At 40.5% G+C, this 144,179-nt stretch overlaps 3 protein-coding genes across 3 annotated transcripts; 2 read left to right on the top strand and 1 right to left on the bottom strand.

Annotated features, from left to right (window-relative positions):
- The first annotated feature begins 41,291 nt into the window (after positions 1–41,291).
- On the top strand, positions 41,292–97,014 carry XPO4 (exportin 4). The gene is made up of 22 exons (XM_050897414.1): positions 41,292–41,391; positions 45,070–45,211; positions 45,473–45,611; positions 58,087–58,203; positions 58,993–59,146; positions 67,932–68,044; positions 70,478–70,635; positions 70,909–71,083; positions 75,901–76,077; positions 77,956–78,098; positions 78,212–78,357; positions 79,676–79,853; positions 81,620–81,779; positions 83,462–83,631; positions 84,590–84,764; positions 85,894–86,187; positions 87,111–87,291; positions 88,798–88,916; positions 89,875–90,005; positions 90,782–90,899; positions 92,180–92,272; positions 96,300–97,014. Exons 1-22 carry the CDS (start codon positions 41,298–41,300, stop codon positions 96,495–96,497), a joined length of 3,375 nt encoding a protein of 1,124 aa, XP_050753371.1. The 5' UTR covers positions 41,292–41,297; the 3' UTR covers positions 96,498–97,014.
- An 11,445-nt stretch (positions 97,015–108,459) lies between these two features.
- On the top strand, positions 108,460–122,275 carry EEF1AKMT1 (EEF1A lysine methyltransferase 1). Its single transcript, XM_050899391.1, has 5 exons — positions 108,460–108,490; positions 115,702–115,855; positions 116,743–116,825; positions 117,481–117,761; positions 119,326–122,275. The coding sequence occupies exons 2-5, from the start codon at positions 115,706–115,708 to the stop codon at positions 119,451–119,453; spliced, it is 642 nt and encodes a 213-aa protein (XP_050755348.1). The 5' UTR covers positions 108,460–108,490; positions 115,702–115,705; the 3' UTR covers positions 119,454–122,275.
- A 4,861-nt stretch (positions 122,276–127,136) lies between these two features.
- On the bottom strand, positions 127,137–137,133 carry IL17D (interleukin 17D). The gene is made up of 3 exons (XM_050914332.1): positions 137,119–137,133; positions 136,689–136,987; positions 127,137–127,452 (listed from the first exon to the last, which is right to left on the bottom strand). Exons 1-3 carry the CDS (start codon positions 137,131–137,133, stop codon positions 127,137–127,139), a joined length of 630 nt encoding a protein of 209 aa, XP_050770289.1.
- Between the last annotated feature and the right edge of the window lie 7,046 nt (positions 137,134–144,179).

Raw genomic sequence — 144,179 nt, 5'->3', positions numbered from 1 at the left:
GTCACAAGAGGGGTAAGAGAAACTTCTGGCTCCAGGAGAGGCAGAGGTCCAACACGAGCCCTTCTCCCACCTCCAGCCATGAGGCCACTGACTACGCTCAAGCGAAAGCAGCTTCCCATTTGTTCACAGGTGAGAAAGCTGGGCTTTGGGTGTCTACTGCCCACGAACAGATGCAGATCTCTGGCCAGAGGTACCAAATGGGTGATGTAAACGTTGGGTTTTTTCTCTATATCAGACTTGGCTGTCTCAGGTGGTTCCCTCAACAAAGGACTGTATTTATTATAAGCTTCTAATAAGATACCCAGCTCACCGTAAGAATTATTTATGGGACCTGGCTATGTAATTTAAGGCTATAGAAAATAAGTGACACCACAAGTTCAGGCACCGATGTCCCTTTTGTTGATCTACTCTCAGCAATCTTTAAGGCTGAGGTCTGGATGTCATCAGCAACTGCTGATGCTAATGAGAGCTGAGAGCACCCCATGATCTCACTAGATTAAGCGCTAACCTTAATAACTGCTGATGTAAATGACCCCACTCCAGCAGCCAAGGAGAGGAAAAATGCTCTGGAAATTTAATTTAATCTCTCAGGACAAGCGTCCCGTGTGGGCCTTGTCCCCACCACTGGACCATCTCCTCACAGAACACCTCAGCCACCGCCTTTGAGGGACCTGCTGATACAGTGCTAAAATCTCATCCTAAATCTGATCGCTTTAGACATTGTCCAGTCTTCACATAACTACAACCAAGTTAACTGTGTAAAGAATTTATGTTCGTGATGTTTATCACCTCATAAACTGGGCAGAGAGGACTCGGCATTTAGTCACTGTGGAGCCCAAGGGTAATCATGTCCCACAGGCTTGATATGTTGGAAAAGCATTTTGTAGAGTAAACATAATGATAATAAATCTTGGACCCTGTAAGAAACAGAAGCCAACGGTCAGTGCTTCCACGCACAGCCACGCAGTGGTCAGATGCACGCAAGCTGCGGTTGGTAGGGGCCATCTTGTGGTAAGATGCTCGTACAATCATTTTAAAACGGTCGATAAGGAGATGCTGTTAGGTTAAAAAGAATAATTTGAGCCTCCCCTGACCCTTCTGTGTTAATGATAGTATTTTAGGAACCCATAAATGAAGATGACTCTGTGATAACTGTTTCCAGTAAATGCAGACTGGGCAAGGGCCTGCAAACACGGCCGAGTAACAGTCAGGCCCCAGCAACAGGCCGAGCTGGACTGCAAAGAAAAATGGATTTTCTCTTTTTCAGGTAGATTTTAGAAACTTCTCAGGTTTTAAATTTAATTGCCTGGCAGTTTTAAAAATGGTGTCCAAGAATACTTTTTAAAATAAATACCATAGTTATGGCAACTCCACGGAAATGCTAAAACAAGACTATAACAAATCTGCTAAATACAGGCGACCGCAGTCAGGGTCATCATCTTCACGCCAGAGCAGAATATCACAGGCTGTCATATGGCCAATCGAGGAAGTGAAAATAGTGGTGTCAGACCTGAATAACCTTTGAAACTGTGATGGAGATGCTCCGCTGCTGCGTATTTTGGCCAAATTGCAAGGACATGTGCAGCTCAGCTTCCTTTGAAGCAGAACCAAGATAACTGTCACCTCAATAGGTGCTTAAAACAAAGTTACACTGTTTTGTAAACAGCAGTAAACTGGTTGTCTTCTGGAATTTTCCAAATATTAAAAAAAAAGTAAGAAGAGTTCTTTTTTGCTTTAATTTATTGATTTTTGCTAATAAAGCCTTGAAATTGAACTACATTATATATTACTCATATGTTGTTCTCACTGTAGGATGGATTATTACTTACAGCTTAATTAATATCTATGTCTAACAAGTGGCACTTACCTATCTGTTTTTTAATACTCAGTTTTCAGAAAAGCATCCATTCACAGAGTTCACTATAAGGTAATCCTCTGCTTCAATAACTGGCAACACCGAAATATTTGAAGAATAGTTCCAGTACAAAAAAAGAAGGAAAAAGGCACTTGTTAAGGGCATCTTATCTTCATGCCAGAGAAACTGGATCAATCACTGCATTACTCTGGAGACTACTACTGCTTGATGCATCAGCCCTACCCTGCTCTTTCCCAGTTTGGACACCAGTTTAGGGGTGATATTGTCCCCAGCTAACTTCCTTTCCATCCGTCGTCACGTAACAGGACAGACTGATGTTGGGGAGCAGCTCACCTGCATCAGGCGAGGAGGAGTGTGCACAGGAGCATTGCTGAGCTCAGACAGGAGGAGACAATTTTCCTTTTGCCTTTAGTTGTGCTAGAGTGGCTGTTCTGCCTCCCTCCACTGTTGCAAATACAGCACCCCTGGTGTACATACAACAACGCCTTACATGGAAAGACAACATGAGGAAAGGGAGGATGGGATTCAAACATAGGCAGCTGGTGTTCTCTTAGGCAGCTTTGGGTAGTCCACGGACAAGTTTACCAGCAGTGTCTGGATACAGTCCTGAGTTAAACAGGTCATGGAGGCTGAACCGTGCTGTGGTTTCTAGAAGAGATTCCTCCAGTCGAGGATGCTGTTGATCAGCTGGGAAGCTTGCATGGCTGCTACCAGCATGGGAGGGAGCGTTTTGCCAAAACTGCTCCATGAATAGAGAGAAGGTGGATCCCAGGGTGGGATCCCATCCTGCCGCTGGGATCCCACCTCTCCCTGAACAATGTCATAGCATTTCATGAGAAGCTGCCTCCAGCAATGACAACTGTTGAAGGGATCCCTCTGGTGCTCCTCGTGCTCCATCCTGCCTCTCCCTGCTTGCTCTTGCCATTTCACAGCATCATACAGTGCAGCTGCCATCTCTTCGAACACCTTCTGTGACAGCAGTGGCCAGTCCTGTTCATGAGCACTATCTTCACCAAAATATTTGGAGTAGAGAAACTAGATGCACTCCCTCTAAATAAAGGTGGATTCAGTTGCAGGAGTGGCTGAAAAAAATGAAATTGCTTGTTCTCAGACAAAAGTTAATGCAGTTGCCATTGTTATCCCAAGATTTCAACAACACTGAGAAAAGATGACTGATACATACAGCTATGTTGGAGTTGGTACATCAGCCTCCAGTGCATTTCCTGCCAATTTGGTAATAACCACTTCCTGGCTAATAAACACAGCCTCAGAGTTTACTTGCCTTAATCACCTTGGCCTTCCGCTTCAGAGTTCATCGAGCCCAAAACAATGCTATTGCATTTCTTTTTTTTTTGACACATCCTGATGTCAGAACTACAGCTAGCAAAGGAACAGGATGGAGGACATTGCACTACTGGATCTCAGCAAAGGGAGCGACTGCTAGTGGCGTTGCTTGAACTGTTGAAATGTTCCTGTGTTGGATCCTACAGACCTGCTATTGCCTGTTATGTTGTGTTTCTTCACATTTTTCAGCATATTAGCACCAATACACATTTTACTGAGATTACTCTGGATGGGTTATTCCTAAATGCAGCTACTGACAGTAAGTTATACCTATGGTAGCAAATAAAACAAGTTGTGTACTAACAGCTTTGAAGAATGGAGGGAGTCAAAACAGCAGCAATAGAACAAAGAAAACACAGTCATAACTCAACTCCTGTCACACTTACTGTCCCAACATCCTGACAGAAAACCTCCTTCAGCATTTTGTTCGATGTGTAAGTCCTTTGAATGCTCAATAGAAACAAACCAAATCTAACTCAGCATAATACCTTCTTGTAACACGTGGCATTTCTCCCTCCTTTATCCGTACCAAAAGTCATGTTTCAAGACCATTTTCTCTAAGACAAGGTAAAGGACAATTGTTAGTCAGTATTTCTGCACAGAAAATGGCATTTCCAATGCTTAGGAACGTCTGGCTCCACTGCATTTTACTGTGCCACCCTGAAAACTTGACCCCTCTGGCCTCTTGAGCAATTGCAGTCTGAGGGAAACCATCCTCTGAGTAAATCATCAATACTACTATCTTTGAGGCTAATGAAACTGTTTATCTCAATAGTGCTAGTCATTTAGGCAGACTGTTTACTCTGATGCTCACTTTCAAATGACACATTATGTAGAATTACTGAAAAATGTGCTGGCAGATGCTACAGCTAAGAATAACATGAAGTAGTCAGGTGATTTGCACAGGGAAAACTGCTTATGAAGATGAGTAATCCAACAAATAATCTTGTTTCCTTAAGTTAAAATCCTAATTGGGAATATTTTCCTGATGGCAAATTATCAATAAATTATCAATGTACTTTTTAAACTAAAAGTTTTAAAATAAACTGTCAGAGCATTTACAAATGATGTGTAGAGACTGATTATAAATTAGGATTGCTGCCTTCATTTCTCCAAAGCAGGACCCTTACCTACTATTTTTGATCGTATAGGACAATTACTCTCAATATTTAAATTTGACATTGATTGTTTGCTCACCAAGTTTTTTTTATTAAGGGTTAAGCTGGCTTTAAACTTGTAATTTTTTCATATATTAAATTCATATAGTAAATTCATAATCAAGCATGCTTCTAAGGGTAATGCCCCTCAAATCCCCAAACCAAATGCTGAGGAGTGATTCTGTCAATCCCATGGTATTTGGGAAGCAAATTTTTAAAATGTGTAACATACAAAACATATCTCCATTATAAGATTGTTACTGTTCTTTCCTCAATGGGTATCATTTTGGGGGACAGACTAGGCTGCTAATTCGGCTGCTGGGCTAGCAAAGCTGTGATTTGACATTCAGCAACTGTATTATCTGTATACATGCTAGGTGCTCGCTCTCTTTCCTCACTGCATTGACTTTTCAGCCCCATGTCACCCTCTTCCCAGGACACATGTTTGTGTGACCATGGGACTTTGCAGATCGGGGAATTAATCTTGCTGAAAAATAAACCAGGAGAAATGCTAGATTATTTTTTTCGGTTAGGAAAGGTGCCCAGCATGGGTCGCTGCGCAGCCTCACAAATGCTCGTGCCAGAACAGTGCAGGAGGCAGCAGAGAAGCAATGACAGGATCAAAATGTTGCTTGTTGGATTTGTGTAGGTGAGGATTACACAGCTAATGGCAAACCTGCTGAAGCTGAGCTTGACAGTGCTGCTGCCCCCCACTGCTCCTGCGATGCCCCCTTGGTTGTGCTGGCATAATTGTGCAACTGGTCAGCAAACTTAGAGCATAGGCCAAAAAATAACCCAGTGAAACAGCAGCTGCTAATTTTAGCTAGATTGATTTTCTGAACCACGTCAGTGCATGGTGACATGGGCAGTCGTGCCAGCATGGTGAAGAAGCACAGGGAACTCGGGGGGCTGGAAGGATGGGGTCAGGACAGGCAGGGTTGGGACTGCCTGAAGTGTCCCTCTTGCTGAAAAACATCAGTGTAACCGTAATGAGACTAGCTCTGTCACTGCAGGAAAATTCATGAGTACAGTCTGGCCTGTCATGAGTCATCATTCTCCACGTTACTGTTTTTCTTTTGGAACAGATCACACGTTGATTTCAGGTCGTCAGCTTTCACCTCTGATCCTACCCTGTGCACAGGCTTCCGTGGGAATTACGCCTGGAATAGGTCCTGAGGTTTCGTGCATATGAGACCAGCAGCTGACCAAGAAAAAAGATTGTTTCACAAATTAAACATTATGGTTTTCTTTATTCACAAAATGTTTGCAAGCAAACCGCAATTTTAACAGACCTAGTTTGGGAAGCTGTGTTCGCAGCAAATTGCAGCTGTTTGTTTACTACAAATATTTCTTTGAGAAGTTAATACTCAAGGCTGCTTATCTAAGAGATATGATGCCTTATATCATAGTGTAATATTTCAATTTCTGACTGATGAATCAAATTATTACATATTTGCTTTTCTGGTCAATACAAATGTAATCACAAAATAAAACTACTTTGTGATTAAATAAATCAAAGCCTTTATCTGAAGAAACGAATGCAACTTCATCTGAATTTATCTGAATAATCATGTGAATGCAGCTTCACTGACAACGTTATACATGGACAACTAATAACAAAATCATTGTTGAAATACTTTTTAATATACATTCGCTTAATACTCTGCTAACTGGGAAAGAAGACAGGCAAGTCATGACACGAGAAAGCTGTGACGGCCTCGAGGAGGTAAAGCACATTCTGATGGTGCATTGGCTCATAAAATCTTCATAGCCATACTGCTCAAAGTACTCATCTTGAACCTCAGCCATTATGTGAATGTATCATCTCCTAAATCAGCTATAGCGCTGAAGGGTTAAGGGGTTGGCCATGATTATACCTGCTTTGTAAAATAACTCCAGGTTGGATCTTGAAAAGCATAGATCAATAAAACCTTTATATGTATCTGACAAATTTGTTGAAATGATACTTAGAGAATGCAAAAATGCCTAGAAAATCATGAGATGCTATGCCGTTTAACTAGCATGCTTTCTGTACAAGACAATCATGTTCCAGCAATCTCACAGCGTTACTTAAAAATTGTGATAAAATGATGGAAAAGGGAGAGGTAATTTATATTTATTTAGTCTTTCAGGAGACTGTTTAAGAAATTAAGTGGCCCTGAAATGAGAATTCAAATAATATAATAAAAAGGAACTGGTTAAAAACACAAAAAAAACCTAAAAGAGATTTATGCTGTAACTGATAAAAAGAACAGGTGCTTCAAGGTGGTGTATTAATTCCATTATTGTTTAAAATATTACTATCTGGAAAGGGAAACATTAGATAAAAAATCTGCAGATTGTACAAGTAAATTAATTATTTAAAAAAGAAAACAGGTGCAGGCCATGGTACTTAAGAGAGATTTAATAAGAAGATATGAATGGACAACATGATATCAAATGAAAATTCAATAGTGACAAATACAATATAACAAACACTGGAGACAAAAATGTAAACTATCCATACACCTTCAAAGGGTCTAAATTAATTTGATCAGCTCAAGAAAAGCACCTGTGCATGAACATAGGAGACTTATTGAATACCTCTGGTAAACATGCCACATAGCCATGAAAGCATGTAAAAAATTACAATGGTCAGGGAATATATAATAATATTAAAAAATCTGTGGAATATCTCCATGTGGCACCTTTCATCCAGTTCTATATCCTCTCTCAAATTTTTCATTTTTGATGGAGGTGAAAAGAGCAAAATGAGAGGGGGCACTTTTGAGGGAGTCTACACGCTGCACTAATAACAGGAAACGTATTTGCACACAGAGTATGATGTAGCACAACTCTAAGCAAGTTTCTGAGGACAAAAATTTAAGAAACACAAAAGTATTAACTATGTGCAAGGATAGTAAAAGTTCACAAGTGCTGGTGTATATTTCTATACCCACAAGTTAATACTAAAATGTCTTCTGTCTTTCGAAAGGATAGCTTATACCAGGTCTGTCTTCAACCATTAAAGATGTGGATGGCAGACACTGAGGACATACAAGTCCGTATCTGCCAGCTGTTCATCTACTTCCACCTTCCTCTTCAGCATTTCATTCTCATCACCTCTAGATATAAGGTACAGTATTAGGTCTATATAAGGTCTAATCCATAATGGGAATGCTTATGTACCTATGCATTTATTTTGAAGAACCAAAAAAACTACAGAGTCAAACCATTATTTTATTCCAGATTAAATTTTCTGGAGTTCAAAAAAAGTTGTTCCATTGTCCCACAGAAAATTATTAGTTAAACTAGAGATCCTTAAGACTGTTAGAATGGAAACTATCAGAGAGAAAACTAGAATGGATTGTATTGGAAGGAAAACGGGAGGAGAGGATCTTGACTAGAAAGCTTCTAGAGCCATAAAGAGCAATCCATTAATAACTTTCCTCCCATTTTCTTGTCAGTGGCAGCTTACAGTAGCCATGAAGTAGGTCTAGTGTCTCAGCAGTGGAGTAAGCGTACCCTAGCTGGACTGATCAAAAGGGTGGACAGCACCTGAAACATAAATGGCAAGAAAGCAGTAGCAGTCACCCAGGATTGTTCAGCAGCTTCCAGGGGAAAACCCCTGACTGGAATAAGGTGAGATATCCATGGGAAGAACTGTGATCTTGCAATACCCCCTGGAAATCCAGAAAGAAGCTGAGAGACTTGTCCATTGACCTCCCAGAACTAGAACACCAAGTCTGGGGGACCAAAGAAAAACCTAACCTAGGAAAAACAGCTTGAAAGATCTGTCCCCCACTTTCCCCATGCTGACATACCAGAGGTAGAGTCGCAGTAAAAGGATTTGCTGACCAGTTTCTTCAGCTAAAGTCACAGAGTCGGCCACCAAGGTACCCACTTGCTACCCTGCCAGACCTCAAACCAGAGAAAGCAAAGCAAGATCAGGGCTCTCAACTGCTGATGGAGGGGCTGGCTAGGGGGTCACAGAGAACTCCCACTAGGAAGGGCTGGATAAATAAAAGGGAGTTGGGTACATAAATGGCATGGGGGTATAACTTTGGAAAGAGTGGTTAATCTAAAATTTTTTATACAGCTGCTTGAGACTTCCAAGGCCCTCCTGCAAGATGGAGAAAAATGGAATTCCTGTTCCGAATTTATTAGAAGGATTAGGAACTTCTCTATAGTTGCTTATATGAATTGCCCTACGCAGAGCTGATTCTAGCACTAAGACAATCTGCAGTGAAGTCCCTGAGGGGCTGATGATGAAAAATAGAGATGGTATTTCTGCCACATAGACCGCATTGCAAAGGGGCATGTCGAGGGGTGGAAAGCCTATAAATAGACTCAATTTTAATACTTTTACAAATGGCTTGAGAACAAAAAGTAGAGCATGTTAATGAAATCTGCAAATAGTATTCAGGCACATTCCGTAAAAGATTATTAAAAGTACTGTAAAAGGAAAACTAAATTACTTTGATGCATGGAATAATAGAAATGGCATGAAGTTTTTTACTGTAAGACTTCTGGGATTAACACCTTAAAATTCCTGCTGTAATGTATGTTTGTGTATCAGGTGATTTTGGGATGACTAAACCACTAGAATGATGCAGATGTGAAACTAGTGGAGGCAATTTTACAACCTTGGACTATGCATTTCCAACAGAGCTACAGAAAAAGCAATGCCTTTGTAAAATGTAGTCTGGAGTATCACCATTCTAGTGGTCATTTTTTGAGATGGATCAACTCATGTTAGAACAGGAGAAGGAACTTACTTGTGGGAAGGAACTTAATTATGGGAAGAAAACTCTTCTAATTCTATATGAACTCACAAAATGAAGAATAACTTCTTCAACATGACTTTCTAAATACACCTAGAATAAACATGAGGAAGGAAGAAAATCTGATTGGGATAAAGAACAATATCTATTCCTGTGCCAGCAAGCTAGCAGCAAATAGAGTGAAAGTAAATAAGCTGGAAGTCAGAAGGATTTACAACTCTGAAAAGTCAAATTCTGGAATAGCTGTTTAATAAGAGATGTGAGGACAAGAAACTTAACTCACCTTAGACACTATTAGCTGATGCATGGCTGCACATGAGTGCAATGTGAGAGGCTTAAACTTAGAACTGTAAGGCACTTCTGATTTATCGTGTTCCTCTCATCGATGATATACAACTTTTTTTTCCTGGTTGACTTCATTAGGCTGTCATAGATCTGGTCATACCAACTATCCAGATGGACAAGACTAATCTCTGATAAGGCTAGCAAATGTTTGGACTATCTGGTATAACTGGAGCTGCTAAAGGATCTTTCTAATGTCTCAACACACCAGGAAAATTAATACTGGGTTTTTTTCAATAAAACAGTCAAATCCACCTCAGACTAGCGTAAGAGTTCATTTCTAACAGTGCAGTGTTGCAGTGCGTTACAGAAGCCAGTAGGGAGGTGCAAAACAGAAGCAAGACTTTCATCAGACATCCAGATTAGGCCCATGAATTCCCCCAGCACTAAGACGGTAAGACTTACCTAAGAGTCTTGCTGAGGACTTCCACTTAGGTCCTCACTTTTTATGCAGGACCACTGAGAACTTGGCTGTGACTTGTAACCTACTGAGAGGAAGGAAAAGCCAGCTTCTAAGCAAATGGCCTTGGGAATAAACTATTAGGAGTAGGAAGCCCTTTGCAGGCATCTGTAGAGCAGGGTCAGAACAGAACAATTTCAGAGGAGAGACTAAAGCATCAGTACTGTAGCCTATGCTAATCAAAAGAATGACTTAATCTTGAGTGAATGACACTTATATGAAACAAGTAAGTGACTAGAGACAGTAGCCTAAAATACACTGGTGCTGCATTGATCCCTTTTGGGTTGGCAAGTTTGCCTTCACAACCAGTCTTGAGATGAAAGAGGCAATAAGCTGGCAATCGGAGTTGGCATTTTGTGTGCTTGAACATAGATATCTGCTGCATGAAGATTTTTAAGTGTTTGTTACAGACAAGATGAAACAGGCTAGCTTAAGCTATCATCCTATCATTTAGTGTACTGGTAAATTGTTCCTGAATGCCCCAGAAGACCATGGTAGAGGCAGCACAGAGGTTGTGTGAAAGAAAGCATACATGTTTTGCAAATACTTAGTGTAAGTTATTGCTGATAAACTTCCAAGTGTGAATCATAAGCAACATGTTCTGGTCAACCAGTCATAAATCCTAAAGATAACTTTGAAGGTCAAAATAGCTAAACTTAGTGACTGTTATGTTCAGCTCCCCCTTTCTTGGTACACTGAAGTGCTAACCGACACGGTGGCTGCTAGACAAGCAGAGCCAGGAAGAAACGGAACATAAGCAGATACAAAAACAAATACAGCGGGTTTCCTGTAAAACAACTAATTCACTCACTTGTTTTAAAGAATGCTTAAGCTCTTACTATTACAGCTTCAAATACAGGAATAAGTGTCACAAGATGCCAAAAGTCTAGATCTAGTAACACTGTCCACCTAGCCCACATTTTTTTCTTCTACGGACATTTGGCCTCCCGGTGTCAATCGTATCTACCCCAATGTAATGCCTTGCTTGTGAAAAGCCAGGTTGAGAGGCGTGCCTCAATTCTTGGGTGGAATATTAGTTTAATAAACACTGAGTGTGACTCAGTCATCTGCGTGTCTGACATCCTCCTGAATTCCCCTTCTGCAGGCTGCTGTTGTGGCAACTCGACCGCCGCTCTGGGTGTGCCGTGGCTGCTCCCAGCCGCTGTCACTGTTCACTGCTCTGACAGTGTCACAGGTCCTGCACACACACAACTACACAATGCACCAATTCTCTATAACCTCATTCTTGTCCCGTGCATCTCTGTCTGTGTACCACTGGTCAATATGGTTTGTACCTTCCTTCCAGTAAGATCCACTCTTACAATGTGGAGGTTGTTCACTTAAATACCTAATATTTTACCTCCTCCCAGTTAACCTCACTTACGACACATTCCATTCCTAGTCAAACTCCATTCTTAACAAAACCGAGAACTTGAAATGAGTTACTTGAATGACTAATCTAGCTTTGCAGCGTTGCGTACTGTTGCTTTGTAAGAAATAAACTGAAGAGCCAATGTCTACTTCAGTGTGAACAACCTGAAGGAACTCTTCTTCAGATACCAAATAAGTTTATTTTTAATTACTCCAATGAAGCTCTCATTGTCTTTACTTGCAGTTGTAGACCTTCAGTGCTGCTATAAATAGACCCCAGAAATCAAGTCAAGACCCATAAAATAAGACACACAGCAAAAATATGAAGCTTGGTTTAAGCCCCTCACCAGAGCAATGCAAGAATGGGCAGGCAAAGACAGGTACTCTCCCAGAATTCCTAGAATCTGCTTAATCGTTTTCATTCATCCTGCACTTCCTTAACAAGAAAGGTAAGGTTCCTACTACAGACAAGCTGCTTCTCTCACAGACCTCTGATTTAGAGTTGGATCTTAATTTATTCATGAAAAAGACTTTGGGGCATAACAGGAAAAGTACCATTCTCTGCATCCTGAAGGAAAGCAGGAGTAAGGGAGAAATGGATGGTGATTGCAGAGACTTCAGCCAGAAACAAAAGCTGTGAGGGTCCAGGGCATGCTCTGGAGGATGGGACGTGCAGTCCAGTCACACGTGAGAGCTGTGAGGGAAAGGATTGTTCTAAGATCCTCCGTGAACATTAAGACGAATTGTCATTGAGAAGGGAAATCTGCAGGCTAAGTTTGCTTTATCAAATCAAGTACATATAAGCCTTCTCAGTTTATTAGTTCAAATGTGGCCAAACACAAACTGATTATCAGGTATGAAAAGACACACTTTCCAATCAAAATTTTGCTCTTTCTCAAACTTTAAACCCATTTCCAAAAAGAAAAAAAAAAAAAAAGTGGCTTTCTGCAAAAGCCTCAATTCAATCTTTCAACTTTATTTTTCCCTAGCTTTGTTCTCAGAAGCAACTACCATTTCAGCACAAGTGTACATATTCTCTAAGCTTGTAACAGATGCCTTGCACAGAAACCTATATTCCCAAAATTTTAAATTTTGCCCAGCTTCAAAGGCAATGAAGAACTGGGTTCATAATAGGAAGTACTGACCAACAGCACTGGGCCATGCTACCAGACTTGCTTACAATAATTTTGGCAGAAGCTTTTCCTCAAGAGGGGAACAGTGACTTATGTGCCTATGTAACTTGACTGAGGCCATTTGTATGGAAATCTGGCCAGGGTGTCTGAAGAAGTTAAGCAGAATTGTTTGAACTGACCCTGTCAAGTAGTTCACACTGGTGGGAAATCTCCTGTGTCACTGGAGATGAGCATCACAGACTACCACAACTGGAACTGCTAGTACTGAAGCCACTACTCTGAACAGACTTCTGCTAGGTGCTGGTGAAAAGCCAGCAATAAATCAGAAAGTATTGCAGGAATTTATTGCAGAATTTATTTGCAATTTATTTGCAGAATTTATTGCAGGATTTGTTGCAGAAATCCAGCCAGTGAAGACAGATGTTAGGAAAAAGGTGCCTGGGAAAGGAAGCAAACTGGATGTCTTGGCCAGAGAAAGGAGGTCTACCAAAAAAATAAGTGCAGGCTATGTGGGAAGAGATCTCTTCAACACATTTGGGAAACAGGAGGGAAACAGTCTTAAGAACACCATGAAATCAAGAATAGGAAATAAATCAAGATGCACACCCTGATAGGAAAGGACGGTTTTGAAAGCTTCTACCTAACCAATGATGAAAGATTAATTCCTCCCAAGCTTGCCGCTTGCAAGCTTACAATTGTCATTGCGCTTTCATGCTAGTGATCCACCTCCCTACTGACTTTGATTTCCTTCTCTCATCTAACTTAGTGCTCAGTCACTTCTATTTCCTTACCTTAGACTTTGTCAGACGCTCCAGACTACAACAGATCTTTCCTACTGTTACTGTGTGCGTGCATAGGACTGATTAACACATATTTAAAACAAAATAAAACAAAAAAACTAATTCATAACTGTTTTACTACCAACTGTTGGCTCATTTTCCTTAACATTTTAATCTTTAGCCAAAACTAGCACTAGTTGGTTCTTTTCAGCTGTGGAAGAAAGCAAGCTAGAGAAGGACTGCTAGAGCAGGAAGCACAGGCTCCACTACCAACAACACTCTTTCTGGCAGCGAGTCCAAAAGCTTCAAACTATTTTAAGAGTATTAACACCACAAAAAGAGGGAAGCGTTAAGGAAGAATGTGATGCATCTTTTTTAGCCAACAGCAGAAATAGCTTCAGCATTCACTCTGACAAGATAAATGAACAATCAGCTTTTCTAAGACTAGCCAAGAGAACATTAAGATTGTAATATAGCTGAGAGAAAACGTGACTCCTTGAACATGTTCATTTTTACTGCACATTACTCCACTTAGTCCTTCCACTGGAAATGAGAGCAAGATGCACCTGATGATATGGTAAAATGCAAGATTTTGTCTGCATATATTGTATACATTTGTGAAAAAAGAGTGGATTTAATGAACATGCCACTTTTGAAGTATGCTCAAGTAGACAGACAACTTCAGGGGAGAAGGGAAAGATACAGATGGATCAAACCACTATGCCTATTCAGGGAACTGACGGATGGATCCTAAGGTGTCACACCTTACCTGAGATGGAATAACCACCACACCAGTATAGAGTGAGGACTGACTGAAAAAGAATCTGGAGGTCCTGGTGGACCATGTCACGGACAACAAGAGCTGGGCCACTCCATGAGGGCGGATAAGCTGGGAATGAAGCTGACCACAGGACAGGCAGGGCAGTGCCCTCACCAACCAGGGTGCAGTTCCATAGGATGTGGGCAGGGCTGGGTTGGTGACAGGTCTTCTTGAAAGTCCAAGACAAGGTGAGATAATGAGTCAGGTCCAGGCAGAAAGTCCAGCCAGGAAGAGCAGAAGACAGAGTCAGAGACAAGGTCCACGCAGGAGAAAGGGTTGGAGACAAGGCTATATATTACATAGGTCCATCCACGAAGGCCAACTGATAAGCCAAGACAACAGAAGACAGGACTTGGCACAGGTAAACCTACAGTACTGCACATGCTAAAGTCCCAGGTGAGGGTGTCAGGGCAATTAAGGTCCAGTCGTGCACTTTACTTGGCCCTGACAGATACCAAGCTAAACATAAGTGAGCAGAACACCACAGCAGTGAGCCAGGCTACCTTTATAAACACATACTAGGTTGTTTTCACAGGCATGAAGCCCGTAGATCAAGAGAATTATTAGTCCTCTTTACTCAGCACTTGTTAGATCACATCTGGAAAACCACATCACACTTTGGGCCCCCAGCACGAGAAAGAGGTTGACAAATTGCAGTGAGTGCAGCTGAGGGCAATCAAGACGGTGAGGGGGTGGGAGCACATGCCCTGTGAGGAGCGGCTGAGGGAACTGCATTCAGCCAGAAGGCCTGAAGGGGAACCCAGGAGCTTCCTTCCAGTACCTGAGATTATCAAGAAAATGGAGCAAAACTCCCTAGTGAGGTGCATGGCAGCAGGATGAGAGGCAACAGTCACATGGGGAGGTTCTGATTTAAGGGAAAAAAACTTCACCATGACAACAATATCAAGTATGAGCACAGGTTGCCCAGATAAGCTGTGCACTCTCCATTCTTGGAGGTTTTCAAGACCCTGCTGGACAAAGCCCTAAGTAACTTGGTCAGAAGGCTGAAGAAGCAGAAGGTTGGTCTAGAGACCTCTTGAGCCTCCCCAACCTGAACAATACTATTCTCTTTCTATTGCGCCCATGGCTATTCAAGTGTGCTGCTGAACACACAAGTCCACAGGAGAATAAAGGACCTTTGAGCATGCTGAAGAAGTTGTTGAAGAATCTCATTTTGAATACAAGCTACAAGTACAGAAATACTCAACTGAAGTAGTCCTTTACTGAACACAGAATTCTTTAAAATAGCTTTTTTCATACTCCAGGTTTTTTTGACACATTACCTCTTTGTACACAAACTGCTAAGTCTTCAGCTCTTGTTTTGCTGTTCTTTAGAGTAAGACTGATTGTACATTGCACTGTGTGCCCAATAAACACACTTCAGGACTTAAGCGTGTTGTCACGCTTCCATTACCTTCGAACTCCGCCATCTCTGACTGTTGGTTCCATTTTCCTTATACTCATCTCTCCTTTCAGTGCAGCCCTGCTGATCTCCCCACATTCTTCAACTGTGAAGCTGAATGTTACCCTGAAATACATTTAATGTTTTAGCACAAATTACCTCCTGGGTAAATTGCAAAATCAATCTTCTACATGGTTCTATTGCTACTTCTAATGTTGTCTAGTAGTGAGCACTGCCATGCCCCCTTCAGCATTGAAAGCTGTCATTTCTTGGGAGAAAAATACTTGCATTCTTCTTTCGAATAGGAAAGATGTATTTCTTGCTGTCTTCCCATTTCCTTGATCCTTTCTTCTGCCTTTGGCTATTACATTGTATCACCTGCATGGAAACATTGCACATTTACACTCAGTTTAGTCTGTGAGCATTCAAGACTCTTATGAGCCTGCTCAGTTAGCTGGTATGTTCCAAACTTTGCATAAGTTCAGCACTAGAAGCCAGCTAATGTCTTCTTCGAGGTTGGGAAGATGGGAGAACCATGGTTGGAAACACCTGACTGCTGTTAAGAGCAGAGTGGTCTAGCGGGATCTGGGGAACAAACCAGCCGATTGCTGCTCAGTGATCCGCACTGTGAGGGACTTACTCTGAAGGAGATCTAGCCCGGTCCTATACACTGAATACTCCTTGGCAGTTGCAGATCTTCCAATTTAGTTTCATCTGAAGGTATCAAAGCTCCAAGTCTGCTCCAGGGTGCAAACTGAAGTGGAAACCATCAGATTTGTCGAAAAGGCAAACTCCTAAACCAAAATGAAATGCCAGTGAAGGCACAACCCCCGAGTCCTTTCGCTCCTACAGGTGTACAACGTTCTCTCCAGCGTATTTTTCAGAGGTGATGCTGTCTTGTAACTCGCATCCAATAACGTGAAGTGAGCTCCAGATGGAGTTACGTGGAAAAAAAATGCATTTCCGATCAGCTTTAAACCTTCGCTGTTTTCTTTCTCTGCCATAAAGCAGTTCCATTTGTAAAGACACCAGCCACCTCCACTCCCCACCACTTTCTAAGCTATATTTTAAAAACTAATGCTTCTCATCCCACTAAAAATCTGCAAGCACCGCTAAGCGCAAGGAACCGCAAGCAGCTAGCGCCCGCGGTCTCGCTAACGCCCGCGTTCACCGGTACACACCAGGAAACACGACTGAACCGGGCAGCCGCCAAACAAGGCTCACGCTCCGGTCTCGCCCTGCCCTCCCGACACCACCGCCTCAGCCATCTTTCCCTGACCCGGCCCGGGAGGCCTTGCAGCGCTCCTCCGCCCACACGCAGAGCGGGCGCAGCCGCGGGCCCCGGCAGGTGCGGCGGCCTCGAACCGGCGGCGGGCGGCGGCGGCGGCGGCGGGCCCCGCCCCGGGGCTCCGCCGGTCCCGCCGCGTGCGCCGGTCCCGCCCCGGAGGCGGGCGGGAAGGGAGGAAGGTGCGCGGCGCGCAGGGGCGGGGGCTGTCTCCGGCGGCGCCGCGCGGCCCCCCCCTGGCTGGCGGCCGGCGGTCACGCTGCGGCGGCGGCGCCGCTTCGCCTCCGCGCCGGGGCCGGGCCGCGCCGCGCCCAGGATTGGCTGCGCGGCCGCCTCGTCCCAGAATGCAGCGCATGGCGCGTCATTGAAGAGAGACCATGATGGCGGCGGCCGCGGCGGCGGGGGGGCCCCCGAGGTGATCGCCCAGCTGGAGAACGCGGCCAAAGTGCTGATGGTGAGGCGGGCGGCGGCACGCGCCGCGCCCGGAGCGGCGCCTCGCGGCGGGGGCGCCCGCGCCGGCCCCCCTCTCCTCTCCCCTCCTCGCCTCCGCTCCCGCCGCCCTCGCCCCTCAGGCGCGGGGGCTCGGGGCGCAGCCCGCCGGGGCGCGGCGCCTCCGCCGCCCCCTCCCCGCCTCCTCTCGCTCCCCGGCCGGCCTCCCCCCTCCGCGGGCGGTCGCCGCCGCGCCGGCTCGCCCCTGTCACCCCGCAGCCGGGGTCGGCCCCCGCCGCGCGGGTCCCTCCATGTGCCGCCCGCTCTCCCCCGCCCCGGGCAGGCTGCCGGCTGCCCGCGCCCCGAGCTTCCCGCCCCGGCGGGGTGTCCCGTCCCCTCGCGCCCCGAGCCCCCGCACCGCCATTGTCCGCCGCGGAAACCCTCGCCGAAGTTGCCAGTGAGCAACTCTTCCCTCCCGGCGGCGGGGGCCGAGGCCCCGGGGCGCCTCCCGCGGCAGCGGCGGGGCGGTGGGAGGTCGTGCCCGGTCCCCGGCCCAGCGGGAGCAGTGGGGCGCCGTCGGCAGCGTGGGGGCGACCTCAGGAGCGCCGCGAACCGCGGGCTGAGCGCCGCTTGTTTCCAGAGTTTTCCTTTCGGTGGAGGAGCACGGAGCAGCCAGAGGCTCGCCGTGCTGCCGCGTTGAAGCAAAGCGATTAGTGGTGCTTCGCGCCCCGATCTTTTTATTACCAGTTAACTGTTCGTACTGACCGTGAACGTGTTGTGTGTTATTTTCCATGATTGCGTGGAAAAGAAAGTCCATACGGCAAAGATCAGAAATGCGATGGAGCTGAATACCTATAGCGACCGTTGGTGTTATAACATCCTAGTCGTGCATCCTTGTAAAAGTTTTTTGTTCGTTTGAATGAAAAGCTCTATATTGGCCTGTGTCATTTACAGGTCTTACTTGCAGATCTTCTGAAAACGCCTAGCTGAAAGCCTTCCCCACAAAATTTATCTTGCCAAAATGTGATTCCAACAGAAATAAAGGTTGTAAGGTGTTGATATTAAAGGGATTTCAAAAGAACCAAGTAAATAGTAGGAAAGTTTGCGTGGTATTGATAATTGATCAATGGCCAGAGCCTGAATAATTGCAGTTTAATGTCTAGCTGAAGCAGCCTGACTGTAAAGCGACAGGCGATTAGCTTTACTTGCCGGTGTCCTCGTCAAAATACGTGCGTGTTACTCCTTGTGAAATGAAAACCTGAAAAACATTGACTATGTTTCCGAACAGCAAAGTAAAGGTAGATAGCTTAGCAACAAGCACTAATCCTTCTAGAAAAAAAACTTCTCAAAGTATGTGAACAGTGATGCATTTTAAGCTTTGAGCTGCTTTTGATTCATGCATGCCTTTGCAAAACGTGACTGCGTAGATTCTTGGACATTCTCATAATGTCTCTGTATCTCAGTTTTGAAAATAACACAGTTGCTGTAATTACCAGAAGTGTTTGACTGCATAGGGGAGATAAGTAATAAGTATTATTATGAGACAGAACACGTGCGTGGAAGAAAGCTGGTGGTTAGGTCATTTTCAGTATCGAACTGATAGCACGTGGAGTGGCATCTCCAAAGTTTTGCATCTGTGCTAGAAAACTTAACGTTACTTGTGTTGGCATTTCCGTAGCATAGCCCTGCTATCATAGAGAGGGAAATGTAACTTAATGTGGAGTTAAAGTAAATAAAAATGTTAATACAGTGAAAAGATGCAAGCCTTTTATGGTAATGTTTGTGCTTCTGTTGAAGAATAGGTGCTAAACTTGCTGGTAAAAATATGTCTCGGGTCGGCAAGCACATGGTTGTTAGGATCCTTGTTGAATTTCTAGCTTCTTCTCTCCCTCCAGCCTCTGACAGTATGAAAGCTGACTTGTTGCAGTCATTAGCTTTTTCTTGTTCTTCTTTTTTCTTTTCCACAGCGGCTCTAGGAAGTTTCATAGACAACACTGAACTGACAAGAATTAGTTAGATGGCTGTTCCTGAGGAAGCTGCATAAAACAGAGATATTTACTGAAGCTGTCCATGAGGACCCAGAATCAGCCTTTAAGCTGGGTTGGCTGTAGAAGAGCTGTGGGAACTGTTTAGGGTTATTGCGCTCTGTGTCTTCTCAAAAATCATCAAGTCTTTGGAGTGATGGAGGAGAGGAGGAGTGCAGCTCGCCGGGTGCTTTACAAAGGTGGATGTGAGACCCCAGAGACTGAAAGGGTTATGTGCTCTGCTCCTGTTCTTTCTCACTAGCAACTGTGGAAAAACAAGGCCTGAATCATGTTTCAGGACTGCACCTGAACAGTGATGATCTTGATTTAATTTAGCCAGAGGACTACACTGTTTGGTAAAGTCTGGTAAAAGGTCTACTTGGGGATGAGGGCAGGAAGTAACTGTGTGTGGCAGTTGGGAGGCCTGAACTGATCAAGCAAACTGATGGGATCACTCAGAAAGGTATTTATGTAAAAAATCTGAGGACTTGGGCGAGGGTGGTGAGCCTGGCGCTAGTAATGGAGGTCACGAGCAGAGACTGGCATGTTGCAGTGGAGCCATACCTGAAGCGATGGGAAGGGGCAGAGCTGTGAATGGTCTGACAATAGATGGCAGCAAGTTTTAACTGGGCAGGGAGTTGTGGAGGGATTCAGCGAGGTTTTCTTGTGGGAGTCTGGTGGCAGCTGAGACAGTAGCAATCCTTGCAAAATACAGTTGCCTAGGGAGGCATCAAAGGTGGTGCAATGTATCTGAGGATGGAGCAGGGAGTGGTGGTGGTTTAAGTGATACTTGTCTTGATTTCAAACTGAAATATTGAGCCTTGGGGAGAATAATGGACTAGAAGAATTCAGACATGCTAATAAAAAACCCTGAATGTGTTTAATTAACTTTCCTTGAGGGTAAGTATGGATTACCATGAGCTGTCTAAATCTTTGATAAGTATTTTCATAATTTTTTTTTTATTGCTCTGGGTTAGTTGAATTTTCCTTTGGAAAACTACTTTTTATATGTCAGATAAGAGATATGTTCTGATCTCATAAATTGCTGGTCTTTATGGACTTTACAAACCATGGCGTGCAGTGTATGAAAACTGAAAAGATTCAATGTATTCTCTCACCAAGCTCCTCTACAACTGTATAAAATGATTTTCCTTTGTTACTGATAATGCCTTTCGATAGGTTCTAGGTAGCCCATGTTCAAAAGGCTTAGTTTGGAAAATGATTGAAATTTGATATAAGTTCAAGAGTTGTTATAAAATGTGAAACTTGAGTTGTCATTAGCTGCCAAATGTGACTTTGAATGCTGGTCCTGTGACAGTTTTCTTTGGTGTGTGTAAGAGTATTTGCTATATGAAAAAGTATGTGCTTTTGGGGTACTTAATTCCTTTCCAACAAAGCTAAATGGTGTTTGCTTGAACTAAGGTCCCCATAGTGCCTTGTAACTTGAGGCATAAAAAGCTGTGCAGTTTTTCAGTGCCACAGGCTGGTATACACCTTTGACCCATGTGAATTTGGCTTGGTGAAGACCATACACCAGCATCTGTATGAACCGAATTAATTTACTGCTCCTCCGTTTCCAACTGGGATGGCATCGCCTAACCAAATGTATATGGTTCCTATCTATTATGTTCTGTTTAGCTCAGGTGGTAATTAATGCCGTATATAATTAGTATCAGTTAAGCACTGTTTTAATAACTGTCTTCATGGATGAGAGAAGACATAGCTTGTATTATTAAGGAAAGAAATGTAAATGTCATCCCATAGGTGAGAGTATGAAGTAGGAAGCATGTGTAAGACTGTTTAGTTATTGCTGAGAGTTTATTAAAGCAGGTTGAATTTTTTTGCATATGATGTTCTGTGACACCTAAATGTAAATTCACAGGTTATAGCTTGTTCCCCCTGCCCCCCTCAAAAAGGGGTGCTCTCTTCCTACCTGCAGCTCCACTTTCTCCCTTGTGACTCTGTGCTGAACGTATTAATATTGCTGAGATGACATAGGAATTAAACAAGGGAATGGATTTCTGTCAGGTTAGCAAGATGAATTGGCTATCTGTGCAGCCATTTAGGTTGCAGAGCTAGCATGGGGGGGCTGAAATTAGATTGTTGGACATGTACAGGGCTGGTCTGCCCCTATTAGCAGTGGTGAGCTGTCAGGTTGGCTCAAGTGTATCATATACCTTCACTGTACAATTTACTTGCTAACTCAGACTGCCTTGATATTAGAAATGCCAGACTTTTCTCAGAGGTGCACAGTGAAAAGACAAGAGGTTACAAGTTTCAGAAACGGAAATTCCAGCTGGAGAGAAGGGGGGCAAAAAAAAAAATCACAGTAAGTGTGGTTGGTGAAGGCAGTGGAGCAGGCTACCTGGAGAGGCTGTGGGATCTCCCATCTTTGGAGGTATTTAAAACTTGACTGAACAAGGCCATGAAGAACCTGATCTAACTTTGAAATGAGTTCTCTTTTGGGCAGGGGATTGAGCGAAGTGAGGTCCAGAGGTCCCTGTCATCCTAAGCTATTCTATGCAGTATGGGTCTGGGTAGCATTAACAGGCTCAAGAACATTTGAGCAAAGGCTTTTGCAGAAGAATTACCTTCTTTAAAAGTTTGTAAATGTTCTCATTTCACTGTGGTCTGTTTTGGGGATGGTGGGGGATTCACACATTACTATGTTCTCGGGGTACTACTTAGTTTGTGGCTTATCCTGCCCTTCTGAGGGAGGTTTCAGGCTAAAGTTGGGTAGTCTGACAATGGTCACACAAACTTCTCTTTCAGATGTTGAAAGAAGCTTATAGAATAAGAGCCTAAGAGAGCACATTAGTATCCTTAAAATCCAAGACCAAATTGTTTATATCATCTACCCCAACAATTTATACGGTCGGCTTTTTTTGACCTGCCTTTCTTGGAGTTCAGGGCCATAACAATCCTCCTTCCGTGAGGAAGTTCAATTTCTCATTGCAACCTGTCTTCATTACGGGGCAGTTTTTCAGACTGTGAAGCATGACTGATAGTAAGGGTGAAAGGGAGAGATGGACTAGCTCTGACTTTGTTATGGCAGGTTACCTGTTGGAAGAAATCAGACAAATGAATCATTCCAATGCTGAGAAGATTTGTTGAAGTCCTCCAAGTCATCACCGAGCAAAACAAGCTGGATGTGTGCTATATTATGGCTGGATTAGACCAAACATCTGCCCAGCTGAGTTCTGTTTCCACTGATGGCCTCTAGCTGCTGATTTAGAGAAAGGGTCTGAAAAATAAGGATAATCCTTTCACTAGTATACACTTTACCTTATTTGAATTAGCAATTTCAAGAGCTCAAGGTAGCATCGTTGTGTTTAAAGACTGTTGATCAACTTTTCTTCCATTAATGTGTCCAGTAGTTTCTGTAATGCATTTATATTTTTTATTTTCTCAGTTTTTATATTATACTTGTCTGGTAGTAATGAGTTTCACAGGTATTTTTGGAAAAAAACCCAATGTTATGCTGTTTGAGAGAAGCCTGCTGTTTGATCATTTCATTCATTCGTGAATTATGAGAAATACTCGATCATTGTTCTGATTTTTCTTCTACGATATCCTTTGTGATTTTTATGGTTCTCTATCATATTGCATCCTCCAGTCATCTGTTAGCTAAACTGAAGGGTCTTGTCAGTTTTTCATGTGGGAGATTCCCCATACATCTAATCATCCTTGTACTCCTCTGTAGCCTTTTAGATTTATGATACCGTTTTTGAGATGGACTGACCAGAACTGCATTCTTTTGTGGTGTGGGTACTTGAGGATTTTAGATGGTTGTAAATTTTTGGTATTCTTCTGTATTCCTTTCCTAATAGTACTTAACATTGTGCTTTTCTTTATTACTTCAGAGCAGCAAGGTGATGTTTTCAGAGGACTATTCCCAAGCTGTCTGGATCTTTTTCTGGAGCGGTACTAAGTAACTTAGAGTCCGTCATGTGTATGTATAGTTTTTCCTCCTTTTACTTAAGAACTGGTATGGTTGGTGCATTTTACAGGCACATGGTTCAGATTACAGCTTGGGAGAGAAGTACGTGTGGTGTGCAGCATGCTAATGAAACTTTTACCTGGGAGCTGAGAACAAATGTGCATGGAGCATACCGAAGCACACAGTACTAAGGGTGAAGAGTTGAGAATAGGAATATGAGGATTGATACAGATTCTGATATCTTTGAAAAGCAAACATAGCATCTGATGGAATGAAAATCTAGTGAAATGGGATTCTTCACGCTTAGGGTTTATTTCCCCTGACTATTTCACAGAGGGAGTATTCGTCTTTTTTGAATCAAGATGATATTTCACACTCATTTGACATGTCACTGTTGCATTGGCATATTTCTATATTTTGTTCTGAGTCGTCAGTGAAAATACTGTGTGTCTGCTCCTAGATTTGTCCACTGGGGAGCTTCATTAGTCTGTAGCTCCATCTGGATAATTCTTCTTCAGGCACTACCTATTGCTGTCTTCCCTTTAACCTGTTCCTAAGAGTCTCATTGTTGTTATGCTAGTCTGTGTTCATTAGTTAATTAACAGCTTTCCGTATGGAGGGGTAGAAGAAATCATCTTGATTATTAAGTTGAGCTGATGCTGTCAGAAGCACCTAAGAAAATATTCCTTTTCATCAATTTCTGACACTGTTTTGATACTAAAAAGTCTGTCTGGATTAGGTATACATAAGATCTCCACTTCTATGTCCTGGCTCATTGTAGGGGTGGAATTCTGGATTTTGATGATCATGTCCTTTTCCATTTTACTAGGGGGAAATGTATTCTTCGTATCTGTCTCCTTTTCTGCCTTCCTCGGCTTCCCCAGAACAAAACAAAGTGGAACTGATGCCTGTGTTGGGGCAGTGACCTGGTAGAGGGAATGTGGTAACATTTGGAGCAATTTTGATGCATAGTGGGGTGTGTGAGTGGCATAAAACCACATATGTGCTGGGAGATGTGGCGTAGAAGGGAGGGTGTCAGATCTGAGCTGTAGGAGACGTTGATACGGGTCTTCAGTTCTTTTTCATCCCTTTAAAGTCTGTCTGAAACACCCTGTTGAATAGGGAGTAGTTGTTTGAATAGGAATTTCAAGAAATGGAGGAAAACTGGCAGGAGGACATATTTTAAATAGTCCCTATTCTTCCCCATCCCTGCCTCCCAAAAAGACAACCCCAAAATTTCCTACTTCTGAGACGTAATGATGAGTGGCAGCTGTACAGTGCTGCCTTTGGCTCTACCAAAACATAGAGTAGTAGTACATCCACCTGAGTGGCTGCATAGTGAAGTGGATGCAGGGAGAAAAGAGTGTTTTAATTCAGGTAGTTTTCACTGTGTTGCATTATAAACAATTTTACTACCTTGACTGAGATGAAAAAGCTTGCCTGTGCTCCTAAAAGAAACTTTGGTCAAATTATGCTGTTAAGCCACTTAGGAAGTAGTAGATATAATTCTCTTTGTCTTCAGATCAAGATTGATTTTTTTTTTTTAAATGGAAAATACACTTAAAGTTACTTGGATTAATACAGGAGCAAGTGAATGAAGTTTTATTGCTTTTGTTACTCTCGAAGTCAGATGAGTTGGTTTAGTGGTGCCTACCAAATTCAAAATCTACAGAACTATAAAAGTGAATATGAAGAAAAGCTAAAGATATATCATGGTTTGTGCTGAAATCATGAATTTCAGTATTTATCGTCATGCAGTCCAGCTGTGTTATGTGCAGCTGTGCAAAATGGTAGAGGCACAGCTGTAGTAGCGTTGAAAATACGCCTTATGCCAGGGTCTCTTGAAGCCTTTGTATAATTAATTTGTGGCTGTGAAATCAATAAAGTGCAGAAAGGTGTTTTGTCATGGAATTTTACTGTTTATAACGGTGGTCGCTGGGATTTCAAAAGGCTTCGTCAAGGTGAAGAGCATATGCAGTCCCAGGCTTGTAAGCGTAACGCAGACATAGGCTGTGTTTTCACAGAAGCCTAAACCAGCTTAACAGCAAGTGGCTGAGGAAAACCATTACTTGTCTTTTTGCTGGATTGATTATCTGCTAGTTTAGTGAGCTGGACTGGCTTACAGAAGGACCTGCCAGTTGCCAAAGCTAGCACGAGATAATAATGTGTGTCTAGGAGTGGAGAGGAATTAGCGTGGCTGGAAGGAGAGGAGGAAGGTCTCCGTCACTGCATTGCCTCTCCAGGAACCACAGCCTTGGAGTTCTGGAGAGGCAGCCCCTGTTCACTACTATCGACTTAGACTAGGATCCTGTTGTAACGAAGGAAAAGAATAATACCAGCATCCTTCACGAATGTGTTTTGAAAACTGTTCATGGGAAGAGCTGCAGAAAAGTTACATGATATTTGTCTTTTTGTGTACTGAAGTATTCTGTTTTGAAATCTGCTCATGGGAAGAGCTGCAGAAAAGTTACATGATACTTGTCTTTTTGTGTACTGAAGTATTCTATTTTCCTGGTAAGAGTGGACTGTAATGCTTAGAGTACTGGTGTTTTGAGGGGGTTGCTGTAGTATGGCATTAAGGCTGTATTGGAGTGGGTGGTATATTCCTTGATTTTATATTTCCAGTTTTTCAGAAATGGGTAACTTGATAGCTTTTAAGACACCAAGAGGTGGTTGAGCCATGTTCAATCAGTTCTTCAGGCTGCTTTGGAAGGACCTTGAATTCGACTCTTTCACATCACAAGTAAATAACCCTGGCCGCTGAGGTTTTTGCTCCAACAACAGGTGAAGGAGGGCAGAGGCAGTTTGTAGAATTCAAAAAACAGGTTGCAGCATCATTAACACAGAGTCTGAAAATCCAGTAGCTGGGTGTACTCCAGAGGTGGGTGCATTGGCCTATGCCACAGGGCATCTGTGGCTCTGGGACTTAAGCATCCGTTTGTACGGAGATCAACAGTGCAATTGGATGACAACCAACATTGAGTTATATCGTCCTTTATTATTATAAAACAATATTCCAACTATTGTTAATTGTGGTGTTAGTGATGATATGCAAACAGTATCAAAGCTAACAAACAGCAGAAACAATTGTACAAACACAAACCACACTGGCTCATATAAGCACTCGTTGATGAGTTACTGCAGAACTGCCACCTTTCTGTCACGTGGCAGCACAAGAGAAGTCATGCCTCCGTGCACCGCCTGGCTGGGGACAGGGGGAAGGTTCCCACGCTGGTGATGTGGGGGCAAGCGTCATCCTCTCTGGACCAGGATCTACATGTGTAGCTTCTCTGCCTTGGGCACGCAGTGAAGGCTCTTCTCTTTTTGCTGATTTTGTCTGGCTCTGCAAATAGGTGGCCTTCAAGGTTTTGGAAAGAACTTCCCCAAACTTGATCTGGCACAGCTTAGGCTTGTATCGGTGGTCTTGGCATCACATGGGCCCTTAAGTCAGTTCCTCATTTGTCTTGCCACGACTTCACCGAGGCATCGTTGGCGCTGGCGATGCAGGAGAAACCCTGCCTGCCTGCTGTGGGTTTCACCTTACAGCTCAGTTAGTTTCCTCATATGTTACACCCCTCATCTTAAAGCTACATTTTACACATTTGTCACTGGTAGGTTTCATGAGGACTCCTCCATAGCATCTATATCTATATAGGTGTATACAGTAACTGGAGATCCCCAAATGGGAGATCGGATCTGTATCTCTGTTGCAACAGGATTGCAGCCCTGGGAGTGGGGGGAAATATGTTCCCCCTTGCAGCTACAGATGCTGGTTTGATATTAGGTGCCTTAAAGCTGAATTTGTGTGTTGTTAAAGCAGTGGCTGAAAAGCATTACTTTAAACTTCACTGATCTTATGTGCAAACAGCTTTGGGTGTTTTCTGCACTGATCATAGTTTTGGGTTTTTTTTTCTTAACATTTAGCTTAGCTTTATCATCTCTTCAGTCACTGACTTCTACTATTTGCTTTGCTAATAACGTTGCTACCATTTGACTTTTCTTTCAACCATGCCTTTTTGGTAGCTTCCCAGATGGCTACATCTTGCATCATTATTGAGAAAATGTGCAAATAGATTTACAAAACACATTCACTCCTCCCTGGTGAAGAAAACATGAATAGAGCTTTCCTCACCTGTCAACAACAACAACAACAAAAGCCCAACCCAAAACCCAAGCATGCTTCTTCCTGAGAGAATTAGGGAGGTTTAGCTGCAAAGCCTTTATTTTGTGAGGTTGTTTTAAGTGGGATTAAGAACAGATGTTGGGTAGCTTCAGGATAGAGAATCGTTTAGCAGGGAATATATAAATATTAAATTCTAATATCAAGAGAAATGACAATATTGTTTCTGGAGCTATTCTCCTGTTCATGTTACAATAACATTCCCTCTAATAGCGCTGAGAATAACATATATAATTATGACCACATTTCTTCACAATCATTTTTCATTAAGTATGTGGAGCCGTGTGACCATTCAGAACTTGAGACTTAGCTAATTTATGCAGATTTCTTAGAGTGAACTCAGGCACTTATCTTTAAGGGAGTCTTAAAAATTGCCTCTTCTAAATAAAACCCAAAAATGTATGTGTGTGGAATAAAAAAAAAAAAATCTTCATTAAAAAAATGCTTTTTAGAAGAGGATTTCTCAGAATATGTGTTGTGTTTCTGCTCCTCTGTATATTGGAGGATGAATACAGAGATATGTAACTTCTTCAGTAATGTGGTTCAGGCTGTATCTGCAAGAGCAGAACAAAGTAGTGAAACAAGGTAAAAGTAAATCACATCCTACCTTCTCAAGTATGTACAATTCTAGATATATTTTTGCCATTTCCCAGTAATGGGCAAAATATTAGGGAAAGGAGCTTTTTCTAGGTGTGTTCAGTGAAAGTCCATAATTTTTCCTGGTTTGGAGTGAAAGAAGTTATTCACTTCACAAAATCATTTTCAATTTCACAATTTCTCTTGGCTTCCTTATCCTGCAGGCTGGCTTAGGTGATGAACTTCCTCCTCTGGCCTCTATTCTGTTGCTCTTTTTTTGCTAAACTTTGATTTCATGTCTCTGTAGCTACATTTCTGTTTGCTTAAATGATTCAGGTAATTGTATTTTGTGTGTATTTTACTTGTGTCTGCCTGTGTTTCCATTAATGCCTTAACAGTTAAAAGACATTAATAAAGGAAGGTGTTTTAGGCTGTGCCATTTTGAAAGTGCTCTAAGCCAAAGGAGTTTTCCATATCAAATTTAGATAAACTTCAAAAACTTTAAAAACTCCCTTATCTCACTTTTAATCAACTTCTTCTAAATAACTATGATGGGGCAAAATGGTTTTGAAATTTTAGCAAGATTGATGGAGGAGGAAGTGCTAAAACCTGAATTTTGGCAGGGAAGCTGGCTGCCCTGTGTGCCTGCCTTTCTTCATTAGCTTGGTGGGAGGAAACACTTTTGTGATAGGAGGCAAAGCCTAAAACTCTGAGAAGCTTTATTTCAGTTTAAATCTTTCACGCAGTGATGACTTAACTTCTGTGTTGGGGGGGTGTGTGTGAGGCGGATGGGGGTTACTCATGTGGTGTCCTGTTACCCCTGTGATGTCCTATTCCATCTGCACATGCTTACTGTAGAAGGCTACATGTGAGTAAAAGTAATGCCACCCTTGCAACAATGGGTGCAATAGCTGTTCCTTCAGCAGGTATAATTTGAAATTGGAAAACAGGAAAAAATAGATACTATAAGACTCTTCTTCACATACGGATAATATTAAAGTTTCTCTTGCAGGAGGAGAGCTGTTGCTGACCGTATTTGATGTACAGTGAGCCTGATAAATGGGTTATATATCATATACATCTCAACTTGTGAACTTTAGAAAATGAGTATTGCCATTACCAGCATTATTATGATCTGCTTTCTAGTGGAAGAGGGGTCACAATGGTTCTTGCTTTACTTAAAACTTTGTCTTGAAATTCACTGTCACAATCCTGGCATTTTTTGTTAAGCCGTGTCTATACTGTCTTTAGGTATAGAAATGGGCAATACAGAGATGAGCTATTTGAATCTTACGATCAAGTTGCGATTAGAATTTCAGGGGCTGTGGATGGGCTAGGGTCCTATCTCTTGCTGGAGAACCAGGACCTGTCATGGGGATAGTCCATCCTACAGTGGAGACTGTGGTGTGTGTTGATGCCAGGACTCCTCTCCTTCCCACCATCTAGGATAAAAGACTCAGGGCCTGAACTTGGGACCCATTTATCTTCCATGCCTCCTTGCGGGGGAAAGAGAGAAACACATGTGGTTGGTGGGAGCTGAGGGAAAAGTTTGGTTCATTTCACCAACCCTTCTCCTCCTTGCTGCAGGATGAGGAGGCCAAGTTCACTCCAGCTCCAGGAGACAGTCAGAGGAAGGAAGCAGGAGAGCAGGACTTGAGGCTAGTGTGAGTGCAGTTGTAGTCAGGGCACTTTATGACTTTTTGTATCCTTTAGTAACGTGTATTTTTAGGGTTCCTGTGTGTGCTGGGTTTGTATCCTGTGCTACTGCAGTAGTGATGTGTCATTCCACTGAAGTCAAAGCAAGCTGATTTTATGTGTTGACATTAAATAATTTAAAAAGATTTGGAACAATGAGATTTTCCATAACTGTTCTGTGTAGTTACGATGTTTTTCTTATCTTTGTCCTTCTCTTCGATATTGAGTCGCACTTGTTCTGTCTTGACTGAGCTTTCTCTGGCCTGCATGGGTTGACTTCTTGTTGCTTTGTAGGATCTTACTGACTTCAAGGGACTCTGTGTGAGTTTGCCCATTGCCATCAGCCAGGTGTTTTACGGAAATTACTTTGCTAAACAGAACTGTGGATCGGACCTTGCTTGTGCTTTGAAATGTTAGAACAGTGAATGTGGAGATTAGGAAATAAATAACATTTAATTTAAGGGTCTGAACTGTAATCTCATGTCAGCATTCATCCTCTGGCTGTCTACAGCCAGACTACCGTAAGCTAAATATCCATCATAGGACACTTCTCAGATTTATCTGTTTTCAATGTGCTTAAACCGGTGTCCTAACTCCAGTTACAGAGGAAACGGTAACTAACAGGTATAAAGTCCACACATAATTTTCTGAAGCATTTTGTCTTCACTGCCTTGTTATGCTGTATCCTGGTTTTCATTCCCTAAACTTACAGAAGTGAACGAGTATTTAAGTTTACGCTGAATTTTATTGAAACCAATTTGAAACATTTTCTTGACCCAGAGGTTATAAAGAAAGCATTAAGATTTAAAAAGAAAACCAGATTTTGATCATAATGTATGTAAGGTCTGTGATAATTCTGTGTGCTGCTTTTGTGATTACTTTCTATGGGGCTCTGTGGGTTTGGTCCAGCACTGATACGTTTAAACTTGTAACTCTTGAGATATGCAGAATTTCTCATGCAGAATTCAGTCATTTTTCCGAATTCTGCTGGAGCAATCCTCCATGGAGTGGATGGAGTCTGGGCTGATCCTGTTCACCTAATGCTTCCAGAAGGTTGGCGTTAGTCAATGTACTGTTAGTTTAGTTGAATTTGTGGATTTTCTTGTTGAGCAGTGTGCACAGTGGTCAGAAACGAGAAAGTCCTAAATAAATGCTGTGAGACCGACAACAGTCAGAGGTGATAGTGGATGAACAGCTCACTTAGGTACATAGACCAGCTACAGACATCCGTTTGTCAGTGTCCTACAACAGCTACCTGGGGCCTATACCTTCATCATCCTCTGTTCTTTTCTCTTGCTCCTCTATGGTCCTGCTTCCTTGAACAGACTCCACTCCGCCTTCCTCCCTTTTGCCTTTCAAGTTCTACCCGCTCTTCCTCAAGCAGCAGGTCTTGAGTACATGTTTTGACGCTGAGAAGCAGACATGAACAGTGGAAGCGGTTCCTCTGCAGACTGGTTACCATGAATCATGTACCTGAAGTTTATTGTGTACATAAATGAATGGTAATTTCAGTGGAGAACCTGTAGTAGTCTATATTTGAGCGTCAAATTGTTAGCAGAGAAGTAAAATTTTGGTAGTTTTTGTTGCTTATCTTGGAGAGGAAATCTTATCTCAGAAAACATTTTGATATTGATGGTAATGATTTACTTTGGCTCTGTAGGCAATTGATGTGTATATATAGTATCTTCTATAAGACCATTTCAAAACTGAGAATAGATCTTATCACAAACCACAATTTATCTCCTGCTTTACTTGCAAAAGACTTAATAAAGTACTTAGCTCCAAAATACAAAGCAAAATCTGATATGAAGAAAAAAAAAGTCTTTTTTTTCCCTATTGTTAAGTCTCTGCATGAAAGCAAGACGTGAGTGAGTAGATGTGTGGGAGGTAGTTCCTCCAGCAGTCACGCATTTGTTCCAAATATATACCAAAAAATACTGGGCATTCTGGGGTTTAAGTAATTCAAATCATGATTACTTTTGGGAAATAATTTTTTTAAAAAATCAAACAAAGTTTTTGTTCAGAAAGTCTTAAATCTCCACCATGTTTTCTCTACTGCAGGTCTGGTTGGAAGCCATCTATTGCATCTTTCTTACTAATCTTCAAAAATAATCTTGAGTATCTTTTGAATTGGAAGATGAGTTAGTGCTGTAATTTAAATGATTACTCCAAAAAGCAAGTGCAAAGGAAGTAATTGGAACATAGCTGAAGTTGTTTATTATGCTAGCTAGGTTTTCTGTAGTAACTTAGCTGTTACTCGAGGCTCTGGCAGTTGTGTTAACGACAGACGTGAATTGGACAGCAGAAGCTGCTATCGATACCGGTTGTCTAAACTGCCTTCTGGCCTGGTACCCGAGGCAGGAACGTCTGATCCACTTGTGAAGCAGTTGCCAAACGCTGCAGAGCTGAGCATCTTCACGTAGCCTGAATTGTTGGCTCGTGGCATCTGCTTCATGAGTGGATCAGACATCCTTGCATTGTTAGGTATCAACGTCTGCTAGAGAAGTAGGGTGAATAGCTGAGAACAAAAGTGTGGCTAATCGTCCAGTTCTCTGTGTCTGACCCCTGTATTTGATCTCTTTGATTAGCTGTTTTAATAAGGCAAGTGACAGTTATTGAATGTGCTGTGATATACTGTAGGAAAAAGCTTATTTAAAACACTTGAAAAGTGTTACGGGTAAAACTGGGATGGAAATTCATTATGGCTTGACTCCACAGAAGTCAGGGTCGTGCAGTCGTGGGGCATGTTGCTTGGCGTGACTTTGGTAGAGTTAAAGTTGGAATCTGCTTGCTCTGAGAATCCGATTCTTTTGTATAACTCGCCTATATAGCAGAACTGTGCCGGGGGGTAATTATTTTAAGGTGTGTTTTGTTATTTAAGATACAGAAATCTGTTTTTAGGGGGTTTTGAGCATCTTAGGAGAAGAGCGCAGTAAGTTAAAATTTCATGACTTTTGATTATTTAGGTACGTTGCAGTTATAACAATTGCTTACATGGATAGAGTAATATATTTATCTGTCCTAAGTGCAGGATGTGCACTAGTTAAAAATTATTGCTTGCCCTTGTGTTTGATTCCACATGTCCCCCCCCCCTTTTTTTCTCTCTCCTTCTATTTTTGCACATACTCCTCAGCTACGTTATCACTATCACATGGTGTTCCCCTGCACATGCTTCTCAGGTTCACTCATGATCTTTCTCCTTTGCATATGCCTCACTGTTACTTGGCTTCCCTGCCTGCTGGGACATGTTGGCGAGCCATCTGGGCTTCTTTTATCCCTCACTTCTCTGAGCGTGTCTTGCCTGATGGTGGCTGTCAGCAAGGTCCAGACCCAATGGTGCCATTGATGTCTGTGGTGGCTTTTGCTTATCCTTGTATATTGATAGAGATTCAGTTTCTTATTCTTGTCTCTGTTAGGCTTCCAGGCTCTCTGCAGCACAGAGTCTAGACACCATTCTGAAGAACAGCTAACATGTTTAATTGGTTTTTCATAAGCTGATAACGGCCCACAGACCAGAGTTGGGGAACTGTTTTACTTTACCTCTTGACTGCAGGGAAGGCAAGATTCCCCTACATATTTGGGGAAGCTCAGTTTGGAGAGTTAGTGGTGAATTTTGTGAAGTCACACTTCAGTAGAAATCTCAGATTTTTGTGTCTACCCTTTTCAAGTTTGTAATGTACTTTACTTGCAGACATAAACATTGCCTTTGGCAAGAAAGTTCCTTCTTGGCTTTAGTAGTAGCAGGTACAAGCAATTTGATCTTTTTTTTTAAACCCAAGAAAATTCTTGTAGTAGGCATGTTTGCCTTTCCATAATCCTACTAGTGTTTAGGCTGTACTGTTCATAGGGGACCTTTTTTTGTAGGTGGGAATACTGTGGGTGTCAGCTTAAAACACTCTGGTGCATTCTATCTGTGTTGTATTAAGCAGCAAAGTCTGGAGGAGTGCATGACTGTTCTTTGTGACATGCTAATTTGCAGATTTCCCCCAGTGTAATTGTAGAAAGACACTGAATTCGGTTGTATTTAGCGCTGTCTTGCCATAGCAAAAGTCTGTGAAAAATCAGAATTTGTGTCTAGCAAACTTTTTTGTCTGCAAGGAAAGAATCATGTTCGTCCCATCCTTAATTATGTTTATACAAGATCATGAGCCGGATTTTTCTTAGCAAAAGTTAACTAAATCATACTTGAAAAACTATTCCATTATTGATTTTAATAATAATAATGTTGTCACTTGAATGTTAGAAGTTGTTAATTTTAAGATACTGTCACTATCCACAAGTGATCGATAAGTAATATTCTCTTGCATCTAAAATAATTAAGAAAATAATGTCACTTCTAATATATGATCAAAAAATGTTGTATTTTGTATGTCTATGATGATAAACATGAAACTGCCTGAATAGAATCACTTGGGGGGGGGGGTGTGGAATTTGATACTTTTTGCTTTTTAAAAAAAAAAAGTTTTTCAGAAATAAGAGGAAGCAGCTAAAAAAGCAGACACCACTTGAAATGTGGATGTGGTGTTACTTCTTCAGCCTGTTCTTGGCAAATACACGGTGACTTCAACTTCAGTCTTACGAAGAAGGCATCCGATATTTGCAACCCATTTGCTACCTTTCTCATGTCTCTCTTACCTTCATTGCTTGGCACTCTCCATCATGACAAGTCATAATTATATATATATTTTTTTAAAAGGTATGTTACTGAGGTAGGAAATGCTTGTACTAAGCATGTGGTTCTGAATACATATGTGTTGCTTCAGATCCTCTGTCTGCATCTTACTACTTCTATTTAAAACAAAACAAAACGCCCAGGCCCCTTATTTTTACCCCCTTTTTTTTCCCACATGTACCTTCACCAGATGTTTCCTAGTCGTGTGTATTTTCCAAATGACAGTTGGTCTAACCCTTTCTCATATCTGCTTCTTTCCTGTTCTGAGTGTCACTATGAATTAATATTTTATATTATTTGTAATATCTGTTTGTGTTAATCAGTTTCTGCTTAGGTAATGTATGTCAAATTTTTAGCCTTTTTAATCGTTCCCAGTTGTGCTGTCCTTTCTTGTAGCATCAGTGAATAATATGATATCATTTAAGTTGATGGTGTACCATCAAGGGAGGAGCAGAAAAAAATATGATCAAAGTTAGAAATGAGAAATCTGTGTTTTATAAGAAAGAAACAAAGATGGGTTATTTTGGAGAGGAAAAAAGTAAGTGGCAATATATAAACTTATGAAATTAAATGATGCTGCTGTATCAGGTGCTCTTCTTTATCTTCCCATAGTACAAAAGGATGGTTGCAGGCAGTAAGGATGGGAAAGCTAGTTAAAAACCTACCAGTACTCTTGTGGCTGTCGAGGATCCTGTGGTGTTTGGAGAGTTTAGTATTGTTAATTTGTTGCGTTTGTGAGTTCTAGATTTTTCAGATCAGTGGCTTGCTTATACTATGATTGCGAGAGGTAGACAGTTGTTATGAACAGTGTTGGGACACCCCCTATTTTGTTAGTAGGGACAAGGGCGCTGGAGCCTCGTCTGTGATGCCGTTTCTCCTAACATTCTCGTAGTGGTAAGCAAGGGGAGAAGGAGGATTTAAAGGGGGTGTGCTGACCTCGAACTCATTGAGGAGAAACTTTTATTTCTGATGGAAAGCTGAATCCAGTGGGGTTTTTTTATCAGGTTCCACACTGGAAAGAAAAGGTAATTGCATGGAAGTTATGTTTAGATTTTTGTAAAGTATCTGATCTAATAGTCGAGGAAGGCAAAACCTGACTTGGGTTTAGTTTCACATGACAGTTCCTGTCCTTCCAAAATAATTGTCTCATTGCTGTAACACCCATGTAAGCTGAGATAGGTTATCTCCTGAGAGTGGGCTGATTTTATTGGGTTTTTTTAATGTACAAGAAGTGAAAAATCAAATGTAAGGTGATATGTAAGTCTGTGAAAGGAAACTGTTAAGAATCTAATCAAGGGTATAAGAGCCTAATTTCTCTCTCTTCCTACCATTGAAGATCACTGCCCAACTTTTGAAAGGTTTGCCTGCGTCTGAGAGACAGGCGGAGGGACTTGCTGTTGGCAGAACTGATCTTTATGTACAGAAGGAGCTGTAGCCATTCCCTGTGCATTCAGTCTTCGTAAAAAAAGTTGGAGCATGCTTACACTACACCAGAAGAATGTGTTTGTACCTATGATTTGGAAAGCTTTTCTGTTTGGTCTGTGCCAACATGTTCCTTCAAACTGCATATGTCTGCCTGTATCCCAAAATATTAGAAAGATGCTGGCTGCTGAGGACTCAGTCCTGTATTTACCGTAATATGGAGAACTTCAGTCTCCATCTCTTTTCTTCTTTTTTTTCTCATCCTCTTTTTCAACTGTGAGGTGTTAAAGGTGTTTTCTACTTTTGACTTCACTATTTCCTCCTAAAGTTTAGTGTTTCTGCTCTTTTCAAAAAGATTTTTTTTCCACTGGTTCATTTACTGTTGATGGCTTGAGGAGAATCATCACAATTATTTGTGGTGTTCTGAGAAGAAGGGTGAGAAGGGAAGCAAAGACCTTGGCTTTCCCATGCTTTTTCCTTGAGCAGAAAACCACAGAGAAAGTATGGATTTTCTGTAAGCACGTGGAGGATTTAAATCTTCTAACATACGCTTATTGGCTTTGTTACAATTTTGTCATCAAATACCTTACCTTAATTTTTCTCTCTCTTTTTTTTGTTTTGTTTTGTTCAGACTAGTGATAGCAGGACATAATGAAGCAGAACAAACTCTGTTTCTTTTTTTATAAACTGGTTGACGTGATAGGGAAGGAGTTACATTACTTTCTTATTAGTTGTCCAGGCTTTCAGTAAGTTTAGTGGTCCTGAAAGTATTAGTGCTACTCTGCCAGAGTGTTTCCAGTCTTGTCTTTTTTCAGTTTCTATTTCCCTTCTGTGAATAATTGCCATTCGAGTCAGTAGTCCCGCTGGATCTGATCAGTAGGCACTGCTGTTGCTCTTCCTGTTCTGTATCCAGACAGCCTTGGTAGCTGAAAGGATGTAATTTTATTTATAACACTGTGTTATATAGGAGCTCTATTCTTATGGGGCAGTATCTTGCTATGCTAAAACCAGAAAGATGATCCTTGTCCTGGAGAACTTTTTATAGGTAACTTGTAAGACAAAAGAGAGAGCAGATGGGTGTTAATGGTAACATCAGACAGTACAGAAAGGAAAGTGGTATAGCCGGCAATAGTTTCAACATGCTGAAAGAGCCTGATAATTACCACACCGGTTTTTAATTCCCTGTAAGCTGGATGGTAGGGAAAGTTTGAAGGAGACAATTAGAAAGAAAACAGTGAACGTGTAGGTATTTTGCGGGGACCTTCCAAGCGTGATGGGTACTTGGGGTACGTTTCTAACCCTGTTGTGCCAAGGGGATGCTGGGCACTGGCTTCCAGGGCTCTCCGGCTCACCTAAGCCAGTGTTCTTTTAATGTGAAATTTGTACACAGAATATGTATATGCTGGGCTTTCCTTTAAAACCTTAAATTAGCTGGACTCTAAAATACTTTCAGTGTACAGATAACTAGTGTTTGAATGCAGTGAAGGCAGTAGACTGTGAGCTTTAAGCTCCCTCTGGTGGCTATGTAGTACAGTTTAAAGCTTACCTGTTGCACTTGTCTGTTCTGGACCGTTTTGAGAGTCTAAGTGCATAATGTATTATTAAATTATTGTTATTTTTAAAATTAATACAGGAATATGATGTGCTGTATGCCTTTTCAAGGTGCCAAAGGTCTTCTATAGTCAGACTTTAGAGAAGTAGAAGAGGTAAAATAATGTAAAGTTAGAGGTCTCTTTTCTCGTTATTGTAAGCATAAGGGGGTATTTCCCATAAAACTTTAATTCTGTCTTTTTTTTTTTTTAATGGTGCCATAGTTTGCTGATATCTCTGAAAGTGCCCTTAAGTATTACAGAACACTGAAAATAGATATGATCTCTATATGACAAACTGAAATATGAAGATCAGGTAGCCCTGATTTGCTGCTCTTGCTCTAAGAATGTGAATATAAGTGACCCCAGACTTGCAAAATGTATGCTTTGTCACAGCCAAAGGATTCCTTCTAATGTGGCTGTAATTAGTGAGGCTTCACAAGACTGCAGAGCTGTGAGCTGCAAGGTCAGTACTGATGAAAGGGCAACATCACTCCACTCCTTTTCTCCCCATCGTTGCACTGGATCTGGCACTTGTCTGACTTCTTGATGCTTATTAAAGTAACAAAAGAGTGTTCATTTCTCTTGCTGCCCCCCCCCCCCCCTTTTTTTTTTCTGGGGGCTAGTTGATAGAAGGGATTATGCAAGGAGGTGACAAGACCATGCAGGTGAGAGCAAGAAAGGAGTGGGACCTCTCCTTTTGGTAGCAGAGAGTTAGTAAAATAAGTCCCTTGTTTGAAGAAATTTGATTCTTAGTTCTCATGAAACTTCATTGACCAAAGCTGTGTGTTCCTTGAGACTTCAGAGTATTCCCATGGCATTGCACAGCAACAGAGGCTGTAGATTAAATGCACTTTAAATGGTAATTGGTGCTGAAAAAAGCAGCCTATCACCAGCCATTATGTCCTATACTGTGCTGACACAGGCTTCTGTGCTGGCTTATGATGAACCAGGCTGGGGAACTAATCCAGATGAAAATAACCTGCCTTTGGTTGGATGCTTTTCGGTGATCACTTCCCCAGTCTGGTTCTCTGTGCGTTTGCAGAAATGGTTGCCCATACAACAGGGAAAAAAAGTGGGGACTGCTTTTTTGTTTGTTTGGTTTGGTTTATTTGTGATAGCACTGACTGAAGTGCATGTCAAGCTATTGCTGTGTAGGTCATTCCTGCATTTTTGATAATGTCGTGGTTTAACCCCAGTCAGCAACTAAGCACCATGCAGCCATTTCCCCCTCCCCCCTCCCAGCGGGGTGAGGAGGAGGAAAGGAAAAAAAAAAGTAAAACTCGTGGGTTGAGATAAGAACAGTTTAATAACTAAAGTAAAATATAATAGTAATAATGAAATATAATAATAATAGTAATGAAAAGGAATATAACAAAAAAAAAGGAAGGGGGGAGGAAGAAAAAAAAAACGGTGATGCACAATGCAGTTGCTCACCACCCGCTGACCAACGCCCAGTTAGTTCCCGAGCCGCGATCCGCGCCTCCCGGCCAATTCCCCCCTGTTTATATACTGGGCATGACGTTCCATGGTATGGAATACCTCTTTGGCTAGTTCAGGTCAGCTGCCCTGGCTCTGCTCCCTCCCAGCTTCTTGCACACCTGCTTGCTGGCAGAGCATGGGAAACTGAAAAGTCCTTGGCTTAAGATAAGCACTACTTAGGAACAACTAAAACATCAGAGTGTTATCAGCATCATTCTCACACTAAATCCAAAACACAGCACTGTACCAGCTACTAAAAAGAAAGTTAACTCTGTCCCAGCCGAAACCAGGACAGATAACCTGCTCCAAATATTCTTCTGGCATTCAGTACAGCTGGCTCTGTTGCAGTGAATGTAGCTAGAGTCCACACAGAGAAGTACTGTCCTTCAGTCTGCAGAAAGCATGGGTGGTTGGGAACAGCTCCTGCTGATGGCTGGCTGCACACGGGAGAGTTGAGGTTTTATCACAGAAGTATCATGTGCCCCAGTTTGGTGAGGCTGCTTCTTTACAAGTTTACATTTGCTTAAAAACTTACTAAAGTTTGAGTTTCTGCGTTGGGTTGGAGTTCACTGAAGCTCAGTGTCCTGGAAGGACTTGGGTACCACCATGGAGCTTGCTGCTGTCTCAGTTGTTCAGCAGTGTGTGATGCCCCAAATATCCGAAAGCTTTTTCTGCGCATGCATCTGCCTGCCACCTGCTGACTTAGCCCTTGAGACGCTGCTCCAAGCACATGGAAGACAGACGTGAACTGAAGGCACGCTGCCGTCTACGCGTGTGCACAACCTAACACAAACTGCCGCCTGCCCAGAAGGGGGCATGGACAAACACCGTGATCTAGTCCCCAGAGCTGGTAAGGTTGAGCTGTCCTGCGTATGTTCACATCACTGTCCAGGGAGGTCCTGCCCCCAGATTGGCTGTAGAGCAGAGCAGGTTTGTGAAGGGACAGAGCATTTATTCTGCATCCATGAGGCTTTTTTGCAGCCACCTTCCTCCACTACTTATTTTGCTCACCTCACAGGCATTCATCATATCTGCACAGGAAAAGTGAGAGTCGGAAATTTGCTGTGTAAGAAGGAGCACAGCTGTTCATTAGGACCCCCTTGATCCAAGGATCAGCAGCCTGCTTTCCCTTGCTTCATTTACTCAGATTATTGAGTTTTAATCTGTGGTGTTATTTGCTCATATTTGAATCTTCTGTCATCTTGTGTTTTGTCAAGGATGAAAGAATTAAATCGGATTTGATATGTTTTATTTGCTGGAAAATATTTCACTTAAGTTAAAAACCTTGGTCTTTATGCTGTCTTCGTGCTTTTGTTCCCAAAGCAGTGGGTATAAATCAAAACCAAAAGATATGTGGCACACACATTCTCCTCAGATTGCTAGGGACAGGACTGGAATTTGGAGTTAGGAAGTTCAGCTGCAGTCCAATAACATACGCTGTCAGCTTGACCCAGCTCTGCAGTTTGTGTGCAATCTTTCTACACATGCATGTTCCTTTCTCAAAGGCGCATCAGTTCAGCTTGCAGTGTCAATTCTCTGTAAGAGTATTTTGTGCCGTGTGCTTGTTCAGATAAATCCCAAATAGCAGAAATCGGAGAATATTAGTGGCAAAAGTGGAGAGCAGCGTGGTGTTGTGAGCAGCTGATGTTTTCTGCAGGGTTGTTTTTACCTTATGGGGCAGGCAGCGGGGAGGATGTTGGGGTTGCTCGATGAGGTGAGGCTGCAGTGCAGGCAGTTAGCTCTTTACCTGTGCTGTGTAGGCAATATCCCACCTCACAATGGTCCAGGTTACTGCATAGTTTCATGCTTTACCTATAGTTGATTTTCAGAAACCACCATGGAGCTGGCTTTCAGCAGTAGTGGAGCAGCAGGTGTTACCTGAGCAGCCAAGGTGCCCATGATGTAAGGGGATGGGTATGTAAGGGGATGGGCATAGGCAGCTGGGCACCCGCTGTAGCCATCCCCAAATGGGCTGACTTGTCTCTTCAGTCGCAGCCCTCATTCAGTCTTTAGGATGTCAGCTTTAACGTTAAACACTAGAGGGTAGCATGTTACTGCCAATACTTTATTTTAGAATGTATCTGTAGTAATTTTTTAATCCCTTGAATTTATTATACAATTCAATATTTTAAAACAAATGTAGAACTAAAGAAAAAATAGTGCTTTGTTTCTGTGACTGTGAGCATGTATAGCAGCATTTAGTGGTATGCAATATTTTTGGTTTGAGTAGAAAAAGGATTGAGCTGAATTTAGACTTGACTTTTATCTTTCTTCAGAAGCATCATTAGGAACCCAATACCTAGAATTATTCACTGTCTGCCTGATGTCTCAATGTTCACACTTATGTGCACATGATATAAATACACAGTGGTATATAAGAAGAGGCCATGACTGAGAAAGAGCAGGCAGTTTACCAAGAGATACTTGGTTTTGATGTTTAACAAGGCAAATATTTATAAGTTCATGACATTGCTCATATATGTTTACAATAGGGATGGGGTTTTAGTGCTTGAATAACTTTTTTTCCCCGCCTCTCTCTTTCAGGCACCACCTTCCATGGTCAATAATGAACAACGCCAACATGCTGAGCACATATTCTTATCATTTAGAAAATCAAAATCACCATTTGCTGTTTGCAAACACATTTTGGGTAAGTTTTAATAAATGAAGTTAAGCATGTACCTGTTCTTATAACTGGAACTGTGCTGTTCTGCAGCTGGGAATACGAACATCAGTTTTGATTTTGATGAAGGGTACTTTTTGATGGAGGGTGAAGCCTATTGCTGCCCTTTTTGGTTTGGTTTCTGGCAGCTTTAAAGCTGTAAGGTGTAACTTCGTGTAGCTTAGTTCCTAAACTGATTTAATAGGTTCAGATTTCCTCTGCAACATGATTATTGTAATACTGTCTAATCTGTGGAGCTTGTAGAACTGCCTGTAGTGTGATTGCTTGGCTTGATGCTTGCCATTAAATCAACCAACGATGCAATTTTATACACTTTTGCCAGATTTTGCACTGGCTCTGAAATTTTCCATGGTGAGAATTTATTTCAGGTTGAATGTCTTAGTTGCTGTTAACAGCCCAACTGTTGTGTTAAAAAAAAAAAAAAAATAGAAAAGTTTCTGTCCACCTGGTAGAAGCAGTAGAGTATTGATTCGAAGTTTTGTGGGATTATACCTGTGGAGAAAGGAAAGAGATAGGTAGGTATCACCTTTTATCAGAAATTTTTTGGGTTTTAATGGAAGTGCTCTAAATGTGATTGTATTACAAGTTTTTAAAAATAAATCTGATTTTACAGGCACTATAGAGACTTATTAGAGTTTGGCAGCTAAATAATCTGAAAATTGCAGGAGCAGTAAGCATGTAAGATTCCTACTCAGCATCACTGTACTGACCAGATGTGAGTGTTGGGGGGAGGCAAGGGGGAAGTTTCAGTGAAAGCTGACTCTGAAACGTGGTGAGGAAAACCTGGAAATTTGTGGAAAAGAACACATGCCAAAACCACAAAAAAGCAACTTTTCTTTCAAAGAATTTGCCAGAATGAACAGAGAAATATTAGAATTATGTTTAAAATATGATTATTTTCATACTTAATTAATTCCACGGTATTTTTTTTAACAGTTATTTCTAAATTTACTAGATTAGAGACTTACAATTCATGAATATTGTGATGTCAATATTGCAGGCCTACTACTGTGTTGTTAAATTATACTGTGATATATAGAGCAGGGTGTGGTTCCTTTCCTACACCCACTCCCCAACCAAAATTTTTTCTACACATGAGTTTCTTCAGGTTTTAATATATTATAGTAGTACTTCATCTGGTCCTGAAGACTGTAATCACACTTTTTGCTTTATGGGTCAGCAAAATTGATGCTATTTATTTTCACATTGATTTTTAGAGAATTTTAAGTGGGCAAAAGAACATACTTAAGTAACTCTGTAGACCATTTTGATCTCTTATAATTGATATATTCATCACTAATCAGAAATAAATAATGAAAATTCATGAAATCACCGCATCTTCTCAAAGAATGGAATTCAATTTAGCATTAATAATGAACTATCACTGCAGACACTTTTTTTTTTCTTTTGAAATGTGGCTGGTTGGAAGGAATGTGATCCTGTTTTTAACACCTTTTGGATGTCTAGAAATATTACATCCTTAAACTGTTCATGTGCTACCACTGTTGAGAAACCAGTATGTTTCCGCATGGGGCAGGTTTTTCGCGGCAGCGTAGGCAGTTGTGATGCTGAGACCTGGAACTGAGAGACTTTTCCCAAAACTTTATGCTTCTTGAGTAAGTGTTTGTACAGTCTGGACAGAAAGAACGGCTAGTTAAGACTTGGGAGTTGAGAAGGGAGAGGCAGGGATTATGAAATCGGGAACCAGGGAAGGGAAACAAGCTGTTCATGATGAAGAATAAAAGAGTTGAAGTGTGCTGAAGGGATATGTGCAGGTAAGGATGGGCAGGAACCAGAGGATCAGAGTAGATGGCTTTAAAAAGAAACAGAAAAAAATGGTCAAGACAGGAATTGGAATGGAGGTAGAGAGAGAGATAACAATGATGTTGATGGCATTTGTGGAAAGAAGAGTGTACGAGTGATACAGGGAGAGCAGTGGAGATGATGAGCATAAGGAAAAGGGGAAGAGCCACTACCATGCAGTTTCTTTAAAAACCTGGAATTTAACCCAGGAAGCATGAGGCTCTGCGTTCTTCTGCTGTAAGCTTATAGTTGTTAAACGTACTGGCAAAACTTGTCCTGCCTTTCTTTAGTAACTTCATGTAGAGGATAATGGTGCTCTGACTAGTCATAAGCTTACACTGAGTGCTGGAGGTCTGTGCTGTTAATGATTGCAGTTGTGCATCTGTAGTACTTGACGCAAAGGAGAAATTCCGTCCTCTTCTTCTTTAATAGCATTCTCTTTTTGTGTGAGCTTTGTACAGTTTGAAAAGCCAAAGACCCAGAAGTTAAATGCCAGAATTAAAATTCCCGTGCAGGAATAATGTGGCTTGTTTTTATGTATGTGTTAGACATACACATTAATCTTTTAATTAAGTGGTTACTTAGTTTTCCAAATTAAGCTAAGTAGATTTAAAGGTGGTTTATTTTGATTTAAGTGTGTTTACATTTGTAGGGTTTAGATTTGGAGCCTGATTAAATTACTTAAAAACATTTTAGCAAATTGGCTGCTATCTTGAATATAGAACTTGCATATAAAGGAAATGTGTATTATAAATTTGTGTGTATATAATCAGGGGAAGAAAGTTTGTTTTGTAGTCATTTAAAGCCCATCATCTCATGACCGAGGCTTTCTCACACAAACCCAGTTTTTCTAGTCCTGGCAGGTCACCCACCATCACTCAAACTCCACTTCTTGTTCGGGGATTTTATTTTACCATTTCATGTTTTATGCTTTTGCCACCCTGTAGCTACACCCTTTCTGAATGTTCTTTCTGTGTTTTCTACAGAGCTCAGAATGTTTTGAAACTGGCTACTGAGATGCTACCTGCTATTTCTAAGTTAAAATTTTTAAAAGCAAAAGAACAACAACAAAAATCTCTGTAGCTTTCTGTCGTCATATAAATTAAATTCAGATTCTGGGATTTCTCTTTAAATTATACTTTATAGTCACCCAAATTGTTACCTTTTTCCGTAACATCTTTTTCTAGTTTCTTTAGTGCATCTCTATACAAAGTAATCAGATATTCATATAATAAGGGCTAATGATTCCTACACCGTGGTCGTAAGTTATATTTTGATTACCTCAAGATGAATATGGAAGCTTGAACATGATGTAGAAAACCTTAAATACACCAGTCTGTAAAACTTTTGCTTTGATAATTAAACACAAATGTTATCTTTAGGCGTAAGTGGACTTGCTTCTCATCATCCATAAAATACATGTAATTTTATGCACTGTTGGTTCCAAAGGCAAGCACCCAAATGATAGAGGAGTCTTCAGTTCTGGCATGTCTGTCAAATTAATCATATCTTAATGTATTGGGACTAAATCTGTCATCTTTTTTATTTTGTTTCACAGTTGTGTTAGCATTCTTATTCCTGATCTTTGGCCCAGTCTCCCTGTGCAGCCAACTTTTCTTCCCCTGAGTCACTGACTCGAATAATACTGGACAATTTGAAATTGGGTTATTGATTATTTTTCCTCCCTTTTGAGTTGTAAATTCTTTGTCTGTTTTCATAGCAACAAAATTCCATTTAATAACAAATAATAGTAAATTCCATTAATTTTTTTGTTGGAAATACACACAAGCTAAATACATGTATGTGTTCTGATATTCAAGTTGCCTTTGTTTTTCCTCACAGAAACTAGTAAAGTGGACTATGTCCTTTTTCAAGCTGCTACAGCGATAATGGAAGCAGTTGTAAGAGAATGGATTCTCTTGGAAAAAACTAGCATCGAGTCACTGCGAACATTCCTTCTAACCTATGTCTTACAAAGGCCTAAGTAAGTACAGAAAAAATACCTCTGAACATGTGGGATTCTGCATAAAGTCTGGGTTATCCTTTTGTTTCCCAGGGTAGCGGTGGAAGATCATTTCAACAATAATTTGTCTTCCCTTCTTAACACTTAGTTGACTTCTGTAGAGTTGTTGGCTTTCCCTTATAAATTCAGACCAAATATTTGAAAAAGAAGCGTGTTTAAAATTTTATTGAGTATTGATGTTCAGAATTATTTGCAAATATATTTTTTCAATGTTGTTTACAGCCTTCAAAAGTACGTTCGGGAGCAGATTCTATTAGCAGTAGCGGTGATAGTGAAACGGGGATCATTAGACAAATCAATCGACTGCAAAAGCATTTTTCATGAAGTCAGCCAGTTGATCAGCAGCGGTAACCCCACTGTGGTAAGTATTTTATTTTTTTCTTCAAAATTTAAGCAATCTGTATCAGCAGCATAAGTTATATAGTTAGTGACTATAAAATCTTGTATACTTATCGTATCTAAAAATTAAAATTAGTAATTACGTTGATAGCTATTCAAGCAATCATTTACCAAGTCGGAGATTTTTGAATAAGAATGTTTTGGGACTAGGAGTAGTATGTGTAGTTCTTTGGTACACAATTACACCATATTTTTTTAGGGAATAGGTTTCTTTGAATAGCTGCTTTAAGTGCCACGGGTGCGTTGTTTTTTTTTTTTGTTTGTTTGTTTTTTTTTGCTTCTCTGGGTTTCTTTAATAAAAGAGCATGATCTAAAATGGATTTTCCATTAGCTGGCAGGTTCTCTACACACTCTGTTCCCCTTCCATCTGTGCAGTGCTGCACCCTCCTGTGGCTCAGCTGTCGGAATGGGCTACTGAGCAAGAGGCATAGGCCTCTGCCATTCTCTGGGGGACGGGTAGGTGGAGAGAAAGGGGTGTGAGGAAGTAAAACGTGGAATGGAAATACAAAACTTACGCTAGATTTAATGTCATACTACTAGGGGTAAGTGTTACCTTCCATACTGAGCTCAAAGTGGAAACAAGGTGTCCAATATCTATCTATGCATTTAGTGAAATTCCGTTTGCTATGCCAGGAGATAAGTTTAGAATAGGTCATAATAGAGGCATGTAACTAGAGATTAAAGAGAGGTGATTTTTCTCCTACCAAATGCAAATCGAAGAGTATGTAGATTCCATGCTGAAACTTTAACTGAAGCTTTTCTCAAAAAAAAAACAAAACCTTGAGGGAACTGGCTCATAATACTGCTGAGCATTTAGAGCAGCAGTTGTACTAGATGTGAGCAGCAAGTGTTTAACTCTGAAAATTTGATCAAAGTGTACTAGAAGTAATGCAGCTCATGTCATGGTCCTAAAAATAGTGTGTCACCTCTAAGCACAAGTGATATCCCTCCAGGGTATGGAAATTTCAGTTACACTTGTAAACCTGAATTTCACAGTTATTTAGCTTAAGGAGAACATTTCAGCCTTTTGGTTGTGTGTAATTTGGATAGAAATGGGTATTTGTTTAGAACAATGCTGAGTTTGTGCTTTTTTCCAGAAAACATAGTCTTGTTATTAAAATGGAGTTACAACTGAGGCTTTCAAGTTTTATGCATGCCAGTGTTTATGCTAATGTAGTTTATATGATCTTTCCATAAAGATACAAAAGTGGAGTAAATAGAAACCTGGATGTTGACAGGGAAGTCCTCTTTGAACTAACTCTTGCACAGTCCAGCTTTCACAGTTGTATTCTGTGCATGCACAGAATACACAGACACACTCCACTGACTACAGCATACAGCAAGCTAAGACTGCCTGCTCTAAGTATATCATCCTGGACTTGCTGCAGAACAGAGTGTGTCGCAGAGGAGCTCTGGCTGGGGGAAGGGGCAATATTTCACTCTCCTATAATCCAAGCTCCGCTTGCTGCCACCATACAGAGACCAAGTTTGGCTCAGTTTTTCATTTCCCTTTATCCACCTCTCTTCACAAGTATTACTTTCTCCGTAATTTTTCCAAAGTATTTGTGCTCAAGTTTTAAGAATAGAATTGAAAATGTCTTGAGTATATAATGATATTTTCTATTCCAGTATGCTAATGTGACTTACTAGCAAACAATGACACGTGATGCTGCTGGAACATCTTTTCTGTAAGGTGCAGTATACATTTGTTAGTCTTTGGCAAGCTGGTTATAAACACATGCTCCCATATATGTATGAGGTTTTATATTATAAAATAGCTCTCATTCATAAAAATGTTCTTGTAGTCTTCTGAGTCTTTGCTGCAAGAGAAGCTCTAGTACTGACACAGCTTCATGCGACCCAAGACTTGGCATTCTCAATAATAAGCAGTAATAAAATTGCGTGTTAGCACAGTACCTGCCACAACTGAGTTCTGAGTGGGTTCAGGGCATGCCTCTTGTGTAAGGGCATGCCTCTTGTGTAAATATATGATAACTTCAAAAGGTTGTATGGAATAATTCATACAATGAATTATCCACTTATCTTTTCAAATATGGGTGGGTGGTTTTTTTATTAGTGTCTCTGTAGTGTTCAGCCGTGCCCATCAGGCCATGTGGAACCACAGCGGTGCAGCTGCCTTGCTGCTGTGTGGAGTCTCAGCTAAGGGTGCTTCTTCAGGGTACAGTATGAAGCTAAGGGAGTGGTACTGCTTTCCCGATCCAAGATGCCCCATCAGGACAGTGCCATGCAGTGTCATGGGTGTTTCTGCACTTCACTGTAGACATGTTTATATTAGTTATTTATAAAACCAGGCCTCCATCCAAGTCAGGGACGAGGCTAGGATATGGGTGTTGGGAGAGATCAGCAGATGTTTTCCAGCTCTCTGTGCCTCCCTGACTCTTTCCACTTTTTTAACACGTCTTTCCTGCGATGTGATGTGCACTCTTGCCTCCAGCCTTGTACACTCAGGTTTCAGAAGTCTGTCATACCTTTGACTCCTAATTCTCTGTCGAGTCTCTTGGTCACTTTCTGCATCCTTCCCAGACTTCGGCTCCATGTTTCCTCTGACCTACTCCCCACCCATTTGTGTCCTCCTACCTGAGGTTCACTCCAGCAGCTGAGAAGTAACATATGGAGTCAACAGCAGGTCACTTCGTATTTAAAAATGTTTAAAGCTCTCAAATGTGGCTCTTAGCTGTTGATAGTGGCTTTCTACAGCAGTTTGTAATTGAGAGAAAGTCCTTTTTAAAAAAGCAAAGTGGTCTCTTGCCTGCTTCCTGCTTGCTTTCTCCTCTCTGCTGGCTCTGAAGCCTCCTGGCCCTTCTTTATCTTCCAAGAATAAAGTAGGTACTTAATCTTTTCCATTCCCTGCAACCCTCCACCCAGTTCCTGTCAGACATCTGTACTGGTTTTGTGTTAGGCACTCCTGCTCCATGAAATCTTTGGGACTTTTCAGTAACATCTTGTCAGGGTCAAGTCCTGAAGGTTGGCGTAATAAGGACAGCAGTGAATGTCGATGGTATTGTGTCTTTTGCATATGTCCTTTTGCAGGATTTGATATGCTTAATACCTTAAATTCTCGAGTATTAGTTAAAAATATTTTTAGAAATGGTTGTATTTTGACGATAGAACTTGAAGGTATGTTGAGTGATTGTCGTGGTTTAACCCCAGCCAGCAACTAAGCACCATGCAGCTGCTTCCCCCTCCCCCCTCCCAGGGAGATGGGGAGGAGGATCAGAAAAAAAGGTAAAACTTGTGGGTTGTGATAAGAATGGTTTAAAGTAAAATAAAATAGAATACTAACTAATAGTAATAATAATAATAATTGTTATGAAAAGGAATGTAACAAAAAAGAGAAATAAAACCCAAGAAAAGACAAGTGATGCACAATGCAGTTGCTCACCACCTGCTGACTGATGCATGAGCAGCAATTTGCCCCTCCCAGCCAACCCCCCACCCCGTTTATATACTGGGCATGACGTTCCATGGTATGAAATACCCCTTTGGCTAGTTCAGGTCAGCTGCCCCGGCTGTGCTCCCTCCCAGCTTCTTGCACACCTGCTTGCTGGCAGAGCATGGGAAACTGAAAATCCTTAACTTAAGTGCTACTTAGCAACAACTAAAACATCAGTGGGTTATCAACATTATTCTCATCCTAAATCCAAAACCCAGCACTGGACCAGCTACTAAGAAGAAAATTAACTCTATCCCAGCCGAAAGGAAGACAGTGATGTTGTGACAAACTGACATGGGAGCAAGACTGATGGATGAACTGTTGAGAATGAAAAAATGGAAGGGAGATTGGAAGGAAGAGAAGAAGAATAGTGATGAAAGGAAGAAAGTGGGCAGGAAATTAAAAAGATGGCTTTAGTATTGACTAATCTCTTAATAATGTACATGTCAAGGAAATAACAGGGCACTAAGGAGAGGTAATATTACAAGGATGGGAAGGATGTGTGGTTAGAGCCAGGGTTTGAACCTGGAGTATTGGCTCCTGCTGCTGCTTCTCTGCCATATGGACCTTTATGGATCTCATGGAAGAAACCTCTGTCTGAGAAGGAAAATCAGACTATAGGTAATCTGGCTGCCTAGTCATTTATTAATGAGTTTAGGTAGTAATCCTCTGGAAGGACAAGGGTTAGCTTTGGAGTTCCTGGTTTTGCTTTTCCTGGCTCCTCCGGTAACATCGATACAAGCAATCATGAAGGAGAGTCTGTAATCTCCCTCCAATAGCAATTTCAGGACCTCTTTTCAAAATCTTCATCTCTGGGGGACAGAGCTTCTGGCAGTAGACACAGTATCATGGGCCAATCTTAAAATGCTAAATGCATGTTTTCTATCACTGATTTCAAGATTTTGGAGAATTGTGTGGGCCAAGTCCTTCCCAGCTATAAATGCCTTCAATTTCTTGGCCTTTTCTTTTTGTGTTAGAATATTCTGCTTTTGCATAGCTGAAGGATTTCGTTTGTCCTTCATCCCTGCCAGAAGGACAAGAATCCTGGCAGCAAAGGTGACTGTTTCCCAGGAGGAGGAGCTGGTCTGCATGTGAACATAGTCAGATGGACTTTGTTTAAAACTGGGGTAGGATATGGGTCACACATAGATTTCTTCCAGAATATGGGTAGGCAGATGCAGAGGGGTTCAAGTGCTGTAGACCTGACATGGGACTGGGAAGCAACAGAAGCTGGTGTGGTTTTTTGTTTGGTTTTTGTGGGGGTTTTTTTGTTTTTTTTTTTTTTTAAGATCTGCAGTGCATACAGTAGAATGTATTCTAATATAAAGCTCCATACCTGAAGCCTAAATTTTACTGTATATGCAAGACTACTTGTCAAGACTTACTGGAAGAGCTCTGGGATCCTAACAGTTCCTTCTGTCAAAATCTCTAAATCTGTTGGTCTGTTTCCCAGTGTTCGTGGTTGGGCTAGAGAGGAAATTCAGATGCTTCAGGTTTCCTAAAACTGCTGAGGAATGTGCTGTGGATGGATTTCATGTGAACAGTGGGAAATACTAATAAGCAGAACTCTAGGCATTCATCTTCATTGAAATTAATCTATCAATAATAATGGCTGCATAGATAACTAGTTACATTTATTTAGCATTTATGGTTCTTACTTCTATTCTTTAAGAGGAATTTTACTTCGGATCCCTGTCTAGCTGTTGCTGTCTCATGTGGTAGGGTAGGAGTTGGAGAGACTGTCATGACTTTTACATTTTGACAAAAACATATCCCCCTTCTACCCTCAGCTGTATCTTCTGGTCTAATAAAATTATTACCTTGTCCTATGAACCTTACTGCCCTTGAGACATGTTGAGTATAAAAACCAGATGGCAAACCAGGATATTTAAGCTGTTTCCTTCATGCTGACAAGTGCTCTATAAAGGCCTAAGTTAGTGTGTTAAAGATTGGTTTGGGAATTTTAGGGATCCAGAAACTACTCCAAATATGCGGTTAAAACTCGGTAATAGAAATGTAAGAGAACTTTAAACATAAGTATTTTTTTAGTAGTTGTATTAACCAGGGTCCCTTTTAAAGTTTTCTGATTTTCCTTTTGAAAGAGAGCCTACTTTACTGGAGATGCAGTACAGCAAGACTCCAGCTTAGTTGCTTAATAACTTTAATATTAGAAATTGATAGCTCCCAGTATTATCATGTACAGTAGAGCTACTGTTTCAAAGACAGGGCTGGGAAGTGAGAAGACGCGATCCAGAGGAGAGATGTGTGCCCCCTGTTCTATGTATGGCATCCATGACTCTTCATTTCCTCAGTTCTGCCGTCTCATGAGATGCGCTGGTGTGGAGGCCCTCACCTGTAGACCTCAGAGACTCATTGGGAAGGAAGAAATGATGCCTTTCCATGTGTTACACCTATATTTCTTTTATTACTGTGGTGACACACAAATAAACACCCTTGAGGGGAAAAGCCTCTTTAAGAAGTTTATTGACCCTAGCTGCTCAGTCTTTGGTTTAGTCCCTTTTCCTCTCAGAGATACTGCCCTTCTGAATATATACATTCAGTAATAAACTGGATCTCTGTGGGAGTCTACTTAAAAACAACCAGCCTTCTCCTTCCTAACCTCTTTTTTTTTTTTCTTTAAATGGAACTACTGTGGAGCACAGCCATGTAACGCAGCTCATTTGGCATATCTGGCAGTATGGCAGGCAGAGGCAGGCAAGAAGGACCAGGAATGAGTACTGGGAAAAGTGGGGGGAGAGGGGACACCTGCCTGCCAAAGAGTACTTGCCAGGATGATGTATGTTTAAAGCCAGGTGATACTGATGGCGAGCTGCATGGCTAGTCTTACTATGCACTATTTTGAATTTAATTGAAAGTCTTGGATTTGTTCATGCAACTACTCTAGGAGTGGAGATTCCGCTGGTGCCTTTCAGACAAGAACCTGGAGAAGGATATGTTACCTCTAGATAGATGGTTTTCAGACCTTCACTTTTTTGATGAGATTAATTTTTTTTTTCTCCTCCTGATTCCTGCTTCACAACTTTGCCTGTCCCCAGAGAAACAAAGAAAAGCATGTTTTGCACCCTGAGCTCCAGCAAACTCTGCCTGGACCTCTTCCATTATTAGTAGAGACTGCTTCTTCCCTTCTCTCTTTGGCCAAAGCCTGCATGCTTCACATGCCACAGGATCATCTTCCTGTGGCCCCCAGTGATTCACAGCGGAATTGGTTTTCTCATTTTCAGCTCAACCTTGGGGGTTTCCCTTGCTTGGTTTGCCTGGTTCCCTCCAGGGAAGGGAAGCAGGGTCTTGCCCGTTGTGCTGCTGTAGTTGTGGTGTGTTAACCTGGTGCTGCTTGTCTGTCTTTGCATGGTGGCAGAGGAGGAATGGGAGGAAAGGGGTGCGCTGCCCAGTCAGTCCCTTACTGCTGACAGCACAAAACTGCAGCTGTGGGTCCTATTCCTATCATCCTGTCCCTGCTCTACAGCTTTTTTCCACCAGTTGGCTCATTTGGGAAGGAACAAACAGATAAAATCCAGTGGGTTCTTCCTGGTGCTTGCTTATATTTCTTCAGAATATATTCTGGTTTTCTTTGGTTGGGAACTACTACTTCAGCTCCTGGGTTCCCCCACCCCCGATTGCAATACTCACAAATTGAAAAGCTGGAGTGGCCCCAGTTACTTTGTGTACATAATGGTATTTCTTTTGGTCCTGTGGCCATCCTGTTAACCTTTCCATTTGGAGTTACAGCTTACATTCTGGGGATTTAGATACTCTGAAAATGTTAGCAAATACAGCTATGCTTATTCAAGGAAGTTAGGGAAGAAGTATATTACTGCTTTATAAAGGAAGCCTTGCTTTAAACAGTTTATTTGGTAAAATTGCATTTGACACATTCTCACTACAGAATTTTATCACCTAGGAGCAGCACAGCAAATTCTACCTCTGATAGATGTACTCTTTGATTCTTCCTGCTCTTGTGCAAGTTAAAATTAGCTGGTTTAGGGATATTATTAAATGCTTCTTGTGGCTTCCCTTTGGTTTCAGTAACAGACTTTACATTATACGGATGGAGACAAAAAGTCCTCTAAATGCATATTCAGGCTGGCAGTGATCTAATGTAACAGGGTAGATGTTATGATTTGCTCTGTTCAAATGAGACCTTTATTCTTTTAAATATACTTACTCATTTTTCTGTAGGTATAAATGACACTTGCAGAAGGCAGGGGGAGGGCGTTGCTTGATAGTCTAGGTTTTGTAGTAAAATGAATGATTTAATCAAACCCTTGACAACCTAGCTGTATCTCTGCTCTGAATTTTAGAACAGAGGAAACATTTTTGGTGTTGTAACTCATTCTTTGTTGGCTTTTCTGCCTCAGAGCTGGTATACCACATGTCTGGTTTTTTTTCTAAGCTGTATTTGAACTCTTCTTCCTTTCAGATGCTTTGTAACCTAACTACCCTCAAATGAAGCAGTTCACTTATTCCATGGGCAGTCCAGGCACAAGTGTGAAATCCCTTCAAACATTATGGCTTTAACTTTTGTTATAGGGGACATTCCAGTTGGAGGAATAAGTTGCATTTACCTTCTGCATCTGAGTTTTATGAATGATATATAAATATTGTTTACTGTTAAAATGGTGCATGGTCTTGCTGTAGTGTCTGTCTTTTATTAGAGCAATTTAAAAAGAAAACCACTAAAACGATGTTAGTCCTGGGTGTCTGATTGCCAAGTTAATCTCTTATCACAAGTCCCATTGATCTTCTGTTTGAGCAGCTGAGAGTCTATTTTATGTATAGCGATCTTTCATAAAGTTTATTCCTGGTAATAAAGCTAACTGGGGTGAGTGCCAAGCTATTCTCAGAGGCAGTCTGCTCTCAACAAGAGAAGTATTTTATTTTGTTAGATGGGGTTATTGTTTGGGTATGTACTTGTGGCAGAACTAGTGAAATTGCTAGCGAGTGAGTCAAACTCGGTTCAGAGGTGTACTCTTACTGGTATGAAGTTAATGGCATTACTGCGCAATAGACATTCAGATCTGACTTTTAATATGATGCCCAGAGTCACGTGCATTTTCTACTTATTACTGTATGGTATTACTAAATTGGATTGTTAATCTCTTCTGTGGTGTGGCAAAAACCTTAAAAAAAGCACTATGAAACAACAAAAAAACCCCCTCCATCCTAGAACTTTACATGTATTAAGTGCATTCGATTTTATTATGTGAAGATGAAGTAATTTTATTTCACAGAGCAGAACTGTATTGGTTTATCTGAAATTATGTTGTTTTTCAGATTTTTGAAATCTTTCTTCTAATAGCCTGCATTTGTGTTGAGTTGTCTTCATACCAAACATACATGTAAATTAAAAAAATGTATTTCAAAATATTAGTAGTTAACCTTCAGTAAAGTTACTTTTCATAAAGTAAAATTTTACTTTTAGTAAAGTTTACTTAAGCTTTATTCCAGAGTTTCTGAAGTATTACTGTGTATTCAGAAGAGTTCAATAGATGGCAGGGCACATGTTCTTTTAAGCTAATTAGTTTGTTCATATGAAAACAGCAATCTTACTACTATGCACAACAATCTATATAAATTCCTATAGTCTTACGGCAGTTTTGGGAAGCAGTGGTGGTTTTGTATGCAGCTCTATGCAAATGCTTGACATTGCAAGGACAGGTTACAGGTCTTGATCTGTTCCTCTGCTCTTGTCTGTAAGCTGAACTCCTGGGGACTGGCACCTACTTTCTAGGAAACCAATCTCAAGCAATCTCCTCTCAGCCTGTTGTTGCAGTAAATTTTAAATTACTGGCCAATATCTTATTTTGGTCTTCTCCTGCTCTGGTGATCTGGATATATGGGAGTACTTACAATCCCTCATGGATGCAAGGGGTAAGCGCAGATGCAGATAGTGACAGGAGGGTGTGGATGTTCCCATAATGCACACAGCACCCTTGGGATGGTGAGGGAATGGGGCAGGATTTGCACCCCAGGTATTGAAATACCAAGGTGAAGGAGTTGGTGGGATGCTGGGAATTCAGTGGGAGGGAGGAGAGTGGAGGGATGTAGCATGCCCTCGTGTTCACTGTGAGCTAGGCTGCTGGAGGGAGTAAAGTGTGTAAATCTCTAGTAACGTCACGCTTCTCCTTTCATGCTCAAAGCAGGTACTGATGTCAGAACTACCTGCAATAGCTCTTATTGAAATCAGGGGGGCAGGTCACTGCTCAAGCTGCTTATCAGGCTCTTAGCAGATTCAGTCAGCTTAGCTGCATCCATTGCTCTGTACATCTTTGAAGAGATTTCTTTACCATCAGTCATAAAACTTAACCTTCCTTTTAAGTTTCTACTTGAAATAAGGATAAAAGCACACAAAAAAAACTGGAGTGTGCTTTTATTATGCAATAGCACATTACTATCCAAACAGAAAGGATAAATTATTATATACCATATAAGCAAACTGGAGAAAATGGAAGGAGAAAATATCTATTATTTCAGCTAATATTAACTATTTGTAATCATGGTGGGAACAAACATTTTTTTCGTATTGCTCCGTGCCTGTCATTTGAACTTACTGATTTATTTTCCAATAATTGGCAACCAACTGCAAGTGATGGGTGGTCTGCATCACTGCCCTGCTTGTCCTGTGGTGATCTGAATGGTGGCTTGGTGTGAAGATCTTTGCGTGATAAAGCAGAAGCAGCTTAGCTTTAGCCAGGCTGTTGTACTATTGTAATCATTAATACCACATGGTAATCATGGTATATTATAGAGCATCAAACTGTCCAGATTTGTAGTTGCAACTAATAGTGTCCTTACATCATGGCTTCTCTGAGCTGAAAAGTATCAGTGTGTCAGTAATTCAAGCATCAAATAAAAGCCTGCATTTTTAAAGTATTTAGAGAGCCTTGTGAAATTTCTGTATCTCTTGGCACATAATGAAATTGGGCAGTGTTCTCTGGCAACTTTGCATTATTCCTTTAAAAACATGTATTCTTATCTGAAGCATTGTTCTAGAGCCAAACTTCGGGGTTTTTTTTTAGTTTGGAGTTTTTTTCATTTTGGTTTTTTTTTTTCACCCAGATTAATTCTTTTCATATGGAACTTTTAATGTTGGATTTAAAACTCAGTGTTAGCCTACGCTAATTTTTTTATATTGGATCAAATCTGGATTTCCTCTAAATAAAAAATATTTATGGTGCAAATAGCTTACACAGAAATTTGGAAATAAAATACTGAAATGTTTGAGCTAATTAGAAATATTTCTAAGTCTAGTATAGAACTGACAAAATTGCACTTTTGCTGGAGTAGTTTAAAGCGTGATGATGTTTTTCACTGGCTAAACATTGCTTTTATCATACGTGACGTGTGACAGTGGTGACTGTAGATGAGAAATAGTCCACTTGAAATAAATAGTTATTTCTTTAAAATGGGAAAGCTCAGATTTAACAACTGATCAGCAATATGCTGGTCCACTGTATAGCTTTATGATATAGTAGAAGAGAAAACCCATATATTATCACGAAGCCACTATGTTCTATCTGTCTGGGACTTATTTAGCAAGTAAGAATGTTAATTTAGTGTATACTGGCTAAGATAACTAGTTGTCTGGGGGGTCAAGGTACTGACTTCAGAGGCATTTCTGAACAAAGATGTTGCAGTTGGTGGGTGGATGGCACTGGTCTCAGCTGTTGTATGAGCTTGCATAAATAGTATCATCTCCACTTTAATCTTTCGGGTGTTCAGAGGTAGTGTGCATATTTCTGTTTAACCCCTGGACACTTGCTGGCATGCATGACCCTTTAACAATTCCTACCCCTCTGTCCATCCCTGGCACCTTGGCTCCAAACAGTCTGGGAGGATAGCCAGTAATTTTCAAGTTTTTTGTTGAGAACATCTCTTTAACAAAAAGTGTTTTCATTTCATCAGTATACAGTTTCTTTCTATTGTGCTTGTTACAGTAGTGTATGGCACACTTCTGAAGTACTACTTGCATCTCCACTGTACATATTTACTCCCCTTTGTGTGTAATGATCAGTTAAAATATATTAAAACTGGTGATGATGGTTACTGGACTTTGGCATCAGGAAAAAAAGCTTTTTTTTATTTCAAAAAACAGCAACAAAGGCTGGAGCAGTGTGTTTCATAAAGGAAGGCTGGCTTTTAAGTTGTGTTTTAGGATAAGCATTTGATTTACATCACCTTAAATTTTGAGAATGAAAAAGATACCTAAACCTTCAGTCTTCGTGGATCTGTCTCTCTGAAATTAATGTGCCTTTTTCTGACCAATTTTTGCATTGCTTCAGAGACATCGTTCTAGTAGTTTTAAAGGTTATTTCTGAGGCTTGTGGATGTTGTGCTTTGGAGGGAAGTATCCAAAAGCTTTCAAGCCTCAGAGCTTTCTGCGTATTCCTCTCTTTTTTTTTTTTTTTGGTGGAGGGAGAGGGAAAAGATGTAGTAGATGTTGTATTGCAGGTGTTGTTTTTTGACTAGCTTTTTTCACTTTCGGTGGTATAAATTTAATCATTATCAAATACCAACACGGTAAGTGTAGCAAATGCAAAGAAGGGCCAAAACAAACTTCAGAGTGACCTGAACTATTAGATCAATAGAAACAAGTGGAAACTGCTTCTTCCCTGAAACTAATACCTATAAAGCCCTGTGCACAGGGAGAGAAAGTAAACAGCAACGCTGGGAAATGGATTGTAGTAAGTTTGTTTCCATTTTGTAGTGATGATTGCACAGGTGCTAGCTTTTATATTGCTCAAATACTTGAATTTCTTTTGTAAGGATGGAGCCTTGATGATTCCAGAGATGGTTCACCCAAGGACCTATACTCCTGAAAGTTTGACTTGTTCTAGTTTGTGTTAGAAGAAACTGAAGTAATAGTAATAGAAGAATGCTAATAAAAAAATTAAAGGACGATGTAGGTGGTATTACATTACTGGACATCCTTTAGTTATATTATTCCCCCTTATTTTTTTTATAGCAAACTTTGGCCTGTTCCATTTTAACGGCGTTGTTGAGCGAGTTCTCAAGTTCAAGTAAAACCAGCAACATTGGACTAAGCATGGAGTTCCATGGTAACTGTAAACGTATATTTCAGGTAAACTAGTTCTGTATCAATATATGCTACCTGTCTTTCTAAAATTTAAACATTGAGAAGCAGAAGTACTTTCTTGTGCCAGGTGCATTCAGGTACAGTGCGTGCCTAACAGCATTTAATAGGACAAATATTATATTATAAATGCAGATACTGGCTACTTCAGGAAAGTTGATAATGTATTTTTTTTAAATGTGTATGAAAAAGGTGCAATCCCTTTTTGCCCATTTTATGAATGTAGAGCTACAGATCTTTATGTGGTTGGACTCTTTAATTCCTTGGCTACCAATTGCAAACAAAACGAATACTCTGTGGAACAATGATAGTCTTAAATATAGCTTTGGTTTAAAGCCAAGGAGAGCTATGTATTTAAAAATATTATTGCAGATGGTGTAGTCTGGTTGTCTCAGATGTATTGTTTGGCCAGGCAGAAATGTTTTTGTGAAGGCATTGCTTTAAACTGACTGTTGTGGAACAACTTACCAACTTTTTTTCATGCCAAAGACCAACCCTCTCCTCCACCAGTTGTTAAAAACATATTGTTAAGTTTTTCTTTTAATGACTAGCATTTGTGAGAAGATTTTTTTTTTTTTCTTTACAAACACAATCTATTAATTTTGGCAAAAGAGGGGGAGGGGTTCTGACTGACAACTTCAGAATATTTTCTGTATTTTAATGAAAAATAGAGTGAAAACAGAAAATTCTTTTCTCTTTAGAAAGGTATTTCTTTTTAATCAACACTTTAATTAATGACTGAGAGACTCTAATATATTGTGTTCGTCCTGACTATAGGAGGACGATCTGCGGCAGATCTTCATGCTCACAGTAGAGGTACTTCAGGAATTCAGCAGACGTGAAAACCTCAATGCTCAGATGTCTTCAGTGTTTCAGCGTTATCTTGCACTAGCCAATCAGGTCTTAAGCTGGAACTTCCTTCCTCCAAATTATATCCTTTTAATGTCAGGCCCTTTATTTTGGCTGACTTGGGTCACTTCTTACCAGGTGATAAGTAAAGTCTTTGTGAGGAGAGACAAATGTAAAATTTATAAGCCTTATTTAGTCCTTGATTTATGTTTTCTTCCATTAGTGCTCTTGGTCACCCCTGTGCTTGCTAACAGATGCCTACATACAGAAGCTGCTGTTGCTCTTCATTAAAGTTTTAAAGTATTTTATATAAAAGGCAAAACTCGTTCATCAGAGCAGCCCCCAGTTACGGGTTGATGGTCTATCTGGTTGGTGCAGGGGAGAGGAAAAGTGTAATATGCTGCTTTAGTGCAGAACCAAATGGTGAAGAGGTCTAAGCTCTGTTTGAATTTTTATGTGGAGATCTGATCTGTCCTGCTTTTCTCCCTCAGAAGAGGAGGGGGCAGGTAAATGCCCCATCATCTAGGAATGTGCATGCTCAACTGAATCCCCATAAAAGAGCATGGTCATATACCTAGAACATGTAATAGGTTCTCTTTGGTCTGAAGAAAAAGTATTTGCTAGCTGAGAGGAGAAATGGCATCTCCTTTTTACACAGGTGCCATTGCTTCCATTTTGATATCTTTCTGATGTGTGCTGATTGTGAAAGTCCAGAGAAAGGTGGAGATGGGAAGTAGAGGAGGAAATGGGAAGCAGAAAGAGAAAGTCTTAGTGAGGGAGAGAAGAAAAAAAGATACAAAAATGCTCAGCCCAAAAAATGGGCTAGAAGAATATTGTAGAAATAATCAATCATATTCTCTATTTAATAGAGGGTTAAGACACCACTTGCAGTAAAACATTACAATGCCTCTTCTAATAGCTAGACCGTCTTTAAGATGCTCAGTGAACTTTCCAAGAGCCAAATTTTTAAGCTGGTTTATAAACTTTTTGCTTAAAACCTTCTGAAATTGCTACTAAGTTATACATACTGCAGGAATCTTGATGTTGCCTGCAAATCTACTGTAAAGGATTTTATTTGCTTTCTTGGTTTGACAGTCAGAAGGCGATATCTGTGTGTTTCTGTTGTCTTTGATTCTGTTCATTATGCAGCAGGCAGCAAAAGTGAAATTTATTTGAAACCGGATATTCCATGATTCACATCTGTAAAGCAGGATACCAGTTATATTGTCTTTATGGAAGGTGCCATGGATTAAAAGTAAATATCCCACTCCTGTTAATCACTGAAGTGATTTGGTAGGGGTCCAGAGAGGAATTTAATGCATGTGCCTACAAGACTGAGACTGGAGTCAAGTTATTGCACCTTATAAAAGTTTTTGGAAGAGGATTTGGGATTTGTAAGAATTCAAATAATGAATTTTTTTTTTTCCTAAGCTGTAATCTTAAATAGAAAGGAAATGCTCTTGTGTTGTGCAGTGGTGGTTCCTTCTGAATTTTAGTCTTGCTCTGTGCAAACCTCTGACGTAGTCCTAAACACTGATCTTGTTACAGTTTGAAAGTGAAGGCTCTAGTTCTTCATGAGCACTTTATCCTAGGCTAAGGTTTGCGGTGGTGGAGCTAGATATATGTAAGCAAGATGTGGAGCCTTGGGAGTTCCAGCTTTCATTTATACCTCTATATAATATGAAGTGATTTAGTCTATAGGTGCTAGTGAGTAAGTGTCAATTGAAATAGCTAAGCAAGCCATACTGCTGCTTAAGGTTAACAGTGTTTTCTGCTACTTGGCCTACTTAAGATACTACAGCTGTTAAACAAGTTCTGGCCACTTCTGGAGATCAGATGGTCCTTTAGTCTGAACTACCACAAGTGCTTTTAAGTGGCTCTATTTCAAGTCTTTTCATAACTTCTGCTCCACTTGATACCGTCTTTTTGTTTTCTACCATTGGATGTTTCAGTTTGCTGTAAAAATTACAGCACCAGCTTGGGTCTCCCTCCTCTATGTAGCAACCTGTTTTCACAGAATTTGGAATGGCTTTAATCATCCTGGAGAAATGTGGGTCTTAGCTGATGAAGATTCAATAACTGTTGGGGTTTACAGCACAATGTTGATTGTATTGTGGCATAAATAGCTCTCTCTTTTTTTTTTTTTTTTTTTTTTTTTTTTTAGAAGACTTGTTTAAAAGTAACTGTTGATTGTTAGCTCATGGGTGGTGAAACTTAACTTGGCTGCGGTTTCTAAATAGGTAGCACATTACGTAAGAAAGTAAGAATTGCTGTGTTGATTGATCAGTTGGTATCTTTTTGGTATCCTCTTTCCAAATCTTGACAGTACATATGCTGAAGTAATGGGCATAAATTTAATACTTGAAGCATGGAGTAAAACGATCCATTGTATCCATATATACATCTTTTTTCCTTTAGTTGGTATTTCCCCTGGCAAGATAGTACTGATTCTCAGTACTCCCTGCAGCATAACAGTAATCTGCAGTATTTGTATGTAATCTTTAGCAAGATTCTTGTATCTCCAAAAAAAGGAAGTAACATAAGTGGGCATTAACTCTACAGTGACCATCGCCAAGAAGCATGTTATTTAAATCACCAAGTTGTGAGAATTGACTCCAAACATATCACTTCTCAGGAGTTCTTGTGCTGTTACAGGATAACTTAGTATGTGTTGTGTTGTTAAATACAGTCTTGGACAGTGCTGCCACCAGTCGTAACAGAAGAGTTGTACTAAGTCTGTATTGTATATTGCTAGCATGAAAGATACGTTCTGGAGTAGCCAACTCATTGGAGCGACGGAAGAAGAGAGGCTGGGACCTACCTACTTTCAAGTTGGAACTCAGTATTTTTCAAGTATGTTGGGATGTAGTGCCTGCAATAGGAAGGGCAGGGCATGATGACCTAGAAGGCCTTTCAGTCGTGTGCAGTTTCTTCCATTTCATTTTCTAACACACAGGCAATCATCTATTGTTATTTTTATCTGCTACCTCAAGGTATTAGTTCACCCGGTGTTTGCGGACGCTTCAGAGGTTTTTGGCAGTACTGTTGGAAATGACAATAACATAGGATTCCTATTTTGCACTAAGAACGTATGGTAGTCTGTTGTGGCATGTTGGCTTCTGTAGAGTTTCTTTTTTCAGTGATGTTACAGCACTGTTAAATATTGTTTACTCAGATGGAACTAGTTTTAACTGCATCTTTTCTTAAATTAATGTTTTGACTAATTAAGGAAGTACAGGTGATGAGTACTAAGAGGTACAGCCCTCTCCTTTACAAGAGTGCCTTCAAGGATCTCACTCCTAGTACATTGTGAGTGTCCAAAGTCTCCAGTTAAGGAGCTGAATGTTGCTGGGCTTTAATGCACCTTGACATGGACATATATGTCCTGTGGAGTCAGGATGTAGTTATCATTTATATTCTTTCACCTCCAGAGATGTTTCTCACTACTTCTTGACTTTGGGATTTATCTGTTCTTGGCAGCCACATTCTAATGGACTTTGGATGAATGTCCTCAAATGCAAAAGTTCTTAAACAGAACATAAGATTTTTGTCCAGCTGTCTCCCATCTACAAAAAGGTGTCTATTATCTGTCATTAGGAGCTGTCATAGAACTACTTATCCCTTATTCATTAACATATAGGTTATAGTACGTGAATAAAGAGGAACTTGAGCTTTAGTTCTTGTTTTGGATTTGGTGCCTCTACTTGCTTGGAGGCAAGCTGGCAAATTTTCAAGTGAATGTAGAATAGGGGATTGGATTTAAAATACAGGTTACGTAAATCTAATGGGATGCACTCCACTAATGTGCATCATTGCTGTTCCATTGAAATTGATGGTGCGATGGCAATTGTATGAATTGACTGAAGCTTTTTTTTAAGTGTGTGTGTTCCTCGGCCACACAGTTAAAGGAACAGAGCTCTTCATATCTCTGTTTTGAAAATGTCTTTTAAACCTCAAGCCAGAATGAGACACCTTTCTGGGAGATCCTGTGAACCATATAGTTCTGCAGACTTTCAAGATTTGAACTCAGTCCAACCCAGATTAGTAGCATCTGTTATGCATAATGGAAGTGCATGAAAAACACACAGAATGCTCCAGAAAACTTGCGGTTTGTTTTGAGGGATGATTCAAGTTGGCATTGCTGCTGAAAAAGCATCCTACCCTAGCACCTCCCGTGAGCATGATACTGAGCGGGAAACCACCTGGCTGAAAACTTTTTTTAGCAGGTTAAGGTCCCCAGTTTGATTTGTTACACAGCTCCAGAAATGATTGAACCTGTACCAAGGAGCGACAACACAGATTTCCTTCAGCAGCAGGGCTGCTTTCCTTAGGCCTTCTGTTTCTTAGCAGCCTGGGATTATCCTGAATTTACTACAGCAGTCTGCCCTTATCTGAAAGATGAAGGGTTGGGGTATTGTCCTGGCTATTGTTTGGGATATTAAGAAAAATCCAATATAACTAAAATAGCTGTATTTTAAGAAAGTGCAAAAGAGAGCTGCATTTTACTTTTATCAGACTTATCACTCTTAGGTGAAAACTGACCTGACTTTGAAATCCCTGATGTTTAGAAATTATTTCTAGGGTACTGTGTGTTTTCTTGACAATCCTTTCTAGCAACTTTTTAAGACAAAGTTGGGCAAAACCAAGAAGATTGACAGATCCTCTGAATTTGGTCGTAATTACACTAAACATGTTTGTATTGATATTGAACTTTTTAACAATAATTATTTGGGTTTTCCTGAATGAGTTCTGAAATCAGTTTGCAATGCAAGAGCATCTTAAAAGCATTAATATCAGAAGAGGACAAGAGACCAGTAATGATCCTTTTTATGAAGGGGAACTGATAAAATATGTAGGTTTTTTCCTCTTCTGCTCTCTTGCCCCAGTGGTTTTAAGTTTCCAGTTTTGCAGTGATTTGTCATCAGCTTCCTAGATGGCAGCCAGTATATAGTGGAAAGGCGTGACTCTAGAGCTCCATCTGCATGGCAGTCACTTCTGCATAGGTGCTTTAAGTGTAAGTTAGGCTTAGAGTGATTAGCTTGCATACTATTAGCTGTATAACCATAGCAGCAAAATGTAGCAGGAGCTGCTGAATCCACTTGGGTAGTCAGCATGAGACCTGGTACTGGCATGGCTACACTGCTAGCGGCTCCGGAATTGGTCAGTTTTAAATTTAGCTTGGGTCTTCCTACACTTCCTACGCCTGTTGCTGCAATCTGAGTCCAGTGTCTCCAACACGAAGTAGTTGTTTCATTCTCATGACAGTTAAGAATACTTGTGTTTAATAATTAAATATTTAAGCATATGTTCCTTCTCCTGAATGCTGGATATGTTTGCTGAGAGTGTAAGTTATATAAAGATTTGTGAAGCATTTCTCCATAGGGGGCAGCAAGCCTCTGCATCAGTTTTAGACAGTTGCTCCTAGACTCATCATATGTGCTTTGCTGACTAGCTGGCAAGCCAGAGGAGGTCTTAAAAATCCAAATAAAATCACTATGTTAGCATTATAACACAAGATAGCAGATTTCCAAGCAATTACCTTTCTAATGCAGTTTTTTATTTGTAAAATGTAAGTCTAAGACTGACACAAAGCTCTCCAGAAATGTTCCAAACAACAAAGGTAAAGTGATTAAAACAACTTTTAAGAAAGATATTTGGGCCTTAGCACTGCAGGAGTTTTTCCTCCATTTCTGAGTTGTTCTTCACTCCTATGGACAAATTTGTGAATGGGGGTCTGGCAGAAGAAATCTTAGCTTTGATTTTTGAGTTCCTAATTTACTGCTTTGTGGAAGGGCAAGCCTTGCCTCTCCTTAGGCAGCCTTAGGATATGAAATATTTTGATACTTATCTTCACCCATCAGTCCCTTCCTGGGACAGAGGCAAAGAGTGGGAGGAAAACTCCATGTCTGTTTATCTTTCATTTTCTTTTTTAATATGTTCCTCCAAGAAGCGTAGAAACCTTCAAATATTTTTTTCCAAATTACAATTTTAAAATTACAGATCTATAACTTTAAAAAGATTACTGTTATTTCTCCAGCTCATGAAACAAAACCTAATGTCTACATACATAAATTTAGGCAAAGATAAAAGAAAATCTGTCTTAAACTTTATAGTCTTCTCCTCTTCCTCTCTGGGCACTAATTAGTGAGCATATGAGCCTTATCATACACGAAGGCATCTAGTTATATTCTTATGCTTTTCAGTGGAGCTTGGTACATGTTATTGAATAATCTGTTCTGATTCAAGCAGAAATTTCTAGTTTCTGTAGGAATCAGTGTCCTAAGTCTTGTGAACTGGCTGAAACGTTGCCATGCTTCTGTTAGCTGTTTCCTAGCTTGGATTTCTGTGTCATTTGGAGTGAACTGTAATGAGAGTTACTTATTCTTCAGTAGAATTGGGAATGTTACAAACATTTGTATTTATTACCAGGAGTGGTTTACAATTGTTTTTCATTTAAAAACAAACAAACAAAAAAACCCAGACCGTCCAGGATGTCATAGCAGACTGATCTATGCTTATCATAAGTCTATGTTACAGCTTCAGTGTTTACAAAACAGTTGTGCTAGTTCTGTACTTTTTGTTTCCTCGTAAGTATTGAGAAGTAAATTAATTTTTGATGATGAAGACTGCATTTGTCCTGTGTACACACATGTACTAGGTAATTTAGTGCCTTTTTTTTCAGATTTGGCATAACTGGACTGCAGCTAATAAGGCTGAACCATAGCACAGAATAAGTTGAGGTACTTCACGGCAGCAAGCATCTCCACAGCCAACTTGTGCTAATGTTTGCGTACATCTAATATGTGATGGAAACTGGGTGTAAGATCTCCATGATAGGTGCAGGCATAATTTGTATTATTCAGCGAACAGATATTTTACCCACAAATCTGCTATTGTCAGATGTGTCATCAGTCCATTAGCGTGAGAAACAGTACTAAAAATAACAGGATAGGGCTGCTAAATACTGAAGCCTGTTAAAATAGTGACAGCAAACTAGCTCTTCTTTCATTCCACGTGAAAAGTGTTATGTAGCTGGTCCCCTCTGTAGGGGGGGACTCAACCTAGTGAAGAGCAAATTGATTTTCGGAGATTGATAATGTATCTATTATAATCTCTGATATTGATGTATTTCCAAGCCAATTGTTTATTGGAGAGTTACAGCAAAGGACACTCTTGTCAATAAACAATTTTAAAATACTATTTTTTCTAAAACATTCCAAATGAAAAGGAAAAAAAGCATAACTTAATTTGCAAGATAAAATTAGTTTTAGTTTGATATACTACTCCTGATAAAGGATGGTTGCATGTGATAATTTCGTGCTCTTTTTTTTTTTTTTTTTCCATCTGGGAGAACTGAAGCATTTTTGATCACTTAAATGGCATCTGTATTTCAGATGGAAGTAAAATAGACAGTTCTGTGATTTTTAGTTTTTCCGCATCTGAAATAATGCTGATCTGGTATGGTTCAACACACAGTGATGGTTTTGAAAATGGTGAAACTGGTTTTGTTTTGCACTAATGTGAAAATCCTTCATTGTTCTTATGCGTTATAACGTGCTGACAACAGTTCTGGACACGTACCACCAGTGAAGGTCCGCTTGGTACTGTGCTGTGGAAAAAGTCACTTTTTTGGAATGTGGTTCTGCACAGTGTTGTTAGGAATTTCTGGGTTTGGCAGAACTCAGAAGACAAGTGTAAATAAACTAAAATTGTGCATCCTGCCTTGTGCCACAATTCTTCATCTTAAGCTAGATGTTTGCTTTATATATTGTTCTCGTAAACAAAACTCATCAAAAGTTAAGGGGTCTGCTTTCTTGAATGATACCGTTGTGAAATTTATTTTCTTCTAGACATATCAAAAAGTATTTATACACATTTTTTTATAATACCTGATGACTTACAGTACAAAAGTTAATGCAGTTCATTACCAATAAGTAAATTATAGGCAGCTGAGCATGCTGTTACTTATTCTGATGGTTGGGTTAGAGAGGATAATGAAGTGTTTAAAAAAGGCAAATGAAAACATAAGTTGCTGAGTTAAAGCAGTTTTACTGCTGCTTGGATTGGGAGGTGTCACAGAAGGAAGCACTTTCAAAAAATCTTTGATAAACACTCTTCTGCATGATCAGACTGACAAAGAATGTAACCTGCTTGTTTAAGTGTTTTTGCTCATGTCTCTGCTTTTTCTGTACTAGAGCATTTGCAGAATTTTGTAAATTAAGTTATGCCAAAACACATGGTAAGAACTGAAATGAGTGCAGCAAAATCATGGCTTCACGGTGTGCGTATTTTTCATGCGCGTATTTCACGCGTGTGTCTTACAAACGTGTTTAATATGACGATGCCTTGTGGTGCCTTATGGTTTTGTTCTTCACAGTGTGATTAAAAAATGTAGATTAATGCAGGGCTAACATATCTGCATTCTGTGACGCATATTTGGCTATTTAGAAAAATAGGATATAGAATTTCAATGAGCTATCTTTAGCTATCATAAGGCCTTTTTAAAAGCTGCCAGGAAAATTTTTTAGAAAATGATTTCCTATTTTGCATAAATTTTAACACCTGTTAATTGCGGTTGCTTTTTTCCCTTCTCGCTGTGTCACATTAGACACCCTGGTTATCAAAGTGATCGTATCACTATGGTATGTCTCATAATTATGATCAAACTGTTATCTAACATTCCTGGAGCATTCTTTTTTTCAATACTTAATACCTTTTATTCCTTGGCCTCATGCATGAATTATGCTGTGTATGTGAAGAGGCTTAAAGTTTGTTTCCATTACATTCTTTCTGAATGGATCCTGTTGTATCTAGGATTTTTTTAAAGCCAAGTAGGAATGTTATTGTTGACCTTGACACCAGATAACTGGGCAGACATTATATAGCTATGTTTGAATCCTCACAAAATGTGATGCTAAAGCCAACAGAATCCTGGCGTGAGACCCTCCTGGACAGCAGAGTTATGGAGCTTTTCTTTACAGTAAGTTTCTTTCTTCAACTTTCATAGTCCAGACCACAGGGAAAGCAGCTCCTTCCTGTTCTAAAACTGTATTGTTGGACTCTTCCTTTTGCATCAGGTAGGACTGATTCTGTTAACTTCAGCTTGCTTATCAAAGCAAACAGAAGTATTGTATTTTTCCTAGGTTACCGAACATGTATTTTGCCTATGAATTGCTTTAAATTTATGACCATTAACAAAAGAAAAAGATGTATAGTTATCTAAACTTTTATACATTTAATGCTTCTGGACATGTACTCATCAAACGAAACCAAGCATGATGAGCAGTAGTAAAGTATATCTTTCAGATAAGGTGTAACGGCTCTCAAAAAAGATCAAATGAACAGTATGTGTTTGCTGATCTTAAAGCATTTGCTCAACGGAACAGCTGAAAATAATAATGTAGTTGTAGTTTTGTAGCCAGTTTCAACATACAGAATTCTGCATCCCTTTCCTCAGCACAAAGTAAATCCAAACAAGTTAGAATAGATTAAGTTAGGAGGGACGGGGAAGAGGTAGAGTTGGGAGAGGGGAACATAATACTCAATTTCTATAACTTAAAAAACCCATGATATTAAAACTGGATAAAACTAGTATTGTTTTCTTTCTACAGCTGTTGGGAGAAGTTTGTAGTCGTTGCTCAGCTAGGAGTTACTGCAGCAGCAACACATATTGGCTTATAAATTCGTTTACTGTGCTATTTTATCTTATGTTACAGCTCTTGGGACCTGAGAATTCAGCGTTCTCAGGCTATTTTCATTTTTGCAAAGCAGAGAAATAATGTGCTCAAAACTTGGACAAAGTTGTTATTAGAAAAAGTAAATGTAACTCTCCAGTGCTGTTTGAGAGTTGTCTGATATGTGTTTGGATAAGTGTCCTTACTTTATAGGAATTTTTGATAAATTAGATTTTTTGTAAATTTTTTTTTGACTGCAAGTTTATCTGTTCCAGTAGTTTTGAAAAGGTGAAAAAATCACTGGCAAAACTCTTAGCAGCTACACACAATCTGAACAGCTGTCTAGACTATCCAGACAGTTGCTACTGTCAGCTGTGAACCTCCACATGCAAATAACTTTTTGGCTTACATATTAACCCTTCCTCATTTAATAGTATGAAGTTGCCAGAGTTAGATATCTGTTTCTTTGGTTGGTTTACAATTACTTATTCATGATAACAATAAAGTTTTGAATAACATGCAGAATTGTTTTAATACATTTGCATTTTACTTAATAGTAACCAAAACTCGCCTGTATTTGATTATTTTGGAATGAATGCTAGCCAGGGCAGTGTGCTGTCAGTTTTGGTTTTAGATTCTTGATTTGCAATGGTTGAGGCTTGTAGTATTAGTTTGCTATTTGAAGTAATGTAAGCGAATGGTAGTAATTTATATTCATTTATCTGATCTGAGAAATTTTAATAACCTTGCAAAAGTTGGCAGGACTGCCATGTTAAAGAGAGAGCCTTCAGTTCTAATCTCAGCCTAGTGTGGGACGTATATTAGGAGGGGTATTTCTGTTGCAGGGTTTGTTTCTCCTGCTAGTTTGAGCTTTCAGAGATTAACTGTGCAGCTAATCCAACTAGTTATGAGTTGGGTGAAGTTGCAACTATAACGCCACAGTGAAATGGTTAGTGTTTTAACTGTACTTTTATGTATAATATTGCTGAAATAATTTAACCAAATTTGCTTCTGGGTGAAAAAGCTACCCTATATTTATTTATTCAGTAAATCTTATGTGAAAAGATAGGAGGCATGAGCCTAAGAAAATTCTTTAAATTTATACTTGACAATGAAAATAAGTACGTGAGAATATGATTACTGAAATACTAAGATTTGAATCTAGAACGTCTCACCAGCAGAAGTAATGACATAACAGTTCACAGAAATGCGGGAAGATTACTGTTGGCCTTGTATAATGTAAGGGTGTTGCCAAGGAAGTGATGCATTCATTTTTGTATATGTCTTCAGTGTTTACTTCTGCTAAAGAAGCATCTATATAATCTTGATTGAACTTGTTGACTAACTTTAGCAAGACTCCGTAGCCTAGGCATAGTTAGCATAATAGAGATGACTGTCATTATTGCTGTTTTTAGAAGGAGCAGTATGTCTGACTGGCTGGCATCTGTTTCTCTCTTTAAGACATAACGTTCAGTAGACAGTTCAATTTTCAACATGTAGGTGAGACTTAACTATATGTTAGTTTCAGTGAGTTAGTTCAAGGCTTGCGATTTTGTGAGCTGAGTCACGATCTTGACATTTACTCTCATTTAGAGAGTTGTAGAAACCCTTGCATTTCAGACTGAATGGAAGTTATAGTAAGCTTTTTTTGGTGTGTGCTCTTTTGGATTGAGAGCCATGTGACTGTTGTAAGAACACCCTATTTTCCGTGTATTATTAACTATCTCACTTCCTGAAAGGTACATCGAAAAATCAGAGAAGATACAGATATGGCCCAAGATTCATTACAGTGTCTGGCACAGCTGGCATCTTTGCATGGGCCAGTCTTTCCTGATGAAGGTTCACAAGTTGATTACCTGGCACACTTCATTGAGGGATTACTGAATACTATCAATGGGTATGTATGCCTGCTCTCTAAATTTAGATGGCATCTTTTAATCTTTAGTTTGGAGTGTAGCGTATCTGTGTGGAGAACTGGTATGGCTTGCTTATTTCTGGGTATAATTTGTGCTTACTGTTGGATTACTGAAATTAAGAAAAGGCAGTTTACAGTAGGTGGTGCTTAAGTAATATGAAATAGATTTATTGACTGAAAATGTATCGACAAAATCAATTCACTTTTAGCATTTTTCTTAATGGCAAAAAACCTAACTGCTATTTCTATCCATAGAATTGAAATAGAAGACTCTGAAGCAGTGGGAATTTCCAGTATTATCAGCAACCTGATAACTGTCTTTCCTCGCAATATTTTAACTGCCATTCCAAATGAACTTTTCTCTTCATTTGTTAACTGCCTCGCACACCTCACTTGTTCTTTTGGAAGAAGTGCTGCCTTGGAAGAAGTGGTAAGTATCTGCTCTCAAATAGTAGGTAGTCTTTTTTTGTTTCTCTATGTTTGTGATAAGCATAAGTGACATGAGAATTTGGCTGTTTTATTAATAACTGTTGTGAATTCAGTGGTTTTGTTCTAGATATTTCTGAAATCACATCTGAGAGGATTTTCTTTTTGTTTCAAACAACATAATGAACATAATTACACAATGCATGCATCTTTCAGACTTTGTTTTGATTTAAAGCACTTGTCTCATTTTCATTTTAAAAAGAATGGATTCATTTGGGAATATTGAAGTCTTTAAATATTGCTGACTTGCTCTTGTAGGACTGCTCTGAAAACTGTTGTAGATAATGAACGAACTACAGTCCTGAAAGCTTAAAATGACTACATGAATATATGGACAGACTGAAACTTAACTGCTGTCAAGAGTTCTGAGTCAGGAACTACTGTTTTAAGTGAATGTAGCTGTTAAGATCTGTTGTTAACCCCATACTTCTAAGCTGTTCAAATCATCCCTTCATTGCTGACACAGTTCAAATGGTAATTCTGTGTACAAATCTGGCACAGGAATTCAGAGGAGTTTTTTCTGTTTGTTTACTTCTTTCAAACTTTGGTTGTAACATTAAAGAACAGTTGGGATAGTCTAAGTCTTCTGCTTCTAAAACTTGCATTAAAAATAAAAACTTCTAAGGAGACCTATTTTAAGGAAAAAAGCCCATAAGAATTAAGGCGAATAATGTTGCACTTGAGCTATTTATGTGCAGTAGCTATTGATTTAAAATGAGACTATCAAGATATTAGCCAATATTTCCCCATTATCATTAAAAAGTATGAATTTCTACCAATTTTGCTATATTGACTGGGCTTAATTACCTGAGTTTGAAAATAATTGTAGAAGTATTTAGTTAAGTTGATGGATGTGTTTCTTTACCAGAGATCACAGGTGTGTTAATTAGCATTCATTGCAGAGCATTAGACCATGTCTTTGCTGCAAGGTTAAAATGTATTACATTTGGCCCATCACTAACTTAAACTTTCAAGTGTCTTCATGTCTTAATCAAAAAATTGGTGATTAAATCTAGATTCTAAAATACAGTTACTTTCCAAACCTTATTGGTCAAAACTTGCCCTGCTTTTGAGATTTTCTAGTAGAACATGGAACATATGTTCTGGTGCTCACCAATACGTTTAGGAACGCTCCTGAAGCCTTTATAGAAAAGATTCAGCAAAACCATAGGCACCTATCATTTAAATTAAAGGGACTAGAGGGATGTTGTTTCCTCAATTAGCCTCTTGTTACTTGAGAGCTAGAATATGCAACCATGTTTAATGAAAACAGTGCTCAACATAATGCCATTCAAAACCCTTCATCTCTCGGCAAAAGCTTACTGTGGCTTGTACCACTATCTGGTACAAAGTTTGTTTTGGAAATGACTGGCCAGTTATGCCTAGTAAACTGTGGCTGCCTACACTTATATAATCCCATAGGTTTTGCTGAAGAAAGTCTTTTCAGTGTTAAACTTAAATGTTCTCAGATTCAGCAACATCAGAAAGAGAGAATGCAAGAGTTCTTTTGTTTTAAGAGAGAATTTTCTCACTGTCCTTGAATCTTTAAATCATTCTGTGGAAAGAGAAACATTACAGTTTCATCCCTTCCATTCTGTCATAGCTCTTACAGATATCTCAACTTCGTGCTGTTTCTCTGATTTCCAGGATGATATGGAATTCTGTGGTGATGGGCCTTCAAAAAAATAATTCTTATACCTTTAACAGCGTGTCAGCAATAAGGCATGCTACCGAGACTTCTAAGTTTTTGCTGACTTAATCCAGATGGCATGATGATACTGTGTGCTGTGCCTGTAGAAATACTACTTTGCATCCCTGAAAACAATCTTTTGGCTTAGGAATGTCCCAGCCATGGTTAATGTGTTCCCTGAGCTTCTTGCTTAGACTGCTTGTAGTGACACCTTCTGTGAGCTCATGTGCTGTCTGTAATTAAGAGCTTTTGATAGATAAAATACCATGTATGCTGGGCTCAGTAGAGTCCTCAGATAATATTCCTGGGACTTTTCAGAAATCTGAAGTGCAGCAGAATGCAGGCAGGCATACTCCTTGAGCTTTCCCGACCAGCAAAGCTTGTTTTCCCCATATTTCTGCCACTTCATATGCCAGCAGGAAGTCTCATATGAACGTCACAGAAACCCTGTCAGGCACAAGGAATCTACTTAGCTGAAGACCTGCTATGGAAACTGTCAAAACTGGGAGGTCCTGATCCATAATATGCAAACCACTTCAAAGCAGCTAGTACTGATTTTCAACCAAGGGTGAAAAAACCACAATCCTAACATCATGTTCAAATGCTGTTTTACATTAACCTGCCTATTGTGGTTGGGGAGATTGGCTGAAGGAAGCTGAAACGTTTGCCTGAACAGCTACACTGGTGGAGGGCAGTAAGCTTCAGCAATGCTGGGAGTTAGTTTATGGTGCAAGTGGGACCAGTAATCTCTTCCTTTAATAGCACTGGGTCTGAGAGAAGATGCTTGTCCACAGCTATGCTTCACCTTGCTCAACACTTAGTGCTTATGCAGAAGTAGAAATCAAATAGTCCATCTGAATTAGTGAAGAGTATGAACAGGATGTTGGATGAAAAGTCAAATAGAAATAGAAATTATATCAAAGGTTTCTTTTTCTCAAAATCAATCTTAATACACTGTTCCTGTTTAATGATATTTTAAAAAAATATCATGTAATGGGAGAGATCATTCTGAATTTGGTCCTCTCTGCTGTGCTTCTAACTCTTTCCAGCTTGTTGCTGCTTGACAAATTTTAGAAGTGTTCTTTCTTCAAAGGGTCATCAGACTGTGAAGGAAGAAGTACCAATTTTCTTTGTTTCCCATACTAGAGAAATTAAGCATCTTTGCTTTGACTTTACTGGTTGTATCTTGCCTCTCCTGAAGATCTGAGTTCTGAACTGGGCTCTGCCATTGCTTCTGTTGGATCCATCAGAACGATTCAGCTCCCCAGTCTACAGCATGTCACTTAGTTTACCTGTATGACATCTGGTAGCCCAGCTGTAGCTAATCTGAAATAAGGATTGGGAATTTTTGGTAAGGTTCCTTTGTGACCAGATTTGTTCAGTATAGATAAACTCTTTCTACTATTTGGGCATGTACTTTATGGAGGCACTTACTAATCCTAGCTTCCTTATGAGAATACCATAAAGTATTGAAAACATTTTTTTTTTTTTCCATGGCATTAATTTCTGTATTACCTTCTCAAATAAATGAATTGGATAGATTTGAGTTCTTTTGTTGTTCATAAAAAGACATGTCTGTTTATTGGTTTATGCTCTGGATTCCTACAAATTATTAAAAGTTATATGTAAGTTATATGTAAATGTTACACACACACACACACGTCGAAATATTTCAGGATTGAATGTCTATCTATGAATTTCTGTGTCCTTTAGCCAAGTTTTAAAAAGACATGTTGTGACGTCCATCCTAGATTTGTGGCTTATGTTAGTGTTGAATACAATTTTGCCTCTCTCCTTGTCATCTTCAGCTTTTGTTTTCACACTTGCATCACTGTGTCCCATATTTTAACTTCTGTAAATATGACCACTTTGCAGTTATAAAATGATGCTGTGAAGCTATCTTGAAATGCTTCCAACATGATATCAGTTTTCCCCCTTAATCAGTCATCCAGCCAATGTTTTCTTTTCCTTGCCTGTTCATCCAGCCGTGTTTGTAATTTCACTGAAAGTCAGGAATTCTTCTGTCTGGAGCATGATTAAGGCCTTAATATCTCTTTATTTCAACATGGAATCATTTTACTAAGCTCTGCTATCTCAAAGTAACTTTTGTGAGCGATCCTGTTGGTTAAAACTTGACAAGACTTCTCAGAGGAAAGAGATGTCCTGCTTTAACAGCATGTTTATCTGTACAGTCACACTTAAGTTATTTGAAGTTGGATATATCTACTGAAGTTCAATTTTAGCATCAAATCAAAAGGTTGATAGGTACATTAAAAATATTTTTAAAAGAAATGGCCTCTTTGCTATTTGGGTTCTTTAGTTTGCCTGTAACCCAGGACTTTGTTTTTCAGATATGTTATTTCCTTTTGCAACTTATGTACTACGTAGAAACATATATGAATAACTAAATACATGAAGCATCAGTTAAAATGCACTAAGCAACTGGATGTGCAGGCTTACTCTGTGGAATTCTGCTTTTTTTTGTTTGTTCATAGAATGTGAAATTGTTTATCATCATCAAAACTGGCTACCTGTAGTAAGGTTTCTTGAACACATGCCATCTTGCAATGATTTCCTCTGGAACAGAGAATCGTCATCTTTTCTCTCTTTATTTCAGAAATAGTGGAATACATATAAATCTACATGCGCATGTTCTGTATTTGTCTATTTAATTAAAAAGAAATGGCTCAATTCTTTGTTGTTACTAGTAAGAGCTGAGATGCTTGGCATCTTTGGGGTAAAAGCTCAGTAGCTCCTGTATTTAGGTAGTTATGCATTAAAGGCTTAATTTAAGACTGTTTTAGTTTTGAACATCAGATGAAGAGAAATAGCTAAACACTTGGACAGTTTTTTAAAGCCTAGCAAGCATGAAAGCTGCACTGACCTTTTTGATGCGTTGCTTCAGTTCATTCTGGTATTTTCTTGGCTATCCTTAGATGGGTTTTGTGACTAATTTTTTTTAATTGTTTCAGCATTAGAAGAACATCTGTTAAATAATAATGAATATAAGTATGTTGCTCTGGTTTAGTTTAGGAATAAGATTTTTGTTTTGTTTCTTTCATCTCTTACAGCTTGACAAAGATGACATGGTATATATGGAAGCATATGATAAGTTGCTGGAATCTTGGCTTACTTTGGTACAAGATGACAAACATTTCCATAAAGGTTTCTTTACCCAACATGCTGTTCAGGTCTTTAATTCCTACATTCAGTGCCATCTAGCTGCTCCTGATGGTACAAGGAATTTGGTAAGCCCTCATTCTAGTAGTTCTTGATGATGATATATAGTAACTAACCAATGTCTTTTGGTGTGTACTATATTATGTAGCTCAAGGGAGCTAGTATAGAATTACTATTTGTGACTTTGGAAATGAAAAATTTGCTGAATTTGTTACTCAGTGGTCATTTTCTAGTCTGTTTCTCTCATTCTGAAGAAGAAATAAAGGAATACAAAGTTGGAAATCACTTTAAAAAAAAAATAGGAAAAAGTAAACCTGTTACTCAAATCAACATGCATCTTACTGTTCTTCCCACAGATGCGATGGAATGACTAAACTTTTGACCATCCTTCTCTGGACTAGGGTCCTAGTTAAAATCCCCAGTGAAACTGGAAGCCGTTTATATGGTTGTTACCGCGCATACATTACTTTCAAAGTATACTTTTGAAGTATAATTGACATGTGTAAATATCTGAAAAAATGTAGAATGACTATGTTCAGACTAGAAGCAGCTTGCAATATTATGTGGTTCTTTTGCATAAAATGAATTCCCAGTTGAATTTTTGAGGTGACTGTTCTAGAGAAAACCTACAAGTACCTCAAGTATCTCTTGAAGCATTGAGAAAGTAAGCAGACTAGTCTCTTTATGGTGAGTCTGGATCTTACTAAAATAGATTCTCATACAGAAAGTTGGATGTAGATGTTGGATGAATTAATTATTGCATAGATTCAATTCAATAACTGTATAAAATCTCTCCTTGATTTGATGTTGTGCAAAGATCTCTGAGATACCTCATTCTGAAAAGCAACATATAAAACTTAATTTTGCTATCTCAGTATGTAACAGATGGTAATAACAGTGCCAAAACAGAAAGAAATATTTCACAAGAGAACTTTGAATTCATATCAGGCGGTCTTGACATAACTTGTATACACAGGTTAATTCATGTCATTCTGTGAGATAAGTCATTTATCCCATGGGTAACCTTTTAAAAGCCACAGCTGGCATTTTAGAATGCTTCTTGTTCAGTATCAAAGCAGTAACAGGAACTTTCAGTCTCTGCTTTGAGAGCAGAGGCTCACCCTTCAGTAAACAGCTGCAACTTTGAAGTTGCCAAAAGAGAATGATTTGCTGGGTTACATAAAGAAAAGATGGGTTAAAAGCACTTTGGATAAGGAGTTGTGTGTGGATTCAGTTTTACAGAGCCTTTATAGAAACAAAGCAGACTGATAGCTTTCTCTGTCACTTGTATTTTACTTTGTTAGTTGTGTAAATTTTATGATTCTTTAAGAGATTTTTAAAAACATTTTCAACATCGATACCTAGTTTCTACATATCATGGTTCATCTCTCCAAGGAATAAAGTCTGATTATTATTTAAGTAGTTTTATAATGCAGCCAAGATAAGCTTTGAGCAATCAAACAGTGCAACTTCTGCATCAGCAAGAAATAAAACTGAGATGATGATGATGATTATTATTATTAGTCTTCTGTTTTCCTGAGGTTATAGCATTTACTTTTTAAAGCTTCTTCCCCTCGAGCAATGGGTTATGGAAAATCTTTAATGAAAGAGATTATTTTCATTTCATCATGAAAAATACTACCTGTTATGTGATTTGACTTGACCTTTTGACTTGAGAGCACTATTGGAAACAATAGCAAATATACAATTAACTGAATGTGGCATTTTGCTAATGAGTTTGTGAAATGCTGATTTTAAAACAATATGAAGCCATGATTACTCCTCTGTTTAACTCTTCTGTGTCTAATTTAGTACAAGTCTGTTGTTCATCCATGCAAAACACCTTGAAAGAAAAAGCCAAAATAATGTAGAAAATTGTGGTGATGATAAAATTTAACAAGTATAACACTAACTGTTTGCTTCTAATTTTGTTAAAATAACCAAAGACTGCCAATGGAGTGGCCTCTCGGGAAGAAGAAGAAATAAGTGAACTGCAGGAAGATGACAGAGACCAGTTCTGTGACCAGTTGGCCAGCGTAGGCATGCTGGGGAGAATTGCTGCAGAACACTGTATACCTCTTCTTACAAGGTACAAAAATATAGTCATGAATGCAAATCAGTAAAGCCATCACATATGAAAAGCCTGACTTTGCTGAAACAATTTAAAAACAGTGAAGTTATTTTATTGTTATTTGCCCACAGTTTATTAGAAGACCGAGTGACAAGGCTCCATGGTCAGTTGCAAAGACATCAGCAGCAGTTACTTGCCTCACCAGCATCAGGCTCAATTGACAATAAAGTGCTTGATGACCTGTATGAGGATATTCATTGGCTTATTTTAGTCACAGGTTAGTGAACAGCTTTAAATCGTACTTACTCTGGTATTCTTATTGTAGCTGAACACCTCAGGGGGGAAAAAAAAAAATCACTGTATATCAACTACTCTTAATTGACAATAAATTTTATCCCTTATAATGCTTTCATCTTGCAAAGTCTTTGTTTTACTTTCATCTGCCTTGAAGCAACATGAACATTCTCTTTAAAAGATTGATGAAATCTTTACATGAGGTGATGTCCTTTTGGAAATTCCCACAACGAATTTTGTTACAGATTTTTTGAGATGCGTTATCAGTCAACCTATTCAAGAAATTAGTCTGTTCACGATATCGGTTGTATTGTCTGGGGGCACATGACTTTATAAGGGAATCAACATGAGATCAGGATAACGGTATTACTCAGTGGTGGCAAAGAATCAAGTAAGTTCCAGAATCTCTCAGTGCTGATGATCCATGTCCTGGCACTTGGTTGTGTTTCAGGGAACTTGCATTTAGAACTTCTTTGGTTTTGATTTTTAGATGAAACTATCTTACATCTGTTTGCAAAAAACATAATAACAACTAAGACAGTGTCTGTACTTTGTTAGGAGAAATGTATACTTTATGAAATATTTTGTGGGATCTTTTTGAACATCTGATGGTTTAGTTGCTCTCAGATGTTGACATGAATGTGTTTACAATATTCTTGTATCACTGTGGGATGGACTTTGTATTTGTAGCTCACAGATGGTTATGAGATCAGACACTGAAAACTATGACTAAAGCTGGAAGTAATATTAATTATCTTGACACCAGAGTATTGTATAAAACCCCATGCTTCAACTGATCTGCAGTTGCTATGCAAGGAAAACTTTTATAGCACAGGTACTTGGTGTCTGAAAGCCTCTGACAGATTTAAAATGTTAGCAGAATGGAAATCCCGAATGAGATGGACTCGGTGGGGAAGCTGTAAAATCAAGGCTTTTTTTATCACATACCAGAAGAAAAAAGTGACAACAAAATGGTGTTTTGGGTGGTTCTTTCCCCCCTCAGTAGTTGAATTGACTGTAGTACTTTTACATGAAGCAAAGCTTATCTTGTTTTATTTGTTTTTTAATTTGGTGGTTTCTTTTCCAGTCTTGGTTTCTTGTCACTTTAGGTTCTTCTCTACTGAATGGCTTTAAGGATTCTAAAGTTAACTTATACGTATTTAAACAGTGTTAGTCAGGGTTTGTACAAACATTTGATTCTGGGGTGACGTCTGCAGTTAAGCCAATGAATTCTCTAATTAAAAAGTCATAAGTTAACCTAGGGTAGAAAGTTGTGATCACTCTTTCTTTTTTAATGTAAGGCTACCTCTTGGCTAATGATACTCAGGGAGAGACTCCGCTAATACCTCCAGAAGTAATGGAATATTCCATTAAACATTCAGCTGAGGTTGACATCAATACAACACTTCAGATTCTGGGATCTCCAGGAGAAAAGGCCTCTTCCATCCCAGGGTACAACAGAACTGATTCTGTAATTAGGTAAGGACGCATCTCGTGCTATTAAGTATGTTAAATGCTTTTCCAGTGGAAAAAAGAGAGAATGTGAGTGGACTTCTGTGAATTTGAAAAGTAAAAAAGCAATATGTAAACACTGAACATTGGAAAAGAAATGTCTCTTTTAAACTAGTATTAAGGTAAGGGCAAATAATTTATAAGAATGTTTTTATAACAGACATATTAAGGCAATGCTGTAAAAGAGATTAAGAAAAGACAGAAAAAATGAAGTGTGTTTTTGTTGGGTTTTTTTTTTTTTTTTTTTTTTAGCATAAAGAAAGGCAGGGTGAATACAAATGATAAGTCAAGGTGATCCAGGGGAGGACTGAGAAGAAAAATGAGAGTAAGGCATCAAAACAGATAAAACTGAGTCAAGATGGGAAGGTCTGAAATGACTAGAGTGACATAATAGTCTTAATGGAGGACATGAGCCAAAGTCTTGGAAATAAAAATAAATGTTTTTATATTTCTACTGAAAACCCATCTTTGATCTATTTGTTACAGAAAATCCTTAAAATGACTTAAATTACTAAAAAGTTGGTAGATCAAAATCTTTAGATAATACACTATATAATTAATTCAGCACATGTACAGCTTAAGCAAACCCTTTCCAGAGCATCAGTGAGCCTGTCTACTTTGAACGTGAGTTACTGCCCAGACTTGGCAGTAACAACAAAATTGGTCCTCAGTGCAGGAGGAATTGTCACTTATGTACACGTATCACTATTAGCCTATAAAAGGAGCAGGAGAGGGGATTTCCGTTCTCTTTTTGCAAGAAGGCTGATGCCCACAAAGGACTCCTCAATTTGAATCCTCACACTTCAGCACATTGCATTCCACTTTTAATTGACATGGAAGATTCTTCACCCGAGATTAGTTGTTGTGTACTTCATGTTTTCTTCTTCTGGAAGAGGATAGAAAAAATGGATCTTCATTAGTAATGATGTGCCTAACATTTAGGAGTTTGAATACTGCCCACTGATAGTATTGGCAGCTTCAAGAAGTGACCACCAAACAGGATTTCTTGATGCAGTGTCGCAGTGGTGATGGGAATAAAATCAGATCTAAATAAGGAGAGACTTGAGGCTCTCTGGCAATAGCTCTGAAACGTCTTCAAGAAATAGACCCCTGTCAACTCCTAAATTCCTTGTCTGCTATCACATTCTTACCAAATTTAATTGATATACTACAACGGCTAATATTTAATGTAATTTTATGGACTGGTTGTATTAATGCGATCACCTGGTGATCTGCTATTTCAGACTGTTTCTCTGCAGTAATGAAAAAGAGAAATAACTGGTCATTTCTGTATTTGTTCTTTAGTATGCATCACACTGCAAAAGCTGCACAGTTGGGACCCACTTGGTCACTAAGCTTGATGGTGCGAGGAAGGGAGAATCAGTTTTTCAAAAAAGCTTTTCAAGCACTCCAAGTAGTAGTCCATTTGTCTTCATTCCCTCAATGTCAGAATGCTTGTGAGGATTCTTTGTTGCAGTAATTTTGATGTCAAAGATAATCACCTTATCTTTTAATGCATATTCTGACTTCTTGGAGGATATTTGCCAGTCTATCCTGTCTCTCTCTCCTTGCATTTAAAGAAACAATAAATTCAGGTGCTTTTTACTTCATTAGAGTTGAACTACTTTGTGTTATCCTGTTCTGTCATCTTTCATGAAAATGAAGGTGTTTGGTAGTCGCATTGCCTCTCCAAAAACCACTCTCAGCATCCTCATTGTATTTTAAATCTGCAGGTTGTTATCTGCTATTTTAAGAGTGTCAGAAGTAGAATCTAGAGCAATAAGGGCAAATCTCACGCACCTCCTGAGCCCCCAGATGGGCAAAGATATTGTATGGTTCCTCAAGCGTTGGGCAAAGACTTACCTCTTAGTAGATGAAAAGCTGTATGATCAGGTAAGGATATAACTTTTATGAATTAATTGGTGAGTATTAGCAATAATATTGTCCTGTGAATGCAGATGTCAGTGTAGCTATTTTAAAGTGCAATGGTGAAGCATTTTTAATGTTAAATGGGTTGTGGTTTATCTTGGAATTTGTTTGAAAGTTGATGTTTTCTCCAGTTTTTTTATTAGAAATATAAGTTGTTAGGGGACCCTTCTTGTTCATTTTGGTGCAAATGTGATTTTTTTTTTTTTTTTTTTTTTTTGTAGCCATTGCCATAGCAGAATAGCATAGCACGCTCTCAGGCTGCATAGTAGGTGAAACTCTGACTACAGCAGATTTTATAAGCTGCTTCTCACTATCCATCAGATCTTACAGTTCATCTCTAATACAGTGGTTGCCCTTGATGGATGATTTAGTGAGTAACCTGGTCGTAATTCTGAATTAGATATTTAACACCATTACAAGGTAGTATACATTAGCTAATGTCATGCTACTTTCTCTCCTCTCCCCATTCTCTTATGTTCCCATTGTATATATCATGATTTCAATGGTGTGTTCTTTGTAAAGGGCAACTTCTTACCATGTTTGGACAGCACTAATCATGATTAGACCTTGATCCTGATTTTGCTTATTGGACTAACTGCAATTCAGCTAGCTGACAGAGGCCACTCATCCTGAGGAGGTCCTGTTGGCTCTAACTTTCGAGAAGGAAGCCTCCTCCTCCCCCCCTTTATTTCCACTATTGAAGCAACTAAGAATACTAACGCTTCAGGAGGCCCCTCCTTAACAAAAATAGGTATACCGTAGACCTGTAAATATTTGGAGGCATATTATTCAGCTTGTACTTGCAACAGAGCTAAGAATTTGTAAAGGTACCAGTTGGGGAAGAATTGGAGAGCATATAAGAAGGAGATCCACATGAGAAACAATGTGAAGAAACAAAATAGAGTATATAGGAAATGCACGTTTAGTTTGTGTTGACATGTGAAAGCGTTTGAAACCTCTGTTTAAACCTTCTGCTCAGTCATGTATATATCATGAGTTTTAAAGTTAGAAATGTTAGTGGTGTGCTAACAGGAAGTCCCTGCACAATTATTACAAAATCCTTGCATTTCACTCTTGAGAAACCTTTTTTAAAGATAGGAGAACAGGCAATTTCAAGGAAGCGTATTTTAATGTGCCAGGACCAGAATGTGACATCTTTCCTAAAAGATGTATAGACTGAAGGAACAATCTGCAGAAAGCAGATGCAGAAAAACTGCGATGAAAATAAGTTTTTACAAGATTCAGTGTAGATCAACAGCTAGGTTTATTTCTAATAATTTTTATCACTGAATTTTGAGGAATCTCATCATAAATTCACGGAAACACTTTTGGGAGATGATTTTGGGATCTTCTTTTAATTTTTAAAGCTTTTGAACTTTCATTGGCATTAAAAGCTAGACATGTTCAAACTTGATTTTGTAATGAGGTTGAAACTTTACTGTTTTAGATGTTGTGCTTAAAATTGCAAGATAAATTTGGCAAAGATTTTTCTATTACAGGTATTCTTTGCCTTTGTCTATGTAACATTTGTGTATTTTAAATAGGGAAGAAGTGACAGCCTGAAAAGAATTTGCTGACAATGATTACCATACACTTTGGGGTTCTGGCTTCTGTAAAACTCACTCATTTTAATGCTTTTCTTATAGATAAGTCTGCCATTTAGTACAGCATTTGGTGCTGATACAGAGGGTTCCCAGTGGATTGTGGGTTACCTTTTAGAAAAAGTGATCAGTAACCTGGCAGTGTGGAGTTCAGAGCAGGACCTTGCAAATGATACTGTACAACTGCTAGTAACATTAGTGGAAAGGAGAGAGCGGTAAGTTGCTATACCTCTGGAAGTCAAAAAATTTCTTTTGCTTCCTTTAAATTTTTTTGGCCAAAGTAATCCAGATGTAGGGTGCTTCATATTCATGTCTCTGTAAGTCGAATTACTTTAGTAACATAATATAAATGAAAAAAAATTGTCTGACAAAGTGAGGAGTGAGACCTATATTTGACAAAACATAACCTAATTTTTATTATTGTTTAGAAGTGCACTCTCCTTCCCCTACCTTTGTGCCTCACTCTTAAACAGTGAGAAAGGAAAACTCTCCTGGTCTCCACTCTTATTGCAAGGATTTTTGCGTTGTTTATTTTTGTTGAACAAGTTCTTCCGGATTAAGAGTTCAGATATTGGCTAAGCCAGTATAAAATGTGTTTTGTAAACATACAACAAAATTTTTAAAACTCCAGGATTTGGCGGATTCAGAAAAATTTCAAAGTTTTCTTTGGTATTACAAACTGTGAAGCAGGAAATTCTTGAATGTTTTACTTTTGTGAATTGACGTGCAATTATACGTGCAATCATGCGTTCACAGTCTGCTGAAAGACTGTTCTGAAGTTTGAGGATTTAGATGCTTGAGGAATTTTCTTTTTTAAAAAAATGAAAACCCACAGGATCTAGTTTTGGAATAAACTGCTTATTCTATCATGACATAATGAGACTAAGCTTTTAATCCATGCAATATGTCCATTAACTCTGTGTGTGTATGTGTGTAAAACTAAAGCGCTTCCCTGCTTTTCTCCCATATGAATTGAGCTATTTTCAGAGTATATACTTTAGAAATCTTAGAAATGAGGCATTAATAAGATGAAAGTCAAAAGGCGATTTAGCCTTAGAATAAAGGAATTTAAAAAAAAAAAAAATTTCTGACAACTGCTAGCAACCTGCTGTGCTCTGTTCATACAATTTGGTGAAGTCTTTTCTTTAATTAAACTTTTTTTCCCTCTTTTAGGGCAAACTTAGTTATTCAGTGTGAAAACTGGTGGAATTTAGCTAAACAATTTGCAAGGCGAAGCCCTCCTCTTCACTATTTGTCCAGTTCTGTGCAGAGAACACTAATGAAAGCTTTAGTTTTAGGAGGTTTTGCTCATATGGATACGGAAACAAAGCAACAATACTGGACAGAGGTAAGCTATTTTGATGCTTCTGTTACCTCCATTTTAGCAAGTAGTACAAACAAGTTGGTTTAGGGAATTTTATGGTGACACAAAATCAACTTGTATAGTATTTTTTGATTTTGAACACCTAATACTGATAATTTTTAAATTATTCTGTCTTTGAAGGTCAGTAGTTGTGTGGCACCCATGAGCTGCCAAAAATTGTACCTAAAACATCACAACCTAAACAGAAACAACTAATAATTACCTGGAGGATTCGTGAAGCAGCCAGTATAGCAGTACACTTGAAAAGAGACTATTATAAAAGGTTAAGAATTTTCCTCGGAACCGTATCATTTCTTCCTTTTATTTTAAGTTGGTGGTGTTATGAATTATGCAGTTATTCACTTAATGATAATGACAGTAAGTAAAAAGCTAATGTGGAACATAATGAAGAGCCTTTACCAGCTTTTTGTGCCCTGGCTTCATTAAAGCTCAGATATTTAATACCAGAAGGCTTGGTGCTAGAAAGTAGCTGAAATGTGATCAGGAAGCACAGCATAAGTTTGTAAAGCGTTGACCTTCTGAGAGAAACTTGCTTTATTAGCAAAGCTATGAAATTAGTGATTGAAGGTAAGACTATAATGCACTGGAAGTAATTGGGAAAAACATGTAACTATTTTTATGGAAGTTTCTAAATTGTTTCTGAACAATGCTGATTACAAAAGAGATTTCACTATTGAGAATTATAATATGACAAAGATAATTGTGAACATGAATCTTAATTAATGTTTTCATTGATGAACCGTAACAATTTTTTTCCCCTAATACTGAATATGGAAGAGAATCAAATACCGTGAGCCAGAGAAAGTCATTGTCGTTTGTTTAAACACTACAAAATAACATCAAATATTTATGGAGGTGCTCATTTTGAAACCAGCCTGCAGGTGATGATGGATAACGAGAATGACTGATCACTGCCACTTCAGCTTACGTTAATGTGACAGATAATAACATAATTGAGCCGTTGGAAACTGGAAGTGATTGATTCTTGTACTGCCATGCCAAAAGCAACCCATGAGCTTGCTAAATTACTTAAACCTCACATCTCATATAATAGTATGCTTATCTTAATGTGACTTTTCTAAAAAATTTCAAGGTTCTTCAGCCACTTCAGCAGCGATTCTTGAATGTGATAAACCAAGAAAACTTTCAGCAGATCTGTCAGGAGGAGGAAGTGAAACAGGAAATCACTGCTACATTAGAAGCACTCTGTGGCATTGCTGAGGCTACCCAGATTGATAACGTAGCAATTCTCTTCAATTTCCTAATGGACTTCCTTAATAATTGCATTGGATTAATGGAAGTATACAAAAACACACCAGAGACTGTTAATCTCATAATAGAAGTCTTTGTTGAAGTTGCACATAAACAAATTTGCTATCTTGGAGAGGTAAATACAACCAGAAGGGGAAGGAGGGGAAGAGTGTGTGTGTGTGTGTGCGCGCACGTGTGTACATGTGTATACAGTGCTATCCCTTAAACAAAATAAAGTGTAGTGATTTTTAGATTCTATAGAGAAAGAAATGCTATATGGTCACATCTGTTAGAGGAATTCCTTTGTTTAAAAACATACGCTTGCAAAGATTAAAAGCAGGTCATCTAGACTGTTCTTATACCAATAAACTTAACCACAATTCATTACTAGTCTAACTCTATGCATGGGTGGCAAAAGAGTTCAGACCATGTTGAGTACTTTTTTTTAACCATATCAACCTTCTCTGCAGGCTAGTCTAGGAGAATTGTGGCACTGTTTTGTGTGACAAATGCATACCATATAGACACTGCCTTGGTCCTAAACAAGGCATTAATAGATACCAAGAAGTTAACGGGTAAAATGAGTCAGTGCAGTACACTTACATCTTTGCACTGTTGGCTAATTTTGCTTTTGCATCTAGAAGAGTTCCTGCCTATTCCAAACTGGGTATGCACAAACAGTGTATTGTGGCTCCAAACTTCAACAGCCGAAGTGAGTCCCCAAGGAATTTTGTTGGTAATCTAGTTTGTGAGATTAGTGAGATGTGTCAGCCTGTCCCAAGCCACTCTTGTCTTTTTTTTTTTTTTATAAGACTGAGGAATTGATAAAAGTAATGTTCTGCTGTTTCAATCAGTAGCACATCAATATATGGCTGTAAGTGTTCTTATTGTTTAAGGTGGCTGTTTCCTTGATGATTTTGTGTGCAGTTGTTACAAAAAGTGGTTATATAACTGAAATTAAAATCCTGAGGTATCATCAACCAAGTAATGCCATCTTAAAACAAAGTGTGTCACCTTTAGCATATGGAAGTTTTCTTATTATCTAACATTGTTTTATAGGCCAAAGCCATGAACTTGTATGAGGCCTGCCTAACTCTGCTCCAGGTGTATTCCAAGAATAATCTAGGTCGACAACGGATAGATGTTACAGCAGAAGAAGACCAGTACCAGGATCTCCTTCTTATTATGGAGCTTCTCACTAATCTTCTATCAAAAGAATTCATAGATTTCAGTGATACAGGTATGAAAGAATTGGTGATTGCTGAACCATAACTTGTGTTCTGAACTGTAAAAACCATTGTGGGGCATGCGTTCAATCCAGGTAAAGTGAAAACTAAAGTTTAGGCTTGATTAAATCGGGATATGGAAATTACTATTTAATGTGCCAGTAACAAAGGAAGGACTTTTCACAGTATTCTAACATCTGAAATTATTATTGCCCTCATAAAATAAATAGGGCATGTCTGACACAGCTTGAAATCTGAATGTTGCAAGTCTGAACATGTAGTAGCAGCAGTTTTATAACAAAAAACCCATAGAGAAGTTGGAATAGTAAATCACCGCAAGAGAGCAGATGGATTATCTTAGTACAGGATCCAACTTTTGTGAAATGCTGAGCTCATTAACATTCCATCACACTTGAGGGTTTTCTGTATTCCTCATTCACAGAACATGCTTTATGGTATGTGGGTGTAGTTAAGGGTTCTTTTTTGTATCCCAGTCTGTTACTTTCTTCCATATATTTGCCACTTAAAATTGCAGCAGTCCTGAATATGATCTGCCAATTCTAGCTTAGCTGTGCTGCATTGCTTTTGAATAAGCTGAAACACATTTGCATGATTCAGATCTTACCATGTCCTATACAGTTTGCACAGAAAACATGCTCAGTAACAAACTGAATCTGCCTAGGTTGTTTTGATGTAGTTCATTGCATTTCTGAGGTACATCTTGAAAGAGAGAACCTTGTACTCTGAAAGCCTGTGCATCAGTCTAGTTTTTTGTCATGCATGCACAACACAAATACAGAACCAGATTTAGACTTTGTCCATTGAGTGGACAACTCAGTGCCATATAATGTATTCTCTTTGAGGTCAGACATTGGATATTAGTTGCATGGAAAACCCTGTAAAATACTTACCATGAAACTAAGGAATGTGAATACTATGTAAATGTAATGCCCAGAGATTGAATGTATTGAAAGTTGTCTGCATACTGTTGCTGACTCAATGCAGGAATTACAAAAGTAAGGTCACTGCCAGTTGATGGGAAATGTAGGTCTTAGCTGTAACTGGAGAAAAATTGGCAATGTCTAAACTATAGAATTTTCTGCATTAACTCTCCCATTTTTTTCTCCTTGTGTTTATAATGTAAATATATATATAAAGTATAAAAATGCAGTAATATTTTGCTCACTGTTTATGTGTGCAGGCATGAAGCAGCTATCACTAGAAACAAATGCAATGTTCTGTAATGGAAGGGAGTCCTCAGAGTATCTGAAGCGTTCTGTTTTAGCATGCCATCTGGTACATGTGATTATGAAATGCTTAGTCCTAATGAATATAAATATAGAGTGATGTGGCAGCCTCCACTCACTAAGTTTCTATTTTAATACAGTGCCTCATGTTTTTGTTTGGGGAGAGGGGAATAGTCCTATTTTTAAAAATGTCTTTACTATAAAGAAATGGGACTCTTCCTTCAATATGTTTAATCCTCCTTTTATACAAAACATTTTTTGTCTTTTCTACAGATGAAGTATTTAGAGGACATGAGCCTGGGCAAGCTACAAATAGATCTGTATCAGCAGCAGATGTTGTCTTATATGGGGTTAATCTAGTTCTGCCTCTAATGTCCCAGGATCTGCTGAAGGTAAGTATATTTTTACATATAGCTGCTAGAATATGAAAGCTTTATAGTAATGAATTCCCAGAATTCATTCCTATATGCATTCCACCTCCATAAGTTGAGTTTTCTAGGCTTTTTAAAATGTAAGTAACTGTTCCGTAGTTCTAGATACTGTTTGAAAAGAAATATTGTAAGCTGAGAAAATGTATATTTGAAGGGCCTAAACAAAACTTTTTTCTTCTGAAAGTGAGTCTGTGCAGGTCAACAGTTAGCCAAACCTGAAATGTGGCTTGTGGAATCCTTCTTCTGGTAGTGTCAAAAATGTGATAGGAAGCATAAACAGTGATATTAGTAAAAAAAAAAAAAAAAAAAAAAAATAAAATCTGGGAGCAAGTAGTAACTCTTTAATTATTTTCACAGTACAGCTGGCTTGCATATCATAGACATCAGCAGCTTGTCAGTAGAACAGTAAAATATGAAACAATGGAATGTCAGTATTTCATTGGGTTGCACTGTGTTAATGTTTTACTTTGAATCAGGGGAACGCTTCTGAAGTGTATCTCAGTTGTCCCCTCTTAACATGCTTTCTCATCTGGTAGCGCTTGCGGCGCGAGAGCTACGTCCATTTTAGATGGAACTGAGTCAAAGGATGTACCCTAGGAGCCCCTCTATTGTGCTCCAAGTGCTCATGAGGCTTTTACCCCACAGGACTAGACTTTTGCTCATGTCTGAAGTAAAGCTCCTTGAATTTGTACAGAGCAGATACCAGACTCCCATCATCAACTGTTTAGCTTTAGCAATCTTTTTTTATTGTACCACAGTGTTTGCTGCTAAAGTTTTAGCCATTCTAATGACTCTGAAGTTGTCTACTAAAATTGTCGTCTTCAGAAAGCATCAGTCCTGTCTCTTTGTACAGATGGAAATTATGTCAGAATAGAGTTATGTGATTGATTCTAAAATTACCATGTTTTTCTTTTGACAGTTTCCATCCCTATGTAATCAATATTACAAATTAATCACTTTCATCTGTGAGATATTCCCTGAGAAAATTCCACAACTTCCAGAGGACCTCTTTAAGAGCCTAATGTACTCACTGGAGTTAGGGATGTCATCGTATCCTTTATAGCACTTGGGAGTGTTTAAAAATCTGAGTTGCTTTTATAAGGACCTGTTAAAAATCTGATTTTTTTTTTCTTTGCATTTTTTTTCCTTTTCTATCAATATCTATATCTATAATTATATATTGGTAATTGACTCTTGCTCTCTGTTCTCTGGTGATTGAGAGTTTCACTGTAGTGTCTGTTGAGATTCTAGTATTAGCTGAGTTGCCTCTGACTTGTGTTGCTTGAATGCAGCCTTTAAGTGGTTTAGCATGTAAGTTTTTTCTGGCAGCCATTCCTGCCTCCCCCATTACTTCATTTCAGAGTGTGTAACTTCATAAGCCTTCAGCTGGTATCCCAAAGCCATTCCTGAATTAGTTTCTCAGCTGGTAATACAAAACATTGTTGCTGTTCTACTGGGCTGGCTCCAGAGCATTTCCTGTCAGGGTGCCAATGGGCTCTCCCTCTCATAATGGGAGTACCATTTTCACTAATCTGTGGCACGTGTCAGAAACAGATGAGCTTGACCATAAGGGACTCTTTCTGAAAATGTTATGTCAGAGAGGGTTATGTTACCTTAGGGCGTGTAGCTAATAAAAGAAGGCAACAAAGTTGGAATTCTTTTTTTCCCTTTTCTATTTTTTTAATTTAATTTTCTTATTAAGAGCTTTATAGTAAAAAGAAATCTCAGAACATATAAGCATTTAAAATATTTTCTAGTGACACAACTGGAAAGTTTTACCACAATTTAATTAAAATCTGACTTTGATTCTTTAACACCATTATCAGAATGAGTTCAGAGGTTTGCCAGCTCTGTCTGGAGGCTGTAACACCATTAGCAGAACAGTGTGCAAAAGCACAAGAAACAGATTCAACCCTTTTTCTAGCAACAAGGCACTTTCTTAAGGTAAGGTGTCTGTGTTTCGTGTTACTTTGTTTTTTTTGCATACAGGTAGCACCAAGAGGCCAAACAGTGATCATATCTGACAGGTAATCAGGATCACACATATCATAAGAAACAGTCTGTTACCTAAAAAACTGGCAGTTTAAGAAGAAAGAAAGCATGAAGGACTGGAGACACTGGACTAGAGTACAAAGGAGGATGGAGGTGTAGAGGGAGGAAATGACTTATTGCCAATCAACAAAAGACCTGAGCCTCGCAGAATGCAATTTATATTTATCCATGCTCTGCACATGAGCTCTGGAATGAACCTGATTGACAATTTTAGTAGTTACGCTTACTGTGAAAGCTGTGAAATAGAAAGCTTCCAGAATTGTGTGAACTGGAGGCTGGGTAGAGTGCTAAAACAAGAGGCAGAAAAAAGAGCATGGTTGGGAACTAGAAAGAAAATGCTGTCATTTATTCAATGTATCCAATGAATTATGCGTTTTCTTAATCCAGTATCATATTTAGTACTTTCCTTTTAGGACCATCCACTCTATCTCATCAAATTTTGGAGTGACCTGGTAGCAACCAGGTTCCTGCTAACTGGGAACAAAGTAATTGTGGAATTTGTGTGCTTGTCTTCTGATTTTGTACAGTCTTCAGTTTTCCTTAAGACATCTTTTCTTACCAAACTGACATTTGAACTTCTGGGGATTGCTCATTAAAAGCATACATCAGCCAAGCTGAGAGAATGAGAAACACCTTAAATAATTTTATTTGTCTTTATATTTCTTCTAAGTTAACATAGCTTTCTGCCTTTTCTCTAAATTTCTACTTAAAAATATAATACTGTTCTTATTAATCTGTTCCCTGTTTGGCTTTCTATGAGCTGTAGGAGTCTCGAAAACTTGAAAAAAAAGGTTCCCTGTTTTATTCTGGAAGACCAAAGGCTTTTTTTCATTATTTCTCTGGCATATCTGCAGCTTTTGGAGAAAAATGCAAGAGATGCCATTTCTCTCTGAAGAACACATATAAATCAACAACAGGTTTCAGTGCTTTGAGATGTGAATTTGTGCTGTTAAGCCAAGACTTGACTTCTGAAAGAACCTGGCTTTCCAATTACTGATACCTAAATTTAAAAAAAAAAAAAAAAAGGCAACAAAACAACCAACCACCTTGGATGTTTGTAAATACCTGTTCATTATTATTATCAGAAGTGAAGATGAGGTTCAGCAGCAAATGTTGGTAAAGTAGAAAGTTAAGTTTACACTTCCGTAACTACTTCTGTTTTGTAATTTCAGATGGTCTTTGATATGCTGGTACTTCAGAAGCACAATACAGAAATGACAACTGCAGCAGGTGAAGCATTCTACACATTGGTGTGTTTGCATCAGGTATGGCATTTAGACACTTACACCCTGAAAACCAATCATTTGTTAAAGGAGAGTGGTTAGTTACTGTGTGTCTGGCAAATCATAGAATTGTTCAGGCTGGAAGGGACCCTCAGGAGGTCTGTAGTCCAAGCTCTTGCTCGAAGTGGGGTCAACACTGAATTCAGATCAGGTTGCTCAGGACTTTTTCCAACTGTGTCTTGAAAACCTCCAAGATGGATATTCCAAAGCCTCTCCGAGCGGCCTGTTGAATGCTTTATTATCCTTATAATTCACGTGCTTTCAGCACCTGCCAGACAGTCTTGGTGGCCCACCACTGGACTTACTCAAGTTCATCAATATCCTTCTTGTGTTAAAGAGTCCAAAACTGGACACAGTATTCCACATCTAATCTAACAAGTGCTGTGTAAAGACAAACAATAAATACAGCCCAGTATGCTGCTAGTGTGCATTGCTGACAAGGCACACTGCTGACTTGCTTAGCCTGCTGTCCACCAGGACCTTCAGGTCCTTTATTCACCAGAACTGCTCCCCAGCCTGTCAGTTCCCAGTCTGTATAGTTGCAGCAGATTAGTCTGTTTCAGCTACAGGACTTTGCATTTGTCTTGTTGAATTTCGTGAGGTTCCTGTCAGTTCATTCCTCCAGCGTGACTAGATGTCTCTGAATGTCGGTCCTGCCCTTGAATGCACTGGCTGCACTCCCCAGTTTGGTTTCATCCACAGACTTGAGGAGAGTGCATTTCATCTCCTCCTCCAGGTCACTGACTAAAATATTTAACAGGACAAGGCCCAGATGAGAGCTCTCAGTGCCACTTGTAACCAGCTTCCAAGTGGAATGTGAGCCATTAACCACAATCCTTTAGAGGCTGATAATACAGGTGTGTTTTCACCCATGTAGTAGTCCACCCATCTAGACAATAAAATCCCAGCTTGGTTACAAGGATGCTGTGAAGACTGCTAAAGACTTGCTAACATCAGGCATCCACTGCTTTTCGCTCATCCACAGATGTAGTCGTTTCATCACAGAAGACAGGTTGGTAAAGCATGATTTACCCTTGGTAAATCCACGCTGGCTGTTCTCAGTCCCTTTCTCTTTCACATGCCCAGAGATAACTTCCACCAGTACTTGCTTCATGATCTTCTTAGTTGTTCAAAGATGATAGAGAGCAGCCTTGTAATGACATGAGGCAGATTTCTGAACCCTTGGATGGATTCTGTCAGGTCTCATGAGCTTGTATGCACCAAGATTTCTCATGAGATCCCTGGGTTGATCCTCTTTACTACTGGTAGTACCTCTCCTCATTGAACCCTGTCTCTAGTCATAAAGGTCTGGGAAAACCTGTCAGTGAAGACCAAGGCAAAGAAAACATGAGCATTTCAGCCTTATCTTTTGTCCGTTATCACTAAATCACCTGCTCCATTCAGCAGCAGGACCCACATTTTCCCTGTTCCTTCTTTTACTGTAAATGTATTGGTAGAGGCTGCTCTGGTTGTCCTTGGTGTCCCTTGCCAAATTCAGCTTTAGCTGAACTTTGCTTTTCTGTCATTGTTCTTGTCCAGACTATGTTTCTGTTTTCCTCCTTTGTAGCTGTCCCTGCTTCTATCTCCTGCATGTGTCCTTCTTGCACTAGAGTTCAGTTGTGAACTCCCTGCTTAGCTGGGTTGGTGTCCTGACGTGTTTATATTGTTTTCCTCAGTATCTGGACAGGCCATTCGTGTGCTTGGAAGAGGTTATCCTTAAAGACCTCTCAGCTGTCCTGAGCTCCTTTTGTCTTCAGAGCTCTCTCCCACAGGATCCCACCCACCAGTCTCCTGAATAAGCTGAAATGTGCTCTCTTGATGTCCAGGGTCTGTACTTGGCTGCCCTTTTTCCTCGCTCTCCTAAGGATCCTGAACTCCCCTATTTCATGATCACTGTAGCGAAGGCTGCCATTAATTACCACATGCCTGACCAGCTTTTCCTACCTGTGAGTAGCAGATGCAAATTCGCCCCTGGGTGGCCCACCTGGCATTCAAGCAAATGTCAGGGAGATAATCTCTTGTAAGTCTGATCTGTAAACTTCCTCAAGTTGCTTGAAGATGACTGTCATGGTTTAACCCCAGTCAGCAACTAAGCACCACGCAGCCGCTTCCCCCTCCCCCCTCCCAGTGGGGTGAGGAGGAGGAAAGGAAGAAAAAAAAAAAGTAAAACTCGTGGGTTGAGATAAGAACAGTTTAATCACTAAAGTAAAATAAAATATAGTAATAACAATAATAATAAAAATATATATTAATAATAATAATAATAGTAATGAAAAGGAATATAAAAAAAAAGAAAGAAAAATAAAAACCAAGAAAAGACAAGTGATGCACAATGCAATTGCTCACCACCCACTGACCGATGCCTGAGCAGCGATCCACCCCTCCTGGCCAACTCCCCCCAGTTTATATACTGGGCATGACGTTCCATGGTATGGAATACCCCTTTGGCTAGTTTGGGTCAGCTGTCCTGGGTCTGCTTCCTCCCAGCTTCTTGCACACCTGCTTGCTGGCAGAGCATGGGAAACTGAAAAGTCCTTGGCTTAAGATAAGCGCTACTTAGCAACAACTAAAACATCGGAGTGTTATCAGCATCATTCTCACACTAAATCCAAAACACAGCACTGTACCAGCTACTAAGAAGAGAGTTAACTCTGTCCCAGCTGAAACCAGGACAGTGACTCTGTCCACTACTCACCCTGTTTTGGTGATTTGTAACAAGCTCCTACCATGATGTCATCTTTACCACCTTTCCTCTGATCACGACCCATAAGCACTCAACTAGATTGTTGCCCAGTCTATAGAAAAGCATCCTTAATTTGAGCTGCCCTTTCACATAAATGCCAATCTTCTGTCCTCCACTTCCCTAAAGAGCCTCCGTCTGTCCATCGGAGCACTCCAGTCATGCCACTTGTCCCACCACATCTCAGTGCCTGCAGTGATGTTGCAGCTCTGCATCTGCACGTGGAGCTCTAGCTCTTCCAGTTTGTTTCCAAAGCTGAATGCATTTCTGCACAGACATTTGAGGTTGGCCTCCTTTCAACCTGTTTCGTCCTTCCTGATGAGCACTCTTAAATCCATCACACTTCCTTGCATTCTTACTACTCTTGGTCTCTGTCTCCTCACTTATCTACAAGCTGTTACCACCATCCCCCAACGTGCCCTTTAAAGCTCTTCCTGCCAGGTTGGCAAGCCTTCAGCAAAGATGTTCCTAAGCCACTTTGTCATATGGATCGTCTCTCTTGTTAGCAGCCCTCATCCCTCAAAGAGGAACTCATGATCATGTAAGACAAAAAGACCCTGTGACACCACCCACAGGTGGCAACTTCATGTTGTGTCTACCCCCACCCAAGCCCTTCACCAGTAGAATTGAGGGGACTGCCGTTCTGGTTCCTGTGTCCTTCACCCTTGCTCCCAGAGCTCAGCAGTCACTCTGGACTTGCTCCAGGTGCCCCTTGGCAGTGTCCTTTTAGTCATGTGTAACATGTTTCTTTGTCTTCTGTTTCTGTCCAAGTAAGCATGAGAGTAAGAAAGAAGCTCTTAGAAAGGAATCTAAGCTGTCTGTCCTAGGGAAGGGAATCTAGAAAAGGGAAAACCTGTGGGAGGAGATGGGTGGTACGGCATGCGGAACGCAGGGCAGGCGTGAAGAAAGAGAAGTGCGGTTTGCAGGAATAAGCCTATCCTAAGTAAGAGCCAGAAGGCACTTACTTTAAGGTGTGCCTTAAAGTTTTCTTACTCTGCATTGCAAAGCACTGTACGTAGCTCTAAAGGCTTCTTCAGCCTTACTAAAAAACCTGGTCTGATTGAAGGGCTTTATCTGGTTTAGAGGTAGGGGAAAGGCTGCGGGTCCATAGTTGCTTCTGGTACACTAGTCAGTGAAACTGGATAACGGGTGGAGAGGTATTGATAGTTTTGCCACAGCCTTGACTCTGGATTTTGTCCTGATGAGAGAAGTTGTATATGTTGTATCTTTTTTTTTTTTACGTTAATAAGACTCTTGTTTATTTAACAGGCTGAATATTCAGAGCTAGTTGAAACATTGCTATCAACTCAACAAGATCCAGTAATTTACCAGCGGTTAGCAGATGCCTTCAACAAGCTTACTGCAAGCAGCACTCCTCCTACACTGGACCGTAAGCAGAAGATGGCCTTCTTAAAGAGTTTAGAAGAATTTATGGCAAATGTTGGTGGACTTCTCTGTGTAAAATAAACAACAAAACTCTATGCCTAATTTAGACCCTTTCTGCAAAATGCACTGAGAAATGCTGAATGCTGACTAAATCTTGTACCTGTCTCTGGGTTCTTTGCAGCCATCTCAGATTCTAGAGAACCTGGAAGTTTGAACATAACACAATGGAATAGGAGAGGTCAACTTTGAATCAGCTTCTGCTATTATGTGTTAGCTGCAATCTGTTGTGCTTCTGTGTGGGAGAGAATGAACAGAAAATCTGAATTTAAATTTTTTCTATATATGTGCAAACAGATATGGGCACAATGAAAAATAAATGCAGTGCCTTTCCCCCCGCACTGATTTTAAAATATGAGTGGCCAGATAAACATACAGATTTCTTTTCTACCCAAAATCATGTTAGAGTGTGATGCAGATACATATAAAGCTCTAAACAGTTTAGCTGATTTTAAGCTTTATTTTTCCTCTCTTAAAGTTTGAGTTTGTGTTCCAATGGGGAAGAAAAACCAAATGGTATTTTAACTTGTGTTTAGTTCTGTTTTTCTACATCAACCTGACATTGCATGTTTAATGCAATGCAGGTTTTTACATTATGTTCTGCTGCCTAAAGTTCAGAAAAAAAGGTGTATATTTTTGTTCCCCTAAAATGAACTTTAGGAACTGTAGCCATTTCATTGCCTTAATTTAAAAGAAAAAAAAAAAGCTCGTATACTTTAGATAAGAAATTTAAGGCAAGATTTGACTCTTCAGAGTTGGTTTAGGATGTTGGCATTAAGCTGCTGTGTACCTGTTGCAGCCCTTCATGTTGACGTGTCATTTTGGAATGAGTGTCTAATGCAAGGTTCATGTGTAGTTTTACTTTCAGTATCTGTTTTGATTCATGCCCGGGTTGCACACAACTGCAATGTATTTCTACACTGAACTTTTTGCTTAAGCAATAACAACTCAAAAGGTGTAAATTACTGGCAAACTTTTTAAAGTTGGGGCATTAGCTAAAACAATTATGCTAGAACAGGGGTGTCAAAGCCTTTTACTCAAGGGCCATATTTGTTTGACTCAAGTCAAGAAAGGTAATTGGGATGTGTAGTGCTGGGGGGGATTTTTGGTTTTGCTGAATCTAGCTCCAGTTCTGCAGAGCCCTCCCAGCTGCTCTGCTCTTGCTCAGTTTTTTATATCAGCACTTTAGCTATTACGACAGCAGAATATAGTGCCCTGAGTATAGTGGACCAACAGGGAGAGCAGCACATGAATACAAAAGCAAGGCCTGATTTGTCTCCAGTCGTGAGCCAGAGAAAACTGAAGCAAACACAAATGCTGCATGTCTAGTAAAATTGATTTTTGTGGAAATACACAGAGGCAGAAGTGGGCCCTTTTGTTTAAGACATCTGCTAGATTATGCTGGTGAATATTTCCCATGTGTTTTTAAAATTTATATAAAATGTACAGTATACACCTTTACATGGCTATGTATAGCATCATGTTTGCAACTCTGTGCCATTCTTCAGCTATTCATCTCAAAATTAGTCACAATAGCCAGAATTTTTAGGAGACATAAATCTGTAATACTGTGCTGTAAGTGATCTAAGGCTTTTTTATTTTTTAGTTAAATCCATACCTGTCTCAAGCATGGATCCACAAGGCCAAAAATGCCATCTCTTCATTATACGTTTCTCTTTTAATTTATGTGAAAACTGGGCTAGGGCAGGTTTACACATTAGAAAGAGACCATAAAACTTCTTAGATAATGTACCTTCCCAGCTAGTATTTTATTTCTAAGATAATTTGCGTAGTATTTTAGAACAGGGGTGTTGCTTTCAATTTTTTCTTGAAACTCTAATGCTTTGCTTCAAAAGATTTCTTGACTGTGCACTTGCACAAAAGACAATGATCCTGGCAGATCCTTCTGTTTTTAACCTATTCTGATGGCTGATTTTTTAAAATTTGTCTGGGTTTTGCTATGTTTTTGAAACTGCTTCTGAAGTTTCTCTGAGTTTGTATGTCGCCTGGGGCAGCAGTTTTGAAACCTCATTTTTTTCAGATGAAGGGCATTAAAGCCTGGGAACATAAGTGGCAGTAGGAGCTGCTAGTTTGTCATGATGTGCTCGATGTCAAATATCTAGGCCAAAGTCTTTAAAGAGATCATAGCAAATACCTTCAAATTTTTTGGATCTGACTGAATAATTGATATACTCAATCATCATTTCTTTTATAACTAGCTCTGTCACTATCTTTTTTTTTTTAATCCTAAAGCTGGCTCGCTATTTAAAAATATTTATTAACTTTAAAATTTTGAAATCCTCTTGCATATTGTGATTGATGAATGGGAGCACAAATTCAGGACAAAGTAATGTACATACCCATTACTTTTCTTATCAGGCCCATTGTGTTGTAACAAGCAGAGACGCACAGCATCTTTTGACTATCAAGACTTGCTAAAGTATGAACGCTTACTTTCAAAGACTAGTTTTGAAGGTTGCTTAAAACTTTCCTTTGCCCTTCATTTAAAATTAATATTATATGTTAAAGGGAAACTGTCCTAGTAAGGTTTTTTTGTAATTTTCCTGCTTGATGTTATGCTAGGCAACATTCTTCCTTTCTTGTTTCTTAATTTTTCTTCCATTCTTGTATATTCAGCAGGGATCTTTCCATGCCATTTATGTTTCTTTTAGAGCAAATGCTAAGATGTCTCTGCTTAGTGACATCCATGAAATTGTTGCAAAAGGTTCTGGGAATAAGTTTTATTAATTCATACTCCTGCTGGCTAGGTAGCTGCTTCTACCTAAACTATTTGGCTTCTATATCCCTTCAAAATAAAAAAAAAAAAAGAAAAAAATCCTTCAGTGATCTTCTACACATCCAGTTGCTGTAAATCTTGATGCAAAAGCTCATTCAAGTCCATAGGAAAGACCTGTAGACCATTTTTAGTGAACATTGAGAGTTGGCTCCACGTAAGTGTTCTGAAATTTTTATAGCATCACTGCATTGATTTTTCCATTCACTGTGTGAAGTGAATAATGGTTCTGAAAATGCACCTGTTTTTTGAAGGAAAAAAAAGGCAACTCAAACTGAATTATAAATGCTGCATGATATAATTGTAGCAAATATATTCATCTAGACTTTTTTTTGCTAAAACAGATTATTGCTCCAGTGTTTTCATTCTGAGACTAGAAATCAAGTAGTTTCTTTCCCATTTTGCCAGCTCCTTCCCCATTGTAATAGCTAGTTCTAATGCTGGCATAATAATTTTCTGTTGTTCAACCTATAATTTTCAATGCTGGCAAGCATGACCATCTAGTTGGGTCATGAAATTCAAGACCTTCTTGAAAGCACAGATACACATGGACAGGGAGAAGTGGACTACTACTTCATGAAACTTCCACTTTCATGTGCATTTATGCCTTAATTATCTTCACTGAATTACCGCCGGAATCTGCTACTTATTGCCCAGAGGTTTGTGTTTCACTGTTTAGTGATAAAGGGCTCACCATTTTCCTCAGGAACGAGAAACTTGTTTTCTCAGCATGTCCAAATCTTACTAGTTGAAAGGGAGGGGGTTGAATCAGAGTCATCTCTTTGATAGTGCATAGCACTCACTGAAGCCCCAGTGTTTACCTGGGTAAATCCCTTTATATCTAAGCCATGTAGTTCTAGAAAATAAGCTTGCTCAGAGCAGTCAGCTGTCCATTTAAAATCTTAATTCTTTAAAAGGTAAATTCTAATTTGTGATCTGTAAAACTACTCAAAAATACAAATTGCAGGATTTCTCTTGTAAAACACTTCAAGTAATTTCAGTTTTGGTTAAATAATTACATAAGAAGGGGTGTTTTTTATGGAAGTAGCTTGATGAATATAAGCGCAGGAGTAGGAGCCAGGCTCCTCTAATTTTGTATCAGTTTTTCCACTGGATCCTCTGTGGCCATTGGCAAGTCGCTAGAACTATGTCATTGCTAAAATAGCGATAATACCTACCTACCTCACAGGGATGTTGTGAGGATTAGCTTATGCCTATAAAATGCATTGAGGATCTGAGATGCTATGTAAATATCAAATATTTTAATTTTAGTTTTGTGAGGTGTAAGATTTACTGTAATGAAAACAGAAGATTTTCATAATTATAAAGCCCAGTAGAGGCAGCAGTGGTGCAGTATTCCCCAAGACTGGTCTACTGCAGTACAGTAATGCTTGCTGTAAATTGTAGTTATTTCAATTACAGCCAATTGAAATGGTGACTTCTTAAATAAGGTAAGATTCCCCACCAGTGTGCCTCTGTTCTGGTCTACATAGTGAGAGGACAGTTGTTAGTTATTCAGGCTTTGGTGCCTCTACTTGTGACAAGTGCCACTTGTGGTGGTAGGGTTTTTTGTTTGGGTTGGTTTTGGTTTTTTACACTTTTCTGCAAGGAACAAACACCACTCATTTCTCCCATATCTATTCCAGTCACCCAGTATAACCAAAGCCTAATGGTAACAATTAAAATTTAAAGAGCCAGCCCTGCCCCCTCTGTAAATTTGCTTTTAATATGAGTAGATTGTGCCCTCTCTGCGGTAAATGAGATTAATGCTTTCTAGCACTAATCATGAAGCAAATCATGAAGTGTGATTTGCTTTAGAGCCTTAAGCTCTCGGCTGTCTTACAAAACCCTTTTTCAATATGAGATTTCTTGGGGCCCTAGCAACTGAGAAATAAGATATCCCTGGCTTTCCCTTCTGCTCAGTGAATTAAAGTAGCTTCTGCTTTTCCATTTCTTCCCTTTCCCTATCCTGCTTTTCCTGTCCTTTTAAGCCATTCTTATAAAAGATTTGGAAGACCCTTCCAACCTCAAGGGAAAGATACTACCCATGTGATTTTCCAATCTATTACAGCTTGGTACTTGAAACTGATTAAATCTTTTCTAATAGCATTCCCCAGCACATTTCACTCTCCCATTGAACCATTCTAGAGTTTATAATTAGGAAAAAAATATTATCCTCTTTTATTTGTTCCCTTTGTGCAAAATAAGGAACCTCCATGCAGTGAACATGCAGTTTTAAGGCAATAAATGCTAGTACTGCTGTTGGTCAAGTGTGTAAATATTTTAAATGTATAATTCAGTACTATGTTGAGTTTATATATTAAAAATGCAGGGATTGAAGTGCTAGTTGATTTCAAGTATTGTTTTACCTGTACAGTTGAAGATATGAAGTTGCATAGAAATATTTCACAATTTGTTGCAATAAGACTTGGGAAATGGCTGTGTAATCAAGCCTTATCACAACTGAATTTTCAATTTTGAAATGAACACTTCGTGTATTTTTAAGATCCATAAGCAGGAGGAGGATAAAATTGTTTTCCACTAAAGACTTTTATTATTTTGTTTTGGCCGTGTGTGATTTGTGTGTATTCTTGTTTAATATTTTTCTAAAATCTCACCTGTGTTGAATCCCTGAAATAGCATTTGTTATACCTCCTTACAGTAGAAACAAAAATAGGCATGTTATGAAACCTCAGGCTACATGTTGTGCTCTTCGGCTACTGTGAATGCACAGTAATTCAGTTAAAGTTGATGGGGTAACTTTAATTTACATTGGCACTTAAGGCATGAGTTTGTCCATCAACAGAAAAAAAATGTGATTAGGTGTGTGACAGGAGTATCTCACACTGGACTGCAAATTACTAGAAGTGGCTGTGAATATATAAACAAATTAATCTTTTCCCCCATCCTCCAAAAAAGGTTTAATAGTGACTTCTCAGGTCACTATTATTGGTGGTGTTTGTCTACCCAGAAGGAATACTGATTTCTGGGTCTTGATTTTTATTTTTTGTGTGTGTAGATTTAATCTAAACAGTTTCTGATGATATCTGGCATGGAAATGTTCTCCAAGCTCGTAATCTGTTCCCATGTAAGTGACATCTAACAGTGTGTTACTTCATGTATATCAGAGAAGTTCAGTTACAGGCAGCAGTTCTTAATGTGCTATAATACAGTTACATTTGGATAAACTACAGCTGTTTTCTGTTGTTCCCCTCTTACTTTCATGCACTCACATCTTTTAAAAAAAAAAAGGGGGGGGGGGCAGGGGGGGAAAGCTTCACAAATCCTGAAAGTAAAACTACGCGACAACTATGGTGGTGACAGCTTGCTATACATCTTGGCTGTATGTATTACTAGAATTTTACTGGTTTCAGAAGTAAAATTATTGCAGTTATATATTTATATTGGCCTGGTTTAGTTCAGTGAACGTTTTGGTGAAGGACAGAAACATTTAAGGTAATTTTGAGGAAAGCCCTGAAAGCAGCCGGTAAGATTAACAGCAGCGTATCCAAGAGCCTTTCATGTACAAAATGGAACTATTCTGCTTTACCTTAAATATGAGGTCTGGAATAAACTTGAATGATTTGGGTACAAAGCCTTTATTCACACTTGTTTGTGTAAGTGTATGCAAAACCCATCAGTTTTGCCTTTATGAAACTTACATTTGCTTCAGTTGTGAGTTGGTGGTGGGTTTTTTTCCTTCACTGATTTGCCATGTATTATGAGCAGAAAGGTAGCAAAGGTCAACCTTCCAAGTGGAATTTGGAAGGAATTCCAAATTGATCTGGCAGGTCAACCAAGGAGGAGGTCTTACATGAACTGGAAGAGGGGAGGAGGAGGAGGAGAAAGTAAGAAGTTTGCAACCTTATGTGGAGAAAAAAAAAAAGCTAATCTGTAAGAAGAAAAAGAAATCCATAATACAAGTGCTACCCCGTAACTTCGTAACCTGTGTCATCCTGACAAGGATTAGTAAAAGCCTGCCATTTCATCAACACAATTTTGAGGGAAAAGAGAAAGTGCTATTTTGGAACTGTGTGAAATGCGATACTATCAGGGTATGTTTTGTTAATTAAATAATAAAATCTTCTTTATTTTGGGAAACATTCCAGACAAATCTACATCTCCGAAGAGAACACAGAAGTTACCCACTGTGACTGATACGTAACTCATTACTAGTTTTTCTCCCGTCTGTATTTGAATCTCATGGAACAACTGTTTTCGCCTTAACATCTACCAGATGTTACCGGATTTGAGTTTTCTGACACACTGTTGCCTTTGCAAGTTAGAGTAAGGCAGAGCTTTGGGTGCGGTGTACTTCCCTTTTTCTTCCCCTCTGTCTGGCCTACTGTTCATGGTTGCGAAGGCGTGAATGTTTGATTTGCTTTAACTTATTGCTTTGGATGATGCAGTTCGGGTTTGTGGCATATTCAGACCACTTCGAATCTCTGGTGTTTGGTGTTTACTGAGTGAAAGTCATTGCTAGACTCCAACACAAGTACTGATTTGAAAGCCTCATTCATAACTTGATTTAATAAGTTGTCAGGACATTTGCTTTAATTTTAGAACTGCATCGATAATTCTAATGGTCTTTTGTTCATTCAAATGATTGTTGTAACTCAGAAAAAAAAACCCCAAAGCCAAAACCCCACCACCACACTGTGGAGTCTTTAGGAAGATCACTGATGTCCTCACACAAGATGAACACTACTTTGGGGAAGGCTTACATTCTTCTGCCACTTTAAGGAAAGACTGTTCTGAAGTACTTTTTGCCTGCTTTTAGGCTGTTATGCACTTTCATGATTTCTTAACAAACTACTGTTAAAAATGTACTGTAACATGGATTTTGATAAGCGCACATGTATTTAAACAATTCACTCAGCCTCAGGAAAGCTGGAAAAATCGGATACCTGTTTTGTATCTTGGTTAAAATGTTTGTTACCTACATCCCTTAAGATGGCCAGATAATGTCTAGATCCTGTGAGTGTAACTATTTATGATACCAGTATAGTCTGTAAAAGGAGGACAGTGTAATTTTACTCTAGGGACTGAGAAAATGGTGTCCTCCTCATATTTTTCTTAGAGGTATATATAGTCTGAATTGGAGTTTCAAAAGCAAAAAACCAGTGATAAACCCCACTTACTGTTCAGGAAAAAAAAATGTTTTCTTTCTTAACACTAGCTTATTTCTATTTTCTTCCTGCTTCTTAAAAAGTGTGTGTGAAATAAGTGCAGAGGTATGTGTAGGAAAAACTGTAAAATCTGCTGCTGTACATAATGTTTGCTACTTGACTGCATTTTCTGTTCCACTTTAATTTTACTCGTTTTGCTAAATATATTTTATATATTTTCCTTCCTGCTTCTTGTGATGGCAGAGTGATTACATCTTTGGGGGGAAAAAGCAAAAACAACCATGAGAAGCCTCTGGCCAGAAAATTCCATCAAGTTTGTATGTTAGCATGTATCTCAGGGCATTTTTTGAGAGAACAGCATAAATCAGGGGCAATATGGCATAGTAAAATCAACGGGGATATTAAAATGTACGAATGCATAGATAATGGTAATTCTGTTTCAGGGTTGTTTTTTTTTTTTTAAATTACTTCTAAAATCCATTTAAAATGCCAGTACCACTAGGTGGTATTAAGTGAGTAGTGGTCACTTAAGCAGAGCGTTTTTCAATCTGAAGACTGTAGCCCTCTTTGTGGTCCCTGAATTACTTCCAAGGGATCCACAAAGCCTGGCAACATAGAAGGAAGTCACTGTGATCATGTATCACTATAATGTTTCTAAGAAGATTTGCATCTCCAATAGAGAAAGAGTTGGGAGTGCCTAAACTGTTTGAGTATGAAAACTTACTACTGTACTTGAATTCAGAGAGTGACTGCAAGCTCTTAAGAGGCTGGCTGATGGTCTGTCTGACCCCAAGGTCTCAGGAAGCTGTGATGCACCTGGCCTGCAGAGCTACCCCACGGGGCTCTAACGCACGTTTTAGCCTGCATCTGTGGGAAAACAGCTTGGTATTGAAAGAAAAAGTGCAGTAAGCCTCTCTTACAACGATGAGATGTGGCAGGTTGTTCTGCAAGTAGAATATTTCCACTTCTATTATTTTCCATCTTCAGAAGTAGGATTATGTTGACATTAACTATAAGTAATCCTTGTATGGTTGTAAAGCATTGTGTGCTTGGCTGCCTTCCAAATGAACATGCAGTTGGTTTGCCAGCCCTAAAAATGTCGAGATTTGGGGGGGGGGGGGGGGCCTATTAAGAAATTTTTTAGACTTAATGGCAACAGCAGAGATTCTACAATTGGAATTTCATAATCTATTTTCGTATTAGTTAAAACTGATTATACTTTTTCATATGGCTATGGCTTGTGCTACAGCAAGAGGACTGAAAAGTATAGACTTTTGTTAGTAAAGAAAAAATACAATAGACTATAAAATAAAAACTCAAACACCAAAACACAAAAGCCTTATGAGTAACAAGCTGCTATTACTTTCCAGAGTAGAACTGTTGTTTTAAAAACTCTGTTTCATGCTCTGTTCCTGATCTGGTCCGACATAGAGTACTAGCAAGTGTATTAGTAAAGTACCAGTGGTCTACGTGGTCAGGTTCGTCTTAGAGACACTCCTGTGTGACATGGGTCTGTCGGTGAAAGGATAGGGGAGATAGCTTAACTAGAAATACCTTTCTGCAAAAAAGATTAGGAAACAATAAAACCTAATTATTAATAAGAAATTCCTTGCAGGGTGCACTTTACAGGTGTTCCCATATTTGTGGTTCGTTTGTCCTCACATCCCAAAGAAATTGCATTGCAAGACAGAACCTGTTTTCCTTCCTACAGGATCACTCGAGCTCCTCCTGAGCTTGCCTTCTAGAACTGTCTTGTAACACAGATTCAAGCAAGGTCTTGAGCTGTCTGTTTGCTGCCAAGTAGTATCTGATACCGTAACCTAAATAATGTCGCCCTGCCCACCCTCCCAAGCCCCCGCACAGCCATGTGCCCTTACATGATCTCTGTAACCCTCCTGGTTAGGAGTCACTCGTCATGGGGGGGGGGGGGGGGGACTGTTGCTCTGGGAAATCTGGACTGAGAGTATGTGTCTGTCCAGTCTCCTTTATCCTTTCATTATCAGCCCTGTGCAGAACATTTTTGATGTAAAATGCTTTACAAACATGCATGAAATAGGAAAATTACTTAAGTGTCATTTCTTTGTAGAATCTAAACCAGATTTCTTACTGCACTCTAATATTATGCAGGTGTCAGATAACTGTCACTTTGCAGCAAAGCAGGGAAAAGGGGTTTTTTTGTTTGTTTAAATTACAGCAGTGGTGGTAACATGAATGGATATGGGTGCACTCCACATAGGACAATCTTCTACATGGGGATGAAGACCTTTTTTGGCAAGACCTTTCAAAGACAAAGAGGGTAATGGACTGAATGCCAGATCCAGACTACTTGGAAGTCTTTTAAAATCAAATGGAAATGGCCACAGTTCTCTACCGTCATGTAAAGCCTTGTTTCTAAATGGAAGAGAGAGAGAAAAAAAGTATGGGGATCTGAAAGAAAAATCTGCCTTCCCCACATCCTGCAGCGGCAAGAGAATTTAATTCTCTGCTGCCTGCATAAGCTGTGCTGCAAAAATATTTTGTCAGAATTTAGTATTTCTGTTTTCCAAGGAAATAGTTCTGCTCTGCTTGTAGGTGCCCAGTACTGAGCCCAGGACTTTCCGTTCAGCCACAGCAAAGTGTTGCAGCAGATAAAGATTCAACAGGTTGTAGGTAAAATAGCAGTTTCTTATTCAACTCATTGCTGATAGGAACGTGTAGCTCTGGAGAACGTGAGGAGAGTCTGCTGTTGGGTTAATTATTTGTAATCTGATGGGCAACCTTCTATGAGTTGGTTTATAGGAGAGTCACTGAACAATAGAAAGACAATGTTATAAAACTACTTTTTACAAATTACCAGACTTTATAAAGAAGGAATGAAAAAACCAGTGGTGAGGAAGTTCTTGAGTTTTTGTTTTGAGGCAGTATGAGATGACAAGAAGTGCCAGACAAGCGCGTTGTGCCTGCACAATATGACGAACGGGGAGATGAGAAGTTTTAGGCCCAAATGGAAAGATGCAGTGAATTAACTGAAACAAGGAAGGTGCTTTAAAACTTGCTAACTTTTGCAACTATCTAAGAAGCAGCTCGACTTCTACCTGTATGCAAGAAAGGGAGCTTGTTCCAACTTGATAATGCTTAATTCAAATGGAAAGACTGGACAGGAGAGCCAGATCAAGAAAAACAGTTTGGGGAGCTAGGCTGGTATTGAAGTCAGAAGCAAAGCTCATGGCTTTTGAACACTTGGCATCTAACTCGAGATACATCCATGATTTCCAAGTCTAACACGACTGGCTACCTATGGATGTCCAATTTGAGGTGTATCCTATCTAAGATTTCTGTATCTGTTGAGATAACTACTTCGAACCACGCGCGCTCCCCCTGGGCCTGACCCGGCAGGAGGAGGGGGAAGGCAGGACGCGGGAACCCGGCAAGAACCGGCAGCGGCAGCAGCGCGCCGGGCCGTGAGGATCCTGCGCCGGGCGGCAGCGCTGAGGCGGTTCACGGCGGTGGCTCTCTGCATAGGTCGTATGTTTTCATGAAGCTCATACGGACGCTGGAAACCTTCCTGCAGATCGCTTTAAAGCCACTCGAACCGCCGCAGGGGTGAAAGGCACAGCGAAACGAAGGCTTCCCTCCGGCTGCCGGCGGAGCAGCGCCCCGGCTGCCCCCTCCGGCGGCTGCGCCCCGGGCCAGGCGCCTCCGGCCCCGGCTCGGACGCGACGTCCGCGCAGGCGGACACCCGCCAGTGTGTGTCAGTGGCCGGGAGGGGCGCGAGGGGCGGGGTGAGGGCACCGCGGCGGGGGCAGGCGGAGGCGCTCCGCAGGCTGCCGCCGGCATACGCGCACCCCACCGCCTCAGGCCGGCCGCCTGCCGGTGGCGACAGGCGGGAGCGGGAGGCGGGGCAGCGCCTGGCCCCGCCCCGCCCCGCCCGCGGCCGTGGCGCCAGGGGCGGCCGTTCCAGCCAATGGCGGAGCAGCCGCTGGGATCGCCGCCCCGCCCCGCCCGGCCCGGCCGAAGTCCCCAGCAGAGGGCGCGCGCCCCTTGGTCGGCACCGCTGCGCGCGGCGCTGGGGCGGGGTGGGAGAGGTCCGCGTGCGCGGAGGGATCTGGCGGCCGGTAAGTCGAGCGAAGAGGCGGGCTCGGTTCGGGGAGTGGCGCGGCCGGGGAGGCCGCGTGCCCGTCCGCCCGCCTTTCCTCCCCCAGAGGGCGGCCGGCGCTCCCCTCTCCGTGGTCGGCGGGGCCGGGGGCCTGCTCTGCCCCCGGTCCGGCTCTCCCGCCGCGGAGGGGCGGCGCCGCGTGCGCGCGAGTGGCGTTTGCGGGCCGCGCAAGGACGCGCCGCTCCCAGCTCGGGAGGGGCCGCTGAGGCGGGAGGCGGGAGGGACGGTGGGTCCCAGCGGCGTTGGGGCAGCGCGGAGCCTGCTGCCGACCGGCTGCGCTCGGCTCCCCGCTGCTCTGGGGTAGATGGCGGCCGAGGAGAGGGCTGGTGGGCGGCGGCGGGCTCGCCTCTCCCGGATCGTGCTCTCCAAGGTAACACCTCGCACCAGGAGAGGCGCGGGGGTTGTGTACTTGCAGCAGTGGGCGCTCAAAGCACTTAAATACAAGAGGCAACGGGAAAACAGGGCCGCCTTCAGAAACTGTCAGTGTGTGGTCATTCGCATGTAGGCGGATAACAGCGGTTCTGAGTCCAGCCTCCTCTCCCTCTCTGACTGTGCTTATTAAAAAGGGTGAGAATTGGGCTAGAATACATCATACTTTCCTTCTCCTTCGAGTAGCCACCTTGCCTCCAGACCTTACTTTTTGAATCCAATGCAGTTTCTATGTATTTAGTAATTCTCTGAGAGTTTCTCTTCTATAAACTTTTCTGTGTCACTTTGAAGCACTGTGACATTTCATCACCGACAGGGATTCTGTAGCTCAGCAACACCTTGTGTCAAGAACCAGCTCCTTTTGATTTTTTTTGAACCAGGCTCTTGTAGCCCACACTTGTTGCCTTCTAGTTTTTGCCTTGGAAAACAGCAGTTGATCTCTGCCCGTGGTGTTCATGGCACTCGTGATTACAGGCCCTTCTCCATTACTTCTTCCTTGTACTCATTCCCCTCCAAAAGCTATTCTAGTCTTTGGATGTCTCACTACCCTTCTTGAACCTTTTCTAGTTTTAGTATTTTCTCTGCTTTTTGTTGAGATGAAGGGACCAGAACTGCTGTTTAGTTTTGCTCTGTATGTGCTGGTATCTTGGAGCTCTTGGCAGATCCTTTTAAATTTCTCTGTAAATTCTACTGAATCAGGTTCTCATCGGACACCATTCCCACTCAGGCGGGAGGCTTCGGGATTATGATATGTGATTCTCCAAAAACATCATGAGAGTGTTTGGTGGCAGCCAGAAAAGCACATCAAATATTAGAATTTTTTAGGAAAAGAAATAGACTGTAACAGAAAACATCATAAAATGACAGCATAAACGTGTGATCACCCATATCTTAGATATTGTGTAGAGTTCTAGTCTCCTCATCTCAAAAGAAAGGGTATATTAGAAGCGTTTAACCAGGATGAGCAAATGCATGGAAAGACTTCTGTGAACCAGTCAATGGAGTGGGTCAAGACCCTTCAGGCTAGAAAGGAGCCAGAGTGAGGGAAGGGGGATGACTTACAGATGTCTGTGAAATGACATGTGAGTGGTGTGGAGAGCATGTATAAGGGCTCAACCATTTGCTTTCTCTACAAAGTATTTGCATCACGTGAAGCTAGTAGCCATGTTCACAGCAAGAAGAGGTAGTTATTCATAAAATAACTTACCAGCCAACATTATAGATTCACATAAACTTTATGTGAATTTAAGGGATACTAGACAAGTGTCTCTAAGAGAACTGCATTCACAGAATAAATCACTTCAGATGCAGAAACAACTCGCTTAGTGGAGAACGGTTAAAGTCTGGGAGAGTATAGAGTGGGGAGGTATCACGTATACTTGCCTTATCTCGTTCCTTCTGAGACAGCTGCTTTTGGCCACCTTTCAGGATAGAAGAATGAGCAGTATCAACCGTTCAGGATAGAAGAATGACCAGTATCAACCCTTGATCTGAACAAGTACAGCTTTCCTCTTGAACCATTTGCCTTGGACGTTAACAAAAAGTTCTCTAGACTTAATCCTGAAATGAAGCTGTTCTCCGATCTGTGGCATGTGAGCTGCTCCTGGTCCACAAGTCCTGCCTTGTCCCTCTTTCCCTACTCCACAAAACCGTTAGTGCATAAGAAAACTGCTTCAGGTTTGTGTGCAGGTTTGTCAGTTCTGCTTTTCTGACGTCACCTAGCTTGGCCATCCTGTTCAGAGGCCGTTCTGTTTCATGGCACCTGGGCCCCAAAAACTTGAGTTTTTGAGTTTTTCCCAGTTGACTGCAGGGGAACAAGCTGGCTGCCTGTGCTTGAGGATGACCTCTCAGATGTTTGAGAAGTTTTGATTTGTATTAGAAGACTCTACAAAACAGATGTAGGTATGGCCTACCATTTCTCTGTTTCTTCTGGCTAGACCACACTAGCTAGCAGGAGGATTTTTTTGTCTAAATTACTTCAGCCTAATGTATTTCATACACTTTGTCCTGTCAGTCATTCCTGTGCAAGTGCATTTGGCGATACTCCCAGTATCTTGTCAAATCATTGACAATCAACTCTTTTTAGGATTTAAAGATCTGAAAAGTTGTTTCCAGGAGGAGAGATACTTTCTCTGTCTGGGCTTTTACTATGGTTGGGACAGACTCCCTCAGCACCTGTGTGTGGGTTAGTTTCGCCACCCCTCCGATCGTTGTCTGGGGACACAGGATTTGGATCCCTGTATGCGTTGAGGCACTGAAGCTTAAGCAGAGTGCAGTACCTCCCTGGTTTTAAGGTAGTAGGGCGCGTGTCCAGCCTTTCACAAACTTTCCAGTCCCTCTGATCAGGACTTGTTCAGCTCCAGGCAGGTGGTTGCAGCCCCTCCCAGGTGATTTTCCTTATGGTTGCACACCGTTGTCCAGCTTGATATGTGTTGCAAACACCATAGATGATGAGCTGTTTGTCTCAAATACTGACTTGGGTGGCTTGGGAAAAATACAGACAACTATATTTAACTCTGTTTCATGCTATCTGTCTTTAGATCCAAGTTACTCTAGAATAAAGTCTTTTCTGAAGTTGCACATGTGCTTTTTGTATTGTTGGTAAAAGATCTAAGGGGCTAACACCATCCTCTTCCTCCCGCCTCCCAGTGATGAACAGGGTGGCTTTCCAGTTGTATTCCTATTTCTTGGCCTTTCAGTAGTCCTTCCTTTCCCCTTCAGCTAAGGGACATTTTATTACAATGAGATGATATCTTTAGGGTACCATAAAAGAATGAGCATTGGAAACTGGCAGAGCAGCAATGTGTCCTTCTTCTTGTACACTTACCAAATGGTATTTCCAAGTTGCGTGGGCATTTGGGGAGGCCTGACTTACAGACATGAGTTAGGTTGATGCTGCCTCTTTGGCAGAGAAATGTTGGCCAGTCACCTTTGGTGCAATCTATTGGTAAAAGCTCTGAAGAAGCAATTGTATACTTTACAATGAGAGTATTTGTTGAGGTGGCTTTGTAAATATGGATCCCACCTCCTGACTGCCTTCCCCCACAGAAGAGGAGCTTCCTCTTGAGTAGTGCTGTGGATCTGGAAGGATCTGACCTCTGGAGCAAGCTACATTTTCTGTCTTTGTGGGGTAAGCACGGTGCAAGGGCACACGGGGCACTTGCCTCAGCTGACCTGGTGACTCCAGGTTTCCAAACTTCTCTGGATAGGGGCACACAGTTACATTTGGGCATAGAAGCTGCACTCTTATCTCAGAGTACTGGTTTCCAGATGATCATAATTTCATAATTATGGGTGGACCAAACGTACAGGGGACCAAAGACTGTAGAAATTTTTGAGTGAGTTAATTTTTCTATAGTGTCCCTTCTAACTTGGGGGGGGGTGTGTGTTTCTCCACTTTATAATTTGGCTATATAAAATTAGAGTTTTCGTACATGACAGCTGGAAATTAATGTTAAATAGGTACAGTATTCTTGTGTAGACAAGGCCTTGGAGTCTCCTGTGCTACTATTTTCACTTGGTATTATCTCTTTTCATTTACTTTTTGTTTTCTCTGAAGAGCTTTCACGCTGTAGTGATGACATTTACATGAACAGTTCATCAGCTAATAAGAGAGAGAATGAGCTGTGTAGAGGGGAAGAGACTAAGGAGTCTGCAGGCACCTCCACCCCCTTCATCCTACCTGCTGCACTGTGTGAGCTGTAGGCCATGTGGTGTAGTTATAGTCACCTCACTTTTCCTGTTTTACGGGTAGATCTGGCCCTTTAGAGGCCAGTAGCATTCAAATTTGCCATTTTACCCCATGAACACAACCCTGCCTGTTCATGTTCCACTGTATCTGTGGGAGCTTATCCCCTTTTTTTCCTGCTTTCCTTTAGATGAACTTTGACTTCACCATGAGTCTTAGTTTTCCAAACTCTGTATGGAGTGCTCTTGAGCTGTTCTTGGAGATCTGATTTCTTTATTGTTTTGCTTTTTAATTAGGTGCAAATGCAACACTTAAGGTAAGAATTAATAGTAAAGAAGATTTGCCACGTTGCTAGTTTTAAACCTTGTATTCCTATTAATACAAGGATTTAATGTAGGTAATATGGCTGTATCAGCACTGTAGGTGTTATGAACACTCTGAATCCCAGGGCATTCCTAAAATGCAACCCCGTCCCCCCATGTGGCTCTTGTAGAGAGTCTGCGTGAGGACAGAGTGCAGGCTGCTCGTGGAGGGACCCAGGACCTGGGGCAAGCACAGATGGGCCAGCTGGAGCTCAGGGCTCAGGGGCCTTGGGAGTTAATAGAGTTCAAAGGTTCCCCTAAGTGCCAGAGGCACTGTGGGTTTCTCTGCTTCCTCCCATCCTCCCCCAAAACTTTCAGGGTTGTTTCTGGCCTTGAGAGCAGTGAACTTTCTGGGAGGGGTATAGAGGGGCTTTCAAACAGTAGAACTTTCTCCCTTGAAGCCAAAGGAATTTACAAGTCTTGTTCACATAAACTCACTTACTTCAATAGTTTTCTGATGTCATTCTTGAGCATGAAAATGTCTTCATGCTAATGACCTAGGTCAGTATATGTAGACTAGAATGTATGTATGTTCAGAAAAGTATCTTGAATTTTGAAGGTGTTCTTAATAGATGTACATAATATTTCTACCATATGTTCTGAGTTACCTCTCCTTGCAACCTCACAGTTAATTACTGCTTGGTTCCTAAGGCTTTAATTTACAAACCGAAAGGAAGACTATTAAAAAAATCAACTAAAAAAATATTTCTAGAAAAAAGATGTCTAGGGCTGTATGCCTTTTTATCTACTGAAACAATGGGTAATGCTTCATCAGCAATTTTATCTGTGAGGGTTTCATTTCATGGGCATGGATTTAGTCCTTGCAAATGCCTATATGGGCTCACTGAACATAAAATCAAAATTTCAACTTTTGACTTAAGAACTGCAAGTTTGCATCTGTTTCAGTTTCTTAGTGTCAAAGCATAGATGTGTTCTTGCCTAGGAGATAATAGCAAACCAGATTACTACATATATGATGCACTTAATAAAAAGAAAGTTGTGAGATGAGGAGTGATTTTAAACTTCGAACATCTGTCCTAAGGAAAAAAGTTCTTGTATAGGGTCTAAAACAGATTGTAGCATTGTGTATTGTTAGAGCATTGTTGCTAGAAACTATATTATCTGTGTGAACTTGAGGTCATTTTTATAGTAAATACTTTAAATAATACATAATTTAATAATATAAGTAATTTTAAAGTATTTATGTTTTATTCAACAAAAAACTAGGGGCAAAATTAGCGATTTTGGTTTTACTAGGTAGCTTGACTCCAGAATTCTCCTCTTGCGTGAGGCTAATGGCATAGGTCGGTCTTCAGGCTCTGAATGATCCCTTATTTGGCCAGCCCGGCCTGAGAAGCCAGCAAGTCAATAAACGATAGTGTGGAAAAGCCAAGCACTTTACTCTTATCACATGTAGGTGCATACTGTGTCAGTGGAATGGCAGAGTAATTATTCTAGTGAATACTGATGAGTTATCTCACAGTGGCAGGTTAATGGTACCGTTTTTCCAGCAAGGAGGGAGAAGCTGTGTTTTAGGAAATGTCTTGAAAGCTCTGCGAGGGTGAGCAGCATGGAGGGACGGGTGGACGGGGAGGAGCCCGCAAATGCTGGCGTTCTCGTTGTAATGCAGGGAATGGGGAGAATTAAAACCGTGAGCAGCTATACTTCAAATTCACTTTTGAAGTTGCACACAGTTCAGATGGCATGTGGTTCTCTTGGTGACTTCTGCACAAAGGCAGGCATACGCCCGTTTCCAAGTTCTGTTAAAGTCACTGCTCCTGTACCCGTTCTTAGATCAGACACAGAGAAAATGGGTTTCTTGAGAGAAGAATCTTTTCCAGTTTTCTCCAGTACTTTTCACCTGCTGGGTTCCTGTTTTCATCCCACGAGGTGGCACTGTCCCTTGTGGGAAGGACACAAACGCGTCAGCTTTCCCTCTGGGCAGATGCTGCTTAGCTGCCTGGGGTGAGCAGGGTTAAGTGATGCTGTGCAGTGTAACCCAGTTCAAGAGTTTTCTGAAAATGGCTGTACTTTTCTGTTAGTATATACCATGTTTTTTTGATACGAGTTATGTCCATGTCTTACACACAAAATACACAAATTTTCAGTCGAGTAGTGTTATCTTTTATTTGTAGGTTTCTGGCATTCAGAGGAATATTCTTATGGTGTGGAAGTTGAAGCCAGGTGATGCTGATCCTAGAATGCTAGTGTACTTCATTTTGAGTCAGAATTATGTGACCTTTGAGCATGGGAAGGACCAGTAGCTATCATCATTTCTAAGAGGGAAGGGAATAATTTCTATAGGATTTGCCAAATCCACTAAAGGTGTTTTTTTCTGCGAGCCGATACAAAAAAGGTGTACGGATTCGGGAAATGGAGAACTGTAATGACAACTTCCCTGTAAGAATACAAGCCAAATCTGTGTTGTATAGAAAGAGAAGAGTGTTGCTGCTGTTCCTGAATTCTCTCTGGAGATATGTTATTTCCAATCTGCCTCTCACTGGTTTAAGAGCTCCTAAGTAGAGGGAATATGTTTTCTCTTGTTAGGACGTTTTCCTAGTTAGCTGTTAGACTAAGTCTTCTGCATTGTTGGTGGAGGTTGTTCTACCTCAGGAGACCGTGCCGTTATTAAAAGCGTTCACCATTGAAAAGGATTAATTTAATTTTTTTTTTCCTCTGGTTGACATCTAGAAAAATGGATGATGATGATGATGACATTCCCCAGCTTTCATCCCATACGTTGGCTGCCCTCCAGGAGTTCTATTTGGAACAGCAGCAGAGAGAGGGCATGAAGACCTCCCAGGGGTTTAATCAATATTCCATTGGCTCAATAGAAGAAGACTGGGTAAGAAACTATAAACTTCAGTGAATGAAGCACAGTTAGAGGAGTAGCCTTTACTGAGTTTCTTTTGTGGATGGATAATGAAATGAAATTAAAAAGGGGAACACTCCAGATGTTCCTAGAGTAGTGAAATCAAACTATTCATGGACAGTAACACTGTAGGGGTATTTGCTTTAATATTAAATCTGGATATAGTTGTCTGTTCTACATGTGTGGGGGGGGGTACAAACTGAAATTACATGGAGAGGGAATAAAGCTGCCAACAGAAGCATCTATCCCTTCTGGAAATTTTAACTCCAGCCTGGCATGTGAAGGTAGTCAAAATTCTTCCCTGAGTTTGAGACAAACACAGTGTAACAAGATCAAGTGATCTTTCGTTTCACATCATATTTCTTTGGTTTTGTGGATGGCTGCTTTGCTGCTTTTTTTTTTTCTTCTGACAGACTAATTTTTGATTTGTCTCTGGGTTGTTTTTTTTTACTCTTCCTTTTTCTGATCTCTTCTAATTTAGTACTTTTTTCCATCTATGATGTCACTTTTCAAGTTCCTTTTTCCTCTTCCGCTAAAGTAACTCAATTTAAGACCATATAAATATTGTGCATCTGCACATTGGGTTTGAACTAAACTCATCAGTGATTTTTCATTACTTGGTTTTCCTGATGCTGCAGTAAATGCTTTGGAAATACACAGTGTAAGCTACCTGCCGCGTGTCGCTGAATTACAGAAGTAAAAAGACTGTCAGGAAAATAGTCACCTTTCCAGCTTTACAGTTTGAACTGAGAAGTTGCTATGGATTTTGGTTTTCTTCAAGTATGACTCACCACACCTAACTGTACATAGCACAGTCAGAAGATTTGATGTTGTTTGTAATTGTGCATTATCTTTCTCAGCAACTGAGCCAGTTTTGGTACAGCGATGAAACCGCATCATGCCTGGCTAATGAAGCAGTTGTGGCAGCTGGAAAAGGTGGCAGGTAGGTTTTAATAATTACGTTGTAGATTTAACATGTCTTTTCTGTAAATATTTCGTTTCTACTATGTAGACAGAGCATGCAGTTTAATTCATTACTCATTGTACTTCATCTTTGTTCAACTGAGATATTGCAGAAATGCTTTGCTGTTATTTATTTAATTAATAGTTCATACTGGTCTTACCATTTAGCATTTCATTGACAGTAGTAGGCTCTGCCTTGTAGAAGTTTACTATGAATCTTTTTATTTTTTGAGAAATACAAAGAGCTCCAGAGCATATTAATGACTTGTAATTCTTTTCTCTGTTTTCATACAATGTTTCTGTAGAACAGATGGAAAAACTTGGTTTTCTTCCTGTTTCTGTAAGGAGTTGTTTTTAAACTTTCAAGTATATTTCCATCCTGTTCTGAAACAAGACTTTCTCTGTAGTTAAGCTTAAGGTCTTTGTGCAGCATGGAGGTTGAATAGGTAATGGCTTTAATACTTAAAACTCTGTTATTAAAGTAATTATTTGTTAGAATGGAGGAAGAATAGCTTACATTTTTGGGACTAATGTTTAAAATGTTTTCCCAAAGCAGCCCTGAGGACTGCTGTAGGGGTTTTTTGGTTGTTGTTTGCCTTTTAAATTAATATTGGAAGTTATTGTCTCTTTTTCAGGATAGCATGTGTTAGTGCACCGAGTGTGTACCAGAAACTGAAAGAACAAGATGGTAAAGATTTTTCAGTGTGTATACTGGAGTACGACAGAAGGTTTTCTGTATATGGAGAAGAATTTATCTTCTATGATTACAACTACCCTTTGAACTTACCTGAAAATCTCCTGCCACACAGTTTTGACATCGTAATAGCAGATCCACCCTATCTGTCTGAGGAATGTCTTCAAAAAACTGCAGAGACCATCAAATACTTAACAAAAGGAAAGATTCTGCTTTGCACAGGTATAATTAATAAAAATATTAGGTCACCATTAAGCATCTTTTTCTCCCTCTCAAAAGACAAAGTTACTCAAGTGAGAAAAATACTAACTCAATAATACTAATTTGTCATTAATTCAAGGATTAATATGTATCCTAAGCATTTTACTGGAATACTTTAGTTCAACCTTTATTTTAAACTGAAGTCGTGTGTTTTTTAATAGTTGAAGTCAGTACTTTTTTCATATGGCATTACGAGTTTTACTAAATTTTTGAAGAATTGTAAGATCATCCTGCAAAGTTCCAGAAATATTTTTTTTCTTGTAAAATGGCCACTCTCTATAATTGCAATGATTGAAATCTGGGTATGACAAACATAGGTGCAACTTATTGTTAATGTCTTATTCAATAACCTTACGAATTTGTGATTTTTTAAACGTGTCAGTAGCTGCAGGATTTCAGCTGCTACATACAAAATCAGAACAGAATAGACTATTTCAGTTGGAAGGGACGTGCAACGCTTAGATACTAATACTCCTTAGCATCTAAGGTGAGCTAAGTAGAAAGAATGACAAATAGGTTGGAATCGCCTTTGCTGAGTAAAGTGGGATGATTTTAGCTAAGTCTTGAAAAGAAAAACAAAGTGAACTTTTTTTTTCCCCCGTATTACCTGTCCTTACTGGTAAACATAGAAGTTGTAATGTGAATGAATGTATGAGGGGATTCTGCCACTGTGACTCAAGTAAGGAGATCTTAGGCACTGAAATACAGCAGGAGGAATTAAAAAACAGTGATAAGAGCAGTGAAACTGGATAACTTACCAACTGTACTTGCAGGTGCTTCTTTATCAAGATGCACTTGCTGGTTTAAGAAGTGATGAGTATATGCCTTAGTCATGGTGTTTCTTAAACTGTAATCTTATTACAAGACATCTGAAGACATTGAGGAAACTTTTGCAAAAAAACAAAGGACAAAACCCCTTTATACATACAATTCAAGGGAATTCAACTAAGCAGGCAAAGTAAAGAAAAATTAAAATAATATATGGCCATAGAAAGCCTACTTCTTTGTTTAATTGCACATGGCAGTCATGCGTGAGGATGGTTCTCAAAACTTTTTTCCCTAAAATGGATAGGTGGTCCTTCAGTTTACAAAGTTTAATACTGCTCAAGGAAGTGATTTCTGTGTGTAGCTGTAAATATCACACTGCGGTTTATTTAAGTGGAAGAGTATATGTAATCTGTTTGCATTTCCCATGGCTCCCTACCATGTAATTTCTTTGGCATGTAGCAAGAAGATTGAGTTCAAGTTTCTGTTTTCTATAAAAGGGGCACTGATCTTGCCCTCTACCTATTTTTATGAAACTTCTTGGATATTCATTTCCTTGGGGTGTCTTCCATTCTTTCAGATTTATTTTAAATTTCCCAATAGATTCAGTTGTTAAAGAGGGCTGGCAGTGTAGCTGCTTTAAGCCTTGCTTCCTTAAAAAAAGCAGGCTCTTTATATATGCATTTGGGAGGAGCTATTAAAAAAGCCCAAAAATTCTGTTACTGTTTTTCTTATCAAATACTAATTATTTTTGCTGCAGGTGAAATCATGGAGGAACAGGCAGCAAAGCATCTTGGTGTGAAGATATGCAAGTTTATTCCAAAACACTCGCGAAATTTAGCCAATGAATTTCGATGTTACGTGAACTATGCTTCTGGACTGGACTGATTCTCATAAGAAGATCTACAACTTTTTCAGTCAAGCTCCTTTCTAGTTTTTATCAGTGACTCCACATTTCTCAATGCCGAAATATTCAGCTCCCAGTACTGTTTTCTGGGCTAGCTTTAATCAACACAGTGTGATAGCCTCTGTCTTTTAAATGTGTAAGCATTTGCAGTTACTGTGTTTTGTATCTTACCTATTAGGTAAATGGGGACCAAACAGTGCAGGTGCTGGATAATGGGAACTTCTCTGTTACGAGTTTCATTCTAACTGGTAGTTTTTACCATTCAAGGACTCTTCAGTGACCTCTCTGAAGTGATTTTAGCTGGTTGGCTTATAACAACACATAGGTGCTTGCCTCACAGACATCAGAATCGTCATTGCATCAGAACTGATGACTTGGTAGCTAGTGGATGGTTGAAAGAGCATGAATAGTGGTCTCCTTTCAATCTTGAGAGATGCTCCCTTAGTAAAAGGATTGAAAGGTGTTTGTTCTGAACGTGTCATGTGTTTTCAGATTCATTATCCAGCAGGCTGATGTTTTTATAAAGGATAACTAGAAGAGAAAATAGGTCTCCTTCTGGGGAGGCCTCTCCAGTTGCTTTTAATGATAATCAGAACTATCTACCAGTTGCCAAGTAAGGTAAGACCTACTATCCACTGTTGCCAGACTGGCTTTTTAAAAACTTGTGGTTATTATTGCACCTTTTCTCTAAAGCCTTGTCACAAACCCAGACTTTCTTTTTGTAAAAGATAAGATCTATTTTGTCATCACTTACCACCGTATAAACTTGTGTATGTATGTATGCTGTACTAGAGAAAAAGTAATGTAAGTTGTTAAACATCTCTTTGCAGAAGTACGGTAAATTTATTTTGCGATGTTTATACACTAGTGCAACAGAAAGTCATGAGCTTTTAAAAAACCATGCAACTAGGCTGTTCTGTTTACTAGTTAAGCTGATCTCCAGAGGTGATACAAACCTGATGTCTCCTTGAAAAAAGCACCATAAGGATTTCCCCATTAGAGAGAGCTTTACTTTTATTAAGAGTCCTATACACTACTGAAGCCAAATCACCCGGAATACGAAGTAATTACTAAAAAAATGCAGCACATCAGCCAGTCCTTGCATTAGTGCTTCAGACTGTGTTCATGGGTTCTCACTTGGAGTTACTCTTACTGTTGGTTATGAGATACTTCTGTAGTAATCTGACCCATACATGTTAGTCCCTTAAATCTTGACTCATAATGGATCTGATTAAATATAGTGCCTGCTTTTTAGCAGATTTCAGTACCAAGGTAAAGATGATTTACAGGTATGTCAAGTTTGTAGTTAAAAGAACAGTCCTTTTTTTCCAATTGCCCAGTTTTATATTTGCCTCCTGTTCCACAGGCAGCAGCAGAGCAGTAGAGTAGAAGCATCTTAAATCGTTGAATCTTACAGGGCCACTGAGGTATAACATAATGTATTGATAAACTCCCACTGTTTCTAACAGACAAATGTTAAATTTTATATACAAGGCTTGGGCTATATTTCAATCAATTTCAATCAAAACAGATGATACATTAGAAAAACGTTGCTTTGGGATAGTAGGGTTTTCTGGTAACTGGGAATTTTTAAAGCCAGTTTTGACTAACCTTTTGACTACACTACTAATGTATTTTTGGGTGAAAGCTCTTTCATAAATTCCAAGGCACTCAACAGTTTTATCAGCTATAAATATACTATACAAAACATAAGTACGTGTCTTTATATGCCATTATTTATATATTGGGATTGTGTAAAAGGCTAACAGAAATGCTGCATCTACAAGATGAAGCACCTAAAATGACGTATTAAGAAATCTATTTTGCAGTGGGGATAAACCTAATTAAGCTTGTGAGACAAGACTTTTAATAAGGTAGAGGTAATACTCATGTTTCTGTGCATTTCTGCTGTTTGGATGCAGATTTTCCCATCTGGTGGAGTAAACAAATGCGCAGGAATAACGTAGATGGAATATAATCCTCTCTCAGTACTCAGAGAATCGTGCTTCCTGAGCTGGACACAACACTGGTTCGTAAATACCCATCCAAGCCACTGTTGCACTCTTCCCCATTTTCCAAGAGAGCTGTTCACTTCCTAAGGCTTTTCCATCCTCACATTTTATATCTGCTGCTTCCTTCCCCCTCTCCCCCCATATAGTGTTCCTGAGTTTCATGGTACCAGTTTTCTTTCTCTTTCACGCGCCTTGGTTTCTGTCAGACTGGTAATAGGTGTTGTTAAAACGAGAAAAGTGCAGCAGAGGAAGAGCTCACAGGGAGAATGGAGACCGGGGTCTTCTGACAGTCCCTGTGAGCCCAGGCTGATGCAGTTGTGCCTTTCGAACCAGAAGCCATGCTTGCTGCTGAGCCCAATAAAGCCAGAATTCCCCCCTGAAAATTACTGTCCACAGGCTGGGTTTAGCTGTTTTCCAGGAGGCCATGCCATGACTTTTATGTGGCCAGTTTCAAAATAAACCAGAATGTTAAATGCATAGGTATTGGCACAAATCTGTATTTCACAATTGTAAACTTTTATGTTTATTAGCTCAATGTCTTGTACACCAAGCAGATGGAGACAATGAAGTAACACCTGCAACTATTTTTAACTACATAGAGGCTTCAAGTGGGACAGGTATGATTGCCAGAAGGGATGATATTCTTCCCCTGCCACCCACCTAAATTAGAACATGCTGTTCAAATACAAGCTTCACCTATGTTGCTGCCTTGCTATTAATTCCTTCAGTTGTCTGCTTCACTTTGGTAAATGTGTGTTGTTGGGCTCTCTATATCAGAATTAAAAGACAACTTTGCTAACTTCGTCAGACCTTTCTTTAAAAAAGTACACCATTCAGTTGTACCAAGAAATTCTGTTCACCAAGAAAATAACTGCTACTTCTCACATGTAGGTCAGGCGGCTTTGAAAAGAGGCACTGTGAAGATGCAAGATTATGAAAATGAGGGTACGTGTAAATCTGTGTAGATGCACTCAACAGAGCAGCCCGTTGTCCACTGGCTTCCCTCTTAAAAGCCTGGTGAGTACAGGCAGCTGCCCAAGCAGAGCTTGACTAGTGGCATTCACAGCCTTCATCAATGATAGGAGGTAAACTATTTTTGTCATACTTGTTTCCAAGGAAGTAGCTGCGTTTCTGAGAAGGCTACAAGTCACAAAAATTCGTAGTGAATTTGTACTTTGTGCCATCGCAGTAACTTTAAGAAATACTATGTGACAGCAAAATCTCTTTTTTTCTGTAATAGGATTATGAAAAAAAAAAAAAATTCAGCGTCAAGTAGATATTGGCTTTCTTTATTGTGGGTGTCTCATGGATGGACTTTCTATTGGAACAGACTGTGGTGAAGTGTTATCACCATGCTTTTTCCAGTGGCATTTATGACTGCAGAGTCGTATGTGCTACAACCTCTTGGCTGCAGTAACAGGCACCGTGCAGCAGCAGGACATCTCAGTGCCCTGCTGTTGGTATGAATGTGACATTTGGCAGAGGAAACCTGGGGTCTTGTGCACAGGCTGATGGCTGTAGGTCAAAGAGAATATACTGCAGCTGCCTGCACCTCACCCCAGGTGACAGACATTTCTAGAAATGCTGTTGCATGAAGTCCAAGGTACTGCTTCCATTAAGATCTAATCTGCACTTCCCATTAAAAATGGTGTTGCTCTCAGCTCGATGTTGCACAGTTAGCCCATCTGTACCACACAACTGCCTTCACCTCTCCGCCCATGCCCCTCTGTACCAGAACAAGTGGGCAATATCTCTGATGGTTGGTGTTGCCACTCTCCCTTGGCTACCTGCACGGCGCAGCCCCAGTGCCATGCAGTGAGGTGGGAAACAGGGTGGCTGCGTTCGGGTTGCAGAAGCCCCTCGTCAGCCCGTGTCAGAGCTGTGCTGCCGCTCTGGGGCTACTCATGTTCTGCAGCCTCCTTAGATGGGAGCACAGCAAAAGCAAGTGGTAGCTCATGCCACTACTCAGCAAATCATGTAGGATTGACTAGATCTCCCTCATGTGCCCTAGTCCAGGTAGTTATGGCTGTTGCCTAATCCCAGCGAGATTAATGGGTGTTTATACTATCTGAGCACATCATAGTCTTTTTCCCTTTTCCCCTTGCTGGTTTCACGTTTACTTGCAGCTGTAGACCTCTGCCTATTCAAACACCTTCATGTATTGACTGGCTAGTAAACCAAAACTAGCATCTCAGGCTTTTCTCAACCGTCCTGAATGATACGAATTTTCCAAGCTATCTTAAGTGATACTACAGAGAAGAAAATAATCTCTTTACCAAGGATATTGTTCTGTGTCTTGTGGATCCTAATATATTCCAGGGACAACCTCATTGAAGGAAAAGATTTTCCTGGCACAACAAAAATTTTCTCAAATCGTCAGCAGCTGCCAGATAGTTTCAGCTTTGAATTGTTTGCATTTATTGGGCCTGGAGTTGGTTCAGTGAGGCATTTCACGTCTGCCTTGTGTCAACAGTTTGTGAGCCCTGAAGCAACTCCAATGAACCCTCCCTCCCCCCATGCAAATTAAAGGCAAGGCTGCAGCAGCTGTAACCAGCGGGCTAGAAGCTGGAAAATGTCACACCACAGTTGAAGTGAAACTGATATAAATCCATGATGTGACGATCTCTTAAAAAAAAAAATTCCAAACAAACACAAACTACATTTAATACTCAACCTTTTCCATATGAGTAATATGGAGAGGGTTTATATACGGACGGATATTTTGAAGGTTAACAAATGTTTGTGTAGCTAATAGATGTTAAGTATTAACAAACAGTTGTTCACTAACAAATTGTTATCAAACAGTTGCTCACACTAAAACTCAAACGTAGCTTTTAAGAGACACCTAACTGGAAAGATGGATCGGGAAGTAAATTGGCTCAGCTAAAAAGTCTGTCACAGAAGAGGGTGAGGATTAAAAAAGGAAAATGGGCTTCTGAGTAAGATAATATGAGGTTGCTTGTAACCATAGGAAGCTTTCTGCACTTGTGGCAGCATGAGAAAGAGGTGGCCAACATACATAATCTATTGATCCATTGAGGTTTTGCAGTTCTCTAGTACTTTCCTTTCAGTCATCCAATTCCTGAAGCTATATGTAAGCTAAAGCATCTGTTTTTCTGAATTGGCGAAACCAATTATGTTCCATTTACCTGATCTTAGCCTTCAACTCCCAGGAATTCCCAGAACATGCTCTAGTTACTTGAAAACCTCAAAATGACTCCATAATTTATGCCTGCAGGAGAAGAGAGCTGCAACAAAAAGTGAGATTTTTTTTCTCCACATCATGCAAATAAATCCATGTGCTCTAGTAACTAAGTTGTTGCAGACAAATTTGTATAACAAAAGTGTGTGGGCAGACAGATGAGTTTTGCTGGAGGGCAGTGCTTACCAGCTTTAGCTGGTAGCCCTTCTGGGCATTTACTAAATGTTAAGGGCTATGTGGTTTGGCATTTTTTTGTTGTTGTTTGGGTTTTTTACTGCCTTTTACTGTGAAGACTTTGCTTTCTGTATTGTGGAGTCTGAAGGTCCAGCTTCACCCTGTCTGAAGTGTACGTGTGGAGAAAAAAAACCCACAATTTAATGGTGAAACCGTAAGAGGTTAGAGTGCTGAAGCATCATCTAATGCAGTGTTTCTCCAGTTTTGTGGGTCTGCTTCCCTTTTGAGCCCCTCTGTCTTTGATTACCATTTCCCTCTTCTCAGAGGGTGAGAAGTTCTTCCACATTAGGAGGAAGTGGATGTAATTGCTGCAAGTATTTACATTCTCCGGGGAACAGGTAACTACCTTTAATTGCTGGCAGCAGGTAGGCAATTAGCTGTTCTCTGAGTAGTGTAAACACTTTATGACCTTCTTTGAACTCTCCTTTGAGAATCCCCTTGAGATAGAAGCATCACAATTTGAGGAAACACAGATCTAAAGACAAGCAGAATTGTGAAAAAGCATCTGCACAAGAAACGTAGTTATAAACTTCAATCTGACATTGTGATGGGAATCTTTTATTGGTTTCTGAAATTCTTAAAGTTGTTTTAGGCTTTGTAAGAAGCTATACAGATTGCACTATAAAAATACTGTTATACTAAACTGAGTCATAAAGAGCATAGTCGATAATTATGCACCAAGACAAGGAGTTGTCATATGATTTTCATTCTCTATTTAACTTGTTAATTCATGTTAGCTCATAGTCTTTCCATTCTTCATCCAATGACACTCCAAAGGAGCATGTGTTTGTGTAGCGTAGGGACTTTCTCAGCTATGAATTAAGCCCAATTTTGAGATTCTTGATGTAGCAAATACATTGCTGCATATGGTGTTTATTCTTTTTTGTAATGATATTGCAGTCGTGATCCTTGAACTGTAAAAGATATCCTCTGCTGTGCATTCAGAGATTTATCAGCTTTGGTGATTGTGGCCCTTTGAGGAGTTATGTTCGTGCAAGGTATGCCTGGTTATTCCTGATTCTCATTCACTGGACTGAGTCAACCTTCAGCCTCTGGTTCTGGAAATGCAAGTTTTTGTGTATCTAGGGTTTCTGGTTAGGGCTTGCCATCAAGTTCCGGTAAGCTGCCAAGATGGAAGACTGCTCTCCCGCAGACTAGCATCTTTTGCAGGTGATTGTCTGTTATGTGTAGCATAGGGAAAATGAATAACACTAATTGTATAAATCAGTTGGATTTAACAAGTTTGGATTGGCTGGGACTCACCTCAATGACGTCTGTAGCATCTAAAAGTTAAGACCTAGCCTGTTTACTCATCTGCAGTATACCTGAGATGAAGCCTATCCTTCATACTTACTTTTTTTTAATGGGGAATCTCCTCTTCTAACATGAAAAAGGTTTTGGCCTTTCAACTGTACAGAATACAGTTTTGTCACAAGAAACAGTTAAGCAATTAATGATGAATGAAATCTGATACAGAATTCTTGGGACCCAAACCGTGTTTTTTCTAATTGATATTTTCTGTGTAATTAGACTTAGTCCACATCAGAAAAGTCCACTGCAGTTTTACAATATTCTAGCATGCTTTTTCTCAAAACTTTTGTACCCTTAGCAATTTGGCAAGTTTAAAAATAGCAAACTCATAGAATATTGTTTCATGAATGACTCAAACTCAGCAAAGGTCTCCTTGCTGTAGTGTATAAATAGCCAAAGATGTAACAGCCGAGAACACTGCTTGGAGTTGAGATATGCAATATAAAGGAAGGCTCTCCCAGCCTGAGAAATTATGCTTTTAGCTGCTGATTTGGCACATGTACGGCAGCTACGTGATTTTTACATAAGAATATTTATAAGTAGAGTATAAGAGATTCCTTAAAAATATCTACAACCAGTAGTCTGCTACAGTAATAGCTAGCACGTCTTACAGTTGCATCATCTTCTAAAATTTACTGTGAATAAGCAAGGATAAAATGTTCTGCTCTAAGAAAAAAAAAAAGCTACTTTGGAATTTGCAACGAATACTTACATGAACTAAAGAAGTTCTTAATATGAATTGTCATCTCTAATGATCTGAGTGACTGGACAAAACTTTCCATCTTATAACTGAAATAACTGTAAGTAGAAAAAGAGGGTAAGTCAGTGTGTTTGCTGCTGTGGTGCAGTTTCCTGAGGTGGTGAAATGATGATGTGAAGCCAATGCTGCAACATGACTATATTCTTCATTCTGATGACGGCTTGTTCTGGCTTACCAGCAACTTCATTTCTTGCTTATCTATGCTGGAATTTACGCTTTCGGCCTCTTTTTCTTGCTCAGGTACACAAGTGCAGCCCACTGGGATAGTGACATAATCTTCTGTGTAGACGTAACGGCCCCCAGCACATGACGACGTGCGACGGAGGATGACTGCTGGCATGTACACAGGGGTGCTGCGGAAGTGAAAATTCTCCTCACCAAAGATCCCCATGAGGCAGCCTTTGCACAGACAGTATGCTTCAGGAATGTATTTAGGATATCTTGTGGGATCATACGAAATTCTATAGAGAAACAAATAATAAAGATTCATTAGTATCTCTAAAAATAGATATATTCCTCTGGAAAACATTACTATAATGTGATTTGACCGTAAACATTTATATAATGTTTTTCCTTTGCCAGGAAAAATAGCTGTAGCTGTTGCTGTCTGGCTCCTTATTTGTAAAGTGTAAAGAAAAAACATGAACAACTTATAGAACTGATCAGGTCCTACAGTGCACAAGGAAGTATGAAGTGACTGGCTTTCTAAAATGTGAGATTCAGGGGTTTAAGCAGAATAAGTTTTGCATTTTGGACTGAATGGGTAAATAGAGCATTAAAAAGGACACTTCGGCATTTCCAAGCTTTTCATCTGCCTTGAGTTCTTCAAAAATTGGTACAAATCCTTGTTAACATTTTTATTGTTGAAGCTATGACATGATGTTTTAAAATGTTATGATTTAAATAGAATTAAATTGTACTATTATTTCTGCAATAGTTTTTGCTCCCTAGTATACTTGGGGTTATAAAGGTGCCTTCCTCCTGAAAGCAGAACTCTGTATTTCTCTCTCTAATTCACCTCCACTGTCTCTTCCTCTAACCAGAGAAGGGTAACGGTTGCATGCCCACACTGAGATAAACTGCAAAGTTCATGTTTTTTCTGCCCTCTCCTGCTCCATTTTGAAGTAAAGCATTGCCCCAAAGCTTCAAGAGTATAGCCTCTATTTTTTTGTTGTCTTACAGTTTGTTGTTTGACCATTTCTTTTTGCTTATTAATGCTCTGTCTCTGGAAATTCCTGATTAGCAGGAGCTGGAAAGCCTGTAACCTAAGTACAGCTTGGACCAACAAAGTCCAAGTTCCAACATTCCTCTCTGGATGTTGTTGGACGCCGAAACAAAGATGTGATACTATGGTCTCAAGTCATACAGATCCTGGCTGACCTATAGCCATTGTTTTTAGCAAAAAGAGTAAAAGCTGATGAAGTCTGCTTGTTTTTTGAAATAAAAGACTAAGTACACAGTGGAGTACGCGTACTGGAGCGTGTAGCCATGCTGCGTGTTGTGGTGGTGATGTATTTTTGTTCTTTTGGGTTCCTTTGTTCTTCACCCACTTTTCCTGCTTACACTGGAAGTAATTGCTGGGTATAGCTGTAACTTGTACATTATTACAACTGTGTGTCATTATTCTAGAAAAGATGTTTGCACCTCCAGAAAAAGAGGATTTTTTAATATGTTTAACTCCTATGCCAGCTGCCCTCTTTGTACCTTTAAGCTTCCTTCAGATCACCTTCTGCTCTCACGCTGTTACAAAACTAGCCCTGGTTGCACTGTCCAGCTGGAGAGGGATGACTGCTCTCTTTGGCTGGAGAGGCGTTGAGCCCAGAAGCACCGCCAGCTGCCTCTTGGTGCTCCTCCCCTAGAGCCCGTCGCCCCTTTGGGAGGATGCTGACCCCGAGTATGTTATGAGAAGCACTTACTTACCCACCTGTCAGGTAACAGAAAACCCTTTTCTGCCCTTGCCCCCTGCTCCTACTTTCACACAGCAGACAGTTAGACCTACACATGGTGCACAGCAGAAGTATCCTACAGGCTGTTACTGGCACTCAGAGAGCATGAAGACACATTGCGAGGTCACCTAGTCCAAATGTCTCCATGAGGCAAGCTCAGATGCATTTAGCCATGTTTATCCAGCCTGTTCTTAAAAACCTCCAGAGGAGATCCCCAGCCTGCCCAGAGGCTCTGCTGCAGTATTTCACCGCGTCTTTACTTGGTAAGTTTTCCTAATAGTGAAGCGGAGCATTTTTTTCTTGCAAACTAAATCAATCATTTCCCGTGTCTGGATGGGAAATTTCAGCAGCTGAGGCTAAAAAGCTGAGTAACAGTCAAAGATTTGATACCAGAGAGAATGTTCAAGCCAGTAATGTTTACTGTGATGTGAAGTGCTGCAAAACCAGTAAAAATTCTTGCACTGGGTTTTAAGCCATCCTCTACTTGGTATCAGGATAGGACCACCACGCAGTAGATGAAGTGGGGCAACTACATAAGAAAAATGAATAAATTAAATACCTGTCATCAATATAATTATTTATGGGATGATACAAACTACTGAGTATACAATGCCCCCCCTTCCCACAGCAGTTTCAAAATAAATGATTTTGAAAACCTCAATACATTTAAAGTGATTCCTAAATTGTGTTTCCGAGGGTTTGTACCCCTTCCTTGGGTATCAAAGTGTTATCCTTTTATCTTTTCAGGTGGTCTCTGAGATGAGAAGAGGTTTCAGCTGTGGAAGAGGCAGCATAAGTCTGCCTCGAGCTGCGATTGCACAGTCACTTCTAGTCAACAAAATCTGCACTTGCCAAAACAGGCAGCCTGGCTCTCCCTCTCGCCTCTGCCCCCGGGTTGATGCTGATGTTCTTCTGGTCACAGGACTGATCAGGGAATTCATCCAACTGAAGAGTAACTTCATCAAAAGGTGGGTTTTGGTCCTTCAGCTGTCTTGCCACATACATAGAGCCCTACACAAACAAGCCAGTGTGAACAAGCAGCTGTAGATGGGGGCAGAAGGGAGCTGCCCTTTTCAGAAGTATCACCAGTTTATCAGGTTAAAACAAATCTGGAATCACAGCTTTAGCCAAACACAAACTTGATTATCCTGTCATAAAAGGAAAGAAACTACTTTACCTTTTTTTTTTTTTTTTTTGCAATGACCATATAGTCTGGATTCTTTGTCTTTTAAGGAATTTGTTTTCCTCACAGAAAAATCTGAACAGTTCTCTCATAGCCAGACATCTGTGATGTCGCAGATATTTTTTGCAAAGCTTCTCTGTCCCATTTATACTTGCTTACTTTCCCCAGGAAATACCTTCATGTTACAGGATCTCACACCAATGTGAAATAAAATGTCTGGTAGCCAGCAGAAGGGAAGAAAGTGGAATACAGGCTTTTTTACCGTGATACATTCCCATTTCAAACTCAAGTGTGAATAATTTCAGTGGTGGATTGTTAAACACACCATATGTCAACTCATTGGTATTTCCTCTACTGTATTATCTCTAGCACCTGGTTTATGATGTTACTGGAAAGCATGAACATGCTTCTGGATGCAAACATAAGAGTTTTCACTAATAACAAGAGAACACTGTCACTGGAATCATGGTCTACAAAAAACTTCCCCCTCCAAAAGTCAGGTATAAATAAGGATTTTTTGGAAGGACGGTGTGGTGTGGTTTTCTACTTTCCATAGAAAAATCTCTTATATTGCTAAGTTTGATGTAGATACCTCTACTCCATCATGTGAGGATTGGAAGGAATCAGAGAGGCTCCAAACCCAAAGATGGATCCAAAATACAGACGTGGTTTTGCATCCAGACCAGAACTTTAAGGCTGAAGGCTCTAAGTAATGCCTCCTGAAATTAAATCCTGAACTCAAATGTCACTAAACTTTGGAGCCATATCCAAGGTTCTGCATCTTCAGCTCAAACCTGTTAAGAAAGGCCATATAACTAAAGCCTCACTTTTATCTTTACAGGCAACCCAGACTGATTTGGGTCTGAACCGCTAACAAACACCAGTAACCTAGCCGTATAAATGCAGTTGTGTGACCTGCTTCCTCTGTTTGCATGTACTGAACATAATCACTCTGTGCATATAACGACCACAGCCTCAGCTGCTGTAGTTTGATGCATCTCCATTACTCCAAGCACTACAAGTCATGTTTTTATGTCTTCTAGAACAGGGCAAACATGTTTGATCAGGTTAATTAACCGTATAAAACACATACTGCAAGTTCCCACTGACTCTTTCCTGTATGTAGTGAAAGATGCACCCAACTGGGGTGGACACAACAGAAGCAGCTGGGAAGAGTGGTGGAGGACCAGAGAAGTGCAACTTTCCCCTGGCACCCAAATGTCCCCGGCATTCTTGTGTCATTTGCTGTGGCCACTGCTGCAAACAAGACAGCCCAGCCATTTTGATGAGGGTTGCCCTTGTCCTGTGAACTCAGGTTACTAGTATGTAAGGCTAACTCTGCCTAGCCAGTGCTCCTGATTTACAAATGACAGGAGCAGTGAGCTATGTCGGGCTGCTGTGTTTCGATCTGCTGGAACAAGAAGCAGGTTTGTACTGAACTGGAACTGCTAATGAAGTGTGACTAGTTCTAGGCTCCTTTTCCTTACGACCCTATGAGTGCTTTGAGAGCTCCCAGTGGAAAACACACTTCCTGCCGTTTACGTACTAAGCCTAGAAACTCAGGAGACAAGTTTCTGTCAGAAGTAAAACTCTTGCAAAGACTTACTCTGTCTTGTCCTGTACTGCTACTTTCATATGTAGTATTTTTAATAATATTATCACCTCATAGTTTCCAAGCTTCTAAATCCAGCGGGTCAGATGCTGTGCTGGAGCAGGCAGATACAGCTGACTCTTCAGAAAATCACTGTTAGCACTACGCTAACAGCTGGACATTATCAGACATCTAATAAGCAGATCATCATCCCTTTACTTTGCACTCTGAGATACTTATAGGATTTTTTCCCTCTTGGCAAGACATATATTTCTCTATAGCAGGTGTTCTGTTGTTCACGTTATGCTTAGTTTGTTTTATATACAGGTAGTAAGTACAGTGCTTGCATAAAATAGCCCAGTGCTAACAGTGATTTTCTCAAGAGTTGTACAAACATGTACTCAAATAAAAAGGACGGCAGTTCTGTGTCCCCTTGTATTCTTTCCCTCGGCTGCATCTTTGGGATATGCACGCTGTGCCACATGATAATGTTAAATCCTGGAAAATGTCTTGGATAAGGTTCTTTTGGAGTGTTATTTAAAGGAAAGCCCTCTTGTATGACTTTTTTCAAAAGCACTGCAGACAAGCTTGGCTTTTACCAGTAAAAAAAGACTTGCCTGTGTTACTTTTATTAAGATTTTATGTAGATGAGCACGAAACAAAGGATGCTTATAAACTGAAACTGGTTTTTGAAAAGCAGAAAAAACAAGCTGGGCAATGTCTGAGAGAGGGACTAGCTAACATGGGATTTCATGATCAGATCAACACTGACAATAAAGTTAAATCTCTGTAAATTAACCCTTAGTAAATGCAGGGTTAGGCCCCAGAGACAGACACAGAAGCCATGAGATTTGGGAATTCAGAAACGGGAGTGACTTCTTGAATACACATAAAGAATTTTTGCTAAATTTGTGCAGAAATGTGTTTGCGGAAGACTCTGAATGTATTCTACAAACTAGCTATGAATGTTATTATAACTTTAAGACAACAGAGAGGAAAAATAGGCTGATGTATACAGCTGGTTAATGAATGGCACCTGTGCTCTGCAGCACCATGAATGGAATCACAAATCAACACTACCTGTAAATGCGCTGTTGACTTCAGTGGGATCAGATTTTTCAACCATTACACTGAGCTTTATGATCAGGCCCTGCGAACACTTAGGCACGCATTTAAAATTAATCCTTTTTATAATGGCTCTTGTCCATGAGCAACTTGTGTGTGCATCTCTGGAGCTGAGCTTGCATTGGTAAAGATTCACCATGATTATGGCTTCTGTAAATTTTAACAAGCAGCACCCATCCTGTGCTGTCAGCAGGGATCCGTAGGTGGCAAGACAACCCGTATCACTAATTCTTGTGAAGCAACTGTGAACCATAGTAGTAGCCAAGGACCACGGCCCTTGACAGTACCTCCTTGTACAAGCAGGCTTTCTGGATTTCACTGACTGTCCATGTAATGCTGCTAAAAAGGACAAGCAACTCCTCAATAGCTGTCACAAACTGGTACACAGTCAGCCTGATGATTTCATGGCATGATGATTTCACAGCAGAGCTTCTGCCGCTGGCTCTATTTTTTAAAAAACCTGGGTAATTCTTAGACCAACATCCTGAAATGCTGAGCAAATCCAGTATGCTCAAGATTGCACTCCACTCAACAGACTTCAGGGAACTCTGCTGTCTCTTTATAGCTCTGCAGAGTAAAGAGCGATTCATGTGATTAAACTTTGTGCCCTGAGTTATATACTGATCTCCTGTGGCCATCAGGATGGAATTTCAGTATCAGGCAGATGAACTAATATTTTTCCCCTAACTTTTGCCTCAAATACCACCTGTTGGTTGCTGCCAGCAGCAGGATCGTGGCCCAGATGGATCTGTGGTGTAATCCATGTGCAACTCCTGTATCTCTGGGTTGTAGCAAGCCAAAAATGATGTAAGTCTTGATTTTTGTATAAGCAAATTAAAGACCAAGTAATAGAAAATAAATAGTAAGCACAGAACAAAGACAAGGAAAGACACAAGGATTATCTGAACTTCGAGTTAATCAAACCTGATTTTTCCACACTTAAATAGAATGACAAAGTTGGATATATGCGATGCAGTAGGGTGAATGTTATACACATATCTCTGAGTAATATATTTGATTCTTTCTCACAAATGCTGATATGAAAAAATTCCAGTTGAACAATTTCAGTTGTTCAGTTGAACGTGAAGTGTCATGTGAGCAGAAGAATTATAAGAAGCAGTGTTAAACAGCTGGGAACAGGTGCCTAGGGAGATATGCAGGGGAAGGTAAGTAGAGCCAGACTTAATATCTTTATTATTAATGACCTGGAATAGGGAGTATAAACAGTATGTTAATGAAATCTGCAGATGGTAACAATGGGAACTGCTGCAATACCAATGAAGACAGAGAAACAGCATGAGGTATCTCAGACATTAAAATGCAGGTCAAAAAGAAAAAAGACCCTTTATGCACAGAGCAGAAATCAATTTGCACTGTAACTCTTTAGGGGCAGAAAAGAAGTTGGAGAGCAGGATGTCTGTGAGACGCTGAAATGGGGCAAGCATCTTGATGCAAGTTTCAAATAGTCAAATTCATGCTTTGAGGGGTGTCCTGTCAGGGTGTACAACAGGGGTCTGCCTACAGTGAATTCATTTCTGGGCATTCACTACTAGAACAACTCCGGTGATTCAGGAGGCAGCTCAGCAGACAGCAACGAATGAGTGAAGGGGAGCAATTTATGAGGAAAGATTAAAAGAATTAAGTATACGTAGGCTTGTCAAGAAAGTTCTGTAGTCCAGAAGAGAGCTGCATGCAGTTTTTCAGATTAACACCCCAGCCATGGAGAAGAAATTGTTGGGATCATATAAGTGCAATTGGTTAACCATTGACAAGACATAATGTGCTGTTACTTGCAATCTTTAATGAAGAGTTGCATGTTCTTTTTAAAGATATGCAGTAGCTCTAATGGGTGGGAGCTTGCTTCCAGGACAACCAGGTGAACACCACAGATCAGACCAGATCTTCATAATGCTTTTATCTGACTTCAAAGTCTATGAAATAGCAGGTTGTAATAGCAAATGCACATTACTGTTCATAATCAGCAATTTTATATTTTACACTTTCATCACACATCTTGCAGTGTCTGTTGCTGCCTCATTGCACGCTAATGATGCAGTAAAAATGCAATCAAGGGAAAAAACTATAAATGAGATCTGTTAACTAGACAGTGTACTCAGGCCTCTTCACCCTAGAGAAACAATTTTTCCCCTAAATATAATTTTAGATTTTGCCTTTAACAGTGTAATACTTTTTTTTCACTATCTTTAAAAATTTCTAGCTTTGAGATGTCATCAAGTTACTTGTATGTGAATGGTTAGTGGTCTGTTTGAAAACATTTCGATGAAAAGTACAGTGGATTTACAGTTTCTTAATAAAGTTTTTGTAAGCCAGGCCCCAAATAGCAGCTGGTTCTCTGTTAAGAAGTAAGCCTATACAGAGCTCCAACTGAAAATAAATACCTGCCCAATGAGATGTGTGCATGGAAGGCACTGTTTTCAGACCAGAAGAACAATTTTCTGATAGCAGTAATATTTGGTAAAACCAACATAAAAAATACCTGAGCCTAATGGTAGGTGTTCCATTCATCATACTTGCTTTTTGCACGCTTAGGTAGCTTAAAAAATCCTCAGTCTGCTTACTGAAAATGTATTACTAAAAATACTATTTCTAAAAATACTTTATGAAAGGCTTATTGAGCAAATAAACCATTTTTCTCTCAGTAGGATTACTTCTTAAACTAAAAGTGGGCAAAAACCATGCCACAAAATAAATGTTTATTGGAGATCACTAACAAGGAGATATTTAAGTTTGCTGAATACACAGTAACTGCATCAAGGTATATACGAAGGATAATGTAGAGAAAGTAGCAAGAAAGTCAGTTCCTTTTAAGTTTGTGCATGTTTTAGCTTCCTGTTGTCTGCAGTCTTTACAGAAAGCTGAAAACACAGAACCCAATTCTGTCAGTCTTATTCAGACAGAACTATGGGAAGACTTGATAGTGAGAATGTGATCACACACTGGGTTTCGTGTTCTAGATCACGGGTTTCCAAGTTTTTCCAGAGCTCCCTACAGAAGTGCAGACCCTTGTTTTGTGTATTAATCAGCCTAACAACAGATTTACTTTACTTAGTTATTTTTATACCCCCTTAAAAATAGTCTGTCAGCCCCTGTTCCACCTCAGGGGAGAGGGGTTTGCAAAGCGTAGGTTGAAAACACAGATGTAGAAAATTGCAGTACTCATTCCTTGCCTACGCTCCTACAGCAAACTGGACAGCAAGCCCTTGGGCGTGTCTGTAGCGGGGTAAGTGAAGATATGGCTCTGCTACGTAACAAGAACACACACTGTACTCTGATATATTTTAGAAACCAGCATAGTGTCTGGAGTCACATCTCAGGGAAAGCATCTGAGCCCCTTTGGGGCTGCTACAGAGTCAGGAGGGGCTTTCTTGCTGATGGTCCTTTGCTGAGGGTCCTCTGAGTGAACTTCACATATGACAATTTGACGGAGTGACTTTTTGAGGGGTGGTCTGTGCTCCCGGGTGTGGGGGTGTGTGTGAGCTCCATCTCAGCTTGCTCCACCTCATTCATTTTTCATTTCTCTTTCTGCCCATCAGACATATTCCTCACACAAGTTGTTTTTACATATTTACCTTGTATCTGCCTATTTAGACGTCTACTTTAACACCTTTCCGTCAGGCTGCTGCTCGGTGCAGCAGTCATCCCTCAGGACCGGCGCCTCCCGAACCAGCCTCAGGGCACTCCTGAGGAAAGGCGGCGAAACCCCCGGGCAGGCGTGGCACAGGTGGTCCCACACCGGGGAACCGGCTCTCTTCAGCCCGCCGGGACCCTGGCACCGCTTCGCCCCTTGACGCGGCCGGAACCCCCCTTTCCCCCCCGGTGCCCCGGAGTCACCTGTAGGCCCACGGCGAGGCGCTGCGCAGGTTGACGGGGAGCCGGAACCTCTTGTCGCCGGCCGGCCGGCCCCCGGCCGGGCAGCTGGCGTTGTGCTGGCGGCCCGGCGGCTCGGGCTGCAGGGTGTGGTGGAAGGCGCTGAGCATGCCCGCCGCCAGCCGCCCGTACAGCTGCTCCAGCAGCTCCTCGGGCCGCTCGCCGCAGGTCCGGGTCCGCGCCGGCCGCTTGGGCGCCTTGACGGCCTCCGGGCGGAGCGGGAGTAGCGCCGCGCACAGCAGCGCCGCCAGCGCCGCCCGCACCTGCAACGACGGCGCCGTCAGCGGGTTTGGGACCGGGCGCGCCCCCCTACACCCGCCGCGCCCCGGAGCCCCCGGCCCGGGGTTCGGGGCGCTCCCCCCGGGCCGCCCTGCCCCGGCCCGCAGCCCCTTACCCTGCGTCGCTGCATGGCGGTCGGGCTGCTCGAGGAAGCCGAGGAGAGCGGCGGGCTGCGGAGCCGCGCCGTGCCACTGGCTCTCTCGGCGGAGGAGCTGTTGGAAAAGTGCCCCGCTCCTCACTGCATCTCCCCTGGCCTCGCATGCCAGGAACATTTTAGGCGCTCACGGAGGAGGCGAGCGCTCAGCGCCGGGAGCTGGCCGGTCCTGCACTCGGCACGGCCCCGCCATCCTGCCCCGCTGCCCCCGGCCACCGGGGACAGCCCCGCAGGCACGGACGGGCTCGGTCCGCCACCAGCCGCTGTCCTGCCCCGGGGCCCGGCCGCAGCAACCCCCCGCAGTGACCCGCCCGGCTCTCCCTGCAGGCCTGGGGGGGTGTCGGGGTCCCTCGCTGGCTGCGGACGCGCCCCGTGCCCTCCTCTGCTCTGTCAGGAGCCGAGCGCTTCCCTTCCACGACATCCGTGGCATGGAGATGAGCCGGGCTCTCCTCACGCCCGGTGGGCCCCTGAGCCTCGAGTGGGACCCACCGGGCCAGGGCACGAGATTGAGGCAGAGCCAAGATGGTTTTGGCCCAGTCGGAGCCAAAGTGTCAAGGCTGATGAGAAAAAATGTGGGGATTTACAGCTGAAAATAGCACAACCCTGCCTATGTAACTGCAGCTGAGGAGGGGATTGCTGCATTCCGGACTCTTTCAGTCACTTTGGAGCAATTGGCACTGTCCCTTGTAGGGGTTTGGGATCTCCGACATGCCCAGCTCCGGGTAGCACCTCTGGCTTGTTCCTCCAGAAACAGCCCTGCTGTGTTGTTTCTCCAGCAGACACTGGGGTGGTGGAAGTCCCGCGTGAAGGCTGGGGGTGGCGAACATGAGGCTGCTTTGACCTGTCTGTAGAAGGCCTCATCCACCCATTCTTCCTGCGGAGGTGGCCTACAGCAGACACCCGCTACGATGTCACTCTCTGCTGACTAAAAAGGAAGCCTACTTCAGAAGGTGAGAAACTTGCGTCGTACATATCTAAATGAGATTGAGGTGAGCCTCACCTCTAATGACTTCTCCGTCCATTCTGTGCTGGTTTACTGGTACTTTTAACAGACACATAATGCAATATATTCAGAGTCTTTGGCACAACTCACAAAAATAAGCATCTGTAGTACTCTGGGTCATAAAAGATGTGGTCCTCTGAAATGGTTTGCACTAAAAACAACCTTTAGAATTTATCATTTGAATAAAATATTTGGTGTGCTATGATTAAGCCCTGCACATCTATTGAGGCATTTAGTATAAGGATAGTTAAATATGAAAATACTAATCAGGAATAAGGGAAAATAGGTTCCTAAGTCATACAAGGACTGTGAAACCCCAGCTTGGTACCACAGAAATACAAGACATCAGCTTCACAGACCAGGCTGGAATTGAAACAGAATGACCTGGCATTCATGTGATAAAGTGACTTGATTTCATGGTTTCTGAAACGTCTAACTAAAAGTTAGAGTCTAACTGTGATTTTTAGTGGTTTTGGTACCTTACTGTGCTGGTTTGGCCACGACACTTACGCGTCACAGGTCAGTATCACTCATGAGTGGTATCTTAACCTTGAACGGTATGGGATTTGAATCGGGTTTTGACTATGAGGAAGGACATTGTTTCAGACTGAATTCAAAACTCTCCTTTGCTGTCGTATCCTCAGGTGACAGACTGGGGCAAGGCAGCTGGCCATTTTGCCCAGTCTAAGCCCCTGAGCTCTATGCTGCGCCTGGCCTTGTGTTACTTCAACACCTTCGAGTGGTATGTGGCAACATGACTAATATTTATCATGACAGATCTTTTTATTTTACTCTTCCTATGATAAACCAGTATCTTTTCTCAACACTTTCTGAGTAGCATGAGGATGTCACACCTGGCTTTGCAAAATGTGACTTTTATGCACTTCCTTTATATGCATTGACATTTCTGGGAGAGGTCTGCCTCAAAAAATCAGAGCAGAAGGAGAGGAAACAACGGCACAGACATTAAATTGCCAGTGAGTTTAAGGCTTTGAGTCTCAGGCGATATCTAGGCGATATTCTAATTCTGTACATTAGTTGTATCGTGTTGTCTGATGAGCGATCATCTCATTGATTCAAATAATAAGAATCACAGAAGGGCAGCAAATGAGATTCCATTACATGGGAACTGAAAGAGTGCTATGTCGGCTCTCATGGCATAGTCTACCCCAGAGACATCTGAATCATAAAAAATTCACTTAGACACTTTGGCAAAACTTAGGTTCTTCCATGACTTTGAGAAGTTACTAAGATATTACTAAGGTACCAGTATCATTGTCATTGACTTTGATTCATAATTTTCTCAGAATTTGAGGGGGTTTAAGATATCTATATAATGAATATTGGAAAAAAAGTTTTAGTAATAAAAAGTCTGTCCTGGGTTTGGTGCAATATATGATAGTATTTCAATCAATAAATTCAGAATAGCAGCCATATGCACCTTTATGTGACTCTATAGGGAATTCCATGGCTCATGGCTGTTTTCTAAGAGAGAACAGACAAGGCAGTGAGATGTTTTCCTTCGATGGCCTCAGGTGAAAATTCCCAGCGACAGAACACAGAACATCCCGCCCGTGCCCTTGACAACAGCTGACCCAGTGGTGAGGTCCATATGGAGCCCACAGACTGCGTCCTGCCTCATCCCGCTGGCCAAAGGACATGACTCTTTGCTCTTTGTAATGGCACCAAGCCGCCATTTTGTAAAACATGACCCACTCGTTTTCCTGTGCTCTGTAATTGACTCACAGCCATTTCTTGACACCAGCCACCTCTTCCTGTCGGCCCTAGAAGGGCCTCAGAGCGGGAAGTCCCCTCCCACAACATGCACAGCGGCCACCATGTTGTTTCAGATGCCATTTTATGGCAGGTAGTCGCCATTTCTGACAGTCTCATAGCCCCCATGTTTTCATCCTGGCCTGTGGCTGGCTGGCAGGACCAGCCACCCCTTACAGCTTTCCCAGAAGTACGTGACAACAGGAAGCCCTTGCCCACTGCATACATGGAGATTGCCATTGTTGATCATGTCATAACCCCATGTGTTTCATACTGTTTCCAACTGTGATCAGACAGGTGTCATGTTTTGAAACCATCATACCCACAGATCTCAGAGCACCCTCTGATTGGCTCCCCACTTCCTTTATGTCAGGAACAGTTCCTGTATAATATACAGATTTATAGAGAGAGATTTCTGTACATATATATGGACAAGTTTCCCCCAAAAGACCACACAAACAGAAACCAGCCAATGGGTTCATGAATCAGAAAACTTTATTTTGAGAGAAGTTTCACACAGAGAGGGTGGGTGGTGCAGAGCTCTCCTCATCCATGGCTGTGGGGAGCTTCCAGCTGCCTGTGAGACTCTGCTGCAGTGTGGACTGCAGCTGTAAAAGACAGAGTAATATCAACAACCAGAGCAGCCACCCTCCATCACCATGGGCAACCCCCGCCTCCCTGCCTGGAGCTCTCCCAGCCTCAGGCCAAGGCTGCCAGTCCCACATCCCCCAGGCAGCCAGGAGACACCCATCCTGGGCTGGCAGTGTCACCAACCCCACAGTGACATGGGCCACTGCCAGCCTGCTGCCCACCATGACATGGCCACTACATCATTGGGGTTGGTGCCAGGATTTGATGTCATTTTTGATTCCTTATCTTTATGTCATTGTCCTTGTAGAAAGTAACAAATCTCTCTGGCTGAGTGGCTGAGGACAGGAGTGCGCCATAGTCTGATCGTGTCCTTGGGTGAGCTTCCAGTTCTAAAAGACAGAGGAGGAACAGCCACCATCTGTCGCACCACGGGCAACAGCCTCCCTGCCTGGGCCCAGCTCTTGGAAGGGCAGCAGCCCTCCCTTCCCTGCCCTCCTCCCTGCCCTTTCACCTCAGCCCACGCTCACCCGCCTACCTCCAGTCTGGGCCGGCTCACCATGCAGCCCTTTTTATACCTGTCCTGGGTGGCTATGTCACCAACCCCCTGTGACATGGCCACCACCAACGTTCTGCTCGCTGTGACACGGCCACCACATCACTGGGGGTGCCAGGGGTGACGGAAGGCCCAGCACTCAACTGTCTGGGGAAGAAGGGCTGTTGCTCTTCTGCCTTGCTCAAACACAGTGGGATGGACAAACCTCATAACTCAGGCCCCTGGGGAGAACGGCCAACATGGAGAGCCCGCTGTCACTCTGATCTGTGTGGGGACAGCCTCTTGCCCAGGGCTGCGGTCACCTTGCAGCCCCTCACCACCCCGTCCCATCCCACCCCACCACCTCCTGGCCACCTCCTTGCTGTCAGGACCAGATGGAAGGAGGTGGAGCTCAGCATGAGGGTGCAGACAGAGAAAGGTGGTGTCTTAACACTAGGGAGCAATTCAGGTGTTTAACATACTTATCTAGTACCTCTTCGGCTGTCTTAAAGTCTAATATCCTGTGAGCATGCAGGAAACTGGCAGATAGGATGCTGGACCTGGGATCAGCCATGTGGGATACGCTAGGGCATCTCAATTTGCACTAAATGCTTAATTGTAATGCCTAGAAGTCCACTGGCTCCATCGATGGACAGTTAGCTCACACCTGGTCACACAGGGCAGGATTCAGTCGTCTGGAAACAGGCTCCGCAGTGTCACTTTGAGTAGTGTGAGGAGCTTCACCTGGCCTGTAGCTGCTACACCAGGTGGGGCAGGGCTGGCATAAACGCGGCACCGTGCTGATCTGCTCTGCTCTGCCTGGGGGTGGTCTCGGACACCCCACGACATCCCAAATGCCACTGGATATTTATCTATTAGGAGGTGAACACTCTGTGCACAGAATAATTCAAGTGCTTAATGCTGGGTCTCCAGTGCATTTCAGATACCCTAGGGTATCTGGCCTGATCCCCAGAGGCCACTTCAGAGACCTCCCATAGATCTTGTGTCATACATGGCACCTCTATGTGGATGTCTTGGGGAGTCTGAGATACGGGTCTACATAAATATGTTTAGGCATTTTAACTGCATTCCTACATTTAGACTTATAAGTTTGGTTGTAAACTGTTGCTGACAGATACCACGAGAGACTTGATTCTGTGCTCTGGTGGTTGCGATCATCCGAGCTATTTCAGAACTGTGTCAGAATGGGATGAACCCACTCCCAGAAATGCTGGTTTTCTTCTGTACTTTACCACTACAGATGATCCTTTATTTTGCTAAATAGAGCATTTCATCTCACAATTATATGAATGGATATCGAATCACTTATTGTAGAATTCCTATCTTTTAGTAAATCCTGAAAATGTAATGACTGCAGAAATATGTCACAGCACTGTAGCAACAACATAGCTCAATGGGCTATCTCATAGAAAGGAAATACTAATTTATGTTAAAATGCAACTGATTTCAGCCCCTAACACACTTTCATACATACAAACACCAAGATGCGTGTAGGTAGTGCACCGAGCAGTCAGGCACTGACACCTGCACCCAGGGAGTCTGTCCAGGATGGCTTGCAATGACATGGAGGACAAGGGGCACCCATTTTCAAGCGTATTCCCTACACTTACTGGGTTATTCTTAGGAGGGTGCCACTTTTGGATGAGTCTCATTGTACCCATCAGGAGCTGACAGTGATTAATCTCTTGATCCTGTCCCACCTCTGTGAGTCATCAGGAATTGGTCAATGTCTCTGCTTCAGGTCTGATTGTCCTGAGAAACTGAAGGTAGATGTGTACTAGGATCTTGATGACCTGCTACTGTAGATGTCAGCAACACATGCTGTTTTTATAGCCCTCCTCCTGCTGGTATTTTGCACCCATGTGTTCACATTTCCTTACCATTCATACCAATATAAACATTTTTATTACAATGTTCTGCATCCTTAGAAAATTCCTGGACTTCTGTTTTCTAATACATTGTAGGCACTTTTGTACCTGCTGGCAAAAAATGACAGCTACTTTTTATGGTTCATAAGTGTTCTTCTCAATAGTCTCCCAAGCTTCTGGTGTTGCCTTTTAGTGTTTCAACAATATATTACTGTAAACTTTCCACTTTCCTGGCCCAGAATGTATTACAAATGAAGATAACAGTTCACCTCCTTCTATGCAATCATTTAATCTATGAATTCTAATGTGATCCAATCTTCACATTCTATTTTATTGGATTCTGGCGAGCTTCATGATGTGCCTTACTATTTCTTATCCTCCTTTATTCACCGTACATTATCTCTTTTTAACCAAAACAAAGGGGAAAAGTTTGAGAGGAAGAGGAAGAGAAATTTGCCACTGATAGGAGAGACAGAAGGAAAACTACTGAGTAGTAGAAAAAGTATTTATTTCACTTTTACATAATATTCTAAATGCTCTTTCTGGGCGTTGTCATGCAACATTTGTACTTGGGAGTGGCAGCTGCCTCTCTCCTGAGATTATCACCATAGTGATCAATGCCAGATAGTTAATAAGAAGTTCAGTTCTGCAAATCCCTGCTATAGAAAAGTCAGGATGTTCAAAAGAAAACTGAGCTGTGCAAGAATAAGGCAGACATTTTTAGTGAGTTCATATTAATAAGAAGAAACATTTTCTGCACGTGATTCCATCAGAGAGCATTTCATGCAATGTCAAACACTGAAATGTATGAAAAACACACAAGGTTTGTATCTTCAGTCTTACATTGTTTCTAACAGGTGGAGAAAAATATGTCATAGCAGGAGAAAAAATCCTATTCAAATGCGTTATCATCAGACCATTAAGATAATTCGGAAAGTTGTTTCAGAACCATTAGCATGATCATGAAAACCTGCCAGTACGTGTAAGGATGTAGCCCTTCCCAGATGCAATACGTAAGCTGTCACACATAAAGTAATCTTATCTTGTATGTATATAGAGGGTTACAAAAGGATGGCTGATCACTTCAGGATGTTCTGAAGGCCGATATCTCTGGTGCATCTTGAAGGAGGATGCAAAAAGACAGTAGTTAATCAACATTAGATAATTTTGAAACAGACTCAGCAGTATTGTGGAGTTAAGTTACCCTTTAAATTAACTGTCTCATTAGTATACT

This window comes from Gymnogyps californianus, chromosome 1 (assembly GCF_018139145.2).
Source record: "Gymnogyps californianus isolate 813 chromosome 1, ASM1813914v2, whole genome shotgun sequence".
Classification (NCBI taxonomy): Eukaryota; Metazoa; Chordata; class Aves; order Accipitriformes; family Cathartidae; genus Gymnogyps; species Gymnogyps californianus.
The sequence above is the reverse complement of the archived record's forward strand: the minus strand, read 5'-3'. Positions and strand labels throughout refer to the sequence as shown.

What these genes read in the sequence shown, in the direction of transcription:
- XPO4 (XM_050897414.1), top strand. Translation starts at nt 41,298, where the DNA reads ATGGTCAATAATGAACAACGCCAACATGCTGAGCACATATTCTTATCA. An exon ending in AAATTTGCTATCTTGGAGAG is followed by an intron (nt 86,188 to 87,110) that starts GTAAATACAACC and finishes ATTGTTTTATAG; the next exon opens with GCCAAAGCCATGAACTTGTA. An exon ending in TGTCCCAGGATCTGCTGAAG is followed by an intron (nt 88,917 to 89,874) that starts GTAAGTATATTT and finishes TTCTTTTGACAG; the next exon opens with TTTCCATCCCTATGTAATCA.
- EEF1AKMT1 (XM_050899391.1), top strand. Translation starts at nt 115,706, where the DNA reads ATGGATGATGATGATGATGACATTCCCCAGCTTTCATCCCATACGTTG. An exon ending in GCTCAATAGAAGAAGACTGG is followed by an intron (nt 115,856 to 116,742) that starts GTAAGAAACTAT and finishes TATCTTTCTCAG; the next exon opens with CAACTGAGCCAGTTTTGGTA. An exon ending in AAAGATTCTGCTTTGCACAG is followed by an intron (nt 117,762 to 119,325) that starts GTATAATTAATA and finishes TTTTTGCTGCAG; the next exon opens with GTGAAATCATGGAGGAACAG.
- IL17D (XM_050914332.1), bottom strand. An exon ending in GCCTCGCCGTGGGCCTACAG is followed by an intron (nt 127,453 to 136,688) that starts GTGACTCCGGGG and finishes GTTTCTCTATAG; the next exon opens with AATTTCGTATGATCCCACAA.